This window comes from Candoia aspera, chromosome 1, assembly GCF_035149785.1.
Source record: "Candoia aspera isolate rCanAsp1 chromosome 1, rCanAsp1.hap2, whole genome shotgun sequence".
NCBI classification, from domain to species: Eukaryota; Metazoa; Chordata; class Lepidosauria; order Squamata; family Boidae; genus Candoia; species Candoia aspera.
Window position 1 is genome coordinate 253485222 of NC_086153.1, and position 144179 is coordinate 253629400.

General features: G+C 38.6%; 2 protein-coding genes across 2 annotated transcripts; one reads left to right on the top strand and one right to left on the bottom strand.

The window, feature by feature from the left end:
* Window positions 1–13002: 13002 nt before the first annotated feature.
* CCDC73 (coiled-coil domain containing 73) lies at window positions 13003–74132 on the top strand. The gene is made up of 16 exons (XM_063289521.1): window positions 13003–13134; window positions 33760–33831; window positions 34509–34580; window positions 37539–37574; window positions 38745–38819; window positions 43931–43969; window positions 49144–49279; window positions 49507–49586; window positions 53792–53917; window positions 54358–54417; window positions 58795–58899; window positions 61512–61622; window positions 64107–64275; window positions 69062–69985; window positions 71502–71635; window positions 73291–74132. The coding sequence occupies exons 1-16, from the start codon at window positions 13003–13005 to the stop codon at window positions 73540–73542; spliced, it is 2523 nt and encodes an 840-aa protein (XP_063145591.1). The 3' UTR covers window positions 73543–74132.
* On the bottom strand, window positions 74100–92976 carry EIF3M (eukaryotic translation initiation factor 3 subunit M). Its single transcript, XM_063289522.1, has 11 exons — window positions 92861–92976; window positions 91344–91476; window positions 89948–90086; window positions 89545–89668; window positions 88422–88516; window positions 86186–86269; window positions 80950–81049; window positions 78755–78836; window positions 75149–75292; window positions 74691–74751; window positions 74100–74279 (listed from the first exon to the last, which is right to left on the bottom strand). Exons 1-11 carry the CDS (start codon window positions 92900–92902, stop codon window positions 74159–74161), a joined length of 1125 nt encoding a protein of 374 aa, XP_063145592.1. The 5' UTR covers window positions 92903–92976; the 3' UTR covers window positions 74100–74158.
* Window positions 92977–144179: the final 51203 nt, after the last annotated feature.

Consider the following 144179-nt stretch of genomic DNA (forward strand, 5'->3'; position numbering starts at 1 on the left):
GATTTGGTTATAACATAGGAAGCGTCTGGTTATTTCTCTAGATGGAGTATTTTACTATTTTTTCACCTTTTTAATAATTACCAGACAAGCCATGACCTGTTGGATCACTGTTTCAGAGATACTTATTTACCTAAAGAGATCAACAGAATGACTATGGATGGGCAAAAAAACAGTGGAAGCAGGAGCGACTTCGGACTTCCTGCTGGCTTCCCCATTGACTTTGCTTGTGGGGAGCTGGCAGGGAGCGGCCACAACTTTGCCAATGCAACTGGTGTGAAGATCCTTGAAATTTCAATTACACAGGAGTAATGAGTCCCAGATTTTGTATGTATTCTTTAAGTTAGCTTCCTTTAAGTTTGAGGTACCTTCATTCAAAAACTGTTGTGCTGTGATGCACCGTTTCGGCTAATTGAAGGTTTCAAACACGAGAGTTTCAGTAGTATATAGATATGCCATTTCTTGTGAAAACGTTCTTATAAATTGTTTTAACTTGTTATTAATATAAATTTTATGTGATTGATTATGTACAATTGTGCTGTGGTAGTGCAGATGAGGTACCTTTGTTCAGAGTGTTGAAGTTGCTCTGAAACCTGCCTCTGCTGGTACATGCTTCTGTATGCACAGACATACTTCTGCTGGGACTCAAGTGGCTGGAGAGAGACAGGAGGAGTTTTCAAAGAAACCACGTGAGCACTTTGAAGAGAAGTGTTTTGTTGCAGTAACATATTGTATAAAATATTTCTTTCAAATGCTTTGCCCAGCCCTAATGCCTAATTGTGGGGTCAAAATGTAGCTAGTCCAGGAAGAGAAAGACAAAGTAATATGAGGAAAAACTATGCCAGTGAAGCAGCAACAAGGTGGAATTCATAGGATTTTAAAGAAACATTTGCAAAATGTGATGTATTTTTCAGGATAAATTATTGCAGCACCAAATCTACTAACCTTTATCCCAAAATTAGAAGTACAGTGATTTCTACATTGGCCTAGTAGCTTTTACATATTTTTCAGAAACTGTATTTTTTACTCTGATGGTTAAAAATACTGCAGCAGTACCTTAAAAGCCTTTTATTTACATGTAATGTATAAGAATGAATTGCACTAGTATTTCAGAAATAGCCTGTCCATGTGATACATAACTCTTGTCCTGTTATCTTAGCACATTTCATATAATTTATTTTCTCTCCCATTTCCTTTAATGGCATTTGACATATAATTGTAATTAACTCTTAACTAACCTTTGGGTTGGTTCCATGAAGAGGCTAGGCCAGAGCTACATATAACCCAGGACGAATCAGAGGAAGGTAATTTTGGACAACCCACAAAATTATCCCTAAAATGGCAGAATAATTTGAATTACCAATTGTATTATTTCTAATACTAATGTTACCATTATTATTATAACCATGTTATTATTATCATACTATTAATCTAAAGGTTTATTATCCTACAGATATATTTATATTATGTTTTCAGAATTTTTGGTTCACCCTCCAATACAGAGCAACACAAAATCTTAAATGATTATCTTGATAGCTCTCTAACTTAGTCATTATATAAATAGCATCTGATAATATTTTTTAAAAAAATCAATATAGCCTATAGCATTTAAATTACTTGGAAGATAAATTAGTTCTAGTGTGAATTTCCAGTTTAAATAAACATCTTGAAGTATAATTTTGATACGCCTTAGCTGCTCAGTGAGCAATATTAAAAAAATCAAACTGCCATGAAATGTGTTGGAAATTCTATTTGATATCTGCCAACATGTGAATTTTAAAAACTAACAGCAGTAGGTAACAAGTGGTATCTCTTGTGTCTAAACTCAATCTGAAATTATATTCAATTTGATGGATTGAGTATTTGAAATAAAAAAAATGTTTAAGAATAAATTTGGCTTGATTTCCTTTTCAAAAATATTACCTAGAATATATTACAAGGGTACATAGCATGAACTTTACAAGTACTCTCTAGTGTTTAAATGAAGAAGAAGTTAGATACAGTGTTTATTCTATATGCATATTCTACAACTAATATAATCTTGTGATAATATATAGTATGGTGTTTTTGTGCCAGAGTACTTCCAAAACAGGTAAGCTTTTCAAATAATTTTCTGGGCAACAGCAAAGTAGAAAACAGATAGGAAGCTATGGTGTTACTGATGCTGCTGGACTCCAATTCCCATCATCCCTGATCATGAAGTATGTTGGGACTAATGGAATTTGGAATTCAGCAACATCTGGAGAACCAAAGATTCTTGACCCCTGTGATAAAGAAAAAGACACTTAATTTTTTAAAAAAAGAATGTAGTGCTTGACTGATTCTCTTGAGATAAGTTCATTGAAAAATAGTGTTTGATTCAACTGAATGTTTTTTAACAAGATCATCAAGCATGTTGTAGACTATAGCAAAAAATGTAGAATGGCATCGTTTTGCAGAATACTATCATTGCAAGGCATTGTAGTATACTATGTAAGTATTACATAGATCAGAAATGATAAATGTAAGGAGAGGCATGGTAAGAAAAGAAAATCTATATTTTAATTTTGCTATCATTTAAGGTTTCTTCAAGCAGTGTAAGGCCAGCCTCATTTATATGTGACTAAGACTAGAGAAAACTAGTTTTTAGAGAGGTGAAAGTGATATGCCAGTATAATCAATGTTTTCTGCAAAGTTTGTTCAGTTATGATGTTGGAATAAGTGTACACATTATGGTGAATAACTACTTTCTTTGGGATAGAACATATCCCTTTCCGCGTGCTAACGCTGTGTCCCCTGATACTGTAGAACTTTGCAACTTTTGGTCAGCTGCTGCTCTGGATAAATGCTGTGAAAATAATTTTGTAGCGTCTCTTCAAGAGTATGAGGCAGGCAATTTCTTATATTATTACTATTACTATCATTTAATTCTCAGGGCAGCCTAACTGCCAGTGATTCAAAGCAGCATACAACAACAGTTTAAATTGCCTTTAAAAACTATATAGAGTCAATGCCATAATAACAATGCTTCAGGAAATAAACAAAAATTAAACACAGTTATTTAAATGGTTCACAAATCACACCTGCTGAAAAGGCCAAGTTTTCAATACAGGTAAGAATTTCTGCTTTGTTCAATCTCCTTGTTACTCCTTTGCTTTTGAAGGGAAAGCACATTAGTAGCTTGGTTCCATCCTTCCATGTAGCTTTGGAACTTCCTTATGGAATGTCCGCTTTGGTATCTTTTTCTTGGCCACAAGAAGCAAACATAGTGAAGGAAGAGGTGGGTCATTTTATAGTGAAGAAGGTGGTGGGTAGTTGGCCAGATGGAGGGAGCTGTACAGCAGTTCTGAAATGCTGCAGAGGGTATCACAAGTGAACTGGTGCTTGTTTGCATTTCCCCATAGTCTGTCCTGGGTCTAAACAACATATTTGAAAGAGAGTTTAGTAATATATACCATATTGCCTACTATAATTAGTATTATACAACAATATTACATAGCTACATAAATGTATTCATGTAGTTTCTCCCATCTTGATTTTAAAAAATAAGATGGCAATCTGCAATGGAATGTGAAAATGATCTTGGAAGATGGGAGGAAGACATGCTGCCTAGGGAATGATCAGATAAAAGGGGGAGGAGCCCACAACTGGGTAATAGGCAGAGAAAGAAATTTAGAAAGGATCTGCCCTAAGTGATCAGGTGGTAAAAAGGGACAGTAGGAGATTTGTACTTTCAGACTTGCAAGATTGATGTCAGCCTCCCAGGTAGATCAGACAGGAAACATGACCAGATGAGCTAACTCTACTTTATTGTTAGGCTACATTAACAGAATCTTGCAAGTCTGAAAGTAGAAATCTCCCACTGTCCATTACACAATCCTCTCCATAGGCTGCATCGGTCACACTGAAAATACTGGGATTTAAAAAGCCAAAATTGTGCATAGGATTGTAACCTGAACACTTAATGGAATAGATACATATTTTCTTTGGGAACTTAAACCCATAGGCATGAGCAGTTACCCATGAAAAGCAAATACATATTCATTAAAAATATTACAAATGTAATATTTGATTCAAGTTGTACCGAAGTGCCACAAGATACTAAGCTTTAGAAAATATAACTTAAGTTACTGGTGAATGCCTTAAATAAATGTCATAGCATGTGTTTTTTTGAAATACAAGTATATGAAAACTTGCACTTTAGACTAACTTAAAAGTGCTGACACCTATTGTGGTGTACAGTTTGGTTTTTTAAAATAATATCAAACCATTCTAGTTGTTATAGTAGTAAAAAAGATAGTGTGAAATTGATGCTGTTATAGTATAACAATAAGGACGTGACTCATGTATTTTATGTACACATGCATTCAACTGTAGTGACAAATGGCTTCATGCTGTGTGATTAAATGCATATTAGCATTTGCCCTAGGCATTTGATTATTACCATCTTTACTTCATTACATTTCCACACTATATGGCTATATAATTTATAAGATAATACAGACATCACTTTGTTGCTGATAGGAATTATTCTGTTTTATGGATGGTGTCCTTTAATTTTGCCTTTCATGGATTATAAAATTGGTTAATATCTGCTGAAGTGAATCACTGGAGAAGCAAATAAAGATGTTGGCCTCAGGTCACCGTGTCATTTGTGATACTGGCAAAATCTTACTGGCTCATTTATCCCTGTACATGATTGATAATACCATGGGTTAAATGGAGAAAGCTTTGCTTCCATTAAAGGATCATCATGAATGAAGACCTCCCACTTAAAAGTCAGGCATGATGAGATGACAAGAGTCTATCTACAGGTCAAATTAAATAACTTAAATAATTTAAGTGAAATGACAGTATAATTTGTCCATCCTGTGTTATTACCTTGACCCCTATCAGGCTTACCGCTTTACTTTCTAGTGCAGATTATTTAATATGTAATTTTTAATAAGTGTTGTTCAAATATATGAAAACCTACATGGTACTTATGGGTGTGGTAAAAACATATTTTTATAATGCATTTTCATTGTAAAATGAAAACTTCTACCTTGAAATATTGGCTAAACTGAAAATCAATAATAGAAGAGTAAATACAATGGATATTTCAATGCAGTGTTTTTGATCGGTTTTCTTTTTGTTTTTCTTTTGCCATATTCATGTAAAATGGAATATTTTAACAAGAGAAGAAAATTATTGTTTAAAACTACAACAGGCATTTTCCTATTAAAATTATATATTTTCTCAGCTATATTAAAGTGTTTTCTTTCATAAACTCCCTTTTTGCTATATTTTTATACAGAATAATGTTATATCAGCAATTCAAATAATTTATAGAAAAACATTCTTTAGTACAAAGAAGATCTAATAAATCATTTATTTAATATGATCAAAGAACACTGAATGTAGCATATTTCTCACGAATCATTTTTAGCTTTTAACTGTTTTGCTGTCAGAAGGCATTATTTCATTTCTTTGGAGAGTTTATAATGCATTTGAGGAGCGGAATTTCTATTGTTGGTAATCTTACCAAATGCTATGAAAAAATTTTTCCTGCATCAGTACACAACACACTGGTCATAATATTTTATTAAAAATATTGTGGATTGTAGAATATTGACATTACATTTTTGAAATATCTTTTTAAGTGAGGTATAGAACAGAATATCAGCTCAATGAAAGGTAAATGACTGTTTGATCTTCAGAGTGAATATCTGATTTCTAGATAAAGTTAGATTATTTAACCTAAATTATATTTTGTTACTTTTGTGCAAATTTTTGTTTCCTGAGCAGTTAATTTACTTTAAAAATATTTACCCTGTTTTCCCTGAAATATCTAAGGCAGCTAATAGTGACTATGTTTGTACATCACACTGAGCTATAATGTGGGTTTGGTTTAATGTGTTGTGTGAATGCAGTTCCTGCAGATTATAAAGTATGATTTGGCGTATTGTATGAACCCATCAACTGTACTTTGGTCAGTAAATCATAACTGAGGAAACTATGGCTGAGCATGATGTGTGAATTCAGTATCTAAAACAAGTGCAATAATAATACTGAGTGCACTGTAGAAAAATGCAGAGCTAAAGGAAAAACTAGATTAATACTGTTAGCAGTTGTTTAAACCAATCTACTTATATAGTACTGCTCTAATATTCAATACCAAGACCGCCACAGCCCTTTCCCATAACCTCAAAGTGTTCTATGAACAAACAAAAAACAATTCAATGTGATCGAATGCCACCACAGAGAAACAACAGCGTGACTTCCCTAGGCAGGAGACCAACTGACTAGGCAAAACTACACTAAGGCTTCTGTTTGTCCCTATCCAAGCTCTATACGCATCAGACTTCAGTAGGACACAAAATAAAAGCTTCATTAACTATGTTAATGAGTGGACAAATTCACTTCTTCCACCTGAATTTGTCCACTCATTAACATAGTTAATGAAGCTTTTATTTTGTGTCCTACTGAAGTCTGATGCGTATAGAGCTGAAGTGAATACCTCACACAAGAGAGTCAGGACTTATTCAGTAAGTTCTTAAAATGCTATTACGTTTTGGTTTTAAGGCTTTGTAAAGCCTTAAAAATGGCAATAATTTAAATTTATCTTCTTTGACTAAATACTGTATTTACAGTGGAGCCTTGGTGTTCTCTGAGCTTGGTTGTTTTCTTGCAGAAGTTTTGTTACCTGGCTAGGTAACATCTTCAGTGCTGGAAGGGAGTGGGGTTGCTCCCTGTTTATATGCAGTAGCTTGCCCTGTCAGTATTGGTGGGGGCATTGTTTTCTCCTTGGTAGCTCCTTGTTTAGGCTGTTGTTTACTGCTTGTTTGTCTGATGTTAATTCTGGTGTTAATCCCTGTTTATCTGGTTGTTGATTGCTGGCGAAAAGGTGTTCTGGTCTTTTTGTTTCCTTTTTAGCTTTTTTATTGTCTGTTTTGAATGGTGTATAAATGTTCCTGTTGATGGCTGACTTGTCTGAATACCAAGCTTCCAGGAATTCCCTGGAAGAGTTCCCAGTGGAAACAATGGTTGAGTCTGTCCATGTGTTGTGAGATTAAGGAGTTTTCATCATGTCTTCTGACTGCTAATTGGTGTTTGGGGATGCACTCTGCTAGTCTTCTGCCTGCCTGTCCTACACAGTGGCTATTACAGTCCTTACACTGTATGTTGTAGATGACTCTAGTTTTTTCTTCTTGGGCTACTGGGTCTTTTGGTTTACTTAAGATGTTTTGGAGGGCTTTTGATGGTTTGTGTGCTTCAGTGATGCCATGTGGTTGTAATAGTCTGTTATTTCTGGATGTTTCTGAAGTATAGCAGTGTTATCTTTTTCATAGCTTGTGCTGGTTGTGCTGTACTGGGTTGAGTGGTGTCATGTTCGCCGTTTCAATGTCTTTGATACATCGTAACGTTTCGCATGTCATTAGCTGGATGCGTGTTTCATCTTTCACGGGAGGATGGGAGTAGTTATCTCTTGGCTGTGCTTTGGAATGTATTTGCTTTATCTGCTATGTTCAAGGTTACTTTCCCAGGCTAGCAGGTCTGACGATTGCTAGTACCTGGACCGGGCGGGGCTGTTGCCAGGGAGGCAGGATACGTTCGTACCGAGGGTTTTAAGTTTGTATTTGGCACGCTTTTTGCTCATTCTCAGCTTTCTCTGTATTTGTCCTAAGATCCTTAATAAATCAGATTTCATTTAGCAGCCTCTTGTGAGTCTGAGTATTTGGGGCTGGGCAATCATTACAAGTGGTCAGGCATTTTTTGATAAAGTCTCTTCTGTTGGTACAGTATTTACAGTCTTGTGCTTCGTATTAATACCTACTATGTACTATGGCTACTCTACAATTTTTAATAGACGGTAAGGTACCTGCTAAAATTGTTCATCGCTTCAGACAGATAAGCATATAAAACCATGATTGATTTGATTATGGATCCTTCCACATGCAAGGGTGGTGCTAATTTCTACATAGAGGTTCAACAAAAAAGTCAATTATTTTTTTCTGTTTCCTCTGTAGTTGTGAGATAAAGAGTTCCTCCTGTTTCCTGGGATTCCCTCTCCACTTTTGTAGCAAAAGTCTCATGCGCCTTGTCACCATTCCCCTGTAGCTTTCTGACTATTCTGAGGAGTGCTGTCCTGACTAAGCAAGAACCATGCCAAGACGAGGAAGAAGTCTCTAGTGTTTTATTAATACTATTGTAGACAGAAAATCCTACCAAACTGAAGAAGTGTGGGAAAACCCAGACAGATAAACCCCAAAAGTCAAGGCAAGTCTGTTCTGGGTTTCTTTGAATGACAGCTCAAAGTCTCTAAACTACACATGCGTTTTCCCCCCTGGATAGGGGCCCTCTCCTGCTCACCATCAGTACTCATGACAAGTGCCTTTGCCTTGGCTATATTACAGTGCTGCTTTTGGGGTGTGTGTGTGTCTTTTTTCTTTATCCAAAACCCCCACAAACATCACAGATGAAAAACAATTAAGGTAGCAAAAAGGTATTAACGCTCAGTTTTAGTGTTTGCCAATTGGTCAGCTGGAAGGAGTGCTAGCTCAATGTTGCTTGTATATGAATCCTTAAGGAGACAGACATGAAAACAACTTCTAAATATTATATGTTGCCTGAGTTCTCATTAATTTGACACATTGTTTGTTGATAAAGGTTGAACTGCTTTGTGTGTGTGCATAAATGTTCCTGAGAGTTGGAATCTAATCTGAGCAATGACTAGTGAAGCAGGTATATTATAGTATGTTATATAACTAGTACCTCAAAAGAGTACATATTCTGTGTGTGTATTTCTGAGTGTGCCTTAGAAAGAAGGGAAAAGAAAGTGACCTCAGATTAGCAAAGTGCACGCAGAGTGATAGACAAAGAGGGGATACAAAGTAAATCCTTAACTATCTACATTCTGCTGCTCTGTTATGGTCAATAGACCATGACATGTTGAAAATAGTTAATAACTGGGTATGTGCCTGCAAGAATGGGTGAGACAAGATTCCTAATACTCTGTAGGCAGTAAAAGGAGTTGAATGTATTATTATTATTATTATTATTATTATTATTATTATTATTATTATTAATTCTTTCATCCTACCTTTTTTATACAGTATATAACTCAAGGTAGTGAACATACCTAATACCCCTGCTTCTTATTTTCCCTACAATGTAGTGCTTCATTGTCAGTGTACAGACCTGCCACAATAAGTTTACCTACCATACAAGGTAGAAAGTATTCCTTTATCATGAATCCAATACATTAATGTAAATATTGAACAGCAATGGAAGTAGAATACGCCCTTGCTTTCTCCCCTTTAAGGTAGAACAAGAGCAGTCAACCATCCCTTTCTATATAGCTAACATGCAGATAGGAATCTTTATGCAGCATTTTAATTAATACCAGTTTAATTAATTTAACTGCTGATCTGTGAGACTTTTAACTATTTCCATAAACTGCTCCTCAGAGTCAACTCAAAAGCAACATGGAAGGCTTCTTAAGGAACTTGTATGTATTCCTCTTCTAAATGTTGTAAAGTTATAGATAATCTGCCCTAAAAACTAGCCTGGTCTTCTGCCAGTATATTTTTCTGCTTCAACCAATCTGACCATTTGCATCAAAGATATCTTACTGCTAGTGTTCAAGAAACCAGTCAGCCAATAATTTCTAGGATTGAATATAGCTCTTTTTTGTATGAGAAAGTGATGGTGATGGCTCTCCTGTCATGGAACAATAGTTGTGTTGATAAACCATCTTGAACTGGAGCCCACAATCTTGAATTGGAGCCCACTGGTTAAGATTCAGCTTCAGCCATTTTATCTACTAATGACAGATAGTTTCATTATATGATGTATTTATTCCTTAGATTAGTAGTAAGAGGAAACTGTCATAATGTTACTTTATGGTTTTAAAAAACAATTTAAAAACTTCATTTGAATGAGTTACATGTTTGAATTACAAAAGGTACCTGAATTATGCTTTACAGAAATAAATGATGGTCTCTTTGCCTTGGAGTCCTCTGAATCACTGGGAGAAACAGAAACATAGAATGTAACACTTTCATAACTGTCCTGAAAAGTTGGAGGATGTTTCACTGGAGGTGATGCAGGAGGAAAAATTGAAAATTACCTCCTTTTCTTTTGTGTTGTTGAAGCTTTTGCATGATCAACATTCCATAAGTAGACAAACAAAAACTAGATAGAAGTTATATATCCTGTTAACATTAAAGGACAAACAGAGTCCCCCATGAGGTGGAGATGGGTGGCGAATAAATTTATAAATAAATAAATAAATTATGAAGGTGAATCATAGCCATGTAAAAATTTAAGGGAAATCCCTTAATTTTTTAACTAAAGCAGTATTAACTTAGTTAACTTTATAAGGTGGACAAAATTATTTTTTCCAACTCTAAAAACAAGCCTCTCCCATAGAATTGCCAGGAAAGTGCAACACATTGTTTCCATACTCATTTCAAGGAATATTACATAAAGAGATTACATAAAGCCTTGTGGTTGCAGTAAGTAGCTGTGATGAATGCCAAATTAAAATTTTATTGAGAATTTTCTATCTGAAATTATCTTAACAGTGTCTGTGCTTTTTACACAACCATCTGTTCAGCACTAATATAAGTATTTATTAATCTGCCAATTCCATATTCCAAAAAGATGTTTCAATCCTGTTTGAATGGAAATATTTTGCTTTTTGGTGAGAACCAGAAATGTACAAAAAACTGTAATATAATATTTTCAGTGTCTTATTTTCCTATCAGTTTAATAATTTTTAATAATTTTTGTACACTTACTAAGATTGTTTGTGAATCTTGAACCCAATGCAGAATTGGGCAATTTCTGGTCATTTTTAAGACAGCTGCATTCTCCGATTCAACGTTCTTCACAGAATTCTCCTTTGGGAATGTAGTTTAGGATCTCAGTGCTCTGAAAAATTTAGGGCATTGTATCACCTGCCAAAAAAGAAAGGAAATCTTAATATTTGGCACTTGTTGATGGAACACTTTGGTATAGTCATGGTGTTGGATTTAGAGACTGGTAGGTTTGTCTTCAAATCAGAGGGACACTTGTCCCAAACTCAGTCTTTAGGATGGGTTGATGTATATTTGTTGTCGTAACCCACAAATTTCATTGTCACACAGGATCTGTTTTTGTGCAGTTGTGTGTGTGGCAGTGTTTTCTTTTATATGAAGAAGACAGACAAAACTAATTTATTTTTAATCATCTTTGAGTTTCTCTGTTTGTTTACCCATCTTTCAATTGTATTTTCTTCTTATCCCATCCCATCCCATCCCATCCCATCCCATCCCATCCCATCCCATCCCATCCAATCCATTTCTCCTTTCCTTTCACATGTATTCCCATTTTTGTTTTGTTCAAACATGTAATTTTTCAGTTTGATTTTAGTGAATATATTTTGAAAATAAGCTTCTATAAAGTTATGCCTTCCACCAGGATGTCTTTGTTGTTTGTTGTTTATTCATTCAGTCGCTTCCGACTCTTCGTGACTTCATGGACTAGCCCACACCAGAGCTTCCTGTCGGTTGTCAACACCCCCAGCTCCCCCAAGGACGGGTCCGTCACCTCTAGAATATCATCCATCCATCTTGCCCTTGGTTGGCCCCTCTTCCTTTTGCCTTCCACTTTCCCTAGCATCATCATCTTCTCCAGGGTGTCCTCATTATGTGGCCAAAGTATTTCAGTTTTGCCTTTAATATCATTCCCTCAAGTGAGCAATCTGGCTTTATTTCCTGGAGGATGGACTGGTTTGATCGTCTTGCAGTCCAAGGCACTCTCAGAATTTTCCTCCAACACCACAGTTCAAAAGCATCGATCTTCCTTCTCTCAGCCTTCCTTATGGTCCAGCTCTCGCAGCCATATGTTACTACTGGGAATACCATTGCTTTAACTATGCGGACCTTTGTTGTCAGTGTGATGTCTCTGCTTTATTGAGATTTGTCATTGCTCTTCTCCCAAGGATTAAATGTCTTCTGATTTCCTGACTGCAGTCAGCATCTGCAGTAATCTTTGTGCCTAGAAATACAAAGTCTTTCACTGCCTCTACATTTTCTCCCTCTATTTGCCAGTTATCAATCAAGCCGGTTGCCATAATCTTGGTTTTTTTGAGGTTTAGCTGCAAGCCAGCTTTTACACTTTCTTCTTTCACCTTCATCATAAGGCTCCTCAGTTCCTCTTCGCTTTCAGCCATCAAAGTGGTATCATCTGCATATCTGAGATTGTTAATGTTTCTTCCAGTGATTTTAACCCCAGCCTTGGATTCCTCAAGGCCAGCTTGTCGCATGATGTGTTCTGCATACAAGTTGAATAGGTAGGGTGAGAGTATACAGCCCTGCCGTACTCCTTTCCCAATCTTAAACCAGTCCGTTGTTCCGTGGTCTGTTCTTACTGTTGCTACTTGGTCATTATACATATTCCTCAGGAGGCAGACAAGATGACTTTACTTCCCACAGATTCATGGGTGTAGTCCAATCAGAGCCCATCCAAAAATGTTCATCAAATTGTAATATTGTAATATTTACTGAGACTGAAATAAAATATTGCTAAATACATGGGAAGTAATCATATTAATTGTATTAAATTATTTGTAATTAAATTGTAATCATATTAACTGTATTAAATTATTTGTAATTAAAATTAAATAAAATTTAACTGAAATGTATGTTTTGTTCTGGCTCTGGCCATTTTATGTGAGAAGCCCTAGCATGCCATTCAAAGATAAATGTAGTCTTTAATCTGAATAACAAGCATAGACCTTGGGCATATTACTTAATGTCATTCAAAGTTTAAAATCAAGGGGAAAGCAAGATCTTCCATTCTTCTCTGCCTTTATGCTTTCTGCACTGCTGTGTTACCCTCCAACTAATCCAGGAGTGGGGGAACTGGTCAAACATTGTCCTTAATATTATTGCTTGTACTTTTGCTAATTCTTTGCTGATATTCTTATAGGCAGTAAACAATAATATACTGGATTAAATTTTTAAGAAAAAAACTTTTTTTTTAGATTCCATAGGTTAAATGGATGAAGATTTAGATAAAGAAATAGCAGCATATTCCTTACAAAACTCCTCAGAAGCATTGCTTTCTATTCAGCTACTAGATTTCAAAACAACTTTTCTGGAGGCAGTAGAAGAACTGCGTATGAGAAGGGTAGGTGCATTTATTATTTATGTTTAGTTCTTGAATTAATGTCAAATGTTAATGAAATAAAATCAGCAAGATGAATATACAATAAGATTTATTAAAACAAGTTACAATATCTCCATTCCTAAGTATCTCAAACTATTGGAAACCCAATAAGTAAACAGAGTGGTTACTAGCAGAAAGGTATTTTAATGGTTCTTCATATTCAGACATGGTACACAGCTACTCTTCAGCAAAGGATTGTTACCTTGTCGTGGTGCTGGAGCTTGAGCACCTCAATGATGCCATGAGCTAAACCGTGAAGGGCCACCCAAGATGGGAAGGTCATGACAGAGAGGTCAGACTAAATGCGATCCCTGGGGAAGGTAATGGCAACCCACCCCAGTATTCTTGCCGTGAAAACTAAATGGATCAGTACAACCAGAGATATGTCGGTATACCATTGGAAGATAAGACCCCCAGGTCGGAAGATGGTCAAAATGCTACTGGGGAGGAACAGAGGATGAGTTCAACTAGCCCCAGACATGATGACGCAGCTAGCTCAAAGCCGAAAGGATGGCTAGCAGCCGATGGTGCTGGTGGTGAACGACGAATCCGATGTTCTAAGGATCAACACACCATTGGAACCTGGAATGTAAGATCTATGAGCCAGGGCAATTGGATGTGGTCATTGGTGAGATGTCAAGATTAAAGATAGACATTTTGGGTGTCAGTGAACTGAAATGGACTGGAATGGGCCACTTCACATCAAATGACCACCAGATCTACTACTGTGGACAAGAGGACCACAGAAGAAATGGAGTAGCCTTCATAATTAATAGTAAAGTGGCTAAAGCAGTGCTTGGATACAATCCAAAAAATGATAGAATGATCTCAATTTGAATTCAGGGCAAGCCATCTAACATCACCGTGATCCAAATAGACGCCCCAACCACAGATGCTGAAGAAGCTGAAGTAGAGCAGTTCTATGAGGATCTGCAGTACCTAGTGGACAACACGCCTAAAAGAGATGTTATTTTCATCACAGGAGACTGGAATGCTAAGGTGAGCAGTCAGATGACACCTCGAATTACAGGTAAGCATGGCCTGGGAGAACAAAACGAAGCAGGACATAGGCTGATAGAATTTTGCCAAGACAACTCAGTCTGCATAACAAACACTCTCTTCAAACAACCTATGAGACGGCTTTATACATGGACTTCCCCAGATGGACAACACCGAAATCAGATTGACTATATCCTTTGCAGCCAAAGGTGGCGGACATCTCTACAGTCGGTAAAAACAAGACCTGGAGCTGACTGTAGTTCAGATCACAAATTACTTCTTGCACAATTTAGGATCAGACTAAAGAGATTAGGGAAGACCCACAGATCAGCTAGATATGAGCTCACTAAAATTCCTAAGGAATATGCAGTGGAGGTGAAGAATAGATTTAAGGGACTGGACTTAGTAGATAGGGTCCCGGAAGAACTATGGACAGAAGTCCGCAACATTGTTCAGGAGGCGGCAACAAAATACATCCCAAAGAAAGAGAAAACCAAGAAGGGAAAATGGAAGTAGCCCAAGAAAGAAGGAAAGCAAAAGGCAACAGTGATAGGGGGAGATATGCCCAATTAAATGCAAAATTCCAGAGGTTAGCCAGAAGAGATCAGGAATTATTTTTAAACAAGCAATGCGCGGAAGTGGAAGAAGACAATAGAATAGGAAGGACAAGAGACCTCTTCCAGAAAATTAGAAACATCGGAGGTAAATTCCAGGCAAAAATGGGCATGATCAAAAACAAAGATGGCAAGGACCTAACAGAAGAAGAGATCCAGAAAAGGTGGCAAGAATATACAGAAGACCTGTATAGGAAGGATAACAATATCGGGGATAGCTTTGACGGTGTGGTCAGTGAGCTAGAGCCAGACATCCTGAAGAGTGAGGTTGAATGGGCCTTAAGAAGCATTGCTAATAACAAGGCAGCAGGAGACGACGGCATCCCAGCTGAACTGTTCAAAATCTTGCAAGATGATGCTGTCAAGGTAATGCATGCTATATGCCAGCAAATTTGGAAAACACAAGAATGGCCATCAGACTGGAAAAAATTCAACTTATATCCCCATACCAAAAAAGGGAAACACTAAAGAATGTTCAAACTATTGAACAGTGGCACTCATTTCACATGCCAGTAAGGTAATGCTCAAGATCCTGCAAGGTAGACTTCAGCAATTCATGGAGCGAGAATTGCCAGAGGTACAAGCTGGGTTTAGAAAAGGCAGAGGAACTAGGGACCAAACTGCCAATATCCGATGGATAATGGAAAAAGTCAGGGAGTTTCAGAAAAAGATCTATTTCTGTGTTATTGACTATTCTAAAGCCTTTGACTGTGTGGACCATAACAAATTGTGGCAAGTTCTTAGTGGTATGGGGATATCAAGTCATCTTGTATGCCTCCTGAAGAATCTGTATAACGACCAAGTAGCAACAGTAAGAACAGACCACATAACAATGGACTGGTTTTTGATTGGGAAAGGAGTACAGCAGGGCTGTATACTCTCAACCTACCTATTCAACTTGTACGCAGAACACATCATGCGGCATGCTGGGCTTGAGGAATCCAAGGCTGGAGTTAAAATCGCTGGAAGAAACATTAACAATCTCAGATATGCAGATGATACCACTTTGATGGCTGAAAGCGAAGAGGAACTGAGGAGCCTTATGATGAAGGTGAAAAAAGAAAGTGCAAAAGCTGGCTTGCAGCTAAACCTCAAAATAACCAAGATTATGGCAACCAGCGTGATTGATAACTGGCAAATAGAGGGAGAAAACGTAGAAGCAGTGAAAGACTTTGTATTTCTAGGTGCGAAGATTACTGCAGATGCTGACTGCAGTCAGGAAATCAGAAGACGCTTAATCCTTGGGAGAAGAGCAATGACAAATCTCGATAAAATAGTTAAGAGCAGAGACATCACACTGACAACAAAGGTCTGCATAGTTAAAGCAATGGTGTTCCCCGTAGTAACATAAGGCTGCGAGAGCTGGACCATAAGGAAGGCTGAGAGAAGGAAGATCGATGCTTTTGAACTGTGGTGTTGGAGGAAAATTCTGAGAGTGCCTTGGACTGCAAGAAGATCAAACCAGTCCATACTCCAGGAAATAAAGCCAGACTGCTCACTTGAGGGAATGGTATTAAAGGCAAAACTGAAATACTTTGGCAACATAATGAGAAGACAGGACACCCTGGAGAAGATGCTGATGCTAGGGAGAGTGGAGGGCAAAAAGAAGAGGGGCCGACCAAGGACAAGGTGGATGGATGATATTCTAGAGGTGATGGATTTGTCCCTGGGAGAGCTGGGGGTGTTGACGACCGACAGGAAGCTCTGGCGTGGGCTGGTCCATGAAGTCATGAAGAGTCGGAAGCGACTAAACAAATAAACAACAACACACAGCTACTACAGTGGGGTTTTGAACTTAAGTTGTTACAAGTGCCACATGAGAACTAGATCATTAGCCAGGAGGCTGCTACACTGCAGCCTTTTTATACTTAGAAACAAAAATCTCTACTGAGTCAATAATAAAGAAAATGAGCAGTATCAGGGTATGCTATTAAATGTAAATGTATTTAGTTAAAAAACTTTATTGGATAACAGAACTAGCTTTCAAGTGGCAATTGTAACAACTTAAGTTCAAAACCCCTATTGTAGTAGATGTGTACCATGTCTGAATATGAAGAATACAGAAAAGTCATTGAAATACCTTTCTGCCAGTGACCACTCTGTTTACTTTATTGGATAACAAAACTATTTTTAGGGACTTTCGGGGAAGAAATTGTGAACTTAAGATGGCTCCGCGAAAAGCAGAGCTGACAACTGCAGCAGAATGAAGAACTGGTGACTAGACAGGCTCTTCGTAACTCCTTTCTGGACAAGGAGAGGATCTGAGATCACCCACAAGTGCTCCAGACAGTTGCTCCCTGTGAGGAGACTGCAAAACAGTGGTTGCCAGAGGGTTTAGAGTTCTGGGAGATGAAGGAATAGCCATCTTGCTCAAACCGCGGTCAGTGCCTTCAAAAGGACACTGGGTTCGCATACTTCCTTTTCTAATCACTTTCAGAAATTGCTTGCTAACTGCTTTTCAGCTATTAGGAACCTTTGGATTGACAGGTTTTATAGCACCAGGTAAGTTTCCTTCAATCCTTAGTGAGATAAATTTTAAATACAAGTTAAGGACTTTTTTTTTTCTGGAATAAACAGCAAAACGGTAATTAGAACTTTGATTTTAGAAAGTTACAAATTGAGTAAGGTTCCAGATAAATTTGAAATAAGATTTTGGAATTAATTATAAAGAATCCTTCCTGTGGGAAAATGCTTTTGTTTTGAATTCTTAAAAAAAAACATAAAAAGATAAGACTTTAAAAATTAGACACTAGAGGGAACTAGAAGGAACTAAAGATTATGATTAAAGGTGATTAAAGGAGAACACTTAAATTCAACTTATAAATACAAAATGAAGCAAAATATACCAATTGAAGTGAGTATTTGTAGCTCAGGGTTGAACTGTGGAGTCCTTGGTGCTCTCTGAGCCCTGTTGTTTTCTTGCAGATGTTTCAGTGCCAAACTAGGCAACATCTTCAGTGCAAAGAGGGAGTGGGCCTTGCTCTCAGTTTATATACTGTGGCTTGCCCTGCTTGTGTTGGTAGGGGTGTTGTTCTCTTCTTCAGAGTTCTTTGATTGGGCTGTTGTTTGCTGCTTGGTTGATTGCCTGAGTTAATACTTCCTTGATTAGGGTGTATTGTGCTGTTTGATGGTTCATCTGGTGTTAATCCTAGTGTTGATTTTTGCATATCTGGCAAGGAGGTATTCTGTTCTTTTGGCTGTTGATTGCTGGTGAGGAGGTGTTCTGGTCTTTTGGCTTTTCTATTGTCTCTTTTGAATGGTATGTAAATGTTGTTTACCTCTATGTGTCTGTTGATGGCTGCTTTGTCTGAGTGCCAGGCTTCCAGGAATTTTCTGGCATTTTTGGATTTGGCTTGGTTAAGGATGCTCACAGTTTCCCAGTTGAAACTGTGGTTGAGTCTGTCCATGTGTTGTGAGATTAAGGAGTTCTCATCATGTCTTCTGACTGCTAGTTGGTGTTCGTGGATGCGCTCTGCTAGTCTTCCGAAGTATTTTTTCACTATTTCACTCTGGCCTCTTATCTGGCAGCCTTTCATTAAACCAGTATTTGATTTAATGTCTTGAGCTGAAGCCAATCTCAATTTACTTGCTATTGTTCATCAGTCAGCCTTGACCTCAACATGGATTTGTTAATTTTCATAGATGAGAAAAACTGTTGACATATATATGTACCTTCAAAGACTGATAATATTACTGTGGAACTAGTGAGTAACTTGCAGAATCTGTCTCAGGAAACAAAGTGGCAGATAACTGGAATTCTGGCATCTATGCACTTCTGTCTCAAAATGATGTCACAGTGTAGCTCCACTAAAATAGTCTTCATTTCCTCTACCACATTGCCAATTTTCACAGCAAATGGTATATAAAACAATTGAAATGAACTGCTTATGATTCATTTCCTGCACACATATGTAAAATTTACCATTTTAACATACAAAATATCCTGTATTTATAGGCTGTTATTACACAGGGCTTCTTAGTGAAAATGTAGTGTAATGCTAGGAATGTTGATTCTTGGTTTCTTGAAGGTGTCATGTTTTTTCTTCAACAATTCAGCAACACCCATTTTTTCAGAACAATTGATTATGCAACATCAGCAACCAAAAATAAGAGTGTCTTTCATGACAGCGCAGTTTTTTCAATACATTTTTCTAGTCTTTGAAATATGTCCTCACCCATTGTGGTATCCTTCAATTGTATCAAGTCTAGTAATTCTTCAGTTTTTTCAAATTACAGTCCACATCTCTAATGACCGCTACATATTGTATAGTACCTGAAGCATATGCACTTTCATCCGTAGCTTTGAATTTTTTTCCTGTTTAAATCAAATTGTCATTCACATTATTTGTTAAATGCTTAATCCTGGATACAACTGAATAGCAGACATGCATATGCTTTCAGAAATGTTTTTCTTATCAGGATGTAAATTTTGCTTGCCTTTACAATTTATTAGTTTATGAAAAGGCTTTCCATAGGCCTAATTTGTCTTGAAAACCCCTTTTTTTCTACAACTGTTCTTTTTGACAAGGCATTAAAATTACTATCACCTGACTCTAGATGCCAAATCGTTACCAAAGTGGCATCCAACAGTCGTTACTTAAATTTTTCTGCTGCACTTCAAATAGAATGCTGCATAAAATTGTACTTATCCTTTTTTCTGCAGTTTTTCTGTGCTATTGTTGACTGAATAACAGTAAATTCTGCAGTTAGGTTCTGAATCTTTCTTTAAAAAGAATTAATGGGGGAATACAAAAAAATAGCACCAACAGAAAAAAAGGATAAATAGTGGTTATCGAGTAAAGGAACAAAAACCCTATATATAATATGGTGAATAAAATAAACATGACCAAAAACCCAATAAAACTAATTAACAGGAAAAAATTCCATATAATAACTACTAATAGTGATATAAAATTAATTTGCTCCTTAAGCTTATCATTAAATGCAGATCATATAGAAACAAATTGCTTTACATTCTCATTGTTAGAGCACAGAGATTTTTCAAAGATAGGTAACAGATTGATAGCCTAGATCCATTCCTTAAAATCAGAATGGTAAGTTTCTTTCCATTTATGTATTCTCTTTGTGAGATGACAACTTCCTGATTTTAAGAGTGTGGTTCAACATGACATTAAGATCTTTAAATATAATACTTCTTCCCAAAACTCTATTGACATATGTAATGATTTGAAACCAGAACAAGACTATAGCTGGATACAACCAGAACAATGAGCTAAAGCAGGGTTCCTCAACCTTGGCAACTCTAAGCTGTGCGGACTTGAACTCCCAGAATTCCCCAGCCAGCTTTTTGGGAGTTGAAGTCCGCACAGCTTAGAGTTGCCAAGGTTGAGGAACCCTGAGCTAAAGAACCTTGATATTTCTTACATTGCCAACATACAAAAAAATCTAATGTCCATCTCTTTTTAAACATTCTTTGAGGGATCCAATAAACACAAAATATTTTATGAATAACGTATTTCATTTTAAAATAATATTTATTATTCCACAATTCAAATATGTAACTAATACTAATTTTCCTGTTACTTATACTTCCGTATAAAATTGAATTGTTGATTTCTGTTCAAGTGCTACATTTATTAAGGATCCTAAAATTGCAAGTACCTCAACAGCTATTAGTGTTTTGGGGCCACACTAGATATAAGGGATCAATCCTTTATTTAGTCAAAGCCTTCCAGTAATTTCAAATTTGGGTTATTCTACAACATCCATTTCTTATGTGATTCAGGATAAAAATTTAACAACTTGCCTATTAATGATCAAATGTGCCTGGCACTCTCAAGTCTGAAACAAAGAACTTGTTTAATATTCCTGGATCCTAAAACTTGCCAAGATTTCAGAGGTGTTAACACACTTACTCTCCAGAAATGCCTAAATAGGAGAATATTCATAAAAGATCTCATTCCAAAGGAATTTGTTATAATTAAAGCCCAGTGATATAGTTGACAATATGATAGGTTTCAGCCACCATTATCATAAAGTTAGTTTGGTCAAGGATACTTGAGGGGCTTTAGCCCACCATAAAAACATTCTCATTAACTTATCTTCTATGTAAAGTATCTAATAGGATTAACACTGGAATCCCTTTTAAAATATACATTAATCTCAATGTAATATTAATTTTGATGAGATTAATCTTTCCCCAAGGTTTTATCCATTAAGTTATATCTACTGAAATTATATCTATACATTTATACATATTTAATTCAACATGCTGTAATATATTCTGAGAAAGACAGAAACCCAAGTATTTTATTAAATCAGTACAGATTGTACATTCTAATCTCTTACTGTAATCTCTATCTATAGATTACAAATGCAGCAGTTTGACTTGTTCTAGTTAATGGTTTTACCAGAATATAACCATGTTGTTGTACAACTTCAATAAACTTTAGTAATTACATGGCATAATTATCAAGGATAGCCATAATATCATAAGCATATAAAAATAATTTATATTCATTACTGAGTTCTACCACACCCTCAATATCATGAGACTAATAAAAGAAGCCAATGGGTGGCTCAAGAACCAAACTAAAGACTAAAGTTGATAAGGGACATTCTTGATGGGTGCCAAAGTATAGTGTGATAGATTGAGAGACAAATCCATCGGTAATAACTTACCCACTGGATGAACATACCAGTTTGTAATCCAATGAACAAAAGATGGTGGTGTCAGAGTGCTAGAAAGCATTTGGCCCAAGAGATCAGAAAAATCACACACACCAGGCATTTCTATTAAAATAAATGTATTTACAGGAAGCACAAAAACATACTTTACAAACTGTGCATTCACACACACTCAGGACGGGGACGAGAGGCTGCAAAAGTGAAACTAAAACAAGTCCAAGCAAGTTCCTCCCCCAGGCAATGCAGCTTATTAACACCCAAACTGAGGACAATTAAGTTCGACCTCTTCACGCTGCCAATACTTAAGAAAGTACTCAATTACCATGGTAACGTAGTGGCTTGGTCTGAGCAAAAACAAAGAAATGCCAACAGGTGGGAGCCCATATCTTCTTAGAACGCCCTTCATAAATTCAGTCTGAACCAGATCAAAGGCCCTTTCCATGTCTAACAAAACTAGGACAGCTGATTCTAACTTATCTGTTGCAATACCCAAAATATCAATAATCAGGTGGCTATTGTTAGAAGCTTGTCTATTTTTTATAAATCCAGATTATGATGGGTGGATTATAGATGGTATCACTTTCTGTAGCCTTCTGGCTAATGTTGCAGTTAGTATTTTAGAGTCCACAATAAGCAAAGATATTGGTCTATAACCAGCACATCTGGTACGTTCTTTCTCAGGCTTCATAAAATTGTAAAGGAAATATAGAGAGTGCCTCATGTGGTGCAGAGTGGTAGGTGGCAGTATTGCAACCAAAACTCTTCCAGCGGAAGCTGGATTCTCGGGTAGCCGGCTCAGGTCGACTCAGCCTTCCATTCTTCTGAGGTCAGTAAAATGAGTTCCCAGCTTGCTGGGGAAGGTGACGACTGGGGAAGGCAATGGCAAACCACCCTGCTATAGTCTGCCAAGAAAACATCACGAAAGCAGTGTCCCCCCAAAGGGTGAGACATGACTCGGTGCTTGCACAGGGGACCTTTCACCTTTCACCTTTCAAAATGATTCATTATAGACCTTAACAGTATAGATGTCAATAAGCCTATGACAGTTCTATATTTTTTAATCTAGAAGTCCATTGATTCTGGGGGCTCTTTCCAATTTGAAGAGATTGAAGTGTCTCTATTTTTTTTATACTATCAATGGTTGTGCCACTTTATTTTCCTGAGAGATTAATTCTGTTTCACTATTTCCCAGGAAATTAGTAATTTGATGTTTGGTTACAGACGTCCCTAATTTGTATAACTGATAACTTACAACCTAAAAGTCACAAAACTAATAATTGATAGATTCGGTCTTAGCAAATAACTGTCCACCGTTGGCCTGAATTCTGAATATAAAATTTTGTGGGTTTTTTTTTGTTTTAATAATTTAATAATAAATCAATAACTTTCCAACTTTCTCTCCTGATCCCAATATTTCTGACAGATCTTCCATGAGTATTCATTTTGTTCTGAGTGTAGTAGCCCCAATTTTAGCTTTGCTGCTCTAAATGCTTGATATTATTTTATTATTTATTTAATTTTTATCCTACCTTTATTATTTTTATAAATAACTCAAGGCGGCGAACATACCTAATACTCCTTCCTCCTCCTATTTTCCCCACAACAACCCTGTGAGATGGGTTGGGCTGAGAGAGTGTGACTGGCCCAAGGTCACCTAGCAGACTTTCATGCTTAAGGCAGGACTAGAACTCACAGACTCCTGGTTTCTAGCCCAGCACCTTAACCTCTAGACCAAACTGGCTATGATTCATCTGTAGGATTTCTTGCATATAACAACTGTGCATCTTTAGCCATCTTTTCCAAATGTATAAGATTAGAGTCTCTGAATTTCTTTTTTGTTGAGGCAAAACAGATAATGGATCCCTAGATGGGATCTTAAAGACGTAGGATTAATGTCTTGGTAGAGCCCTGATTCATTTTTTAAAAAAGAACAAATTTATTTCTTAATATATTCTACAAAAGGAGTCTCCTGTATAAGAGAAATATTTGGAGACCTCTAAAATTGGCTGAATTACAGGTAATCCTTCTTTAGTGACTTCCTTGTTTAGTGACTGTTCACAGTTACAATGGTGATTAAAAATAACCTTACAAGCAATCCTCACATTTATGACCTTTGCAGGTCTGTAAATCAAAGGAAAGCTTAAGTAAGATCATAAGCACAGTTGTGATTTTACTTAGTGACCCGTTTGCTTATTGATTAAATTGCTGGTCCGAATTCTGAATGAGGACTGTCTGTATAGTTAAAACTCATAATTAGAGTCAGTGAAGCATGATCTGAGATTGCAGCTGGGCCTACTGAAGAGTCCATAAGTTGATCTACCAAAGTGGAATGAATGAATGAATACATAAATAAATAATATAAAACAATTTTGATACCCATATGAGAAAAAAATGTATTCTCTATGTTTTGGTTTTAAATATTTCAAATATCTATTAACTTAAATTCCAAAATATATGCTTGTAATACTTTCCAATTTTAAGAAAAATAACTTTTTTAAAGTGCTTTATGCAACTGATAATCTTGAATTATGATGAAATTTCCAGCACAAATTTATATTGATAGTTCACAGAATATAATTTAGAGAAACACTACTTCAAGAGTGTTCTTAATAGAACTATAAATGTTAATCAGAGCAATAGTGACAGTAACTATCTTTACTATCAGAAACGTGTCCTTTACTATCACAATGTGCATATAATTGATCAATTTTTAAATTGCTGTTAAACATAATATATTTTAGTTTGTGTATCCACTAATGTAGATTTCTCCAATCCAGCTCCTAGGTGTCAAAAATTGCTGTTCATGAGGCAGAATATGTGTTTCTTGCAACATAAAGATTTCTGGGGTTGTAATTTTTTGAACTTGTTGCAGATTTGTCCCTTTTTTCTTTTTGATTGAAGTCCATTTACATTTGAACTGTCTATTTTAATTACCATGCCTCCTTGTAGACAAAATATTTCTCAAGGTCAATTTCCCAATGATAGAATCATTGTGTACTGTATTAATCTTATGGAATATCAAATCCATAAAAAGGAAATATTTAAATGGTGGATATGGATCTAAGTTGAAAGAAATGAAACTGAATACAAAAAGTAAAACAAAAAAAGAAAGCACCCACCCCAACTGTGCTAATGTTAAAAAGGAAAAAGGAAATGGGGAAAAAATTCTTTCCATGTTTAACCTCCAGTTTTGTTTAGGTTACTGCTAAGCCCCACTTACTCCCTTTGACCCTGGGAATAGAGATATAGGAAACTAGCTGTTACTAGTAGCAAAAAAGAAAAAGAAAAGAAAAAGGTGAAAGAGAGGGGGAGCTGTTACTTATCAGATAACCATAGAGCTTGTAAAAATTCCACAGTGCCAGGTGGGCTGGTAAATTTTTTAATCTCATTTCCAAGAGAGAGACAGAAAATTGCTGAATACAAAATAAACTACTGTAAAGAAATATCTTGATAAATCGCAATAGCCATGCTTGTTCAATTCAATAGCTTGTCTTAAAAGTTGTAAAAGGTTACCTCTAGTTGTAAACTTCAGAAATTTAACAATTAAAGGGTTAGATCTCTGTGAGGGATTGCCTCTTGCTCTCTTTAGGTGTCCATTATCTCAAGTTTAAAATCAGCCAGCAAGGAGATGATTTCCTGAATCCATTCTTCCATATAATTTAACAAAGTCTTCTGCTGGTCAACATCCAAAGATGGCTTAATTATTTTAAATTATTTCTAGTGAGTTGCCCATGAACTTTAAGTATTCAGTTTGTAGATTTGTAATGAGCTTATCATGAAATTGAGCCATTTCTTCTAAAATCTTAATTATGGGTTCATGAAAAATAATAATTCTCTTTGATACTTCCAAATTATCAAATTAAATTAAATTTATCAAATTAAAGAGTTTAAGCTTTCATGATTTTCAGATATCCATGAATCTCATATATGCCAGGTTCCCAACTTGTAAATTTACAGTCCATCTGTTTAGAAATGAAGTTTCACTAGTAGTTCAAAACTTATTTGATTTTGCTGGGATAGCAATATATCAGAGTTCTATCTAATCTAATCCATAAGAGCTTGGAGAGGAAACCATCACCCATTCTTCTCTATCCACAATTTCAGTAGAGTAAATAAGTTTATACATATTTTCTCCCTCTCCATTATCTGGAATGGAGCTTTGGCTTGAGATGATTGAGGAGTAGCTATCTTCTTCATTTTACAAGGCACATCACTAATGTTATATTCAGATTTTTTTAAGGCAAGCTGAAAGAGTTTGGGCATAAATCACTCATCATTCAGCTATCTGTATGTGCAATTTCAGTCACAGGGTCAGAGTGGGGTAAAGAAAAGCAGCCACCTAGGCAGCCATTAGAACTAGTTCTATATCTTTCTAAGTAGTGGTGCTAACATTAACTCCAGTATATAGAGGGTACAAGTAAATGTCCACTTAGCAGGACAGCCTGTTCCCAGTTGTTTCTACCCATCCCACAGGCTCCAACAGAATGGGGATGCTCCAGGTCCCTTCCTTGACGGAAAGTAATCTGACAGGACCCACGAGACACACCTTTTCCATTGTGGCACTTGCCCTGTGGAAATTTGGTTGGCCCCAATCCTGTTAGCCTTTATGAAGGCTTTCAAGACCTAGCTGTTACCTCAGGCACTGGGGTGGGATTGGATGAGTTCATCTTGGCAGGTAGGTTTGTTTGTTTGTTTATTTTGCATCCTGCCTTTATTATTTTTTATAAATAACTCAAGGCAGGGAACATACTGTACCTATTACTCCTTCTTCCTCCTATTTTCCCACAGCCACAACCCTGTGAGGTGAGTTGGGCTGAGACTAGCTCAAGGTCACCCAGCCAGCTTTCATGCATAAGGTGGGACTAGAACTCACAGTCTCCTAGTTTCTAGCCCAGTGCCTTAATCACTAGACCAAAGTGTGCTCTGACTGTTTGCTTGTTGTCTTCATTGATGTTTGGTTGTTTTGTTGTTGTAGATATTGCAATTTTGCTTTTATTGTTGTACAGTGCCCATGTACAACAATAGTCTGTCACATTTTTTTAGTTGAGTGAATATATAAGTCCTGAAATAAAATAAGTAAAAATAGCCCTGGGAAGGAAGAGGGGTGACAAGAAACTCAAGGTAACCCTGCCTTGATTTTGTTAGATATAAGAGGGAGCAGATGGAAACTCTTACAGGCTTTCAAGATTCTATTATTATAGCTTATAACAAAAGAAGAATCCTAATAGTCTTTCTATCACCTGTTCCTTGACCTGGTCTACCTCTTAAAAGCCTCACTACTCTTTAATCAGAGAAGCATTGAACCTTGCTTTAAATCATGGAGATTGCATCAGGTCCTCAGGTTACTCCACTGTCCACAGAATAACTTGCTGAAACATTGTTACAACATCAATACCAAATGGATATACAAATAACTTGTACAATCCATGGTACAACTAACATAGAAAACGGGGCAAGGGTTGTCTCAGCTGGGAGCGATTCAACTGTCTGAAGCCCATCCAATATTACTTTGCTCTCATGAAAATTTGCTGGAGAGGTTTGAGAGTCCAGGATCATTTTCTGTTTTTTATGTCTCGATGTGAATTGTTTATGGTAGGGTCAGGCAGTAGAATTTCCTACAGATCACTCTAGGGTTGTTTTTGTTCTGAGTCTGCTGAAAGAAGGGACAGCCAAATGGTCTGAGCCCCTCATTGAGGACAATGATCCATTGCTGGATGATTACCAGAACTTCATGAAAAGATTTAGAACTGCTTTTGATGATTGGGCAAGGAGAACAATAGCAAACCAGGAGATTTGCAAGCTAAAGCAGGGTGATCACAGAGTTCATGAGTACATATTGAATTTCCCATTGTATGCCAGAGATATGGGATGGAATGATCTCTCTGTGATCATTCTGTTTTGGGAAGGACTTGCTGATGAACTGAGAGATGGGTTAGTGACATAAGACTCACTGGAGAATTTGGAAGAACTGTTCCAACATTGTGTGGTAACTGATGGGTGATTGGAGGAGTTGAAGCACAGAAGAAAGAATAAGGGGAGAAAGTTTTACAGCCTCTGTGCACCCCATTCTCCTTCCTGTGGCATCCTTGGATGCTAACACTGAAGAACCCATGCAAATAGGAGCAGTAAAGAGATCCCTGTCCATAGCACTAAAAGCAGAGAAGGACAGACCTTAGTTTGTGTTTCTACTGTGGAGCAACCAGACACGTAGTCAAGACTTGCATCACTAAAGTACAAACTTCTGAATCTGTTGTTAATTGCTGCATCTGCAGGTCATGTGGCAAGCTAGTGCCTGAATTGCTGCAGAACATTGGGTTCAGAAACCTCACAGGCTCTCCTCTCAAGAGTTCAGCAGCAGCAGGTTTTGAACCAACTTTGAGCTGATATAGCTGCTTTGAGAAGTGAATCCAGAAGCACCTCACTACAATGAGAATACAAAGTACCTTATCTATGTATTAGTAATGGATGCTTGGAACCTGTCAGAAGTCAGTTTATAGACCACCATTTCATATTCAAAATGGAAGTAATTCTTGTCTACTTTGACAGCCTTGTGTATCCTTGAGGCCAAGACAATAATAGCAAGATTAAAAAGTTACCAGGACCTTACCAAACCAAACCATACCAGGACCTTAGCACCACAGTTTGGTTGCAGACCTAGAATGTGGAACAGATATTTTTAAAATATCCATTTTTAGATTTTGACTAAGAATTACATACAATCTCTTTAGGTACCATGAGTATCCACAAAGAGGTGCAAATGATGGCATGTATGTGATGATATAATCATATAAATGGCATGCCTTGCATACTTGATCACATTATTGTTTGCATGTCATTATTCTGCATCATTGTGGTTTACCGCAGAAACTGCTTTTTGGCATATCTCCTGGAATTCTGAGATGCTTACAAAGTTAGTGACACCAAGACAATGCTCAAAAATGAAGAGTTAGCAGGCCCAGTTTAGGACATTAGAGAGAAAATGTACTTCAAATGGCAAATGGCTGGGTAGGTGGGCCCCCTTTAAAAAAAATAACTGATTTGTATCCTATCATTTTCTAAGCTTCTGATGTCTGTGTGGGACCAGAAGTATTGTTGGAAATGCAGATTGCGCATGAGGTTCATGCTTTGCATTGTAGCATGTTATCTTGCCATTCCTGCTTTAATTAGAAAAATTAAAAAATCAGGTAGGGCAGGAAGACTGGTGGACCTCTAATAAAGTATTACCCAGAATGTTAGCATTTGAGAATTCACTGACTAGGGTACTGCAAAAGTACATGAAAGTCAGGTGCTGACCTGAAGATTCTGTTTCTCCTTGTTGCAATGACACTGCTCCCCTTTAGCATTTCTCAGAGCAAAAGCATTTATTAAATAGTATGCTAGGATGATGCCAATAAAAATACCAAATATAAGTAACATATGTAGAAAATCAGATTCACTAACTGTGTTAGTCACTTTAATATTTTGTTTCTTTTTCCTCTTTACCGGTATATATGGAACAAAGAGAGAACCTACTTTTCTTCTCTTAAGACATGCTATAGTGGGTGTTAAACTTTGAAATTTTCACTAAATTTGAACAAGTGTTACTTGAGGAGCTAGTTTATATATGGCATCCTAAACAGACTATGAATCTGTAAGTCTGAGAACTGTTTGGTTGAGTAGCATAAAAAAATAGATGTGGCAATTTTGTAGGAGGTGGATTATGATTTTGAAAATGATAGTAAAAGTACCTGGTTTGGGCTGTTTGGACGAGAGCCAGCTGTACTGTATTCCTAAATCTGTTCAGGGTCAAAAATCAGGGGGGTTTGAACAATACACTGCCTTTCTTGTAAAACTACAGCCTGAAGCAAGCATTTTACAAAAGGCTTGACACTTTCTAAAGGTTATAGAGAGTAAATAAACCATCAAATGACTCCTCTTTTATTGTTATGGTGGTGTTTTTGTAAAAAACACTTAAATCCTTGTAGTCCTAAGGCAGCTAATAAAACAGCAACACTTTGTAAAGGTTTTATGTTGCTTGTTATCTTCTTAAAATGATATACATTTTTCTCCTAAATAGAAGAAAGTTTTCCTTTTAAAGAGCAACAGGACTGTTTGTTTCAAGGCAAAAAAAATATCAAAGTATTCTATTTACAATGAAAACAAGCAAGCAGGCAAACAAATAACACTGCTGATTTTAAGGATGCCTTTAACTTTTAGTTCAAGATTAGTTTTTTAAACTTCAACTTTTTGAGATATCTTTTCTGTAACTACTGCATTTTTTCCTCAAATAAGACAATATCTAATTTCCTTTCATTCACTATTTTAAAGCTCTATTTCCAATTCTTTTACTGAAACAAGCTTAATCCAAATATTTATATAATTTTGGAAAAAGGATGTTTGTCATCAATAATTCCTATTCAAATATTTGATTATTAGCACAACAGTTTAATGATTATAAATTTAATTCTACTGTACTGATTTATGGTACTGTGGAACAAATCAACTTGAAATAATTTGTAGCTTCTTATGCCTGATGCGTATTTAAACTCCAGGAAAGATCTTTATCTTAAGCTATAGAGAAAGGTCAAAACACCTGCAAATAAGGACAACTCCATGCAAGAAATTCTATGGAGTTTCTGGAATCCATAGGCCAGCTTGGAAGGAGCTTTGGACATCTGTATCTCTGTGACATCAGCAGTGTTAGGGTGCTGAACTTATTCGTTACTGGCTGAGATGCAGTATAATTGAAACCACTGTGAAACTTTTAGTTTTGCTTTATTTGGAGTTTTTTAGACGGTCTGGCTACATACCACCTCTCATCCTGGCTTGAGTTTCAGGTTCTTTAAGCGAAATGTTGGCTTGATGGCTCCCCAGTTCCTCCAAAGGGATTGTGGAAGAAATTGACAAGAGTTTGGTTACCTTCCACCTTCTGTTCAGCAGGAGACCAGCAGACATGCAAAGCACCAGGCTATGCCTGCAGTTCCCAAATTGTGTACCACGGGGCTCTGCAGTGCCACAGCAAACTCACAGGGGTGCTGTGGGACATTTTAAATATTTGAGGGAAACACAGCAATACTTGATATCTGTCAGACATTGTGTGAATTACTAGACGAGTAGCCACAGCTCACAGTCTGAGAACTGCTGGGTACCATTGCAAAATTACTGAAACACCAATGGCGCTGTGAACCGAGAAAGTTTGGGAACCTCTGGGCTATTTGGTCTTCCCTTCCCTTCCCTTTTATATGGAATGGGGAAGAGGGGATTTTTGTCACTGCAGGATCTGCCGGAGCTTGTGATTGTTGCTCCTTGTTCTTAGTATTTCAAACTGGCAAGAGTGATGGGCATTTCCACATAGCCACTAGTTTTCACCAAATCTTCACAAGCACTTTTGAACTGCTGTGCAGGTGCCAACATTGTTGCTGTCCTTATAAGTCTGAGAAGTCCCATGAACCAATCAGTATTCTCTTTACCTCACAATTGGGGAGTACAAAAACTGTTCATCATTCTCAAAGCATTAAAAAAAAACAGTTATTGTGCTCAACTTAAGGCTCCTCTGGCAACAATACCATGAAATTTGTTTCCAAGTGCAGGGAGGAGGAAAAAGTCAAATAGTTGGGAAGATGGGTGAGTTGGAAGTTCCCAGCCTTTGGAAAATGCTCTGTTCACAGAGCTCCTAGCTGAAACTGATATTTGTACAGTTTATGTTGCACTGCAGTTAATCTGGAAGTAAGTTGACAAAGGCCACATGGAAGTACCAAAGAATTTCCTTCAAACTACTGCCTGCTCAAACCAGGAACTAACAATATATGCTGTTTTGGCTCCATACGACTGCCTAAATCCTACCACCATTTCACCCTGTTGGAACATAACTGTAAAAAAGAAGGCTAGTGCCCTCCTGTCCTATCTGTGAGTTTTCTGGATGCTTCTGCTCAAACACTGTCTGCTATACCGCTAAGCCTTTGGCCTGACTCAGTAGGGCTTCTTCTAAAGGGCTACCCCACATGGGGAATATCCCATCCCTGGAACGAGATACTCTTCTGGTGATTGTTGTTCTCCAACAGCAAAAAATCTGTAATGCACCACAAATTCTCTTTTTCAGGTTCCTCAGCACCTCTTGAAAACAAGATTTATCTTGTCTACCTTTTGCTCTCAATATGGATGAATACACATTTTTCCAGTGTCTGAAACTCTTTCTAATTAGACTGCTTGCCACATCCCCCATCTTGTAGTTTGTGTTTCCTCGAACCTAAACTGAAGACTAGCACTGAAATGCTAACATGCAAACTAGCAAATATAGCACACTTGCAAGCTTGATAGGGAATCTGTACAGTATTTGACTAGCAATGATTATATACAAGCAGCAAACCCCACACTGACTTGCACTGATGCTGTTACCTAGCTGGGTAATGAAATGTCTGCATGCAAACAACCAAGCTCAGAGAGCACCAAGGACTCCCCTATAATGATATGCCACCATTAAGTGAAGAAGTTCCAGATCCCAAAAGCAATTTACCTCTTGCACTTGCCAATCAAATAGACATCATGTGTGTGTATGCTTGAAACATTTTTGTCCAAGTGTCTATTTCTATTTATACTGTTTATGAATTCATTAAAGTTCTGGAAGCAGGAAGGCAGGGGGACATACATGATATGAAATTATGTTTGAGGCAGGGAGACTGAGCACTGATAGGCTAACAATGTTAGGTAGACAGGACCTCCGTTATTTGTTTAAAAAAGCGATTTAGCATTCTGTCAAAAAAGTCCTAAACCCATGTATATAAGGAGCCCACATAAGACCTGGTAAGTGCTTTGGAAAATGCTAATCAGATATTAGTCATAAAATTAAATAACAGTACAACAATAAGAAAAAACAGGCAACTGGATATTAAAGCCATTGCTACCTCCTGTACTTCTCCATCGAACATCAGCATTTTAAAACAAAAGCTAGATAGTATCTCAGAGAAAATCACAATTGAACACCATTTGGGAAAAATATCTGATTGCTTTCTTTTTTTTTTTCCAAAAGAAATTTAGCCTTCACAATCAGAGATTAAGAGTGAGAAAGCAACTGGCCTTTTCCATCTTTCCATTTTTCTACTTAAAATTATTTTTCCCAATTGCTTTTTTCATGTGGGAAAAAAGAAATATACTTTGCCACTATTTTCTTCATTATTTTTTACACATAATATGTCATATTTCTGTTTTTCATTAAAGAATGATCTGTTGGGACCATGATTAAACAGCATTTGTAAATTATTTGAAAGCACTGTCCTGCTTTTATGAACAAGCATAAAAATTACTGGATTTTGTTCTTGATAGGGGAATAATAGAAGATGCATTCAGATTCAGCATTTACAGATTTATAGAAAATAACTTTGTTGTAATTCAGAGTATTATTCAAAGTGTGTAGAAGAATATTTTAGAAACTTACATTTTTATATTTATTTCACTTTTATGTCACTTGGTAATTGTAATGTTTTGCAAACAATACTGTAAACACAGATTTCTGCATTTTTGTGACAGCACATAAAACCTAGGTCTGGGAAAGACGTTTTTAAAGGGACAATACCAGGCCAGTTTCCTGTGTTCTTATTTAAGTATTGGTGGTAATGCTTGTCAACTGATAAAAATGTGAACATTTCAGGATTCATGGCTAGATTTATTAGATCCATGAGACGTAGTCTTGCTTAGGAGCTCATCTGTGGGCCTAGAAAATAGGTAGGTTGGAGATGGGGAGATATTGAAAACCTGTGGACTTTTCCTTAAAAAAGATTATATTTGTAATATTATGTGTTAGCTTTTAAAATGGATGTTATTTCAAATGAGCTTCAAAAATGTTTGAAAGCTTCAGTGAATTAAAAATAAAGCTTAACTTCCCCTGATGAAGATTTGACAGCAGCAAAACAACATTTTGCTTTCAGACTATGAAAGAGGTTGAATATATAAATCTCATATGAACTATCCCTTTTGTCTTGCTGTACTGTGAAGATGCATGCAGTGTCTAAAAAGAACCTCATGAACTGGTAATGCTCCCTCCACTTCATGTCCTAGAAAGATTAGGTGAACAAGTTTCCATAAGTTAATTTGCAGACGTTATGTGAGGGGGAAGATGTCATACCCAGCCATGGACTGTTTTAACCAAAAAAGTTTTCCATGGCCTGAAATGTATTCTCATTTGTATAAATATAATTTTTGAGTTTTTTAGGATGATAGAGTAAGAAAATGCAATGATATAAATAATTTTCAGTGTAAATTGCTAAATCAGTGTTATTAATTCTTTGAAAAATAATAAAGTTTATCAGGAATATATTACAACAGTGAGTTTTTTTTTTAATTTTGAAATTAGGATTCAGAAAATCATTATGAGAAAGAAATTAGCAGGCATGTTGCTGAAAAACAGGACCTTGTATGGCAAAAGGTTGGTGTCTTTGTCATAATGTTTGATATTATTTTCAAAGTTTAAGAATTGGGAAAATCTGATTTTTGATCCATTTAATATACTTCCACTAAACACTTAGGGTTAGATTTAGTGGAAATAATAATCAATTGAATCTTAAAGATGTTACCTATGTTTGAAGCCTTTGCTTTATAATTTGGCAAAACTAAACCTAAATAAATTTTTTATTTCAATGCAGTACACTTTTATACTTTTATCTAATCCAGAAAATTCTGAATACAGTCCAACACTGAATGATTGCTACTGCTTTTTATAATCTAATTCCTTTGCAAAACAGTTTATATTTAGGAATTGAAAGAAGAAATATAAATTTTTCATACTCTTTGGAGGATTATCCTGTTGGGCTGTTGCTTCTCTTTCATACTGATTTATAGAAAATATATACCTTTTTGTCACACAAATAAATCTATTCCTTTGCACCTTGATTAGAATGTAATTGTTATTTTTTATCTTGTGTGGCTTACTTAATCCATTATTTATTGCCTGCTTTTGGAATCATCTTTATCAACTAAGATTAAGGCATATGAAAATTAAATATTAATGTATTAGAGATATATCATAATTGATGAAACTTTTTAAAAGTTGCATTTAAAGATCAGCTTCGCTATATCGTATTTTAAATTATTGTCAACAAATAGGAAGCTATTGATCATGAGAAAGAAGCATTAAAGCAGCAGCATGTGGAAGCCATTACAACTTTAAAAAAACAGGTAAGTCTTTTTCTTGAGCAATAATTATTATACTTCTGAACAGATTAATTATAACTTTATGTAGAAAGTAATATTGCCATATAAATTCACAAGGTTTACTATCTTTGAAGTTCTGGTTTTGAAACTGATTTAGGCTGCAATCCACACTTTCCTGGGAATGAGTTACATTGAACTCAGTTGGAAGGGAAGCAAGAAGCTAATGTTTGCAAGATCAAATGTCAGCTTCTGCCTAGCTTGCTTTATATAAATTAAGTGTCAGCTTGTTTACCCTTATCTGTACCAAAATAACTTTCATGTAATGATTTAAGAGTTATATAGTATACTAATAATATTTCAACCCAAACCTCTTTCTTCAACAATTTTATGTTGAAAAGATTGGGAGGCGGAATCTCATAGGTTAATGGTAATGTGGCACAACAGATGCTCCTAGTATCAACACTTAGGACCATTCCATTAGGAAGGATATATTGCCTCCTAGGCTCAACTCAGATTAGAGGGTTGAAGGATCTCATTGTTGATTTCATGCCAATAATATCAAAAGTTACTAAGAGATCCAGAAGAACTTATAGGGTTACACTCTTCCCATTTGATCCCCAACATAAGTCGTACATCAGGTTGATCAAGGCTGTATCCATCTCATAACCAAGTCTAAATTTTGATCAGAATGGATCTAAATAGACAATAGCATCTAACACTCCTTGGAATTAAAAGGCTATCTCATACTCCAACACCTTGCCCAAGGAGGATAGGTTTGAGACTAGATAGTAATTGTCCAGAACTGTGTGACCAAATTTGTCTTCTTCAGCTGATGTTTCACCATTGCCTCCTTTAGAGCTGTGAGGACTTCACAGATCTCCAAGACCCAGACACCCAGTACAACTCTAACCTGTTGCAAAAGCTAGGATGAGCAATGGTCTAAAGAGCAAGCAACAAGTCTCATTCCTCCAAGCAGTTTGTTCATATTCTCAGATTGCAACAATTGTCTATAACAACATAACAAGATAATGCACTATATTGTAATCCTAGTCAATCCAAGAGATTACATCAGCAAAACACCCAGTAAATGGGTCCTAGTAGGCCTTTGAGGATTTCAGATGTTGTATTTTAGTATGCTGCAGGAAGGAAGCCTTTAATCATCCAGCAGTGCACTGCTGGACAAACTGAGCAGACGCAATATACTATGACTTAAAAAGTCCTCTCAATTTTTTTTGAAAACATTACTGTAATTTTCATTTTATTATTTATCATTACTGTATTAAAATAAAAGTTGCATATAGACAGACAGTGGAGATCTTGCACATTTTTAATAGGGTCAGAACAATATTTCCAATATATCAAAAACAGATGTAATTATGGACAGTCCCTGCATATTAACCTCTGCCTCAGAGAACATCCCAGTAGTGCTGGGTGTCCCAACAGCACACACTGTATGTTGCCTTTAAGATTTTTTTACTGTACTGGTTGAGGATAATCAGCATGGTTTGCTTTCTTCATCTGCCACAAGGATACAGATCAGTGATTACTCTGAAAATGACATAAATTATCCCTCTCAGAACTGAGCCCACCATGACACTCTGCTAAAGGGAGGCTAATCCCTGCACAGTAAGAAGGAGCACAAAACTACTAGGTTTGAATAGAGTGTGCATTGATTGCAAAATATGGTTCAGACCTTGACTCAGGTTATCAGAAAGTCGTCTAATTTGCTTTAGAGAAATTTCAGAAATTTAGTCTAAGGGGTCCCCAAATCCAAATCTCCAACTAGCAAACCAAATCTTTGCATGTCTCACTGATTCTCACTAGATGTCAACAAACAGTTATAACTTGATTTGGCTGATCTGACTGTAGAAATGGTGGCCTCCGATCAGTTAATGAGGTTCAGTAGGGGTTTTTTTTTTTAAAGGAAAAGCAGCATTTAGAATTTTAGGAGATTCTAAAGAAAGACTACTTATAATACACAATTTAATTGTCATGAAATTTAAATACAGAATCTGAATATTAGTAGTTTAAAAATCTGCAAAATTTCAAATAACAGTCTTTAAATTTGGAATAGGAAATTGCTTTCTTCTTCCCATGGGAGGATAGAATTTGTATGAAAATGGCATGTGTAATAGATACATTTCTAGGTAACAAACCAAGGAAAAGGAAGTGTTAAGAAGTTGTAGTTAATTAAAAGCAGATTTTTCTGTTTTATTATCAAATGGCACCAAAGTCACAGAAAATACAACTGGAGAGATGTATAGATATGGTAGCAAAGCAGAACAACTTGAACATCTACTATTTTCTAAGTAAGATCTTATAGATCCACAAACACTGTTTTAACATTCCTGCTAATGGGTGGGGGGGAACCTAACAAAGAGATCTGAATTTTGGAAAGTCCTATGATATATTGCTTTAACATCTGTCCTCCCAAAACACAGTGATCTGATAAAATCATGAATTGTGATTGGAAGCTTGGCTTATTACAAAACTACTTTCTGTTACTTCTTCTTTCCTTGAGAACCAGTGTGGAGTAGTGGTTAAGCTGATGGACTAGTGGGAGGCCAAGGTTCTAATCTACCCTCAGCTACAGAAGCCCACGTAGGAGGAGGAAGCATTATGTACACTGCCTTGAGCTCCTGTTACAAAAAGCAGAATATAAATGTAATTAATAAATATATATAAATTTTGTACATATTTAAAGTCCTGTATTCTTCCACAGATAACTAACTTTGGGATAACAAAACTTTGGGATTTATTCCTGTCTGATACATGATATTTTTTCCTGTAGAGTTCTCAGTGAGGGGTCTGCTCCCATTTGGGAATTAAATTTCCTTTGCAGTGAAAGCTAATAAATTTTGCTGGAAGCTTACAGTGTAATAATATTTTCTATTAACTAAATAAGAATGTCCTGGTTTGGCTAAAATGTTGAACATTGTTTGAACATACTATTTATTATTTTTTTTCTTTTTGGCATTCAAGTTTCAAGCAAAAATGATTGTTATGGAAGAAGAAAAGGTAATATGAACATTTATATAATTTACCTGTTCAATTAATGGAAGTTCAGTTAGTGGTTGAGATTTTAAGTGCTTTGTATGGAAGGTATTTGCAGGGGCTCATTTCTTACATTCTAATAGCAATGTGTACAACAACTAGTAAGTCCCACTCAAAATGTTGACAGTCTTTCAACATAGCTTCCCAGATGTTCATGTGTATGCTTCCAGAAGGAAACACCAGCTATATTCCTAAGTATACATCATACTCTTTCATGGATCCATTATATGCTTTTTGGTACCATTATAATCTGTTTTTAAAAAAACGTTTTTGTGTTTTTTATGGTTTAGGATCTTTTAAAAAAACCAATGTTGTAAACCCACTGGATCCTTCAAAATAGGATGATACATAAATATTGATACAAATAAATAAGCCATTCTAGATTTTGGTCAAAATATGGCCTAAAGAAATAATTACAGAATGTCTGGATTAATGAAGTTTATATGTAATTACTGTACTTTAGAGAAGTGAAGAAGCTGAATTTTGCAATTGGCAGGTTACTGTGAAATAGCAGAATGTGTGAATATAATTTAGAGGCTCACTGCATATTGTGCTTTTTAAAATTAAAATACCATATATGAAAATTAAAAAGGTCACATTTTGCAAATAAATAAATAGGATAATACATTCCTTGCATAGTGAACAGAATCTGTGAAGTATTTTATAACAATTTCAAAACAGACAATAAGTATACTGTAGAAGAATATCAAGTGGGATACAATATATTTTTCAGTAAGTATCATTCTCAATATCCTTGGAATAAGTACATGTCTAGCTTTCAAATCGGCATAACAGGAAATCCCATTCAGTAACAGTATTCAACACAGAGAAACATAGGCCTCTGCAGCTGGCTACGATGATGGAAAAGTGACATGTGTGACATCACAATACAAATTCTGTCTTTACATACTTGCATAGTATGTAAGTTACAGAATTTGCATCATGACATCCTTATACACATATTATTAGTTATCCTCCATTGGATCCCTTGGGAGATAGCCTTTCTCAAATATGTGTACTCACAAAATAAATATGCACATTTATATCCAATTTATTATTATTTATCCATAATAATAAATATATTTCAGAAAACTTATTCAAGAAATGCATGACATAAGAAATGTTTCTTTGAAGGGAAAACACCTGCTTGTTGTGGAATCAAAAGAAAGAGAAATGGAAGGACTGAAAGAAACATTTAAAAAATTACAGGTACATTAACACTGAATTCAAAGATTTATTTATTTACATCCTGATGTTATACAGCACAACAGTGAAGACCATGCATGATGGGTGAAGTAAATAATCTGATTCTGCCAATTATCAGTGAAGAATAACATAATGTGAATCCCAGTCTTTTCCCAGCCAGCCCATTGGTAGATTTAGCTTTTATTTACATGTTTGCTATATTAGACTGAAAAATTTATCTATTCTGCAAAGAGCTGAGGAGAACAACATATTTAATCAAAGAGAAAATAAGAAGTCCTCTTCCCACTGTCAGTCACAACAAAATGTTCAAATGTGTTATGTCATAAGCTTTCATGGAGTATTTGATCTTGGCTGCTTTTGCTATACAGTAGTCACCTTCTACAAACTACAGCAAATATTTGTGACTGCTTAGAATGAGAGACAGTAACAAGACAAAGTCCCTCCCCCAAACAGATGTGCACAGATACATATAATAAATGCAAAAATATGTAACAGTAAATGTATTAGCATATATTTTATAGGTTTTGAAAATGTAAACATGGTTTACTGTGGCTGTAATTTTTCTGTCAGCATGAAAAAGTAAGAAATTCTTCTGATTTCTAATATCAGAGATTATATTTTCTTCACAGAGGGAGATATGGTATCGCCACTTCTTTCCAGAACAATTATGTTATCACTCAGCAAACAGAACTCTTCAGGATGGTGTTCTAATGGGCAAAGTCCAGAAAGTGCTAATCTCTTGAAATTTGGTTTTCTCTCACTTTCTCTTTGGAGAGTCATAGGTTCCCATCTATTCTCCACCATCAAGTTAGGAAAATATGGTATTTTTGATATCTCTGTCACACTAGAGCTCGTTCTGACAGACTTTTGAACGTAACATAATTCTTCCTATTCTCAGAGAAAGAAAAGCTCATACACATGGCTCAAACTAAGGCACACAACTTCTTCTGTCATGAGTGATACATAGCACATGGTATCCTGTGTATAGTTGGCTCAATGTGTCACAGTGAGAGGGGGTTCTCTTTGAACTGGAGCTGTATTTTGTTCTAAGTGACACAGAAAACAAGACAGTGGAGGTTTTTTTTGCTTTTTTACCTTTTACAGTGAAGCTATTTACAACAAGTATATACAACACAGTCCTGGTTTCCTCTTGAGGTCTCCCTCCCAGAGACTGTATCTCCCTCTAACTCTCCTGCTAGCTGTTTTGCTTTCCTCCCCCTTTAACTCCCTCCCTCATTTTTGGGCTAACAAGAGAGAAAAGAAAAGAAAAGAAAAGAAAAGAAAAGAAAGGGCTGGATTTACTGTAGTGTGCTCCGCACAGCTTGACTGTGTCCTGGATCTGCTCAGCTGAACGCCTATTGCTTCTCCACTGGGGGAAGAACCTTTCTCAGGATCTTCTGTCCAGTCCTTCCCCAAAGACCAGGACTTTGCTACTGGCAGCTGATCCCCTCCTTCCCTTCTTGGGTCTTGGGTGAAGCTGCCCCCTGCAGCCAACCGGGTTCTTGCTTCCCATCTTGGGTCTTGGGTAGAACTCTCATCCCTCTAGGCCTTCACTTCCTTTCTTCTAGGGAAGCCAGCCCTGGACCTTTCTTCTCCCTTCCTGACCAGGAGCTGACAACTGCTCTGCACACTTAAGTTCTCTCTCCAACTTTTCTTTCCAGCCACTCAGTTCACTCCATGCATAGACTTTCTGTCTTCTCCTTCTCTCTCCAATTTTTAGTTAGACTGGAAGCAACTGAGGAGGTGGGTGTCACCCCAGGGCTCTAGTCTCTAACACCTATATACCTGGCTGGACCAATGGGACTTCTGTCTCAAAATCTCCCCACACCAGCCCTGGCAAGCAGCCAGATTAGTTCATCAACACAACTGCCCTGAGCTGCTTTTCCCCTTTATTCACCAAATATGCTGGCTTTCGCATAGTTTCAGCAGAACAACAGCCATACCAGGCCACTAAAACCCATATGCCACACAGTGATACAGGATATGTATAAATAAAATCTGTTCAACAGTAACTTGGAGCCAGACAAAATACGCATAAGCTAAAATACGTATTTGGGAAAGTCACAAACTTAAGCTGAGATTTCTAATGGCCTACATAGAAGCAATGTGCTTCCTGTAGTAGAAAAATGTCCAATCTCAAGGTCTGAGAGCAGAGCATCTCCAAGGGACTCTAAATACCAAAGCATATTAACTGATCTTGAATTCATGTAATATTTTAGAGAGGCTGCAGTTTGCAAATTTTGAGAACTCCTAGCTTAGAGATAGCTTTAGAAAAGTGAAGGGCTGATTCTCAACAAGGCAGTAAGATAGAACAGCCATAATTTTAGCAACCTTTAGTATCAACACTCTATGGTGGACAAGATCTACAAAGTCTCCACTTAAAGTACTATTACCTCATTCTCTCAAAACATAAATATTCTGGACCAATGAAACTCTTACATCTGAAATGATTCTGTTACTGAAAACATAAAGGAAACTGCTGATTCCTAACAACAACCAAAAAAAGGACTTACTTTTTTGTGATGTTTCAATCTTCTTGGTGAAATGAGAACTGTTAGCCTGCTGCACGTCTGTAAATAGAATTTTAGAATCCATCTTCTTATGGAGTTAGGTGGATATCTTATCTTGATATCCTCTTTTTACTCTTGAAGCAGATGTAGAATGATTATTTCAGGTTGTTAATTGCAGTATTTTTTAAATTCCAGCTCTATCTACAGCAAAAGAAGGTACTTAATCCTGAAATAAATAATTTTCTTCTTGCCAACAAGAATAGAACTTCACAGGGAGACTTCATTTTTACTTCCAAAATGTTCACACTAGAATAATTATATTTAAATTAACATAGCTACTTTAATAGAAACTATTTCCTGGATGTGCTTCTTTCTATTTTAAATTTAAGGAAAACAAAATATTTCAATCAGAAACGTAAAACAGGATTCTGAAAACATCTTTTGGAACTATATGAAACCAGAGTAACTTGTCACTATTAAATACTTATACATAATTTTTTAAGCCACACCTTAACCTGAGTATAGGGCATTTTACCAAAAACTTATTCTTTAAGATCCTTGCATTATTTATTTGTGCTGTTTCTTTTTACTCTGCAACAATGGGAAAAATGTTATCTGCCATTAATTCTGTACTGATTACTCTGTTCTCATTAACTTTATAAATAGCTTGGTTATTTTGATGTCATTCTTTGTTTATTTAATAATCCAGTTAATGCTGAGATTATTGTAAAAGCAAATTCCTTCACATTGTTGACCTTCTGTGCAAAAGGCTGAAAGGATTTGTTATGCCCTGCTCAATTCATGACACAGCAGAAGTGATATATAGTGTACTTCATGGTTGGGTGAGCATGTTACATGGTTTTAAAGTAATAAATGCTCCCTTGCTTTTCTTAACTAAGATAAACTTGAAAAAAATATATCATCCAGTGATGGAATCTTATTTAAACTGATCATAACAAAGGCCTTTTGAGTGAGACACTTCTGATTTTATTTCAGCCAGCTCAGTTGCACCAAAATAGTTCATTTATTCTATCATGTATACAGCATCAGAACATCATAAATCATACAGAAATGCTTCTTTACTTAGCTGATCAGGAAAGTTATCAGGCTTTTTTTTATTCAGAGGAGAAACACACTGTTATGCAGTTCTGATAGTAGCAGCACCTATAAGCAGATTATTTTACTAGGGCCATTGAGAAACTGCACCTTATCTTCCCATGTCACGGCAAGGATACTAACTTAATCCTACCCAATAGCTAGGAAAGGAGCTGCTGCTCCAGGGCTTGCTTTCCCTTCTTACACTATTTGTTCTTCATTTCTAAGCTTGCCAACCAGAGAAATCTTATTTTTCAACACACACACACACACATTTGGAATATAGGTTAATTATTATTTAATTAACATAATTCACATTTATTCAGGTGAATAGGTTTAGGTTTACTTTCTTTGAACATACTGTTTATGGCCCAGCTACTCTACTCTACTCTACTCTACTCTTATTTTCCTATGATTCCAAATTTGGAATTGGGTTTTTTGATATATACCAGCTGCACACTATGTTGACATTTTAATTCAGTTCACTAAAATCCATTTCCTGTTCACTGTCTCTCAGCACAGAGCTCATTAATGTATATGTGAAGCTTGATTTTTTTTTTTTGTATCAATATAATTCACTTTACACTTGACTAATATTTAACTGCATTCGCCATTTTGAGCCCCATTCACCCTGGATAGAAAGATCCTTTTGAAGCTCTTCACAATCCCATTTAAGTTTGGTTACCTCACTGTTTGCCCCTTTTCTCCAGACTGTTTATAGATAAGTTAACAATTACTAGTTGCAATTCTGGTCCTGGAGGGACCCTGTTTTGAAAATTCTGCAAGTCAAAAATTGTCTATTCATTCTTAGTCATTATTTGCTGTTTAGCCAGATATTAATCCATGAAAGCATTTGTTCTCTTACCCTATGGCTGCTGAGTTTGCTCAGGGGTCTTGGTAAGATTGGCGGAAGCTTTTCTGAAAGTCCAGGTGTAGTTAGATTACAAATATTATAATCTGTGTTGTTGCCATGCTGGCTGGGACTCACAGAAATTTGAATGAAGCAGTATCTGCACTGCCACAAATTGACCTAGTACTTCAATGTTATACAACTGAAAACATTCAAGCAGACTTTTTTTCCAATCAAGAAAGTTAATGCAGAGATAAATCATAAGATTCTTGAATGCAATTTTCATGACTGACATTTTAAAAAATGTTTTATAAATTATTATTCTTATTTCATCAATATGCATAAAGTGTGGAAGGAGGAAAAAAAGACTTTTTAAACCTCTGAAAATCCTCTCTGCCTTGAGTGCTGTATTTATGATAGACTTGTTTTGTCACTGATTCTTTATTTCTTTTTTTAATCACAAAAGAGAAGACTTGGTTTTGCATAATAGCTTGAAAACGGATCAGCTGTAGTACTCAAAAAAAGTTTTAAAAGATTTAATTTCTAATAATTTCCTTAAAGTAGTATAATGGCAGATAATTGTTAACTGATATTAAATGCATTAAGATAACTATGTAGACTACAATATTGATAAAAATTATTTGTTTTTATTATAACAGATTTCAAAATACACTTTACAAAAGAAGCTTAATGAAATGGTAAGATAGTACTCTAAGGAAAAAAAATGGAATCCTAATCTCTTGTTCAATGAATGGAAGTTCTGTTCACATAAGATCATTATGCTCATGGATTGGCATTTTTTTTACAAGCACAACTCTTCCTCTGGTCATGAAAGAAAAAGCTGAACTTTATGCCACTTTGCATTTTATGTGAAGTAATTCTAATTAATAACTCAGGCAACTTTTAGATTATGGATACGTCACAGACATTGGTTGGTAGGCAACTCAAGTAGCTTTTTACTGAATGCTAATATTTCTAAAATTATTCATCCAAAAATCTTAGCATTTGCTTTTTGTTCTTGTGAAACCTGGGCATTCTCATTTGTACATTTTCATTTGCCAACTTTCTTTGTAAAATAACATATTTTTATTAGCAAAAGTAGAATTAAAGCTACATGTCCTGATGAATCTTGTTTTCTATTTGCAAGCTAGTATTTATAATGAAAATATGCAAAGGAGACTTTCATTTTATTTGAATTTTGATTAAAAAAGGAATATAAAGTACTGTAGTGCTTTCTTTCACTATTATACAGAAAAATAAGAGTCCTGGAGTGCCAGTTCACTCTGAACCATGTTTCAATTTAAAGAGAGCTGTTGGAAACACTGCTAAGCTTGATTGACTAAAAGCTGTGAAAATTCTGCTGCTGCTCAACTGGAAAGAACAAAGATAATATTGTCAGACCATTATAAACTGTTATTTTAATTAAGAAGCTCAAAACTAGAGTCCAGTTTAGCCTTAAGTACCATGACATTTGTACAGAAAGTCATCTTCAACGCTACAGTGATTTTACACAAAATATGGTGAAATTGAATAATGTGTCCTTTGACCTGAGAGATAAGGCTACAAGTTAAAGATCAAAGGCAATGTAAAATGTGTTCGTCCTATTTCACTTTTAAGTTAGATTATTTAAGTTGTGTTCTATTACACACATACCTACACACAAAGATATGGTAACACATTTAAATTCTTAATTTTACAGAAGACACTTTATTTTACCTCTAATTTTAATGTATCAGATATAGTAGATTTGGAAGTTATTTGGTAATTTCTTAATATGTTAGAGTAAAGATGATAAATTCTGGTATTTACAGATAAATTCAGAATCATACAAGTGCTTTGGTTAGCAATGATCTGAAATCATACTTTAGAGGTGAAGAGAATTTTCACCATGCTGTTTGAATAGCCATGGAAAGCAAACCTGTTGGCAGGACAGCATTCTGATACAGTCAGGTGTTCGGTAAAGCATAAAGCAGCCCTTTGGCATGTACAACTGTTACTGAGCAAGTCTAGTTTTTGCTTTTCTCACAAAAATAGAGCTAAGACCTTCACCAAGAGACATAAGGGAAAAGGATCATAGATTGTGATCCAGGTCTTCATCCTGTAATTCTCATTTTTCCAATGAGTATACTCCCTATTTTTGTCTGGATGCCATTTACTACTACTGTTGCACTTAAAAGAAAAATGGTATTGAAGGATTCCTCTGTCTATTTCAATGGCAAGTTTGTATTCAGTTGCACAATTGTCTAGTTCAATGCTTGAAGCTCCCTTGGAAAGCACTGGCAGAGAAAAGAAACCTTTAGAAGAGAAATAACACAGCTACTCAAGGAGCAAGCTGTGGTCCATGAGCAGCATGTGGCTTCTCAGCCTTGTGTCTTCTTATACCACAAAGGGTGTCTCAATATTGTACCACTGAAATTCTATGGCAAATTATTGCATAATGACAATGCAATCTTCCAATGAAAACCTATAGGAAGTCAAGGAAAATGCAGCATTTTTTAAAAATCCAAATGCCAGAAAAAGTGGGGAAAAGGGTAAAATATCCAATCTCCTCCACAGAAATCAGTGCTACTGCCCTGTTCCATTTGATCTTAAGGCAATTAAAAATAGAGAAAATAACATGTGCATCCTTTAAATTCAAAAAGGTTGACAATCCCTGGGCTGAAGAATGGGTCACTCATCAGTTTTCAGAGGAGAACAGAAGACCAAGTTCAGGCACTTTTGCCCAAAGAACCCTAACCTATTTTCAGAATCCTTTGAGGTGGAATGGAAGACTGAATTGTTAATTCAAAACCTTTGAGGAGATATGGAAAACTGACTGAGAGACGCAATTTAAGGCTAAAACCATGTGCAAGAGATAGTTAACAAGCCTCACTTCCTTTTCAAGTTGTGGAGATATTAAACATTTCAATACTGTAACACATTACAGAGTACAGCAAAACATTACATTACAAATCATTTACTGAAAACATTCAGTAAAGTAACAGAACTTTAGAGGAAGGATGTCACATTAATATATCACAACACTTCCTTAGAGTTCAATATTCTTTTCTAATTTTCTCTCCCAGAAGCAGTGGTAAACATGTTCTTAGCCTTTGTGTGACCTGGAAAGGTAGGGTACTTTTTTGGAAATAATAGCTGCCCACTCTTTATGCCACATTAATAATCTAGCTTGTTTTGGTGCAATTGACCAGAAAACTAAAACTTTAAATGTTTTTATACATCATGCTTAACTATTTTTTTTCAGGTTGTGTTGTTGTTTTTGTTGTTGTTTTTGCCTAGGGATATATGTATTATGTGTATTTGTAAAAAAAAAGAAAGAAAAGAAAAGAAAAAAGGAAAAGAAGAGCAAGGTGAATAACAAAAGAAAAAAAGCCCTAAATAGAACAGGGATAAGGAGAGCAAAATAACCCATTTCACAAATGAAGGCTTTCTTTACATAAGAACTATGTTATATTTCTGGATATTTTTTCCAGTTTTCTTAGCAATGCTATATATAATTTTTTATCACAATTACTTATTAAAGTATAGAGAGATTAGTCCACTTTTTATTGGAATTCCAAAAAATTATTAATGATAGTGAAAAAAAATCTGAATTTATTCTTCTCAACTATGGCCAGCCTAATCCCAAAAATGGCTACCATGAACATTTCATCCAATTTCAGATACTGTATATAATATCAGTTAAAATATAATGTGGAAAGCAATCAAATAACTTCTTCACTGCAAAACAGATGGCAATTGAATTTGCTGGAGAACTACTCTGGTATTAATCCTTATTTTTTTAATCCTTAATGTAATTTTATATAGTTTTATATAAAATTAATCCTTAAATGTAAATTTAATTAAATTTACATTTAATGTAAAGGAGAAAAAATATATAATTTTAATACTACAACCTTCATATTTAGAAAGCATCAAGCCTGTTCCATAGGGTAATACATTTAAAAATCCGCACTGAGCTAATACAAATTATTACTCTGTCTCTTGCAGACAATATTCTAGAGCACATGGAACTGGATGCAGCATTCCAGCCATGCCTATTCCTTATTGTGTTGTGCCTAGGACAGGAACTGCTATATTAAGCACAAGAACAAACGATAAGCAGGAGTAGCTGAGAGCCAGGGAAATAAAAGAACAATATACAGTATGCAAGGAAATATTTTTGCGGTCGTTTTGACCATATCTTTATTGAATAATTAATTGAATATATTAATAAAACCTAATTCCAGAAATAACATTTGACCTGTGAAGTATTCTCAGGAAGTGGAATACATAATCTACCCTGTGTGTATTCAGCAACTCATTTTATGATGATAAATCAAGAGTATGGGATTCTCACAACAGACAATGAGGAATTCCATGGCAAATGACAAAATATGTTAAATATGCATTTAGAAAGGACAGAATACCACTAACTGGTGATTGGAATATAGTGTGTTGGATAGCAGTTAGCTTTATACAGAGGAGAGAATGTATTTTAAAAATGACATGAGAGGAAAGCCTAAGTTATTTAAGGCTGTCTACAGCTAAGAGCCTGTATAGCATGCTTTCCTCCATTATGGAAAGAGAAAGGAAGTCCCATAAGAACCTGGAATGCTCAGGCTGGATTCAGAAGAGAAAGAGAACTGAACTGAGAAAGGAAAGAAGTGATGAAAGTGTTTAGAATATTGGTCTAACCAATAGGAGGCATATCCTATAGAGATATATAAAGTGAAGCCTTAGAAAAAGAAAGGAGATAAAAGTGCAGAGTTCCTTTGCTACCTATGTCTACATCTATTGCTTGTAGTGGTTAACAGGTTTATAGGTGTAGAAAGTTGGAGAATGCAGTGTAGGGAACATGGAGGCGGAAATGTGGAACAACAGTAATTCTTGGACTGGGTAAACACAGTGATGCAGGAGATACTGTAGGTTTAACAGTGTTTATTTCTAGCACCTGCTTCAAGTAACAAAGTAATATATATTATACATGAATATCACAACATCAAAATCAAATTATGTACATAATGGGAAAGAAAAGATGGAGAAGTATAATCCAATAAACTAGGATACCTCTAAATGCAGTCTATTGACAAACCATGAATTATTGGTATGAAATATCTTAAACATAGAAAATTGAAGAGACTAGATGTACTAGTAAGATTTGACCTGGAAGACATAGTGCCAGAATATAAGATCAATTTAAGGTACAGATTCACTAGTCTTAACTAACATGAAAAAGAATCAGAGTTGTCATAAAAATGTAAGAGATATCAGGAAAATTGAATGACAGTATGTCTTAGATTTATGGGTGCACCAATAGAACTCTGAATGTAATGTTAAATGTTGAAGAATAGAAAATAGCAGAATGTTACTGCTTTTACATTCTTCTGGCTGGCTGCCCAAAACATCTAATACTGTTAGTACACTGGAATGATTTAGTAAATCTATTTCTGTGGTATCAAATTTATGTTTGAATCTGCTTATTGCCCTGGTTGATTATTATGTCTGGGAGAGAGGGTCATGGAGTGTGTTCTTGCCAATTATCTGCATCTCTCTGTGACTTTTAATATCATGAACAATTGTATCACTTTTGATTAAGGGAGTAGAATGAAAGTAGAGAAGATATTGTTCTACAGTGTTTTTTCAGAGTCACTGAGAAATTTCAAAAGATGATGCTGGAGGATATCAGCTTATTATTATTATTATTATTATTATTAATTTATATGCAGCCTGACTCCTAATGACTCTGGGTTATTACAGATAAATGCATGTTTATTTGAAAGAAAGCCTACTTTTTAAATAAGGCTAACTCTAGAGTAACTGGATTTAGAATTACTGCTTTATGGACATTACCTCATACACTATTTCAAAGAATTTTGCTTTGTTTTTGCAGGAACACAAGATGCAGTTGCACAATTCAGCAAAGGAGGATTATCAGAAAAGACTGAATGAATTTGAAAAATGCCATGCAGTTATAATGCATCAATTTGAAATAATAAAAGGTGCTCATGGGAAATTAGAGAAAAATGGTAAATTTGTAATAAATTCTGGACATAATTTAATAAAATACAAGTTAGTAACGATACTAAAGGAGAATGCTCCTGACTTCAAAAAGAGATTTTACCTTTCCTGTAAGAAAAAATCGCTACAAACACATTCTCCAGAATGACTCACTCTGTGGAATATGTGAAGTAACATGATGAAGATTATATTTTAATATTCATTTTTTTATTTCCTACCCCATTTCTTCTGTAAGTTGTGGAAGCAATTCAACTCAATAAGAACTTGTCAGCAGTTAATACAAGACAAGAGTCTGAGATAAATAACCTAAAAAAGGTAGGTATGAAGTGCATTTCATTTATTTCAGTACTTATTCCAGTTCAGTTTAAGGCATCCAAACACAGGTTGGCCTACAATCTGAACATATGGGAACCCTATTAAAGTAATCATCTTCAATAATTTGTTGCAGGTTATCAAGATTTGTCTGCCAAATCACTTGTTGTATAATCCCTAGAAAGGCAGTGCCTCCTTTTTTTCTGTCTCTGATGCTATCCAGTGTACTACTAAACAGAATTGATTTGTCATATATGGGGAATAGTATTACAACTGGAGAAATACTTGGCTGAGATTTTCCTGAACTAGAAACTTGTGGTATGCTATCATTAAAATAAATAGAAGTGAGTTCCATATTTCTATCTATGACATTATTCTTCATACATGTATAGAAATAGGAATTCTTGCAATATGTGAAGAACATTCCAAATTTCCTGTTGGGCTTCTAGTTCCTGGAAGGGGGACAAGAAATGCTGGTGGAGAAGAGAGGGATAGAGAAAGATAAAAGGAGCTGTCAAAAAGCACTTGGGATACAATTTTATGTCCCTAGGCCGGCAAACCTGGTGCTATTGGATTGTTCAATTTTCCCTTTCAAAAGCAAGCTTTTGAGCTTCTCAGAGGAATCCAACATCATATGCCCTTTCTCCCTTCTCTGCCAATCTTTTAAGGCTGTCTGTTTAAAAAATCAGGAAAAGCTAGCCTCAGAAAACTCAGGTATCTTGGGTATTGAGCTTGGGATAGATTGGGAAGGCTGAAAATCTGAAAGATCCTTAGTATCTCCAGATCCCTGCCAAGTCTCCAACCCAGTGAGAAATTCAAATCATCTCTTTTTCTGATCTAAATAATTAATCTCCTTTTCCTTGGCACCTAGAAACAAATAGCTACCCTCACTTATTTTTTTTTGTCTTAGATCTTAGAGTAGAATATACTATCATTTGAATGCTCCTACCAGAGCATAAGATTTGATGGCAGCATTGTGTTTCTGCCAATTAATTATAATTATTGTTATTGTTGACTATCACACTTTTAATATTTTGCTATATATTAGAATATATTCATTTTCTTATGTTGTATGCCATGGTGAGTCTTGAAGATATGGTAACCTATAAATTTGATACATAAATTAAAAAAACTTACCTTACTTTTTATCAGTGGTATACATAATTTGTGGCCTCAGAACTTCATGCAGCCCTGAAAGCCTTGGGTAATGTCCTCAGAAGCCTTTAAAAGTTGTTATCAATTAAAATGTTTAAAATACCTGAAGTGGAAAATGTTTAAATATATGTGTAGAGAACATATTAATTCTACTTAATTTTCATTACGATCAAATGTAACTGAAATTTAGTCAGGTTTAGTTTTTGTCTTGGCTCTACCCATTACTTTTTGTAGTGTAGCCAATGGCATCCAAAATGGAAGGGTCAAAAGATGGTTGATGTGCCTCCCACCACAAATGCTGCTGAAGGGGAACAAGGAACGTGATACAGGAACGTGATACAGAAAGACACAGAACAAATTATGTACCTCAGTTTCATATAAATAACATATTTAAGATTTTTTTGTATAGTGCACTATATATAATGTCTTTTAAAATGGGAAAGCCAAAATCCAGAAAGACTTGAGTTTTCCAGGAAGTACACTAAATACCCATGCTAGAATTAGAGAAGATGGATGTTTCTGTGTTCTTTAGTTCATCCTTTTGTAATGGAGAGAGGTGTTGATAGGAACAGAGTTATAATATAAATACTTTACAATTTATTTGTTAGTATTCTTCTTGTATTTATTATTATTTTGAATTTTTAACACAACATGCAGCTTCTCAAAGTTCATTTTAGAATAGTGCCTTTTAAAAACCCTTCAGAAATTAGCTGCATTTTATGGTTAAAAGAAAATAACTATAATGAAAGAAGATAATATTAATATGTTTATGTATTTTAAGTCATTTAATAATATTATTAGCTCCCAACTGTTTTAAATTATGGCATACTATGAATTCCATCTATTATCTTGAGTCCAAAGGCATAGACAAATAAATTTGGAATCCCCATGATATAAACTTCTGAGACAAGTAGGTTTGTTGATTAGAAGCTTAGTTTCCACTAGATTTTCCAAAGATATTTGATTTAGCATTCAGTTCTCTCTTCCTGCTTGTTAGTTAACGGGGAGAGGCTTATCACCTTCTGAGAGTAGAAGATGCCATACCAAGAGCTATCACTTTAGAGGCAAAGGGGTGATATGCCAACACAAAAACCTTACACATTTCTTCTAAACAGGAAAAGGAAATGTCACGTCAGCAAGTCAAGCTTTTTGGCAATGCTGTATTAAGTAAGAGCAAGCAGAAGGAATATCATGCTTGCTATTTTGACTCCACTGTTTTAAATTGGGTCCCTGGCATTTTTTATTTATTCTGGCTTTATTGTGTAAAATTCAGCAAGACAGTGGAGGAGAACCACAGGTTAGAAGTAGTTTCCCTTTGTAGCATCACCTTCTGTTGAACCATGACTGAAATAAATTTTCATCAAAAAAGTAGCTGTATTTATACGACCTGGTATTCATAAAGTTCAACAATTTGAATAATCTTTATTTCTATTTTCCACTGTTATATGATTTTGTCCAGAACATTTAAACTGTTGGACTGTGATAAGGGGAATTCCATTTTTATGAAGAAAAGTTAAACAGACCAAACTTAGTTCCTCCTAGATAAAGCTACTACCATTTGAATATTTGCTTCAGTGCTATGCCATTATGAAGAATTCTTGATACTATCTACAAACAGCATTCATAACCTTTGCTATTTGTCTAAGTAAACGTCAGAGCACTCAAGGAGAGAGAGATATTAAACAGGCTATCCCATACAAAAAAAGGAAGAGGTATGGGAAAGATGCAATATTTATGACTCTAGGATCTATACTTTATAATTTAATAAGTTCAGAGCATGTACTGTTTATTTGCTGCATTAGCTGCTGTGAATAAACTAGGTAGAAAAAGGAAGGAATAATGTAAAAGGAACTGCAAAGAATACTGTATTTTAATGCATTTTAACATTTTAAAAATAAAATCTTTATAAGTATTTCAGATAAATTAAACTAGGCATCTTTAATCCTTATGAGGTCAACAATTATTTATATGGATTATTAATACAATTTATATTCCATTTTTCATCATTAAAAATCTCAATGTGAGCTAAATCATTAGAGTGTTGATCTTTTTTCTTCTTCAATTGATTTGCTTCATTTGGATCAGGAGGTCCTGATAGAACTTTTAGTAATATGGCAATACAGTATAAAGACAAGTTTACCTTTTTCTAGTAGTATTCAAACAGAAAAAGAACAGTGGTGATGTAATACTTATTCTATTTATGCACATCTAAAACAATGTACAGAACATATGGGTGAATATAGAAAGTATATATTTAATCGTGAATATAACTCCTGAAATGATGTCATTGTTTCTTCTATTATCATCATCATCATCATCATCATCATCATCATCATCATCATCATCATCTCCTCCTTCAGGTCAGTCTTGTCTCCTGGCAACTGCCTGGACAAGTCCCTGAAGTTTTCTTGGCAAGGTTTTTCAGAAGTAGTTTGCCATTGCCTTCTTCCTAGAGCTGAGAGAGGGTGACTGGCCCAAGGTCACCCAGCTAGCTTCATGCCTAAGGAGGACTAGAATTCCTGGTCTCCCAGCTTCTAGTTTTGTGCTTTTAACCACTATACCATACTGGCTCTCAGCTACATGGACAAGTCTATTCAGTTTTCTTGGCAAGGTTTTTCAAAAGTGGTTTACCATTGCCTTCTTCCTAGAGCTGAGAGAGGGTAACTAGCCCAAAGTTACCCAATTGGCTTCTGTGCCTAAAGCATGATTAAAACCCAGCTGTCCCCATTCCTAGTTTGGTGCCTTAACCAATAGATCAAACTAGCTCTTCAAACTTCTGTTAATGCCAATAATGTGCTTGGTCTTTTTGTTTGATTGATTGTGAGCTATCAAGTCAGTGTTGAATTTTAACAACCCTATAGATCGTTTCTATAGACTTTCTCCATGACGATCTGCCCCTAACCTGGTTCTTCAGGTTTTCCAATGGTGCACCCATCATTGCTGTAATTGAGTTGATCCACCTTGCTGCTGGTCATTTTAGAAAGGCATTAACTGAAGTACTATGTTTTTTAAGCTATTTGCATTGCATGAATTTTTACTTAATATTTATTAAGGAACTGAAGAAAGTTACATCAGATGTGATAAAGTCCAAGGTCACTTGTCAGTATAAAGTGGGAGAAGATCTCAGTCTAAAAGCAAAGGAACAGGAGCTACAAATACTACGGCAAAAAAATTCAGTGGTATTTGCTAATATTTCTTATTAATTTAGAAAAAGAAGTTATTATTTTTAGAGGGTGTCTTTATTACAGTATATTACTAGGAAGCTATAATTAATGTATTTGTGACTGGCTGACTGAATGTTAAATAATTTTGCTTAATAGCTCCTATATAGTGTAAGATTTTAAGTTCATGTTACATTTTATTGTGTATTATAATTAACATACTATTGAGTAGTAAACATGGATGTATAATAATGGCATTAGATTCCCCTTACATTGTTTCCTATTGTTGGACCACCTTTTGGCTCCTCTTTTAGATATGAGGAGCCATGCTTATAGTATAACAGCATTAACTGAAGTCCCTCTTTTGGGGGAGATGGGCGGTAATTAAATTTGAATTAAAAAAAAAATAACTGAAAGGACCAGCGGAATTGATTCCAATGTGTTTATTTTATTTATAGCAGGTAGATTTAAATGGAAAAATCACTGAAGAAATTGCAAGACTTAAAGAAGAGAAACAGGTTATGTTTGACATCAATGATCAGTTCTGCTTTCTTTATAGTGGGACCCATATGGTGGAATTAATTGTCACAAGAATTGAATTATTTCCTCTCCTTCTGGTAGAACAGGAAGGAGACATGTGTCCCCTATGTGGGTGTGTTTGTCTATATATAGATAAGTGTGTGTGTGTATGTGTGTGTATGTGTGTATTTGATATTGTCATGAGCACTGATGGTGAGCGGGAGGGGGCTCCTATCCAGGGGGGAAACGCATGCGTAGTAGCGAGGAATTGAGCAGTCATTCAAAGAGACACAGAACAGACCTGCCTTGACTTTTGGGGTTTATCTGTATGGGTTTTCTCACGCTTCTTCAGTTTGTTAGGATTTTCTATCTAATGTAGCAGTAATAAAACACTAGAGACTTCTTCCTTGTCTCAGCGCGGTTCCTGCCTGTTAGGACAGATATTTTTCTCTAAGCATGAATTAATCATTGCTGTAAGCTGTTCCCTTGATCTTCTTGATTGGGTCACAAACTGTCTCCCTGCATCAACACAGGTTTGGTCACACACTTCCTCTATCCCAATACCACGGTGACTCAAATAATTATGGTTTTCAGTTCTGCACATACCCTTTCTGAGCACCTTTCTCACTCTCCTTTCTGGGAATCACTTGCTTTCTAGGGAAAGAAATGGATTTACTACTTCAGTCTGCTGACTTTTCATCTTATAGTATGGGTCCTTTGCTAGTCTTTCTTAGAGCTGATTTTGGTGATTCTAGAGGCTGTATGAAAGAATTCTTCTAGATGCTGTTGAATGTTTAATAGAAATGTTCCTCACTTTTCACTAAATCAAACAATTTTTATTCAGTTATATGTTCCTTGTAGTTCCTTCCTTTCCTTTTTTCACTTAAAACTCAGAGCCTTGCTGTTGCCTCCTCAAAGTTTAGCTGCTGAGATTTCAGCAGGGCATAACATATTTTAATGGTTTAGGGTTTTTTTCACTTCTAATTACAAACACTGTAAAAAGTATTCTCAATACGTATTGCCCTGTGGAGTCCTTGGTGCTCTATGAACCTTGTTGTTTACTTGCAGATGTTTCATTGCCAGACTAGGCAACATCTTCAGTGAGAAAAGGGAATGGGCCTTGCTCTCTGTTTATACAGTATAACCGTAGTTTGTCCAGCTTGTGTTGGTGGAGCTGTTGTTTTCTCCTTGGGAGTTCCTTGATTGGGCTGTTGTTTGCTGCTTGATTGATTGACTGAGTTAATAGTTCCTTGATTAAGGTATAATGTACTGTTTGATTGTTCATCTGGTGTTAATCCTAGTGTTAATCTTTGCATATATGGGTATTGATTGCTGGTGGGGAGGTGTTCTGGTCTTTTGGGTTTTCTATTGTCTCTTTTGCCCTGTTTGGAATCAAATCCTTACTTGGAGCATCTCCATAGTTCTTATGTCTTTCATCTCTGAACATTTGAATCTATGGCCACAATGGACTTCCTACACCTCACTTTGAAGGCAGCACTCCTTGTTGCAATTTATTCTGAAAAGCTTTGTGCCGTGTGAACAGATCCTTCATACCAACAGTTTCACAAGGATTATTGTCTATTTATATCTGATCTCTTGCCAGAATGATTTTGGTTTTTTGTATTAACCAGCCTGTCATTATTTTCCCTTTTGGCTACCAAGCTTGAACCTTGTCTGCAAATGTTGGACATTCAGTAGGCACTCTGGCTTTCTATGTTCACCACACTGCTTCCTTCTGTCAATCCCAAAGATATTTTCTTTGTTATTTAAGACTGAAGAAGATTTTGCTGCAGTGTTTTTCATACTGGACCCAAACTATCATTGCATTATCTTATGAATCTGCACTGTTGCCCATAAGAACACAATGCACCAGAAGTGCTATTTCTACCATTTCTCTCCATGGTATTGTTTTTTGCCATACTTGAGTAAAGCAGCAAAACAGTCTTAACTGTCTAACTTTCTCAGGTATCATATCATCAACATTTGAGCCCAGGCAGTGCATCCTTTCAATGAACTTTTCTCTATGTTGACATAACAAAAACACTTATTTCATCTTTTAGATAAACTTACTAATTACCTATATGTGTGATATACAGCGACCATGATGAAGAAGAACAATTCGCTTATCTGTAATTGTGGGTCTTTGGTCACCTATACATTCATATAGTCAGGCTTCTGGCGGGGAACATGGCCAACTGAACAGCTGTGTCCGCGAGCTCCGCAGACAGAACTGTCAATGCGGTGCTTTTTTGGGCTCAGGAAGGCTTTTACCTGAAGCCCAGAGAATTTTCATGAATAAAGAAGAAGCTCGGAATTATCCCATTTGTCCTCAGGAACAGCATCTTGTAGCCAGAGAATCACAAAACAGCATTCGCGACAATCTGGTTAGAGCCGCTGGGAGGTTGGGACATCACCATTTCCAACCCGCACTGTAGCCTTAAAGGGACACTAGGTTGAGCCACCCCATTTCTAAATCACCCAATTTATATATATATATTTAAGTTTATGTACCCCAAAAAAGGCTTTGTACAGCAAGAAGTGGACTCTCTTGGTGCCTATAGTTATTTCCAGATTAAAATTTTTAAAAATCTTTTAAAGTTTTGGTTTTTTTTCCTGTTTAAATACTAAAGAGAATGAAGAATAAATAATTGCCTATTATTATTTTTGTATTGAATTTGAAGGATTTACTATTTTCCTACACGTTGAACCTGCCGTTTTGAATCTTCAGCTTTCTGTTTTCATTTTTCTTTGGGAGTTGCTTGTTAGCTTGTTAGCACACTTTTTCTTGTGTCAATTTCATTTGGAAACCTTTTATTAACCAATTAACTCCTATCTGCACTAGTCAAGTATCCAGGGGGCACCATAATCTACTGCCTGAAACATGGAGGAGTTCAAGGAGACTTTTTCAGAGTTCTGTTGTGAGCTTAAGCAGACCTTTTAAGAGATCTTTTCGGATTTCTGTCAGGCTGTTTTGCAGAATATTTGGGACATTGGGGAAGATACATTTATATATTTCTAAAGTGTGTCATCTGGCTGAGGGCGTTATGGAAGAAGATGAAGATCTTCGCAAGGATGGAAATGTTTCTATTGAAAGTGAGATTGAAGCAACGCCAGGTGAAGATTCCATTCTGGTGCTGAAGGGGTTAAAGTGACAGTCTGAGCTGCAAATTACAAAGGGAGTTGTTTTTCTGAGGGAATGTTATGGGAAAGAAGAGGATCTGTTCTGTGGGATGTTTTTTGCTGAGAAGTCTTGAGTTTTTAAGGGGGGCAGTTGGACTGTTGAATTTTTCTAAGAAAAATGCCTAGGGTGATATGTAAATGTTCTGGTATATTCTGAAGTGGGGTAAAGAGTTAAGAATGTTTACTGGGATTGATACTGTATTGAGGCTTGTATGATTTCATTTTTCCTTAATGATTCAGATTCAGATTTATTGGATTATTTTTAAGGTTTGCTTGATTTTTAAGATTTATGAGGTATAATAATAATTGCTTAGTTTTAGGCTTAATAGGGTTAAGATTATTGTAGTATTATTAATTATAAAAGTAGACAACTTACATGTTTTTATAATTTGATTTTTACTATAGTGGACAGAAATATCTAGAATAGTGGTAGGAAAGAAATAATTAAATGCTGTTTTTGCAGGGAGGGAAGTTCATTTAGAGGTTTATATATTTCTTCTTTTTTAAAATATAAGGGGTAGGAGCAATTTATTTAGTGATTTTTACAAGGTTCTAATGGTATGATTTATAGAAATAATGTGATCTTGGCTTGATATAGAGTAAGGGATTAATTATGGAAATTGTTGTATATTCTTGTTGTTGAAAATTGGGAGTTACTTCTTTATGTAATCTCCAAAAATTCTTTTTCTTGTGTTTCACACTTTTTTAGTTGTTTTCTTTTTGTGGTTTTTTGTGTTTTTGTGTTTTTTTGTAGTTTTTATCTTTTTTCTAAATAAAATTCTTATTAAAAAAACCTATACATTCATATAGTCCACTCTTTCTGTATATTGCACATTAAATTTAGAATTTTAGACAATTGAGGAGAGTGGGAGCCGTGCCCAAGGGCAGGGCTCTAGGCATTGGCTTTATGCAGGCACATTATCAGTACAGGTGAATGTACAGCTGGCTACTTGAAGAACCAGTTACAGGTAAGCAACCTGTTGTTATTAAAGACTAGATTATAAACCCATATTTAACAACTGCCACACACAAAATATAATAAATGTTTTAAAAATGTTATATTACAGTTTAAAATGTCAGCATTATACACACACACACACACACAACATACATTTAATGATTCCATCATGTGGAACTTTACAGAGTAATCCTATTATCTGAAGTACTGTACATTTCCTTTTTTTTTATTAAACAAGGAGATTATGGCTTCTCTACAACATATGCAGCAACTGCTCTGCAGACAGACTGAAAGAAATACCAGAATTGAGGTGGAGTTGAATAAACTAAAAGAAGCATATCAGGTAAAATGTTGACTCTGCCTCCATGCTAAACAATTAAAATGAAGAGTTCTAAAATGAAAATTATAGTATGCTTTGCAAAAGTTACAACAGGTAGAATACAATGAATTCCTCCCATTGATGGAATGGCTTCTGTCAGTGGAAAGAGGAGGGAGCCAATTTTCTCTCCCTCTGAAGCCTACCATATATCCTCCAAAACTGTTCTAAGATTTCCCCTTGTACATTTCCCCTAGTATATAGTAATGCAGATTATATTTTTACTTTATGCCACATTGAAGAAGTACTAAGGAGTTCATTGAAACAACTCTTCCTGAAATTCAAGCTTAAAAATATGTTTTGCATGGAACATTTACCTAGTTTGTGTTCATGTTTATGCAGTTTATGTGGTACCATTTTCTCATTCCCCCAATAAAACCCTCATGTACAATAGACACTTACAGTTCACATGTATAAATATTCTGATGTTTCTTCAATAAGTTTGATAGATAAAATTATTAATAATATAAAGATTTCTAATTTTAAAAGTTGGAAGATGGGATATAAGCAGTGAATTGCAAAACCCTGTACAGGTAGTCCTCGCTTACTAACCACTTGTTCAGTGACTTAGAAGTGATAACAGCTCTGAAAAAGGAGATTTATGACCAGTCCTTGAAGTTGTGGCCATTGCAGTGTGCCTGCGGTCATGTGATTGTGATTCTGGTGCTTGGCAACCAGCATGCATTTATGACGGACACAGCATCCCAGTCATGTGATTGCTGTTTGTGACCTTCACGGCCGGCTTCCAACAAGCAAAGTCAATGGGGAAGCCAGCAGTGACATCGTGTTTAACGGCCATGGGTGATTCACTTAACGACCACAGCAGAAACTGTCAAACTGACATCATAAGTTGGGCGCCTTCATGTGACATTTCACTTTACGATCATGTTGCTTAGTGACGGAATTGCTGGTCCCAATTGCGGTCAGTAAGTGAGGGCTGCTTGTACTTATTTCTTAGAAATTGATCAGGCTTTAATGCTTGCAGAATGTGGTACCATTACAGTTAACAAGAGAATAGGAGCAAAGTATCTTGGCTATAATAATTTAAAATATAAATTTCTAAATGTAATGTGCAAAGTCCTGGAAAATGTAATTAATATTCTAGATAAAATATAACAAATCAGACATGCTGAACCTAAGTTATTTCTTTACTTATATATCTACTATAACTATGATTAGAGAGCTTATGACCTTTCAAAAGTCCAAAGAATTTCAGGACACTGAAAACTGGATCTCAATTTGCATTCATCGTTACAATAAGTTAACATTTGCTTTATTAATAAATCTCCCCAAATTAGGAAGGAGCCTTCAGCCAGTTAAAATTTTGAAATGTATGGATGGTAGTAAAGAAAGCATGGATCACAAATGCTATAGGTATTATATACATTCTAAAAAGGGAATCCACACCCAGCCCAAAGAACCTCCATAGACTGTGGATGCAATGGCTTTCTTTAAACAAAATGTCCCATCAACCCAAGTATTTTCAACCACAACTTGTGAAAATACTGAAACTTTATACTGTATTTTCTACACAACTTTTCCTCCAGGAGCATCTAGTTAAAATATTGGCTATAATGAGCATATATGAAGCTAATAATATTTCAGAAATCTTATGTACTGTAAAATTCCATACATTATATGATGATTAAAAGGTAAAGAAGCAAATAATTAATTTTGAAAGGATACTTTTATACACGTTTTTCAGGAGTAATTTTAAAGAATTATAGAATATTATTTACAATATCAGATTTTATCACGTAATAGGTAATGGATACACCTGCATTTTATAGCTCTTTATTCACTTTTTAAATATGTTAGTGGAAGAATATTCTGTAATACCTGAAAGTTCTATGATAATTTTATTGCTGATTTATACTGGTTTGCTTTAAAGTATGACTACGTCGGTAAAGCTAATAATGACTCAGAGATGTCAGGAAAAGTACAACAATTTAAAATTCTTCTAGTGAACTGCTTAGCACATTGTTGGTGCTATATTATGTTAAGTAGCAAGGGCAAGAGCAGAGTATTACTTTTAGGCATTTTTCCCATGACATTGGACTAACTTAAATGGGAAATTAAATGAGAATAAACAAACAAAAAACAAAAACCACACAGTGGAATAGCTGTTGTGTTTCACAGTCCTTAAAATAACTTTTAATCTAAGTTATATACAACATTAATAAAGCTAATTCAGATTTGTTTTGTTTAATAAAGTATGTTGTTTTTAGTGTTTATATTCATAAACACTGGTTTTTGGAATGTGCTACATTTCATATTTCTTAGCTTTGTACTTTATATTACTTTTTCAGCACATTAAAACTTATGCAGTGAAACTGAATAATGGCAAGTATTTTTATACCCCTTTATAGCTATTTTTTCATAACCTCCTCCTATTTTGGGTTAGCTAAACTATAAGCACCTTCCTGTTAATTTATGAAAATTATTGTTGTGATAGCACATTATCACTGATCTTTATGGCACTTTCTGCATGTTAGAAGAAAAGGTCTAAGCAACATAAAACACATCAAAATTCATTAATGTGGTATTGATTATTTTTTGGATAATTAATTTTATTGCAGACCCTTGAAAGAGATAATGAGCTGCAAAGGGAGAATGCAAAAGAAAATGAAGAAAAGTTCTTTAATCTTCTGAATGAATATGAGAAAGCACAAGCAACTTGGAAAAATGAGGTTGGTTTATTATTTAAATATTGCTGTATTAACAGGGTTACCAAGTACTCAGCAAAATGTTCCAATAAACACAGAAGTCTAGGAGAAGGTGACAAAAATAAGGATACAATAGTATTTGCCTTGATAAGCTTCATCAAGACATCTGAATAATACGTTGAGAGCTTGTATTTTTGGATATCTCATTATTTTGAGATATTTCAAAGTTATAATAGAAACTCGGTTTTAAATAATTGAAAAATCTCTCCTTAGTGGTTCACATATACATCTAAACTATTAATCTAGAGGACTGAATTCGCGTACCAAAATTATTTTTATTCATTTTCATACTGTTCCATTTAAATAAATTTTTTTTTTAAGTGGAGGAGTAGGATAACAGGAGCAGTGTTCTCTGACAATGAGGAGACCAAATATTTTTTCTTTCTTCCTCCTTCTGGCCCTTATATAATTGTCCCTTAATTGGAAATACTTCCTCAAAGGCAATACTTACAGTTCCATAATAGTTCTGAACTGGCTTATTGTGGTGCTTAAATATTTTTATTTTATTATGACACTGGATGTAATTACACTTTGTTTTGTATAGATACTCTTACAGAGCAATATTTCTAGCTATCAGTACATTTGAAACAGTAACTATTTTTTTTCAATATACCACAGAGAAGGATAAACACAGTAACTGCCAATAAGGGTATCTGGACTATTTCTTGTAGAAAAGAAGGCATATCAGTATGGGTAGCAAAATACATAAAAGGATATTCTATATTCTACAACACTACTTAATCCATTCCCCACATTTACTTAATGGATTTCATATACAACAAGCATCCAGTAATATTTTCTGTGTGATTATTTGGGCTGTGCAAAGTTTAGAAATTGTTTGGAAGAAGTGCTTTGGTCTTGTTCCTTAAGCAGATGGCTTTTTTCCAGACTTCTGTGGAAGACTGAATAAGGTTCAGCTGTTTTAAGGAGTCAACTCATTAAAGGTAATACAAATGTTAAAGCAGAAACATTTTTTCCAGGCTGGTGCAGAGGGGCTGCTTTAACTAATAGCAAAGAGGTGTAATGCTCATGAATTATTTTGTAGCGTGCACAGCTGTAATGAAAATTTCACAAATTATTTTGTGAAAATTTTTCCTCAGATACAAAATATATATTAGAAATATTGTGCAGATTGCTATCAAATCCTGTAACATTAACCTTTTAAAAATAAAAACATGGTTAGTAGTACTATCAGTTGTCATGAATTCTAGAATGGTCTCAGTTTAAATATAATTGATGTCTGATTTTATTTGAAAACAATCAAAAGCTACAAATTATATTATAATTCAGTTTTATATGTTCCATAGAAATTTTCCAATGTGCAAGAAAATATTATTTTTGCTACACTAGGGCACCATAAGGGATACGGTGGCGCTGCGGGTTAAACCGCTGAGCTGTCGATCGGAAGGTCGGAGGTTCGAAACCGCGCAGCGGGGTGAGCTCCCGTTGCTAGTCCCAGCTCCTGCTCACCTAGCAGTTCGAAAACATGCAAATGTGAGTAGATCAATAGGTACCGCTTCGGCGGGAAGGTAACGGCGTTCCGAGTCGTCATGCTGGCCACATGACCCGGAAGTGTCTATGACAACGCCGGCTCCAAGGCTTAGAAACGGAGATGAGCACCGCCCCCTAGAGTCGGATTCGACTGGACTTTACGTCAAGGGAAACCTTTACCTTTACTTAGGGCACCATATTTCTTATGTACTTCTGTAGGATCCAAACATTTCCATCACTGCCTTCCCTATACAGTATTTTAGCTGTTACTAGTAAATTTATAACCACTGATCTTATATTTATGAAATTAAAAAAAATTAACAGTGTAAAACTTACACTTGAAATCATAGAGCATTATAACGATCTTTATATGATTTTTACATTCTTTAGTAGCAAAAAATGCAAATTTTATTTGGCCTCTTCCTTTAAAATGACCAAAAGGTATCTCTTCTTCCCATGGTCATTATTATTATTCTATTACTTTCCTCCTGCTTCATGTCAAAGTAAGGGAATTAGAATTTTCAGTTCACTATCTTCCATGTAATAAAAATCTGTCTAATTGTATGTCTAATTGTAATTTTTTAACTGAAACGTGAAAAGTGCACTTATAAGGTTTCAAAAAGACAGGGAAAACATTTTAGTGGGCTTTCTGCTATTCAGGACCAGGTAGTTGGGAATCAAATATACATTCCTATGGCAATATCATCCATGTATATCTAAATGCATTTCTAAATGCTTGCCATTCTTCTCCCTTGCACTATTTTCATTAGGATATACGTTGGAATATATGCCTCAGTGTAGTATCATTCCTATTTGGGAGTAAAAATATGTTTCTTGGTCTAGAACCATTTCAGTTCCATTTGTAAAGTCAATACTGAAAATCACTGCAAAGGAAATCATATCTCTCTCCATTTCATTTCTTCAAAAACAAAACTACTTTTTTTGGTTTTGCTCCAGGCAGAAAGCATATCTAACAAAAATCAAATCCATAAAGACCAAAAAGATGATAAGTATACACAAACTACAATGGAAATTTTTAATGAACAAAAAGAAAATGGAATAAACGATAATCTGCAGACAGACAGTGGTATAAACATAGGGAAAGAGCATCCAGAATATTTTGAAGGTATAATTATATATTAATTAAAACATAAAATATTGATAATCAGTCAATGTTGTAGAAAGTTATAAAGTAGGTTTCCCCCCCCCTTTGTTTGTTTCTACAATGCCAACAGAAACACCAACACTGAGCACCCCTCCACATGCAGCATTTGTGCCAGATCTCATATCTGAACAGTCACTGTGTTCTCACAAGTCTATGTGTTTCTGCAGCTGATTAACTTCCAGCTCAGTTGTGGTAGAGGTAGAAAAGCTGTGAGTAATGCAATAATGCTAGAGGTATAACATGGGCAGACTTTTGTTAACAAGAATTCTTGCTTTGGCCTTACCAAGCTCTTTGACTCTCCCTTCCTCCTATCTGAAGCCAAGGTACCGGAGTACTTTGCCATCTTTTCATGTGTTTCAACTGACAAAAAAGCAATAATGGGGAAGTAGAGTGATGGATGAAAGCTAATTTTCAGCTACCTCATTGGTAATCTGGAGAAAGCATTGGTCAGCTTATGGAGAATACTATCTTTTGCAAGGATGGCCATCCTTGGAGTGGTATTGAAGTAATAATGGCCCAAGCCTTATAGGGCTTTATAGGTGACTATACACATCTTGAATTGGCCCAGGTACCATGATACAGAAGTATACTTCCTTGGTCCTACAAAATTACACAGTTTAATAGAGGGGATCTGGAGCATGCTCACTCTATTGTATCTGGTAGAATCGACAGACACCCTCAGAGAGGGGTTGTCTCACAAATAACCTGGCCTCATACTGGGCAGGGATTTAAAGGTGATAATTAACACCTTGAATTGCACCCTGAAGCATACTGGAAGCCAATGTGGCTTGCATAGCAATGGTGTTGCATAGGCAAACTTTGAAGCACCCAAAATCGTGCATGCAGCTGCATTCTGAATCACTTGAAACATTATTCAAGGGCAGACCCATATAGAGCACATTGCGATAATCTATTTGGGAAGTGACTAAGGCATGAATGACAGTGAGCAAAGTCTCCTGGTCCAGGAATGAGCACAACTGGCACATGAGACAAATCAGTGCAAAGGTGATGGATGCCACCTGCCCTTTGAGCAGGAGCTGTGATTTCAGAAGGACATTCAAACCTCAAACCAACTCTGGGGGAATGCTACCCCATCAAGAGTTAAAGCACCTAGTCCTGTGGCACGCAACAAAAAAACAGGCATGGGCTCAACCTCTCCCCTTCTTTCAACATGGAAACATACTGGAACCGGCTTTGGAGAAAGGAGGAGAACCACTGTAAAACAATGCCTCCCATTCCCTCCTGGAATCTGGTCCAGTAGGATACTATGGTCAATGGTATCAAAAGCTGTCAAGAGATCTAAAAAGGCAAGGATGGATGCACCATGCCCATATCAATCCGTCCAAAGTCATCCACAAGTGTGACCAATGCTGTCTCAAGCACTAAAACCCAGCTTGAAACTCAACTGAAAAGGGTACACATTTTTTCTCTTTAGGAAATAATACATACTATTAAATATTTGAAAACAGAAACATATCCTTGTGCTAATGGCTATGCTATTGACAGATGTAAGCCATATTGACATTTTTGCCCCTTTATTGCTGGAATTTATTTTTTTTGAATGAGGCTTTTATACCTGTGATTTTAAAGGCTGTTGTAGATTCTACTGATTATGATAGTTATCACCCTCTGTTGTTGTTAAGTATTGGTGTCAAAATTTTGACAGCAAAGGTGACATGTTAACTACAGATTTGATTGTCCATCCTGCACAATCTGGTTTCATAAAAGGGTGGCAAGCAAGCCTGGGAAATAGGGTCAACTAATTGGTATTTTATATATACAGTCAGAAAATCTGAAACCAGGAGTAACAGCCTCATAAATTGTGAAAAATGCCTTTGATAAGGTATAATGAAAATTTTTGAAGCAATTTCTGGCTGAAGGATAAGTTAGTTAAGAAGACGTCTTGTGGAATTTGTCAAGGATGCCCTTTATCTCCTTTTATACTATATCTGATATTGCAATCATTAGACTGCCTTTTCAGGCAATTGAATGACATTCTAGGCAAACAATAACAACATGAAGGAAAGTGTGTTCATTTGTAGATGAAAACATATTTTTTGTAAAAATGAATATTACTTCAAGACTGATTGGTATATGTACTACAAGATTAATATATATTAATATATTTAAGGTACTTTAAGTACTTTGATATTAACAGTGATATTAATTTCTTAATATTAACCTAATTAAGAAAGGTTTATGGGAAAGATAATGTTCTAGATCTACTTTATGCAGATCATAGCTATCATATAATGCTGGCAGGTTTAATTTTCATGACTTTCAGCTTTATCACTGGACTTACATTTTGACCAATAATTCTCTGTAGCAGTATTTCTAAACTTTTTGCTCTCAGGACCCCTTCCCACTTTTAAAAATTATGGAGGACCCCGAAAGAGATTTTGTTTGTATGGGTTATATTTATCGATATTTACTGTATTAAAAATTAAAATTGATGCATTTGTAGAATATTTACTTATTGAATCATTTAGAAATAACAGTATTAAACCCATTAGATATTAACATAAATAAATATATTTCATGAAAAAACCCTATATTTTTAAAAAAATTAAAAATGAGGTGACATTGTTTTAAATGTTTGCAAGTATCTTCAATATCTGGCAAAGAATTTTGATTTTGTGGACCTCTGAGAGCGTCTTGGGGGCTCTACAGAATCCAAGTGATCAAGTTCAACCCACTGTTGGCACAGTTAGAAAGATATTATGTCCACTTTGATACCTTGTGTCAGGGCAGCCTTGCTTCGAATAAGACACGGACTCACTTAAAGGGTTTAAGGATTTCCGGGTTTATTGAAGCAGAATGCATGTGGAGAAAAAGACGGGAATGCGGGTGTGGTATCAGGGTCTCCCATTTATACCCCGGTGGCAGACCTTGTTCTCCTCCACCCCCTATTGTCCCCCAAGCCAGGTCCGGATGGGTGATTAGCATTGGTATGGGTCCGACGATGGGTGATTCGGGCGATCTCCGACGTTCCCCTTTGTCTCCTTGCCTTCGTCCGGTGCAGGTGCGTCCCCCGGGGTAATGGGTGGGAGTTCCCCCGATCTGTTAATGGTTTCCAGATCCTGTCCGAGGTGCGTTTCTATTGTCCTGTTGATTTATTTATGGGTTTGGGTGCTTAAGGGATGATGTGTGTGTTTAAAGGATAATGGTTATCCCTTCCTCTTTCCTGATGTGCATGTTCCCCGTTGTGATGCACTTATGCCTTGCAACGGGGAACATGACACCTTGTGGCGTGGATCTTCTTCCAGTTAAAATTTAGTTGTATTTCCAGCTACCTCTTGCATTAAAGGCTGCAAGAGGTAGCTGGAAGAGGTTAGAATGGAAGTATGATTTTGTGAATTTTCTTTTACAATTGAAAGACAGTGCTGTACCATCCCAGATTTACAATCTTGGATTGAGGATATGTGCTTCTCTGTAAGCATCTACCTTGGTAACTTGAATTCCATATCTTTTTAGATCAGGGTTTAATTCTCTGTAAGCACCTACCTTGGTAACTTGAATTCTGTATCTTAGGTCAGGGTTTCTCAACCAGGGTTCCGTGGAACCCTAGGGTTCTGTGAAAGGTCACTAGGGGTCCACTGGGAGATCATGATTTATTTTAAAAATTATTTCAAAGTTGGGCAACTTCACCTTAAAGCGGTAAGTTTTGTTCTTTCTTTTTAGTTTAAGAACACTGTTAATGCATATATACAGGCCCACACACGAAACCAATATAATAATTTTGTAACTTCTGGCCTATATTTGAGCCTGAAGGTGCAGGGGTTTCCCGAGGCCTGAAAAATATTTCAAGGGTTCCTCCAGGGTCAAAAGGTTGAGAAAGGCTGCCTTAGGTTAACATTAATCTGAGCTTTACACTGAGGTTCTTAGTTGAAACCCTTCACAGCGGAGGTGTCCATGGGAGCAGCACTAGGGGGTGCAGAATGATGAAAGCAGTGTTGCCACATTCTGAAGCAAGCCCTGTCCCTTTTGTAAGGGTGTCATGTCACATGCACATACAGATAGGGGGAAGCTTGCAGTACAGTGCTGCTTTTATCATTCTGTTGAAAAAAAGAATATCCATGCTTCAAAGCTGCTTGCCTCTGGAAAAATAGCAAAGGACACAGAGACAAAGTGACATTATGCCTGGTCTTATTTTCCATCTTCTGAACATTATGGATTTCCACTATGGGTTCCCCTCTGGATGGTAGAAAACCATAACACATTGAAAGCAAAGCATGACCAAAATATACTGAAGTAAGAATACATTAATGAATTATAAAATATAAAATATTTTGTATGCTTTTGCAGTTTCCACTACTAGGGATTTTTATAAAAGCATTTTGCATGTGTCCATATTATGTGAAACATATATTAAAAGCATTTTATTTTTCAAGCATTTACTTTTAATAATATATTTGATATCTTAACAGATTTAGAATTGCTTGCTCATTGTGTGAATGAGGGCGACAGAGTTTTAAAAAAAAAAAAAGCCAAAGGGAGATTGTTATAGGCAAAGCCCTGTATATGTTCAATTTAATTATACCAGAATTATACCACTGCTAATTGCAAAGAAAAGGCAGTTATAGGAAAGAAGACCCCCACCCCACCAAAACACCCTATTTGATAAAATACAGGAAAAGGTAGAAATAATTCCCTTAGACAATTTCTATTCTGTGGTGAAGCTGCCAGTGGAAGAACCTAAGACTTTCTTAAAAAGAGTTGAAATTAGATTGTTCTAATCCCACTACAGATTTTGCATATTCTATTGAGCATCTGGATGCTGATGTTGCAAATGAATGTATTTCTGAGAATACTGAAAATATCAACAATACAATTCATGAGGAAGATTACTTGACAAATAAAGAAATCAGTAAAGAGCCTAAACAACAAATTAAAATTACTTGTGAGAAAACTGCAAATAACCATTTGAAATCTGAAATGGATTCTGTGTTGTTACAAGCGATAAATGCAGTATTCCATGATGGTGGTTTGGATGAGTATGATACCAGTAAAGCAGAAAAAACACCACCAAAACATAGCATACCCTCCAGTAAGAATACAGGAGTAAATATGCATATTAATGAGAACATTAATAATTTACTTCTGATAAGAACTTTAAGTATTGAAAATTCAGCTAGAGATATAAATGAAATGCCAAGCAAACACTTTGATAAATACAGTTCCAGGTTGAAAGAAGCGAATACAAACAAGGTTTTGCTCCTGGACTCTGAAAATATATATGAATCTGAAATTGGAGGCATGAAAGTTAACAAAGTTGCCAAAGTTAAACAGAGACACTTCCATACTTCCAAAGACAATAGTGAGCAATTTACTGAATTTTTTAATGAAGAGAAGGTATTGCTTACAGAAAGAGAAAAATCATTGAATACAGTTATGAGGAAAATAACTGTGGAAGAAAGCACGAAAAAATCACATTCCTTGCTCATGAAGACAACAGAAGATTTAATAAACAGAAATGGAAGGCTGTCCTTTGACCTTCCAGTTATGGATGAAAAAACAGAATACTTAAATTTATCAAGATGTCAAGATGAAGTGCAAATAATGCCTCTCTTTTTGAAAGAAAGCCCACTCTCACAAGAAATAAATGCTGAGAGCTCAAGAAAAATTGATGAGGCTATAAACTTGAGTACTGATGTAAGAGAAGAAACACCAGGTAAGAAAGTATTTAACTAATTGTTATTTAAAATTATATAGCCACAATAATAGCTGACATAAATTGACATCCATTCATAACCAGTGTGTACTGGAATTTGGGGAGAAGAAGAGACCAGCAGACAGACTGGGTAGAAGTTGAACATTGCTGCCTACCTGACCAGTGGGGAAGGGGTTACATAATGAACTTTTGCCAGTATTCTGCTGTAAGGCTTTTGTGATATTAAGGATTTCCTGGAAAAATTGGATAAGGTATTGGTAGTCTCAAAGTGATAGTTTTTTACCCAGTAAGTGTGACCATATGCTAGCAGAACCACTATGAAGGACATTAGAGATTGACTAGCTTGAGCGTGTTGTGGGATCAGGAAAAAGGTATTGCTCTAGCTTCAGAGAAGACAATTAGCAAACATGGATATGTGGACTAATGTATAATGTGACTATCACAGCATCTGAAGCCTTAGTTCATATATACTTTACGGCAAAAATCATTAGGAATCAGTGGTTTTACATCTTCCAGTCACTGTTCAACATATATTTGGGTCTAATTGTTGTTATGGTCCATTGAGTTTATTTATTTTCTATCACTTTTTTTTTTAATAAATAATTCAAGGCAGCGAAGATACCTAACACTCCTTCCTCCTCCTATTTTCCCCACAACCACCACCCTGTGAGATGAGTTGGGCTGAGGGGGTGACTGGCCCAAGGCCACCCAGCTGGCTTTCATGCCCAAGGTGGGACTAGAACCACCTTTGGAAATCTCCTGGTTTCTAGCCTGGTGCCTTAACCACTAGACCAAACTGCCAACTCCCAATTACTATGAACTATCCTGTCTCTCGCCACAATATACAATTCTTGCAGGCACATTTCTGTGGCTTCCAGTACTCAGTCTATTCACCTCTTGTGCTGTTGACCTCTTTTCCTTCCATGTATTACTTTATTAAGAAACTCTTGGTCTGAATACTTGCTTAGAAGTGGACAGAACTGGAGAAATGGATGGAAGTTGTCTGGAGAAAATTATAGGGTAACAGATGCATAGTCCTATGATGTCTGCATGTGGCATCTACCTGCTAATGTTTGAACTCTGAATCCTATGTAAAACTGTACTATTTATTGATACTTGTAAAATCTCAGTATTAAACCCAATTGAGTTTTTCTCTGGACATTGACCAAATGGATTTCCCCCTACCTTCTCCAGAGACATTTTGAATATGGGAGAAGCAGAACAAGCATGGATAGTATTGCTTAATGAATTAAATGATAGGGTTGTTGTTTTTTGCTATAGATAATTAAGTAACATGTATACTGTTTATATTAAGCTCTTTAAGCAGAGAGCAAACAACGTATACAACTAAGTTTTGATACTAAATGTATTTATTTTTTTATAGTATAAAGCCAGAAGGTATTTTCCTTAGTTTAATAAAAAGATACAGTGGACTGGAGGTAAATTTAAAGTTTTGGCACTGTAGAATTATATAAAAATAAACTGCAGTTGTTACCATTTCCTCTTTGTTGATCAGTTTCCGCCTGCAGTAGTAGAATTGCTGACTCCTTGAATACCGGAACTATTAATCCAATCCCCAAGAGAAATTCCAGTGAAGAATGGAATGCAATAGCAAAGAGTTTTTATGATCCTTCTTTTCCCACAGAACATGTAAGTCAATTAAAAATACTGCAGAGCAGACCTTAGTGAGCTAACTCCAGAGCTATGTATAGAATTGTATGCATCTTGATGCTTTAAGACTGACTTGATCTCCAAAATAATATCAAGAGGGCAAATGTGGCAACATTTTTCACAATTAAAGTTGATAGAAAACAGCAGGAAAAAGTCACAGCATATAAATCAAACAGATCATAGCTCATGTGAAGACTAGGTCTACATAAAAACTTTTAAGTAAAACAATTCATGTATAACATAGTACTTCTGTTTATTTTCCACCTATTATTAGATATAAAGAATTTGTAAGTCTGAATGAAATATAATGCAATTCATAACACCTTGACTTTCTGTATTTTCTATTTTTTTCTACTTCTCATTGTATGATTGCTAAATCTAAAGGTAATGTTGAGTATGATATGCAGGTTCTCATTTAAGCAACACCATTCTTCCAAAGTTGCAACAGAATGGGGAAAATCATGCTTATCTACAAGAAAGGGGCTTGGTGAATATGCCCAGATAATAGCTATACCATTGCCCAGATAATAGCTATACCATTCTTGTGCAAAGTAATAAATGTAGTAAGAAGTATGGCCACATAAAAACTTGTTGGCCAAAAATGTGTAATATACTTGTTTGTATTAAGTACAAACATCTAGCAAAATCTGGTTCAAATCAAACTTCTAGGTAGTGTAGGACTAGTACACTTTCAAAAGAGCGCTAAACTCATATTTAACAAACAGGTCTAGCACTCTTTGAAGAGAATAAAACTTGAGATTACAAGAAATCTGCTTAAGACCCAAGAAGCACTGTGGAAAGCTAAGTTCAGGCACTGTATGGGCATAAGCTTCTGCAGAATTCAGATTCCCTGCAGCCCAATTCAGGATGGCCATGAAGAGCAGAGTGGAGCTACTGGAGGAGAGGAAACATGACTGCAGCAGCCTACAGTGGCTAAAGAATATGGGCACTTCCTAACCCCTGACTGCATCAGTAACCAAACCAACAGCAGATTGTATCCATGGCAAAAATTGTTGGGAGAAAAGGGAAAACACAGCCTCAAAACTGGAATACCTAACAACAACTTTAAGCTGCTTTATGGGCTGGAATTAGACTAAAGGAAGGTCATGAGAAGTTGGCAGAAAAAAACACAACCACTTATCAGGGTATATCTGTGTTGTGGTTAGGAGCAACTGAAGAGGGCCACCTTTATATTTAGAGGTATGTTCAAAATATTTCAAATTTCAAAACATTTTAAATTCAGAACAGGTTGTTCTAACCTCTGAGGTCTCCCAATGCTATTCTCTTGTCAAAATGGTGACAAGATTGTGTCAGACACCATCTTAAACTACTATAAATAGGGTTATGTGTGAAATTCTGCTCCAATGATAATTCAATGGTGTCAGTTTAATTACCTCTTATAAACTGCATTAGAGACATGATTGAGGTACAGTATAATACTCAAGTAAATATTCAGAGACTCTAGCTTATTTTTCTCTAGTACCTAAAAATACCTACAGAAAAATGTATGACTGTCCTTTAAATATTGTGTGCGCGCGTGTTGTGTGTATGTATACACACACACACACACACACACACTGTATAGCAATCAGGCATGGAACGATTATCTCTAATACCATATACTTATATTTTAGGCCACAACAGAGATTCTATTACAGCCACAAATGAAGTCAATACAGCTTCTGCTTTCTGAAGTCAATACAGCTACCGCAAAAGAGCACTTACAGGCCACTGAAGAAAAAGACTGGAATTCACAGAATGTCTTCATGAATACCCAAATCAGTAAAACTGGAAAGTGGCTGTATTTAGAAAAGCTCTGCCAGTCCAGAAAGAGAAAGTATGCATTTTTGGAAAAAGAAGTAGCATCAGGAAAAACAGAAATGTAATTGTTACTAAATGTATGTCCTCTGCTGTTCTTATGCTTCTGTTATATTTAGTGTTAAAAATAACATGAAATTAATACTTTGAAGTTGGACTGCTCTGATAAATCTCAAAAATCCTTAATTTCTCTCCATTCCCCAAGTGGGGATTGACTGTTGGGGGTATGTGTGTTTCTTTTTAAAATTTTCTCTCCCACTGCTGCTCATTAGAAGGATGTAACTGCAATCAACGTGAAGAAATAAATGTAAATCAGTTCTCAAGCTAATCTATATTTTCATAGTTCAGAATCCTAATACAGTCTCTTTGGAGCTTTCCAAACTTAGAAAGAACCAATATAATTAGATACCACAGAATATCATTATTTTAAAAAAATTGTAGAGTTGTTAATAAAATCAACCTGCTACTTTTTCCTTTTCCATTTTATATCAGAATACCTATTACTGAGATTATAAAAGCTGAATTCATTACTTCTTCTGCTGTTACATTTACACATGTCTGTAAGTCAGTTTAATGCCTTAAAATCCAGTTGTTGTTTTGGACATCAATAAAGAAATCCACAGAATTAAGCTGAATTGTTTATTGTCATCAAATTTCAGCTGAGATAAACTTATCAATAAAGAATCAAGTATCTGACAAACTAAGAAGACTGTTTTTCACTTGATTCAAATTTTGTTTCCAGAAGTTCAGCGTGTCGTATAACTGCTGCCACTGCTGTTTTCCAAAGGTCCGATGTGTGCTGTGACTAAAGAAATGTAAAAAAGAATAAAGTAACAAAAATGCGATACTTTCCATACACACCTATTTAGAAAATACAAAATAGAATCTACACAGAAGCAACCCTTTTTACATTGCTTTGTAAGGATCAGCTAGTTTAGGATTCTGCAGCCTTCAGTTAAAAAGCACCATACAGCACTCATTAGTATTCTTGCCACTGTTTAGCCATTAAATGAAATGTGCTGGAAAATAGGACTCTTTCATTAAATAAGCTAATCACATTCAGTCTGAGCTTTAATAAAATTATGATAAATAGCAACTATTTAACTACAGGAAACTGATAAGAATTATCTTACTTCTAGCTAAAATATTAAACAGATGTATAAGTGTTATAATCAGGACTGCATTAAGGTGGTTCAGAAAAAGACTGAGGGCTTACCTGACCATTACTTTTCTCTGTGTTTGATCAATTTTGCAATGCACCATCTTTGTTTTCACAGCTATAAAACAAAACAGAATGAGTCATAATGAATTTATTTTAAAACTGTAAGAATATCCTCTTAATTCTCTGGAAGTAAATGTACTCTTTCAATGTGTATTCTTTTTATTTCAACTCAGGAAGTGAGAATTATTACAAAGAAGTATTTAATGCATCGTTTTATTTAAAGTAAAGATAATGTGCAATTTTTATTTCTATGCATTCTGCCAGGAAAATACATATTTTAACCACAAAAGTTAACCCTATATTCAACATTGCAAAAACTGTGTATGGCTACTACAATAATTTTGTATTTCATTTAAAATTCAGCTTTAGGACTATTAGCTCAGATAACTGGTAAATTACATTTTCAATACAAGTGAATTATATTACAAATTTTGCTTAACAAATTATCTTACCATCAATAACAAATGCTTCCACATCATCAGCTCCTATCTGAAGTTCCTGCTGCATAGTGTCAAACGAGATTTCCTTATTTTCTACTGCCATTCCCATAAAGGTAAGCAATCTCATTTTTGCCATGTTCTGTTCATGCAACAAACCTATGTTAGGGAATATTGAGATGTAATTACTTGTTTGTAGACACTGACAAATAAATCATTTTCTTATAACTTGATCTAGGAAAAAATTAAGTTTTTTAACTGAGATTCTTTTCATGAATGCACACAAATTCATGAAGCTCCATAGTACTGACACACCAGTGCATACAAAATGGGAGTGCTAGCTTAACATTGTTGTAATGCTCTTAGAATTCTAACACAGTGAGTACCTCTACTGCCAATTTGAGTGCCAATATGAATGATTATTCAACCTTGCAAAACACTGCCAGACTCAGTTCCTCAAAATATAGGGCAGACAAAAAGATAAATGCTCATGGAATGAGGAAAGTTAGGACTGCCTACTTTTCTGAGAGCTGCTGGATAAATATCCCTTAGCAGGGTTATTTCCATGCCATGAAAACATTACTCATTGATGTTTATAGATCCAGTCAAATTACTGAAGGATGGCAATCTTACCAAAGCAATGAAAATGGAGTGAGAAAGGATCTGAACAATAGGGAAAATTAGGAAAAGCAAAACAAAAATAGGACTTTAGATATTTTTTATTTGGGGCAATGACAAACTAGTATCTTCAAAATATGGCAAATAGATTGCATTAGGGTAGAAAAGGAAAAGCAGATCAGAGTTGGAGATATTTTTAAAAACGGTAATAACATGTGCTAGTGCAATACATAAGGTGAAGAAGCTAGAAAAATGCTTGGGAATGCATACACCACAGAAGCAAGAAAAGTATGAAGTCTGGAGAATTAAAACATGGTGTAAGGTATAGAAAGAGAAAGGGAAGGGTTAATTTCAGTGTTTTCTTATGCTAGTTTTACATGGGAGAGAAAAGCTTCTTGCTGAATCTTATATATGTTATTGCTCAATAACAACTCAGATAAACACTTGATTTTACAGTATGACTTAATACATAAAATATCAAGTGTAAGTACATTTCTGTGGCCCCATCCAGCATCATAGAAGCAGACCTGCTTCTGCAATAGATCTTCCTTTCCTGGCCCCACAAATGTCCTCTTGCCCTGGAACCTATTTACCTTGTATGCAAGGAACTGCACAGAAAAGCCATTCCACTATTGGAAAGATATAGCTGGATGCAATCTTTTGCATGTCAATTTTGTATTCAATTTGCAACTGAATAAAACTATTGTAACAATACATACACATGCCAAAGCAAATCCAAGTGCACAACAAATATTTATGTTTGAATTAATAACACTGTTATACTAATATAAGAGCAGGGAAGCCCATTTCTACCAGACATAATGCTGTGTTAATTAGCAATAATTATGATGCAGGCTTTTTATCTGGCACAGATTCAACAAAAATGTGATCATCATAACTCAACCAAACAGGGTGCTCCAGAAACTACAGCTAACTGGGCTTAATAGAAATCTACAAGCACCCAAAATCAATTAGTGTGCATAAACTCTAATTAACAAATGCAAATGAAGCATTAATTACCCCTTTAAAAGTAAAAAGGTTGCCTCTTGTCTGTAGGATGAGATTAAAATGTGAACATGTTAGGGTGATTCACAGTTGACACAAGATAATACAATTGTTGGCCTAACCTGTCAGCATTAATAAGGCAACACACTGTAACAAACAGATGCCACCTGTGGGAGCCTTTCCTGAATAGATTTTATGGCTTCATGTGGCTTGTTAATAATTTTGAAACAAGGGGAGATAAGCAGGTAAAAAAGAGGAAACCTAATTTTTAAGCATAGAAGTATTAAAAATATCTTAATCCTTTATGGAATTCCTTACATACCAGATAAATTAATAATCCTAGTTTGGCTAAATGGATTGACAGTAAAAGAAGTATTGGATGCATTCTGTGCAATTCCCTGTTTATCTTAATAGTTCAAAAGCACACATGCAGCATATTTATTACTTATATATAAAGGCAACGGGTTCAGTTCAGTGTATAACTAACTATGCTAAGCTTGTCTGGGAAAAATGAATATACTTATCTGAGCCCAGTCTACTATACAGTAACACAGCGGGTTCTTTACAGACCATTTAAAAATAACTTGTTGCTTGTACAAATCACATTTTCCATTTTAAAAGTTTAAGATGCTAAGTTGATTTGTTCTGATTGTGAAAAAAAAGATCTAGCAGAGGCTTTCCTTAATGCAGGAAGGAAATGAAATTACATTTTGCCAGTTCTTTTTGTACCTGCAGCCCTCACTGCCATCTTTAACACTTCCTGAAGAGTCCTCAAACTTCTAGAGCATTCCTGGAGAAAACTGGACCACAACCAGAAGGACAAATCTGCAAAAGTCACTCCTCTACCCTGTATCCACCAAAGCCAACAAAATTCTGCTAGGGGCACATCTGGATCTAACACAATGTCTTCAAGTGGACACATTACAAAATTATTTTAAAAATTCTATCATATTAACTGATACAAGAGTAGCAACATTCCATTTTGTATTTGTTCTAGAAATCACTTTTCTTTCAATGGAAACAAATTGCATTCTAGAGACTGAAACCTACAAAAATGTTAAACCCTAATTTTATGCAAATACTTATTCAATACTAGTATGTCTAAATCGTAATGCAGTAATATAAAAGCCTGCATCGCTGAACAATTTTTGCTTTGTTGCTGACCCTTGTCCTAAAATGCTGCAATACAGAAAAAGTAATTTTCATGCATGCAATTACTTATGAACCAGTGCTCTTTTGAAACAGTCAATTACACACCAATGGGGGAGTGTCAAAGTGTTAATTACTACTCCTTTTCTTTCCATGGTGTATAAATAAAGAGGGTGCTGACATTAACATTCCATCACAAAGCTTCATCCTATGAAACATATTAACTGTGATAGAATGTGGTTTGATAGGTTTTAATACATTTGAAAAAGCTTAAGCTTGCACAAGAATATTTACAAATATTTAATTTTACTGTATTTCAGAACTGTAACAGTTTCTTAAACGTTTGCACACATAGTATAGGGCACAAGCCTGTAACCAGCACTAAACTCTAAAAAAAAAAGAATTCTTAGTAATTCAGACACTGAACATTTTGGTGGGAGAACCAATTCCACTCCCTGTGAATAATAATGTTTACCTGTCCTAAACTTGATCTCTTCAGAAGAACAATGTCAAGATTCTTAGGCACTAGCAGTTGTAGACCAAATATATTTGAAGGTAGTCTATTCAATGATGCACCTGAGTCTTATCTTGCTAGTTAGTTGAAGTATGAATACATGATTACAGGAAGACAGCTGGATCATAGGACTTACTGACGAAAACAGAGGTGAAACCATCTGAAACAAGTATCTGCCCAGATCCTCTGCAGACAGCAGTTATTACACCCCACTACAGAGTAAGGTGAAAGGTCCCATTCTTACTACTCTTTCCTGATTAGGCTGGGATAGGTTAACTTCATAATAATAATCACAGAGATAAGAAACAGATAAAAGATAATAACAAAATTCTTACCAAGAGAGTCAATGAAGTCCTTATTGTTCTGATAAAAACGGACATAGGATGCTAACTTGGCACTTACAAAAATGGTCAAAAGCTACAAAAAAAGAAATTCTCAATAAATCTAATAAATTTGAAATTTAAAACATGTTTAATTCAATAGGCATTTCACAAACATTTCACTCAAAATAAGTATGGATAATGTGCAGCCCCCCAGATCTTTCTGGACTGCAAAAAGGCACAAAAATTGCCTTAATGAATCCAAGCATAGTCTACTTAACTTGATATGCTACCTAGTTCCAAACAATATTCTTTGGACACAACCATGATGGCCATGCTTTGTTTCCTTCAATACCTAATTCAGGATTTTTTTTTTACATGAATGTTATAAGCAGAGATCAACTGTAAATCAGGGGTTGGCTCAATGGTTTAAGGCATGTGCTTTATGCAGAAAATGCCAGCTCAAGAGTTCAACATACCAAGGTCAATCTCTTACTATTTAGCATTGATGGTACCAGGCAAAATGGCCAACACTCTGATCTGGCATAAGGTAGCCTGATATGTTTGGTGGAGTAATTAAAGGTGCTGGGTTAGAAGTCAGGAGACTTGAGTTCTAGCCCTGCCTGATGAAAGCCAGCTGGGTAACTTAGGCCAGGCAATTTTTCTCAGCCCTAAGAAGAAGTAGTGGCAAACCATTTTCAAAAATGTTAACAAAAAAACTTCAGGGACTTATTAATGTAGTCAGGCTTGACTTATTGGACAACAACAAGAAGTTTTAAGTAAATGTAAACATAAATGTAAATGTAGTTTTAATTAAAATTGATTCAATTATATGAACTTTTAAGTCCAAAAATTGTATAATCCTAGATACAAAGTCTGAAAGGTCAACTTGAGAAGTAAAAGAAAGAGATTTGAAAATGGCCTCAGAGGCTGCTTCCTGAGGCAATCAGAATTGTCCATTCTCCCAACACAAACATACACAATTAAAACAAAGCAAACCCCTAATGGCTATGTTTTTCAAAAGATGCAAAAGAGAGGAGGAAATTTCTTTCCTATTATCATAGTAAAAATTTCCAAAACCAGTTTTCCAAATTTGATCTCACCAATTGATACAACTGCCTCCAAATTTTACCAGCTACAAATGATGGCATATTGGTGGTGGTGGGATTTCATCTTGGTCCTGATTAAAATATATGAAGCCAAGTATATAGTGCAGACAGCAGCAATACTTTTAAAATCTTTTTCTCAACTGCTGAGGGCTCCATGCATCATGGTGGCTATGTACTGAGGTCACCAAAGAGGCCTGGATTGGGGTGGGGGATGTTATTAATTAAAATAAGTACATTGAGTTTAATGAAGACTTTGAAGACTTAACACAGTAATTCTATTGTTTTTCTTTTTAAAAACCGTAAGTCTTCTTGGTTGGCCACTTTAGTCCTTTGGAACAGCCTCCCACCAGAGGTCAGAGGGATCCCTACCCTTTTATCCTTCTGGAGGGCTGTGAAGACCTGGCTCTTTCCCCAAGCACTGGGCTGGGATAGGGGGTTGAGCTGTGAGGATGTTTGGTCTGGAGTCTGGGGGGGAAGGGTACCTCTGTTTTTAATTATGTTTTATGGATTGTTGTGAGCCACTGTACAGTCACTGCATGAGACAGGTAGCCATATAAGTCCTGTAAATTAAACGATAAATAAATAATTCCCTGGAATTGCAAATATAGGGCTCAGGTTCTGCATGCAGCTCACAGGTTGTCCAGCTGTGATTTAGCATGACATGCATGAGCAGAAATAAGCCACAGTTAGATTACATCCCTCTGGACATCCCATGGGTCCAGAAAGTAGTTCAGTTTTCTCTCTTTCATTAAGTGCAGTTTCCCTTGTTCAGACAGACAATGCTCATTATACTTACCTACAATCAATTTAAGCAAATTACTTGCTTCAGTAACTTAAAGCTGGATTATTTGAAGCTAAGCATTGTTCACATTAACAATAATTTGTCAAACACACAGAAATTGAGGACAGGAAGGAAGATGCATGTATGCCCAAGGGTAATTCTAATACATTCTTGTTTACAGCGCACTGAAATATAGTTTAGTGCAACCACTAAAACTGACACCATCCAGAATGAGAAAGTGGACTTAAATCACTGAAATAAATCAGTAAGAATACCTCATATTGTATTTTACCAGTTTTATATTTTTTAATAATACTTACATCATGGATAAGTTCTCCTTCCAAAAATTTGACTGGCTTTAAGGCAAGAAGATGATCAAAAAGAAAGGTATTTGGATCCTTTAGTGCACGGACAATGCACCTAATCAGAAAGCAGAATGTACATACCCAATTTTATTCTACTTATTGGATTATTCCCTTAATTATTTTTATCTTACCATTTAGCAGAACATGTTTCCAGAATAATTTATAGATTAAAAACCTGTGCCCTTAGATCTAAACTTTCTAAAAATACAACGTAATAGGAAAAAGGGATAAGGGACATGGAAGTAAAATGATGCTCTGATATCTGTTCCAAAATTACACTTCTTAATAACATGAATTTGAAACATCTAAAAAGCAGGGCAGTATGACTACCATTAAATGAGAGCTGAATCATATGAATATTCATGTCTTCAGAATTTGTCTCTACTTTCTGTAAATGTCTCTCAAGTAGACTGATTCTAAGTTCCTGACACCAACTGTGTAAGACGCTCAACAGCATTAATCAAGAAATGAATCCAGCCCTGTGACAGACATGTACTTTGACTGAATTCTCTTCCATGGTTTGGAGGATTTTGTTTTATATCACATATCCTTGTCAAACTTTTTCTTTCCTATTGCCTACTTTCTAAAAGCTTGAAATTTGCATTATTAACGTGTTCATAAAGTAGTAGTAATTAGTGGAGGACCCCTGCCTTTTCCACACATGTGCACGTTTGTCCTTTCCCCATTCACAAATATGCTTTAGCTGCATCACTTTGCCATATGTGAAATACTTTACAATGACCCAGAGATGGTGAACAGTTATTTGCTATCTTCTTTGCCATATTATACTAGTTGGAGAATCCAAGATGGCGACTGGGAGCGGACGCTGATCGCGGCTCCTGGCGGGGGGAGGATTCGGGACGCTGAGAGCCCCGCGGGCCTTGTTACCAGCCCCTTCCCTCGTGGGGGGCTTGGGGAGAACAGACAGACCCTGTTGAAATTTTGGGCTCTCTGGCCTTGACGCCTGCAGTCGGCATTGGAGGCAGCGGGAGCCCCCCACCCGGGTGGAGCAGCAGAGCGCGGCAGAGCGGAGGAACACGGCGGACCTTTGGGGCGGCCGCTGACTCTGTGGAGCCTCCATGGATGAGGGAGCCTCCCGTGGATTTGGGGAGACCTCTGCGGACCCGAGTGGACCCTGGATGCCTGGTTGGACTCGGAGGCCCTGGCGGATGCCTGATAGAACGCAGCAGTGTGTGCAAGATTCTGGAGAGAATGCGGCAGGCCCTGGAACAGTTTCCATTCGTGGGAAACGGTGGACACGGCTTCCTTGGGACAGCGGTGGACCCAGGTTGACCGCAGGAGATCTTTGGTGGGCCTGGGTGGACCCTGCCAGACCCAAGAGACCCTGGCAGATCTGGACGGCAGATCACAAGGTGGCAGAAGACTGGAGGCCTTGGAGGTGGAGTCCCATGGTGTGGACCAGAGGACCGCGGGCCCCTGGGTGGACCTTGTGATCTCTGGCAGGACTCTGGAGGAACACTTACGGACATCGGTGGACTGGGGACTGTCGGGGTTCTCGGGCTCTGAGTCTGGGGGTCTGGGGAATGCCCGTTTGTTAGAATCGGCAGAGTGGTGGGCCCCTCAGAGTGAGTGTGGGCTTACCTCCGGGGGTGAGAGTACATGGAGGGAGCCCAAGATTGAATGGAGTAAGAGTACCCACCCCTGAGAGAGAGACAGGAGATGGGTAGGAATGGGTGGGGTGCCCCCCTATGACCAGTGAGAGTGGTGGCGGGGTGGACCCAGTGAGTGAGTGGATGGAGGGGTAGGCTCCAACAGCGCTGAGAGCAGGAGCTGGTGCACTGGAGGGCCTGCCTCCACCTGAGGTTGACTGAGGGTGGGAGGATGTGTGCATGGGGGAGCGGACCCTTGCGTTATCCCAGGGTGGCTGGTGGTTCGGGAGTGGAGGCAACTGGGCCTGGCGACTCTGGGGGTTGTAGGGCGGGTTTCACTATTGAGGTGGTGACGGGCCGAGGATGTTACGATGGGAATTGGAGGGCAGGCCATTTCCAGGGAAGACGCTCCCAGTGTCTGTTACCAGTAGTGTGTTCCGGCCCTCCAGGTTCATACCCAGGTCCTGGTCAGCAGATCCCTGAGGGCCCTGGTCTCCGGCTACTGCTTCTGAACGCCAGGTCAGTCAACAACAAAGCCCCCCTTATAAGTGACTTGATCGCAGAGGAGGGGGCAGACCTGGCATGTATCACTGAGACCTGGCTGGGTCAGGAAGGGGGGGGTAGCCCTTTCAGAAATGTGCCCGGCCGGGTTTCAGGTGTGGCACCAGCCGCAACACCAGGGCAGGGGAGGTGGGGTGGCAGTTGTCATCCGAGAATCTCTAGTAGACTTCAGGGGTGCTGCTCCACAGGTAGCCGGTTGTGAGACCCTGTTTCTCAAGTTGGGCACCTGAGAACAGTTGGGAGTGTTGCTGCTGTACCAGCCTCCCTGCTGCGTGGCAACCTTCCTGCCTGAGCTGCTTGAGGCCGTCTCAGGGTTGGTGGTGGAGTTCCCCAGGCTTATGGTCTTGGGGGACTTCAACCTACCTTCCCTGGGGCGTGCCTTGGATGCGGCTCAGGAGTTCATGGCTACCATGGCAGCCATGGGCCTGTTTCAGATCATTCGGGACCCAACTTGAGACAGTGGCCTCACTCCGGACTTGGTTTTCTTGTCAGAGCAGTGGCAGTGTGATCTGAGAGGAGAGGTAGATCTGTCCCCATTGTCATGGTCAGACCATGCCCTGGTGGCCCTGAAATTCTCTTGTGCTGCCCCCCTCCGCAGGGAGGCAGGATCCATTCAATTGGTCTGCCCCAGGCAAGTGATGGACCTAGTGAGGTTTCAGAAGGAGCTGGGGGTTATACCTGGGGATCTACTGCACGGTCCAGTGGAGGTCCTGGCCGCAACCTGGGATAGAGAAGCGGCCAGGAACTTGGACAGGATCGTGCCTGTGTGGCCTCTCTTGCCCACTCAAACCCGGCACTCCCCGTGGTTTACGGAGGAACTGCGGGTTTTGAAGGTGAAGAGACGCCTAGAGCGCCGCTAGAGGACAAAGACTGAATCTGACCGAACACAAGCTAGAGCCACTATTAAGGCCTACCTTGTGGCGGTAAGAGCGGCGAAACGTCAGTATTTCTCCGCTCTTATTGCATCCGCAGAATGCTGCCCAACGGCCCTGTTTAAAATTACGCGATCGTTATTAGGTGTGGGGGGGCTTTGTCTCCCACCTACAGGGCCGTGCGGAGGAATGTGCTGAGCATCTGCAGGGTAAAATCGCTCAGATTCGGTCTAAGTTGGACTCTAAGTGTGGGGCAGAGTCTGGGGAGATGCTGAGGGAACGTACTTACCCGGTTATCTGGGAACAGTTTGATCCTGTTGGGCCTGAGGAAGTGGACAGGATCCTCTGGATTGTAAACGCCACCACGTGTCATCTAGACCCATGCCCTTTCTGGCTTATGAAAGCAGCCCAGGAGGTGACATGTGGTTGGGTCCAGGCGATGGTTAATGCATCTTTGAGGGAGGGAGTGGTTCCGGTTGCCTTTAAAGAGGTACTGGTACACCCCCTCCTCAAAAAGCCATCACTGGACCCTACTGTCCTGGACAACTTTCGTCCAGTCTCCCACCTCCCCTTTTTGGGAAAGATGGTTGAGAAAGTGGTGGCGTTACAACTTCAGAGGATTCTGGATGAAATGGATTATCTAGACCCCTTTCAGTCAGGTTTCAGGCCGGGATATGGGACAGAGACTGCATTGGTCGCGCTTATGGATGATCTCTGGCGGGAGCGGGATGGAGGCAGTGCATGCACCCTCGCTCTCCTTGACCTCTCAGCGGCTTTCGATATCATCGACCATGGTATTCTTCTGGGACGACTCAGGGAGTTGGGGGTGGGCAGTGTGGTTCTGCACTGGTTCACCTCCTTCCTCCAGGGCCGGTCCCAGTCAGTGGTGATAGGAGATGAGAGATCCAACCCTTGACCCTTGCTTTGCGGGGTGCCGCAGGGTTCGGTTCTCTCCCCTCTCCTATTTAACATCTACATGAAACCGCTGGGTGAGGTCATCCGTCACCACGGGATGAGGTACCATCAGTATGCTGATACTCAGATATATATCTCCATCCCGGATGAAGTAAGTGATGTGGTCAATGCCCTTTCTCAGTGCCTGGGGGCTGTGGGGGCCTGGATGGGGAGCAACAGGCTTCAGCTGAACCCTGGTAAGACAGAGTGGCTGTGGACTGATGGCTCCTCGGTATCTGGGAAGTTGTCATCTTTAGTTCTGGATGGGGTTGCACTGCCCCATTCAGAACCTGTGCGTAACTTGGGGGTCCTCCTGGACTCATGACTCCTGCTTGAAGAGCAGGTGGCAGTTGTGGCTTGGAGGGCCTTTGCACAACTTCAGGTTGTGTGCCAGTTACGCCCTTTCCTGGATCGAGATGCCCTCCAGACAGTCACTCATGCCCTGGTCATCTCCCATATAGACTACTGCAATGCGCTCTACATGGGGCTACCCTTGAAGAGTATCCGGAAGCTTCAGTTGGTCCAAAATGCAGCTGCGCGAACAGTGATGAGTGCTCCAAGATCAGCACATGTAACACCTCTACTGTGTGAGCTGCATTGGGTTCCAGTTTGCTTCTGGGTCCAATTCAAGATGTTGGTTATCACCTTTAAAGCCCTACATGGCATGGGGCCAGGCTACCTGAGGGACCGTCTCATCCCTATAACATCAACCCATCCCACCTGATCATGCAGAGAGGGTATGTTGTGGACCCCGTCTGTAAGAGAATTTCATCTGGCGGGGTCCAGGAGGCGGGCCTTCTCTGCAGTGGTGCCCACCCTGTGGAACATTCTACCCCGCCGAGGTGAGGCAGGCCCCTTCGCTCCTGACCTTCCGGAGGGGCTCGAAGACCTGGTTTTGCCGCCTCACCTGGGATGGGAAGGGCAATAGCTCTCCCTGGGGGTGGCTGGTGATGTAGAGTTCTCCTGACGGAATGGAAATCTCCCACTTGGATTTTATATTTATATTTTTATTATTTTAATATTGGTGATTTTATGATGTTAGGTTTTAAGGTGAATTTTATTGTAAACCGCCCAGAGTCCCCCTTTTAGGGGGAGATGGGCAGTGATAGAAATGTGAATAAATAAATAATAAATATATGTTGACAACAGTCTTGAACAAAATCCCCAGTGAAAAGCTCTTGGATTTTACATTACCTGTGAGCATCAACTCTAGCCTGAGATGCATTATCTTCTGTGTAACTTCCCAGCAATTCTACCATGACTTTTGCTGCACTATCACTGCAGAAAGAAAATAACACTTCTTTTGAAAACCATTTCAAAATGGTAGCCAGATAAAGGCATTATAAAGTTATTATTCTAATGTAAAGTGCATGGATAGTTACAATTTTGACGTAGAACCATGAGGGTAAAGAAGCACTGTGAAGTTATTCAGTCTCAATTTTCTTCTTAAGATGGATTTTCATAGTTAATTTTATAATTTTAAACTGATACATTGGCTGGTTATAGGAAACTCCCTCTCAGATAGAATGCTAAAACACATCTGGATATAATCATTAGGAAGTAAAGTAATGATAAGGTTTGTGTAAAATCTTCCCAATTCCTTTTTGTAGGGGCAGAAAAGAAATAAACTCAATAAGGTAGGCAACCTGCAATTCTGTACAGTGTTTCTTAACTAAGGTGAAAACATACATTTAAAAAAGGGAGGGGGAGTAATAATATGTGACAATAGAATTACTAAATATTCACATCAGGGAAAATAATACAGTCACAAAAACAGTACCGAATATTTATAGAGTCATATTATAAGAAGCCCTCCCCCAGGGCCTGCTGAAAAGGCTCGGTCTTCCAGGCTTTATAGTAACACAACATTATCAAGGCCAGATAGACCTCAGGGGGACTGCTGTGCCAGGTGCCGTTCCTCAAAATGTCAAGAGACTGTTCGTAAGACTGGCAATTTGGTGATATTGTAACTTTGTAAGATTTCTACATGGTCAAATTTTCCATACCTTAATACATAAGTATTTTGATATGGTCTCTTGGGCCATATTTTTAATGATAAGCCTTCACAAATTTTCAAATATACTTTGATCTAACTTTCATTTATATTTGATTGACTGAGACTGCAAGGTCAAAAGTCATGTTCCTGCATTAGCTTCTGTTTTTTTCAGTACCCAAGATAGAACTGCCAAATAAACATTAAAAGACAAAACAATTTATTTTTCATCCATCCATCCATCCTCTAAGCTCAACAAGGGGCAACATCCAACAATCTGGCAGAATGGATTTCCACATGTGCCCCTAGAATCTGTTCTAGAGGGCAGGTTTGCTTCCACCATGTTGAATTTCTGTTTTATAGTTCAGTATTTTAATGTCCCTACTGAGCCTTTCACTATATTCTCAGAATCTATTTTCAGATCTTGTACTAACAACCCATCATTACTACCACCAAATTTGCTTTGAAGTAAAGGCTCATTAAATAGTTTTTTGCAAAAGAACATGAACGGATCTTAAGTTGTCTAAGTTTATTGGAATTTACTCCCACGACAAGAAGGGAAAAACTATTAGTGCTACTATCCTGTAAATACAAAAAGTTCATCAACAGAGAAGGATGATCATTGGGTACATCACAGATGATTATTGTAGGTCCCATTAATTCAGCACAAATAACTCCAATATCACTTCAGGAATGGAAATCAAATAATATTTAAGTTATCAATCAACTAAGAACAAGAGAAATCCAAAATCAAATCCACCAAGGGATTTCTCTGCCTTCTCTTGCAGAAGTAGTAGTTTTTTCCCCTCTTTGACTTTTTCCTTGGAAAATAAAGAGATTAAAATAGGCCAAAATGAGGAGTTTTCCCTCTTCCCTATCCCATATATGAAATGTGGAAATTACCATTCATTTTAATCCTGAAAGCTCAATAGTTCACAATCTAACATTTAAATTCATCATTAAAATTACTTTCAACTATCCTGCTATCTACCCCTCAATCCTACTCATCTGTTTTTAATAGCCACATTTCCTAAATATTCAACCTTGATCAATCTCTCTGTCTGAAGAGGCTAAAGCAGGCTGGAATTAATCCTATGACTAGGCCAAAATCCCCTTTACTAGAACAATGATCCAGAACATTCCACTCCCACTTTGTGTTCTGCTGAATATCCTCCTGGACCATGCCATTCTGGGAGTGGTTTGACATTTTCCAAAAGAGTCTCGTCCAAAATGGAAGAAGCTCAAAATGGCCCAAATAAATAAATTAAAAAACAAAACAAAGCAAAACTATTTACTATAGACTCAATGAATTCAACAGGAACTAAATTAGTCATGACAAAAGTAAATTTCAGTAGCAAAAGTTTAAAAGGCCTTTTCTACATATACCTGAGGATCCAACTCATCATATCAAATTGATATACATGTAGTCTTTCTTACCTCTTCTTGCAGTCCACTAATACATCATATAGCAGTCTAAGAAGAGTATGCTTTTTCTCCATGTTAAGATTCCAATCTGAAATCCATTTTCGAACCTATATAAATCATTTAAGACAAAGGTACATTTTGATTGCTGAGGAATATTATCCAACAGTTCAGCTTTTGAAATGAAAACATTTCTAAAGTAAGGTACAAGAATGTGAATTTGGAATACCATGTGTTAGCTGGCTTCTATGTCTACAGAGAATCATCGCTTACCAATGATAATTGGGACTGGAAACTCCGTCACTAAGCTACACAGTCGTAAGGTGCGATGTCATGTGACTGCATGGACTTACGTTGGCAGTTCCAGCAATCCCAGTTGCCGTCATCAGTTGGATCCCATGCAGTCGCAGCGTCCCACGGTCACATGACTGCCATTTGCTGGCTTCCCCATCGGCTTTGCTTGTCAGAAGCTGGCAGTGAAGGTCACAAGTCAAGATCAAGTGACCAAGGGATGCCACAATGTCATAATTGCAAGCCAGTTGCCCAAATTGTGATCACATGACCGTGGAGATGCTGTGACAGCCGCAGCTATGGGGACCCGTTGTAAATACCCCTTGTTCAGTGCCATCATAACTTTGAACAGCTGCTGAACAAGTGGTCATTAAGCGAGGGCTATCTGTACAGTTTTACACTTTCTCAATAGCAATATTTTCAGCACGTAATTTATTTGAAAGCAGGAAACAAAACTCCAATTCAAAAATATCTATATCGAACAAAGTACCAAAGCACTTCTACCCATGGAAGGCATTTGACCCAATGGTAAAAAATATAGTAACCCTAATTCTAATCCTGAACTGTCACAGTGTTCCAGAGTCTCCACTAATCTTCAGGAACATGTTTTAAAAGTTTCAGTAGAACACTGGAAGATGGTAAAGTTAATAAAAATCTTATTTACCCTCATCTTCAGGCAGATGTACTGTCTGAATAGTTCTCTCAGCATATGATGCTGTTCCTGAGAGGACTGATCTCTGGATCCAAGTTAATGCCTTTTTATTTAAGAATAATTTTAGGAACTTTATTTTAATTGATAATTTTGTATTTGTTAACGTGCCCCTACCTCCAAAGTGTAATTGCTTACCTGTTCCAATTCAGTTGGAATGTACTGTATAGCACCACAGGTGGAAGCAACTTTAAGAAGGCTGCAGTAGACTGTATACCTTGCAGGAGTATTTTTATCCATCCCATGGAAGAGGTTACTCAACCTAAACAATAACGAACAATCTGTTCTCACCAAATTTGTAAGTCCACCAAAAGCAAGCATTTTGTACCATTACTCTGAATATTGTGATATTCAGAATTTTTCCTGAACCTTATAGAATATATTATTCCCATTTTGATACTACTGTATGCAGAAATATGAAAAAAAAAGTTTGTAGAGTTTTACAAAAGTTCCAGATTTCTTTCACCAGAGATAATTTTTCTCCCAGATAAAAATGTATGTAATGAAAAACATACTATCTTCTATCAGGCAAGACACTTACAGCTGAAGCCTGAGTGATGGCCGTTCACCTTCCCGAAATTTGACTAGTTTCTCACACAGACTTTCAATCAAAGCCTCTTGTTTGTCAGGTTCCAGAATAAGAAGCAAAGATACTACACTGTTCATCACGCTTTCAACATCTATATAGAAAAGTACAAGCTTACATTAATTACAAAAGAAAATAATAATGAATTATCTTTTAGTAAGTGCCCCAATCATTATTTTTAAAATGGAGTATTTTTAAAACTGTTGCACTAACAGTGATAAACCACTTGAAAAGTTTAAAAAAAATTTAAAAATCAAAATATGCACAAAAATTTATAGTAGCTTAACTGAAATGGCTATGAACACAGAGTAATAAATAAAACCTATGATTTGCATAACCTTTCCATAAAGTGGGCATTTAAAGAAGCATCTCAGTAGCACAAATAGAAGAGACAAGCTTCTTGCTGTAGAAAAACTGAATTTAAGCTTTATTTCATAGAATCAAGGAACTCAGCCTGTGAAGATTTAAGGTTGTCTACTATAAAAATGGTATCATTCTAGATATCATGTATGGTTTCAGGCCTGAGTTGGAAGCCAAACCTGGTCATTCTTATGGATAACAGATAAAAAAATTATTTTTAACATATGTAATAATAGTTCTTTGTGTGAACAAAACTTTTAACTGAATTTGTTATGGATGTATAGATAGTGGACCATCAAACTGGATGTTCTAATATATTGAGTGAGGGCCAATAAACTGAATCTTTATAAAGCAGAGGTTCTGTGAATTAATGGTTCATAACTCCAGGAATTATGTAAATAAACTTCTTTGCATTAGGCTGTACTTGTCTTGCAGATATGTAGCTTGGGAGCATTCCCTGATTCATGTCTGACACTAGAGTAGGCAAATAAACTTAACAGCCTGATATACACTTTAGCTGGCTTGGCTAGTACAGGCTAGTCACATTAATTTATTACCTGATAATTTCTGATCTTCATTAGAGAATAGAACAAAAGTTTGTCAGCACCATCATTCAAGAATTGCTCTTCCAAAAAGAGTCAGAACTATAGCCACATTCCCCCAAACCTAAACTCCCAGATAGTCCAGGAAGTCTCTCCCAGACCTAATTTTGCCTGTAAATGTAATGCAGCTGTCAGCCTCCATGCCCCTCCTCCGCCATGTAAAGTGTGACCCTTAGTTACTCATGATATGGGGAAAAGGTGGTACTACTTCTGTCCAATTCCTACTGTAAGTTATCCACCAGACTGATTTAAGTTCATTTGTATCCCCAGTCTAGGCTAAAAACTGTATTGGAAAGAATAGAAGTAATGTGTAACTTTCCTGGTCTTTATATCACTTCTATTTCTTTCACTTTTCAAACATTTATCAAAGCACCCTGTATTGCACAAACCTTTGTCATCTTCTTTTAGGCACACATCACATGCTTCAATGATCTGAGCTAAATCAATATGAAGTCCACCTTCTGAATTCTCTTCAGAGATCTCTGCTCCCTTGGACTTTAGATAAGCTCTAAGTTCTGCAGCCTTTTAAAGAAGTACATTGCTTGTGAGAACTGCATATGCTCAGCAGCTCTAGAAATCTTAACAATTTTAATCATTACTTGGTTAATATAAAATAAAATATGTTATGGTACATAAAGTAGTGTAACTGGAATTCAAATTTTATACCACAAAGAATTAAAATAGCCTATCAAAAGTATCAATTAAAGTCAACATGGCTGGAGAACTGATCAGCTGATCATGGTTATATATAAGAAGAGTAATGCTGTTGGTACCATACAAAAATCTGTATACCTATATATGAATACACACACACATAGGTTTCATGAGAAATTTCCACCCAGTCTACTTCCACCTACATAGCTGAGTTGTTTAAAGATAATCCCACCAATTGATATTGATTTTTAGCTTTTTAAAACTGTAGCATATTATCTCAGGCATAAGAAATAGTATATAACAACTATTTTAGGATATGATAGCTTTAAGAAAAAAATTCATTTTATGATTCCCAGTTCTCAAAAAGAAAAGCACAGGTGCTCAGATGCCTGAGCAGGAATAGCAGAAGGCAGGAATGATGCAAACCAGGATCTAGTGACTGATAACTGGGAGTACCTCTGCAAGAGCTTTTGAATTTTCAGTTGTTTTAGCAGTACCAGCATTACTTAACTTTTCCTATGAACATGAAAAGATAGCAAATGTTAAGTAGAAGTGAATTTTGTGTTCAGCTCTGATACTGAAAGCAAATCCTAGGCTAAAAATCTATTCAGAACTATCCTGTTTGTTTCAGTTCTAAGTAATATCTTTTTATGTTTGGCACTGATATGTGCATCTTGAGATTCTACTAATAAAAAAAATCAACTTTGAAGCTTGCCTATCTTGTCACTAATAATGCTAGTTTAATCCTCTATAGTATATAACCACCGTTCTCCTTTTAGCAAAGAATTAAAATGCCTAAAAAGGGGACAGTGGTGAAATGGCAATATCGGTAAACAGACGCCGAAGTGAGTGCAAGCGAAGCCATTCGGGTAAGCCATACTCTTAAACCTAATTCCTAAACAGTCAAGCATCTCCAGAGCCGGCAGACCGACTTTGCCAAACTCCTAGCGCACCTTTAGGATGAACGAGGGGAAAAAGTCAGCCGGGTGGGAAGCCAGAAAAGGAGGAGCAAGCAGCCCAGGAGAAAGGAAACTTAAAGGGTTATCCTCCAGCGCGATAGGCCGGCAGCTAGGCCCGTCCTGCTGCAAAGTATCAGCAAGATATCGTGCCTTTGTCACGAGCCGGAGAGACGGAGCTGCCGCCTGTCTTAACTGGGGCACTCATTCCTAAGGACTGGAGAACAAGGGCGGGGATATGAAAATGTAAGGCACCAACGGCCTCAGGAGAGAAAGCAACCGCCTGGTATCCCAACCTGATCTTCCTCCGTGATATCGATAAAAGCCGGGACACTCATGGCCACGGTAGCTCCGCTCCTCGCCTCCACCACACTCTCCGAGCGGAAAAGGCCGCCACACTCTTGGGCGTCATTTCCGTTTCCGGGACATAGCTGTCCTCCTCCAATCGGCGTTGCTCAGCACACTTCTACCTTCGGCCGAGCTGCCCTGTACTACCAGTCTCTTCAGTAGTTTCGCTCGAGGGTGCGCGTAAGCGGCCCTGGTCACGAGGTGCGCCCGAGCCACTCAGATGGTTTCACCGGCGTTCGGTGAAGGGAGCGGGGCGCGTGCGTTGGCCGTCGTGTGGCAGAGACTGACTAAGCGATCCTTTTTTTGCTTCTAATAAAAACGTTTTTGCATGCGGGCGTCTTTTTATGGGAAGATGGGAAACAAGTCCTATTTTAAAACCGTAAAACTCGGAGCGTTGTGGTTAACGCGTTGTGTAGAGCGTGCGCGCGCACGAATTTTTATCTGTGTGCAGATAGCAGATGCTACACACGCAGGTTCAAAAACAAAAATCCTGTTCTCAAATTCGTGAATTAGTAAACAGTACTTTTCCGTCAAATTTATCTTTACCAAAGCAGGCCTTACTTTCGCATTACAAACGCTCTCCGCCGATGCAATTTTTGAGCTTTCTGCTTAAGTTTGGGGGTTGGACGGCATTGGTCGAAAAGCGCCCCCTCACCATCACCCCCGTCCTTCGTCTAATCAATCCGGCTGATTGTAATGCAGGTATTTTTGCCTTCGTTTTTAAGCCGCTGATTTGAAAATAAGTAATTTCTGAAACTAAGTCAGAATTTGGGTGGCAGGTGTATAGGGTCGTTGTTTTAAAAGATGGAAGGTATGATCACACTAAAGACTTGGGGTGGTGTGTCCATTTCCTTTGTCATAAAATAAGGCACTTAGTTTTGTGCCTCCGGTTTCAGGTATCGTTTCAGAAAAAAAATCACTAACTTTTTTGCTGATGCTTCGTCTGCATTCCCAAGGGTGCTTATCTGAAAGCAAGACCCATCTAAGTAAAGTAAAGATAGAAAAGGAAGTGCTTGTACTTTACAAATGTGTGGAGTAAATCTGAACCTTGTTTTGAAGTGTGAGCTGCAGGCCTGGAACCTTTTCCAGGGATCTGCTAAATCATTCTTTCTCATGTAATGTAGAAGAATGAAGATAAAGGAAAAGAAAAAACTTTCCTGCTTCTTCCTTCCAGTACTGGGGCCAGTGAATGTAAAGACTTGAATGAAGTTCATACCAAGGAAGGCATTGCTACTATGTTTAATTCTTGACAAATGAAGGCATAAAGAGTGATAACTATGTGTTTTCCCTATATGTACTCTCATCATTTACAACAGTTATAATCACTAAAACTTATTAAGTTTAATTAATAATATAAAGTAGTAGGCTTTAGCCATTATGACTTGTGTAACAGAAAACTAAATATAAATACAATATAGCTATTTCATTGTCTTTAAAAAAAAGGATGTTTTTATGTGTACTGTATGTAAACCACAAGACAACATTTCTGATTAAGATCTAGTGCCAGTTCTAATATCTGAACTTTTAAAAAAAGTTTCTCCCTCCCTTTGTTCTTAGGATTTTTTTTTAAACAAACAAACACTATAATACAACTTTAGGAAAACGGGAAATTGTGTCTTGGTTTTAAGTGTGGAGCTGGAGGACATAAAAAGTAATAACAGTTGGGATGAATGATTCTGGAGTACAGGGTTATAGGGAGGATGGACATTTAATGTAAGTAGCAGGCTGAGAAAGGGTGAAAGTGCCTTCTGCATAGTGGATATGAAGGAATACAGGAGCAAAGCCCAGGTCTGCTGTTTTCTCTTAATTTCCCCATATTTCCCCATAACTACCCCTTCTGTTTACTGTGTTTTTGGAGAAGATGGAGGAGATATTGCATATGTATTGAAAAATTCAGAAATTTTAAATTTTAAATAGCCTTAAATAATAGTCAATTATTATTCAATAAATGTAGTGCAATTACTGTAATTATAAAACATGAATGTATTATGTCTTAACAGTTTTCTGTATTGGTTTTTATGTTTTTATTGTTGTTTGTGAGCCACTTACGGTTATGCCGCATAAGAGAGGCGGCTCTAAAAATCTTTTAAATGAATAAATGGGAGAAGGAAATTCCTGTGCTATAGTAGTAACAGCAAAGATGAAGATGAATGGATGTGGGAGATTACCCTCTTACCTTGTATCTTTCTGTTATGACTTTAAAGAAGGAAAAAAGTCCTCAGGAAGATTCGGCACACCTGAGAAGAATGTTGAGAAACCGAAACCATATTTATGCTTCTGGCAAATCACCTTCTCATGGTGATGATGGGGGGGATTGAACAGAAATATAGTTTTTACAGATGGTAATACCACAATAATGTGATAGTAATACATCTACAAGCTGGCAAAATAGTTATAGGTGACTATATATCTGGCTATAGGTTCTTAGAACATTCCCTGCCTAATCTCTAAAAACACTGGCCTGCAAAGCTGCAGCCCGCTAAAAAACAAAACTTATGGTACCTTTCCTACAAGGTACCAAAAATGGACCTAGGAAATTTAAAGGCACGGGTCAAGCAACACTGATGCATTTCATCACCATTTCTATTCAGTCAAGCTCCCTGAACCGTGTAGGAAAAGAGCTGCACCAGCTTGCTACATTACATTAATGTAAATTGCCATACCTGGAATTTGGATTTTAGAAATAGAACGAGCCTATGCTAGGAAACAGAGATTACTTGTTTCACAGAATTATATCACTAAAAACATCCATTTCAATGACCTTGTTTGGTTCCAATTCTTGTCACAAAATAGCAGCTTCTATGGATTAATCTTTCTCCCTGAACACATAATTTATATTTAAGTTACTACAGGCCAGCGATTCTAACATCAAAACCTAAAAATAAACAAACACACAAAGCACTTGATATTCTTGCCACCTAATTCTTACATATTTGCAGCTGGCAGCACTCTCAGAACATAATTACTATTATCAAGCAAGAGCAATATATGCTCCAGTTAATTTCCTTTCAGGAGCTGTTCTTTCCTTTATTTATAGTATGTTTGTATCTTGCACTGATTTCAGTGGAGCCTGGTCATGTCTGTTATCATTCTAAGTTTTCATTATTTTTACGAACATGACGTTGTTCCCTCCTGTCCTTCATTCTGCTGTATGCTTTGCTTACCTTAAAGGTAAAGGTTTCCCTTGACATTAAGTCCAGTCGTGTCCGACTCTAGGGGGCGGTGCTCATCTCCGTTTCAAAGCCGAAGAGCCGGCGTTTGTCCGTAGACACTTCCGTGGTCATGTGGCCAGCATGACTAAATGGAACGCCGTTACCTGCCCGCCGAAGTGGTACCTATTAATCTACTCACATTTGCATGTTTTCGAACTGCTAGGTTGGCAGGAGCTGGGACTAGCAACGGGAGCTCACCCTGTCATGTGGATTCGAACTGCCGACCTTCCGATCAGCAAGCTCGGCAGCTCAGCGGTTTAACCCGCAGCGCCACCGCATACCTTAGGTAGGAAAAAAAACATAGTATGAAGAAATGGCCTTTAACAGTCAGCCCCTTTAATTATCTTTCATTCAAACTGGGGACCCTACAATGACAAACTAGGGTCTTTAGCAAATCCTGAAGGTGTGAAAACATTGTATATATGCTGGTAATGGCCAGCTTGGACTGTAAATGGGATGAGTACCACAGAAGGGAAGACAAGGAGGAAAATAAGATCAAACACAGTTCTTCCAATGTAGGCTCAGAAAAAGGTTGAGATGTTAAGAAGAGGATAAACAGCAGGTCAGAAATGTTCCCATCATCTCTTCCTCTATGGGAGCTGATCAGCTCCTAGGTAAATACATATGTATTCACCTTTTCTTTACATGTTAGCTATGTATTTTCACTTATCCTGAACAAGCAGCAGAGCAGAATTTTTGAGTCCTTTTCATAGATTTCTTAAAGGTGAGACATATCTTTCTTGATAACCAAGGTGGATTAAGAAGAAAATAGGCTCAGACTTTGGAAACAGGTATCACCAACAGGTAAAGCACAGATAAGAAGATGTTACAGTGGGAGCCAAACTAGCAATAGAAGAAATCTACTGCTTGGATTTACAGACCACTGCAAGGTTTACAGTGAACAATACAATGGATTTAGTTGCTTTGGGATTGTGCTCAGGATGAGGCAGGCCAAAGAGATCAATTTCCATTTGCAGGATAAAATGAAGCCTTAATGAAGTTTCTTCAAATCAGAAGAAAGGTTCCTTCCTTCAATAAGTTTGTGTTGTTTAGGATGTGACAAAAAAAACGATACGGAGAACAAATTGGTCCCAGTTATAAAGCACAAGATTTCAGGAAGAGGGTCTTAGTGATACCCCAATCAGCTGATCTGTGTTAAACATGGGAGCATTCCAGAACTGTTTTTGAACATTTCCACTAAGCTAGTTTACAAGCATTCTTGGCACCCAGACATGAATCACAGTTTTCTAGATGCAATTCTCAGGTATCCTTTAGGTACCAGGGACACAAAGTCTCTGATTTATCTATAATCCTCCAGGGATTTATTCTCATTTTTAGCAGTTCTCTAAGCCTCTCTGATTCTGCTGTTCTTTCCAGAACACATTTTTTTGTTCAAGGTGTCAGGATAATGACAATGGTAAAGTTGCAAGCCACAATTAATGTATATACAGAGCAGGCATTTTTGAATTCCTCTATGGCACAAATTTTTAATCATGTAAAAGGAATAACAGTTTTTTAAGATGCAGATGCTTATCTCAGAGTATGTATGCTTTAATTGAAAGGAATTGCTATCTTTAGCCAATTAAATTTAAAATCGTTTACAGAAGTGATTCTAATAATTTTTAATAGGCACATATATTTAGAAAAGAATTAAATATTTTAATATTCATCAAAACCATGGATGCCAGAGATTGATTGATTTATTTCTCATATTTCTACACTGCCCATCTCGCAAGTGACTCTGGGTGGTTTACAATTCAGTTAAAATAACAAGAGATTAAAAACATAAGAACAAGTACATCATAAAAATATAAATATAAAATATAGAAAAATATTTAAAATTTATATAAAATATAAACTCCTCCGAGCCACATCATGGCGCCAACCACCCCCATGATTGGCTATTCTCCCTCCCACCCAAAGCAAGGTGGCCAAGCCAGGTTTTCACTCCCTTTCAGAAGGCCGGGAGAGTGGGGGCCTGCCTCACCTCTGGGGGTAACGTGTTCCATAGTGAGGGGGCCACGACAGAGAAGGCCCTCTTCCTGGACCCTGCCAATCGACAATCTCTCATGGACAGGGTCTGTAGCATGCCCCCGCCTGACTGGGTGGGATGGGTCAATGCAATGGGGGTGAGGTGGTCCCTCAGGTAACCTGGACCGATGCCATGTAGGGCTTTAAAGGTGATAACCAACATCTTGAATTGGACCCAGAAGCCAACTGGCACCCAATGCAGCTTGCACAGCAAAGGTGTTATATGCGCCATCCTTGGGGCTCCTAAAATTGCTTATGCGGCCGCATTCTGAACCAGCTGTAGCTTCCGGATGCTCTTCAAGGGTAGCCCCATGGAAAGTGCGTTGCAATAGTCTATACAGGAGATGACCAGGGCATGAGTGACTGACCAGAGGGCCTCCCGATCCAGGAAGGGGCATAGCTGGTGCGCAACACGAAGTTGAGCAAAGGCTCCCCTGGCCACGGCTGCCACCTGCTCTTTGAGCAGGAGCCATGAGTCCAGGAGAACCCCAGGTTCCGCACCAGTTCTATCTGGAGCAGTGCAACCCCATCTAGAACCAAAGATGGTAAATTCCTGGATGCCGAGGAGCCCATAATCCACAGCTACTCCATCTTGGGACGCGGTGGCGCTGCGGGTTAAACCGCTGAGCTGTCGATCGGAAGGTCGGCGGTTCGAAACCGCGCGGCGGGGTGAGCTCCCGTTGCTCGTCCCAGCTTCTGCACACCAAGCAGTTCGAAAACATGCAAATGTGAGTAGATTAATTGGTACCGCTTCGGCGGGAAGGTAACGGCGTTCCGTGAGTCATACTGGCCACATGACCCGGAAGTGTCTATGACAACGCCGGCTCCAAGGCTTTGAAACGGAGATGAGCACCGCCCCCTAGAGTCGGACACGACTGGACTTTACGTCAAGGGAAACCTTTACCTTTACCTTACTCCATCTTACTAGGGTCAAGCTGAAGCCTGTTGTTCCCCATCCAGACCCTTACAGCCTCCAGGCACCGAGAGATGGTGGCCACAGCATTACTTAAGTCACCCAGGATGGAGATATATAATTGAGTATCATCAGCATATTGATGATACCTCATCCTGTAGCAATGGATGATCTCACCCAGCGGTTTCATGTAGATGTTAAAAAGGAGCAGAGAGAGAACTGAACCCTGTGGCACCCTGCAAAGAAGGGGCTGCGGGCCGGATCTCTCACTCCCTATCAACACCAATTGGTACTGGCCCTGGAGGAAGGAGGTGAACCAGTGCAAAACTGCACCACCAACCCCCAACTCCCTGAGCCGACCCAAAAGGATACCATGGTCGATAGTATTGAAAGCCGCTGAGGGGTCAAGAAGAGCAAGGATTGATGTACTGCCCACATCCCACTCCTGCCAGAGATCATCCAAAAGTGCGACCAATGCCGTTTCTGTCCCATATCGGGGCCTGAAACCCGACTGAAAAGGGTTATTTTAGGAGAGGCTTTCTTGAACTGAGATAGAAAGAGAGCCATGTGTAAGGTATTGTAATAAGTGCAATGAGGACATTATGGAAAAGAGTATGTGTATGCCAAAGAATGGCTGTCCCATGATTTTGTAGATTATTTTGTGAAAACCCACACAGTTACTTAATTTAAACTATTTTGTCAGCTGGGGTAATAAGCTTAAAAATAAATCTACCTAGCTCCTTAAAAACCCCAGGAAGAAATCATATTCTTTCAAAGAAGCATCAACAAAATCCTCCTCTGTAGGACCCACATCCCTAATAGTTAATGCACTTTTATCCCTAGTGCCTTCCATTTCTGCTTGGGTATAGACAGATTTTCAACACATAGAAGCACATTCTTGCCCTGAACACCTCTTACCGATTCTCTTCCCCAATCCTGCTGTTTTAACTCTGCTGGCCTTATCATTCTGAAGATGCTTTAAGAGAAAGTTTGGGAGATGAGTAGAACTAGTAGGAGAGAGGAGAGGCATCGGAAAGCTCTGTCGCATGAATAAACTTCTGTTCTTTTATGTAGGGATTCTATTGGCTCTGTTTTATCCAAAATGTTTCCTTGTCAAAGAAGCACTTGCCCATTTATTACTTCTAAATCGTGTTATTTATCATTTGTTTAGCATCAACAGGGCGAATGGGTTTGAAGTTTCAGAATGGAGAAAAACCCTTATGTAAAAGAGCAATATATGGAGTGCATGACCTTACAATAACTTTTCCCAAGCAGCCAGGCAGTCCTACAGCGGAATGCAATAACTTGATAAGTTGTCAGAGTCTACTGATGCTAACAAGGTTGAATGGATCAGGAAGACTTTTGTGATGGAATGCGGCTGCTGAAAACGGCCCTCCCCTAATAATTGGGGAATATAGGCTGGGGAAGAAGTAGTGCCCCTAAAGGGCTCTGAATCCAGTCTCTAACTATCATGCTGGAGATAATGGTAACATATTCACTGCCTAATTCACTGTCCAACCTCTGCCCGGCCAGGCTTCTTTCATTCTTCTTTTTGTTAAGTTTACAGACAGAATGCTGACATAGAATGTATATGATGGTTTCTGTATTCTGTGAGGGATTCTAAGAGCTTCACAGTAGCTAAGCAAACATGTTTTTTTTTTTTACAAGAAGATGGGTAACAAGTGTTAATATATTGTTTTCTACTACAGATTAAGGTTACTATGGTAACTAATCATTTTGGCCGGGTGAAGAAGTTGAATTTAATTGTCCCCTTTTCACGTGTTAATGGTTGCATTGCCTAAGGGAGGAATTTGCCTGAACTTGTTTTAGTTTCAGTTTCCCTTCTGTGTAGGCTTGCAGAGAATATGCAGCTGAGAGAAATCTCTCCTCTCAGCAAACAGCCTTTAAATATGTTTGCTTTCTGTAAATAAAATTATTTTTATAGAAATGCCTGGTGTGTGACTTTTCTGATCTCTCCTGGGCCAAAGGCTTTCCTAGCACTCTGCCAACAACAAGGAATTGTGTTGTGCAAGGAATATTCACTGAGCCTGGTTTCCTATACTATTTATTTTATTATATATTTTATAAGTTTGTAAGTCTCCTCATTCAGGATCATTGAATAAGATATGTTTTACTCAAATTTAAAATGGTAACTCACCATGTAAGGAAAGCAATGCAATTATAACAAAGTAACATAAAAGATCACAACTCTGTATTTCTTCCACCTTCTTCTTTATGTCATTAGGACAGCAGATTGTATTTTATTTTAATTTTATGAACATTCAGAATAATTGTCATTTTACCGTGTCGTGGTGCTGGAGCTTGAGCACCTCAATGATGCCATGAGCTAAACCGTGAAGGGCCACCCAAGACGGGAAGGTCATGACAGAGAGGTCAGACTAAATGCGATCCCTGGGGAAGGTAATGGCAACCCACCTCAGTATTCTTGCCGTGAAAACTAAATGGATCAGTACAACCAGAGATATGTCGGTATACCATCGGAAGATGAGACCCCCAGGTCGGAAGATGGTCAAAATGCTACTGGGGAGGAACAGAGGATGAGCTCAACTAGCCCCAGACGTGATGACGCAGCTAGCTCAAAGCCGAAAGGACGGCTAGCGGCCGACGGTGCTGGTGGTGAACGGCGAATCCGATGTTCTAAGGATCAACACACCATCGGAACCTGGAATGTAAGATCTATGAGCCAGGGCAAATTGGATGTGGTTATTGGTGAGATGTTGTCATGAGTGCCGTTGAGCTAAAGTCATCAGCGCAATGGCACACATGACAATGACAAGGAAATAGGTGAAGGGGTACAAGTTAAGTAGCCATCAACCTACAACGACTAACGGCCAACAAACAATAGCCAAATGAATCACGGAGCCACCCAAACCATCAGCGGCAATACAACGGGGATCGCCCAGCTGAAAGCAATCAGCAGAAGAATGGAAACCTGATGATGGGCGATCCCGGAAACCCTCACCCACCGGCAGGGCAACGCATGGGACAAAGGGGGGTGACGTGACCGTGAGCGAGGGGGCGCTGACCGGCGCGGGGTATTTAAACCCCGCACCGGCGCGCTCCTGTCACTCTCAGCTTTTTTCTACCAACGCTGTACCTGACCTGCAATAAACCAGAGCCTGATTCGCAAACCAGTGTCTGAACGTTATTCAGAGATAGGCAGCGCATGACATAAAGCTGAGAGTCATAAACTCAGCCTCGCCGAGCCCCACCGGACGACAACGAGCCGCGGGAGGAGTAGACGGCGAGAAGACCAGCAAGATGAGGCCGGAACGGCGCGGGCAAGGAGGGCGAGCCGCGCGGCAAGAGACAGAGGAGGACCGACCAAGGCCAGAGGCACCGCGGACTCCCGGAGCCATGGACGCCCACCCCACCCGACCCGAGCCTCAGCTCCAACCCCAAGGGGAGATGGCGACGGAGGCAACCCGACCGCGGGAGGGAGCAGCACGACTTCCGAAACCAGCGGAGGACCCCGCGCCCCACATCGCACCCCAGCAACGGGCGTGGAGCGACAGCCCCACGGCGCTCAACACGGAGGAGGACGACGGAGACACCCATCAGACGGCGGAGGAAGCGGACCCGCGGCAGAGGGACGATGAACCCCGCCGGCAACCCACCCCCGAGGACGCGCCAACGGAACCGGCCCCAGCGGCGGCGCGGGCTGTGGACGAGGAGGCACGAGCTGAACTCGCGGCCATGCGGGCTCAGCTGACGGAACTCCGGACCATGCTCCAGGCGCTTATGCCCCCCGCGCCACCCAATGACGTCCCCGCACAAGCCCACACCCCGAGCGAAGCATCGAACCCACACGGGCCAGCGGAGGGCCAGCAGACGGCACAGGCGGCCGACACCACACCCCGAGAAGCGAGAGGCGGGGCCGCACAAAACGCCCGGGCCCCAAAGGACTTCCCCATCTTCTTCGATGGGACCCCCACAAAACTCTCGTTTTTTGTGACCAACGCTAGGGAGTTCATGGGGAGGCACGGACACTCCTATGACTCCGAGGCCGACAAGATCGCCGCCGTGGCGATCAAACTCCAAGACAGGGCGGCGGACTGGTACGTCCAACTGTACGAGTCCAGCTCCCCCGCCCTCGCCACCTTCCCTGCTTTCATCAAAGAGATGAAAAACTACTTCGAAGACCCCCTAGCCAAAGTACGGGCGAAAAGCGCACTCCAAAGACTTAAACAGGGCACCTGCACGGTCCCTGACTACGCCCTGGAGTTCAAAGCCCTCGCGGGGAAGGTCAGCGACTGGTCCGAGACCACCCTGCTGGAAATCTTCAAAAGGGGGCTCAACCGCGACGTTCTCCAATGGGCCCTCTACCGCGACGACCCAGAAACGTTACACGGGTGGATCCACCTCGCGGGGAAAGCCGAACACGCGCACCGCACCTTCCTCATGACAACCACGGAAGACACAAACGATGCCGGGAAAAAGGTACCCGCACCACACGGGGGGATGGCCGGCCCCATATACCCTAAAAAGAAGTTCAACCGGGAGCCCTGCGGGAGGTGTGGCAAATTAGGGCACAAGACGGCGGATTGCTTCGCCAACCGACCGCCGACCAGCGCGCCCAAGCCCACCCCGAAAATTAGCCCCAAACCACCCAACCCGGGGCCGCCGCCTCACCGCCGAATGACCGTGGCCACAGCGACACCGAAAGAGGGCTGGGACGCTTACTGGGGGGAAGAGGACAATACCGACCCCGACCAGCCGGCGGGAAATGCTCCCCGCTTGCCCTGAGACGCGTGGCGAGGCAGGCGGTGGGACAGCAACGCGGACCACCTCAACGGAACGACAAAAGCTCCGTAATATTGGCAGCAATTCAACTCTCTGCCGGCAACGGAGCCACCACGGCCGCGGCACTAGTGGACTCGGGGTGCTCAAAAAACCTCATCCACCCCGACCTAGTCGCCAAACTCGACCTCCGCTGCTTCCCCCTCCCCACGCCGCTGGCATTCCACCAGCTGGACGGCTCTACAGCGGGAGGGAAACCAGCCACGCTACAAACCGAGCCGGTCACCCTGCAAATGGGCACTCACACCGAGCGCACATCGTTCGTAGTCACGCACATCGGACGGCCCATTGCAGTCCTGGGGATGCCATGGCTCGCGAAAAACAACCCGCGGATCAACTGGGCGACCCGCACCTTCACATTCGGCGACGGCGAGTATCGAGCACCAGTACCAGCTGGCAAAAGCAACCCCACGGTAGGACGAGCGGAGGCGACCACACAAGACAACGCCGCTACCACAGCAGACCTACCAGAACAATACGCCGACTTCTCCGAGGTCTTCGGAGAGGCAGAGGCGGACCAACTACCCCCCCACCGCAAGACGGATTGCCGGATCGACCTACTGCCCGACGTCCCCTTACCTCGACCAAAAATCTATTCGATGACCCCGAAGGAGATGGCAACCCTCCGGGAGTTCATCGATAAAAACCTAGACAGGGGATTCATAGAGCCAGCATGCTCACCGGTCGGAGCCCCCGTCTTATTCCGGGAGAAGAAAGACGGGACCCTACGGCTCTGCACCGACTACCGGGGCCTAAACGCGGCTTCCCTGTCCAACAAATACCCCTTACCCCTGGTGAAGGACATGCTCGCCCACCTGTCCACGGGCAAAGTCTTTTCCAAATTGGACCTTCGCGAGGCGTACTATCGCATCCGAATCAGGGAGGGGGACGAATGGAAGACGGCCTTCAACTGCCCCCTAGGCGCTTTCCAGTACAAGGTACTGCCCTTCGGACTCGCGGGGGCCCCTGGGGTGTTCATGCAGCTCATCAATGAGGTACTGCATGAACATCTGTTTAAAGGGGTCCTGGTCTACATCGACGACATCCTTATTTACACAAAAACACACGAGGAACACGTAACCTTAGTCAGGCAAGTCCTCGACAAGCTCAGAAGGGCGCAGCTCTATGCGAAGCCTACAAAGTGCGAGTTTCACAAAGAGCGCCTAGACTATTTGGGGTATCGAATCTCCGGGGACGGCATCGAAATGGACCCCGCAAAAGTCGAAGCGGTGCTAAACTGGGAGCGGCCCCGCAACAGACGGCAACTACAGAGCTTCCTGGGATTCGCGAATTTCTACAGGTCATTCGCCCGGGGGTTCGCTGAGATAGCCCTCCCCTTAACGGACCTCCTCAAAACCAAAGGGGTGGGGGACACCCGACGCGCCAAGAACCCAGGCACAGTGCTGAATTGGACTCCCGCGTGCCAGACCGCATTCGACAAGCTGAAAGCGCTGTTCACTACGGAGCCAATCCTCGCGCACCCGGACCCAGAACGGCCGTTCGTGGTCCAAGCCGACGCCTCAGACTTCTCCCTGGGAGCCATCCTGCTACAGAAAGACTCCACGGGGCTCCTGAAACCATGCGCCTACCTGTCAAGGAAGTTCTCCGAGACAGAGAGGCGATGGCACGTCTGGGAGAAAGAAGCCTTCGCGGTGAAATCGGCACTAGAGACATGGCGACACCTACTCGAGGGAGCCACCCAACCATTCGAGGTCTGGACGGACCACCGGAACCTCGAGGCCCTACGAACGCCTAGACGCCTTAGCCCAAAACAGGTCCGATGGGCCCAATTCTTCAGCCGCTTTGATTTCCAGCTGAAGTTCATGCCAGGCAAGAAGAACTTCCTGGCCGACGCCCTCTCCCGACTGCCCCAAGACGAAGAGCCCGCCCCAGACACCATTGGGACGGTCCTATCCGCCTCGCAACTGGGGATGGCCGTGACCACCCGAAGCGGCGCACGGAGGCAGCTCGACGCTACGGCGCAGCCGACGGCGGGACAACCGGCGACGGAAAGAAGCCAACCGCAACTACCAGGGGGACTGCGCACGGACCTCGCCGCCGCCCTCAAAACCGACCCCTGGTTCCTGGCGAACCCCGACAAGGTAACGATGGCGCAAGACCTGGCATGGGGGGAAGGCAGAATCTACGTCCCGGACTCGCAACGCCAGGCGATCTTGCATAGGTCACACGACGCCAAGCAAGCGGGACACTTTGGGTTCCTCAAGACCCTACACCTAACACGGCGCCAATTCTGGTGGCCCGCGCTCAGGCGAGACGTAAAAACCTACGTGGCGTCCTGCCCAACGTGCGCTAGGGCCAAACGGGCACCAGGCAAACCCGCGGGGCTATTGCAACGGGTGGCAGAACCCTCCCGCCCATGGGAGGAAATCTCTATGGATTTTATAGTGGACCTCCCACCCAGCCAGAAGAAAACGGCCATTTGGGTGGTGAAGGACTACTTCTCAAAGCAGGCCCACTTCATCCCCTGCACGTCGGTCCCATCCTCACAACAGCTAGCCAAACTCTTCCTCATCCATGTGTACAGGCTACACGGATGTCCCGCACGTGTGGTGACCGACAGGGGCACACAGTTCACCTCCAAATTCTGGCGGGCCTTCCTGAAGCTGACGGGGACCCAACAGGCCCTATCTACGGCTTGGCATCCTCAGACGGACGGAGCCACTGAGGTTCTTAATGCCACCTTAGAGCAATTTATACGATCATATACGAACTACCACCAAGACGACTGGGCTGAACTGCTCCCGTTCGCCGAAGTCGCATACAACAACGCCGTCCACACGAGCACGGGGAAAACTCCGTTCGAAGTAGTCTCGGGGCGCGACTTCATCCCCATACCGGAGCTACCTCAACCCCCGGAACCCCAGGTGGACGCCAGCGACTGGGGACGGAAGATCGCGGAAGCATGGCCAGTAATCACGGCGGCGCTGAAGGAGGCACAGGCTGCTTACAAAGAGCAGGCCGACAAGCACCGGCGCCAACAACCGACGTTCCAGGCGGGGGATATGGCCTATCTATCCACCAAGTTCCTAAAGTCAACCCAACCCTCGAAAAAACTGGGGCCTAAGTACATCGGGCCGTTCCGAGTCACACAAATAGTGAACCCGGTAGCAATACGCCTGGACCTGCCACACAACCTCCGGAGGCTCCACCCGGTGTTCCACACCAGCCTCCTAAAACCGGCAACCACCTCCCGATGGCACCCAAGCACGCCACAGCCCGCACCGCTAATGATCGACGGGCAACACCACTTCGAGATAAGGGACATCCTCGACTCCCGCAAGCAACGAGGAACTCTACACTATCTGGTCAGGTGGAAACACTTCCCCCACCCGGAATGGGTGGCGGCGCACAACGTTAACGCGCCTGACCTGACCAGAGCATTTCACCGGGCATACCCCGACAAACCGCAACCAAGGTCAGCAAAACAAACCCCCCCCCCCCGCAGGCCCCCCCCGCCTCCCGTGCCCCAAGGGAAAGGGCCCCCCCCAAGCCCGCGACTTGGGTGGACCTTCCCCCCCCCGGGACTCACTCCCCCCGCCCCGGGCCCACGGGGTGGTGACAAACGATCGCCAGCACCCTCCCCCCGCCCCCCGGCCGCGGGGGAGTGGCAAGCAAGCCAACAGGGCAACCTGGGGGCAACGCCCAGGAGGCACAACAAAGGCGACGCATTTTAAATAAGACAAAGAAGGGCCCTACCTGGAGCTGAGAAGCACCCGACCAGCCACGCCTCTCGCCTCGCCGAACTGAGCCAAACAAACAGGGTGTGGTTGGAGCATGCGCACGCCAGGTCAGAACCCGAGCATGCGCACCATGGACACACCCTGGGAAGGCACGTGGTAGAGGGAGGAGCAAAGGGAGGGGCGACAACTACTCCGGCGGGAACTTTGAAAAAAAAAATAAAAAAAAAATGTGGCGTTTTGACAGCTCCACGGGGAAAACCCAGAAACCCGGGGGAGAACACTATTCGAAAAGGGGGCAGTATGTCATGAGTGCCGTTGAGCTAAAGTCATCAGCGCAATGGCACACATGACAATGACAAGGAAATAGGTGAAGGGGTACAAGTTAAGTAGCCATCAACCTACAACGACTAACGGCCAACAAACAATAGCCAAATGAATCACGGAGCCACCCAAACCATCAGCGGCAATACAACGGGGATCGCCCAGCTGAAAGCAATCAGCAGAAGAATGGAAACCTGATGATGGGCGATCCCGGAAACCCTCACCCACCGGCAGGGCAACGCATGGGACAAAGGGGGGTGACGTGACCGTGAGCGAGGGGGCGCTGACCGGCGCGGGGTATTTAAACCCCGCACCGGCGCGCTCCTGTCACTCTCAGCTTTTTTCTACCAACGCTGTACCTGACCTGCAATAAACCAGAGCCTGATTCGCAAACCAGTGTCTGAACGTTATTCAGAGATAGGCAGCGCATGACAGATGTCAAGATTAAAGATAGACATTCTGGGCGTCAGTGAACTGAAATGGACTGGAATGGGCCACTTCACATCAAATGACCACCAGATCTACTACTGCGGACAAGAGGACCACAGAAGAAATGGAGTAGCCTTCATAATTAATAGTAAAGTGGCTAAAGCAGTGCTTGGATACAACCCAAAAAATGATAGAATGATCTCAATTCGAATTCAGGGCAAGCCATCTAACATCACAGTGATCCAAATATACGCCCCAACCACAAATGCTGAAGAAGCTGAAGTAGAGCAGTTCTATGAGGATCTGCAGCACCTACTGGACAACACGCCTAAAAGAGATGTTATTTTCATCACAGGAGACTGGAATGCTAAGGTGGGGAGTCAAATGACACCTCGAATTACAGGTAAGTATGGCCTAGGAGAACAAAACGAAGCAGGACACAGGCTGATAGAATTTTGCCAAGACAATTCACTCTGCATAACAAACACTCTCTTCCAACAACCTAAGAGACGGCTTTATACATGGACTTCACCAGATGGACAACACCGAAATCAGATTGATTACATCCTTTGCAGCCAAAGGTGGCGGACATCTGTACAGTCGGTAAAAACAAGGCCTGGAGCTGACTGTAGTTCAGATCACGAACTTCTTCTTGCACAATTTAGGATCAGACTAAAGAGATTAGGGAAGACCCACAGATCAGCTAGATATGAGCTCACTAATATTCCTAAGGAATATTCAGTGGAGGTGAAGAATAGATTTAAGGGACTGGACTTAGTAGATAGGGTCCTGGAAGAACTCTGGACAGAAGTTGGCAGCATTGTTCAGGAGGCGGCAACAAAATACATCCCAAAGAAAGAGAAAACCAAGAAGGCAAAATGGCTGTCTGCTGAGACACTAGAAGTAGCCCAAGAAAGAAGGAAAGCAAAAGGCAACAGTGATAGGGGGAGATATGCCCAATTAAATGCAAAATTCCAGAGGTTAGCCAGAAGAGATAAGGAATTATTTTTAAACAAGCAATGCGCGGAAGTGGAAGAAGACAATAGAATAGGAAGGACAAGAGACCTCTTCCAGAAAATTAGAAACATCGGAGGTAAATTCCAGACAAAAATGGGTATGATCAAAAACAAAGATGGCAAGGACCTAACAGAAGAAGAAGAGACCAAGAAAAGGTGGCAAGAATATACAGAAGACCTGTATAGGAAGGATAACAATATCGGGGATAGCTTTGACGGTGTGGTCAGTGAGCTAGAGCCAGACATCCTGAAGAGTGAGGTTGAATGGGCCTTAAGAAGCATTGCTAATAACAAGGCAACAGGAGACGACGGCATCCCAGCTGAACTGTTCAAAATCTTGCAAGATGATGCTGTCAAGGTAATGCATGCTATATGCCAGCAAATTTGGAAAACACAAGAATGGCCATCAGACTGGAAAAAATCAACTTATATCCCCATACCAAAAAAGGGAAACACTAAAGAATGTTCAAACTATCGAACAGTGGCACTCATTTCACATGCCAGTAAGGTAATGCTCAAGATCCTGCAAGGTAGACTTCAGCAGTTCATGGAGCGAGAATTGCCAGACGTACAAGCTGGGTTTAGAAAAGGCAGAGGAACTAGAGACCAAATTGCCAATATCCGCTGGATAATGGAAAAAGCCAGGGAGTTTCAGAAAAACATCTATTTCTGTTTTATTGACTATTCTAAAGCCTTTGACTGTGTGGACCATAACAAATTGTGGCAAGTTCTTAGTGGTATGGGGATACCAAGTCATCTTGTCTGCCTCCTGAAGAATCTGTATAACGACCAAGTAGCAACAGTAAGAACAGACCACGGAACAACAGACTGGTTTAAGATTGGGAAAGGAGTACGGCAGGGCTGTATACTCTCACCCTACCTATTCAACTTGTATGCAGAACACATCATGCGACAAGCTGGCCTTGAGGAATCCAAGGCTGGAGTTAAAATCTCTGGAAGAAACATTAACAATCTCAGATATGCAGATGATACCACTTTGATGGCTGAAAGTGAAGAGGAACTGAGGAGCCTTATGATGAAGGTGAAAGAAGAAAGTGCAAAAGCTGGTTTGCAGCTAAACCTCAAAAAAACCAAGATTATGGCAACCAGTTTGATTGATAACTGGCAAATAGAGGGAGAAAATGTAGAAGCAGTGAAAGACTTTGTATTCCTGGGTGCAAAGATTACTGCAAATGCTGACTGCAGTCAGGAAATCAGAAGACGCTTAATCCTTGGGAGAAGAGCAATGACAAATCTCGATAAAATAGTTAAGAGCAGAGACATCACACTGACAACAAAGGCCCGCATAGTTAAAGCAATGGTGTTCCCTGTAGTAACATATGGCTGCGAGAGCTGGACCATAAGGAAGGCTGAGAGAAGGAAGATCGATGCTTTTGAACTGTGGTGTTGGAGGAAAATTCTGAGAGTGCCTTGGACTGCAAGAAGATCCAACCAGTCCATCCTCCAGGAAATAAAGCCAGACTGCTCACTTGAGGGAATGATATTAAAGGCAAAACTGAAATACTTTGGCCACATCATGAGAAGACAGGACACCCTGGAGAAGATGCTGATGCTAGGGAGAGTGGAGGGCAAAAGGAAGAGGGGCCGACCAAGGGCAAGATGGATGGATGATATTCTAGAGGTGACGGACTCGTCCCTGGGGGAGCTGGGGGTGTTGACGACCGACAGGAAGCTCTGGCGTGGGCTGGTCCATGAAGTCACGAAGAGTCGGAAGCGACTAAACGAATAAACAACAACATGACTTAAAATAAAATGCTATTTTTTCTAAGCTCTCATTTTCCTCCTTTAAAATTATTCCATCTTTTGAGCATTGTGAGGACTGTTCTTGCAAAGCATCGGGTCATTCTGGAGCAACTGCATTTTAAATTTTAAAAGCTTGTGGTGGGCAAAACAACAACAACAACTAAACATCTAATTTTTTCCCCTTAAAACATTGCTACCACAATCAAACATATTAAAAACGAGTTGCCTTGGTCATTGTGCAAGGAACTCATTTAGGCATAATGTGTTTGTCTGGGTAGCAATGTCTGGGGCTCAAACCTATCACAAAAGAAAGTTTTTTGCCTTTTCCTTGGAACTCCCTATTCTGCAGGCTCTGAAACTTAACAGTGTCCAAGTTAGATCTCCCCCTGTAAACTAAGGATTCTTCATCTAGGCTTCAATCTGGAATTGAATCCTGGTGGAGACTTCTAGTCTCTTTGATGGTGGTGACAGAGTGGGGGCAGATGAGATTGATTCAGAAGGGAAAGACTGCCTTTTTTCTTCAAGGCATTCGAGCTCCCAAATGAAGCATTTTATAATTATACAAGCTGTAAATCGCAGGGGAGGATGATTTTTAAGCACTCAGCACACACGTCCCCCCCCCTCCAATGTTATCCCTCCCACCCACACTATGGGCAGACTCTTCCCTTCCCTCTTTTGGGGGGAGGGCAGCATGTGCTGTTATTCATACTAGAGCAAATCAAGCCTGAATGCACACTGGAAACAAGCATCACAAAACAAAAACTACTTCACTTTGGACACATCATACAGGCTGATTCATCTATGGAAAAGGTTATAATGCTGGGCAAGGTGGACACAAGTAGAAGAAAAGTCGACAGCGCATGAGGTAGCTCACCAAAGTACTAGAAGCACAGGGATGCACCTGCAAGATTTGTGTAATGCATAGCTTTTGTCCACAGTCACTGAGAGCTGATTATGACTTGAGGGATTGTAACAACGTATCAGTGTGCTTTTATCTAACATCCTAAAGTTCCATGCTGTCAAACATCAGCTAAATGAACAATGAGGGCAGGGAGAAGGAACCAGGATTTTAAGATTCCCTTCCAAACTGAATATATACTGTATACCTTTTGGAGTGATATCCATGAGCAAAGCACTTACTGAGACAGCAAAATCAACAGTAAAGCTACTTAGTGACTGTAGACTGGTAGTGGTATTGAACATTAGAGCTTTGACCTAGCAAAGTTTGGGCGTAACAGAAGGCTTTTGACGCATTGCTGTGCTGTTCCCATACTGTCACTTGTAACAGTCCTGATCCTTTGTTTGCACATGCATCCAGATGCTGGATAATGAGCTTTATCTTCCACAAAATTGGTACCTATTTGTGTGAAAGTTCCAGTGAACTTACAAATCAGACCCTGAAAGTTCCAGTGAACTTACAAATCAGACTCTGTCTAACTCAGTTTGGTCTGACTGAGGAACCCTTTTATCCAGAGACTTCTGCATGCAAGTTCTAGCACCTCTTCCCAAGGTATGACCTGTCTTTAATCGTAGGGCCTTGCCTGGGAAACTCAGTTTGCATTATAAACTGCCTTTCATTTCTTACTAAAGGTCAGGTTGTCTTCAAATCAAGCTCAACTCCTGGTGACTTCATGGGCCTGTCCATTTACCTTTCTTAACAATGTGGAAGTGCTTTTCCACTGTTGCCTCTGAGATTTTTCCATCCTAGCCTACAGCCATGGTATTTCCTCTTATCCAACTGCTATCCAGGTTAGCCCTGCTTCAGCAGAAGTCAACTAGGTGGGCAAATTTCTTCTTACGAGCTGCTGGAAGGTGTATATGTGTAGCTTATTTACATTCTGTGGTTATCAATATGGGGGATGGATGGTCATATTCCCTAAACATGGTAGCAGCAATTTAATGGCAAGTAAAATACAGATAGTCTTCACTTAACAACTATAATTGAGGTCAGATTGTCGGTTCTAAGTCATAACAGTTGTTAAGTGAGTCTAGACTTGTTTTACAACCTTTTTTACCATGGTTGTTAAGCAAGTCACAGTGGTCATTAAATGATTCAGGATTGGGGCTTGTGGTTTCCTTTGGTTGTTAAGTAAATGGTGTGGTTGTTAAGTGAACCAGGAGTTACTTTGCAGTACGGTGGTGGGCGGAGTATAATAGTCATATGTTTTCCACCAAAACGTGACTATGGAAATGTTTCTGTGGCTATAGTAGTATTTTCATTTAATACTGATTTTTTTCAACTAATATTACTGGTTGATTATTACCAACGTTTACTGTAAGGCTTCATTGGAATCTTTGTTCTACAGTACAGTACTAAACAGGTTTAAAGGTCCTGTACAGTACTGTAATTTTTTTTTTCCTGCTGTAGTAAACTCTGTAGCTTTTGTTACTGTACAGTACTATATATAAATCTGGTTTTTATAAAACAACTGTTTTAAAAACATTAAACCAGCATTCAGTATTGTTAAATATAATTAAAAATTAGACAGAGGATGGAACATGCATACCACCATAGAATCTCTACTTAGGTTAAAGAAAAACTGGGAAAAAATTAAGGGCAAGCATACAATACTGTATGGAAAAAGTACTTACCTTTCCTCTTACAGTAAGGCACACACAAGGCTCCCTCTGCTGGCTACTAAATCACAGGAAGTAGTGCGACCACGTGACTTCGCCTGCTGCCTCAGAAATCCAGTGTTGTAAGCCTGGAGGATTTCCTGGTACCAAAGGGCGGTCATGTGACCCAAAATGGCCACTGCTTCCAGGATGGCCAAATCTGGGTCACATGATCGTGATGCCTTGTGAGGGTCATAATTTCAGGCCCCAGTTGGAAATCTACTTTTGGGGTACCATCATAACTTCGAACAGCCTTTAAGCGACCGGTCGGTAAGTGAAGACTACCTGTAGTTAGGTCATTGTTAGGCATCTCTTGTTTCTAATATTTCATGAAATTCAGACAAAACATTTGCATGAAAAAATAAGCAAGCAGACACACAAGCCCATAATCTTCTTAGGGCTGCATAAAATTACAGGTTGTCCTTGTTTAGCGACCACAACTGGGACCAGCAACTTGGTCATTAAGTGAAGTGGTCACTAAGTGAAACTGTGACTATGCTAATGATCTTACTTCAGCTTTCCTTTGCTTTATAGACCTGCAAAGGTCATAAATGCCAGGATTGGTCGTAGAGGTACTTTTTCATCACCATTGTAACTGTGAACGGATGCTGAACGAGGCAGTCGGTAAACAAGGACTACCTGTAATAGGTAGATGCCTGCTGTTAAATATTAGTAATAATAATGACATCAACATGATTGGATGTTCCTGGAGCTTTGTGTCTTCCAGTTTTCTTTCCCAAATATATTTTGTTTAGACTATAAATAACCTATTTTGTGGCTTTATGTAGCAGGTGTTTTTCTTAACTTTTTTCTTGTGTGGCAGATATCTCAAGTTGGAGGAAATGAGCCCTCTTTTATTTAAATTTCCTGAGATTAGAGGAAGGACACTTGCCAAGCAATGCCTCTTTGCTTCAAAACCTCTCCTCATAAATTACGTGAGGAGAACTTATTAAAAGTCTGTAAAATTTTCCTATTAAAAATAGTTGATTGCAGCCCAGATCATGGCAGCTTTTTGCTTGCTCTGAAATTCCACGGCTGTCCTAAAGAAATATATTCCGAGACAAAAGGTTTTGTTTCCTTAGTAATAAATTATTTTTGTGATATACAAAGGAAGATAAAACTTTCACTTATGTTTGAGTGAAGGAAGATCTTAGCGATAGCTTCAAATAATCTATAAAAAGAATATGAGAATGTAGATGTAGACAGCAAATTAAAATCAGACTTCCTGTGTGTTTTACAAAGCAATTGCTTTTCAAGCCATTGAAGATTATAACCAAGGGTAATGGAATGGCTTACAAAAAACATACAACTGTATGTAGCTTAATATTTTCAACTGTGATCTCATGAAAGAATATGAAAGAAGATATTGCTATTTTCTTCTTACAAGCCATGTATCCTCTATTTCTCTCTGTATTATTATTGTCAGTCCAAGTCAATCCACTGTAGGAGGAAGGCTTCTACACCGAAGGTCATGGACTGTAATCCACCATGCTTGTCCGGTGTGGGTTGGTAGATAGATGTCTCTTGACTTCTCAGGCTAGGGCTAAGAGAGAGCAACAGGCCTAAAATCATCCAGCTGGCTTCCATGCCTAAGGGAGAAGTAGAATGTGGGTATCCTTGCCCCTAGTCTAACACAAAGACCACTACACCTCACTGGATCTTGTTATGTATGGGTGGTGGGTATGTATATCTATTACATAAATACACACATATATACATATACATTTACATATATGAAACTTTCACATAGGAAATGGCATACCTCTTTGATATGTACTATCATGGGTGATGACTAGACTTCATCACATTGGGAACACTATTGTATTAAATAAATAAATAAATAAATAAATACGTAAATGTTTATTTATCGTGAAGACGAACAACGGGAAATTTTCATAGCTTGCATACACAGTAAAACAGGTACACTGTATGTGTGCATGTAGTAGTTAATACAGAATGCAGAATTTTCTATCAATAGGTGATCAAGGTTTAGGAAATCTGTCTTTTATGAAACAATTGATTTGGAATTTCATAATTATTGGAACAAAATGTATAAAGAAGTGCTTGCTATAGATAACGTGATTAAATCAGTTTGTTCCTGAAAGGTGCACATAGTTAAAAATGGAAAAGTCCATAACAATCCATAAAACTTTATCTTGCAATATTAAAATATTATTTATAATAATCATTATTCATTACTACTTAGCTCTCATAGGTTTCACTGTAAGTAATAATAACATTTATTCCTGTTAATATTATAGGGCTAACATTGCAATTTTATTTTTAATTGGAGTAAATCCAATTTGAACTCAGTGGAACTTGTTTCTGAGTATCGAACTGTTTTGCACAAGCATGATCTGCCAGTGAAATAAACCTCGACTTGTATCTTTCTTCAACTGGGAAATATTTAGCTAGCTTTAGGGAAATTAATAGGATCAAAATTAGATAATTAATTATATTTAGAGATCATATGAACAGTATTCTACCTGTGTTCCTCACTATAGAAGTGAGAGAAAGCTATTTATTGTTTTCCCTTTCTCCCTAACATCTTCTGGAGGTTTAGAGGATCTCCAGAAAAGCTTTTCATTCTGTATCTAATCCAGTATATGTGAAACATGTGTTAAAATGTGTTATGTGAATGTTGATGATTATCAGGTCAAATCCATTTTACCTTAGTGACAAATTTAATGCTGTTAAGTCCAGTGATGGTGAATTCAACTCTTTATGAATTTTTCATGTATATTTCTGCAAGCAAGAATGATGATTATGTTATTTATTTATTGGATTATTTTATTTTATTTTATTTGTCCCTCTGAGTCAGTTTTTTTGACTCCTGGTGACTGCCTGGACAAGTCCTTGCAGTTTTCTTGGCAAGATTTTTCAGAAGTGGTTTGACATTACTTCCTTCCTAGGCTGAGAGAGGGTGATTGGCCCAAGGTCCAGCTGGCTTCATGCCCCAGGTAGGACTAGAACTCACGGTCATAGTAAAACAGAACAGTATAGAAAAATAAAACAAATAAAATTTTGAAAAAAAATATATTATGCCTAAAAGTTTGGTCTAGTAGTTAAGGCTCCAGACTAGAAACCAGGAGACTATGAGTTCTGCCTTAGACATGAAAACCAGCTGGATGACTTTGGGCCAGTCATTTTTTCTCAGCCCAACCCACCTCACAGGATTGTTGTTGTGGGGAAAAGAAGAAGAGGAAGGAGTATTATGTACATTCACTGCCTTGAGTTTCTTATAAAGTAATAAAGGCAGCATAAAAAATCTAAAAAAAAATAAAAAATAAAAAATTAAAATATTGGTGTATTGTTTTAATTTTGGGCATGATATGTTGTAATATTCTTCTTACTCTTTAATTTTGTTGTGAACCATTCTAGAAAAATTGTAAAAATTATTGAGTGATATATAAATAAGGAAGGCTGAGAGAAGGAAGATAGATGCTTTGGAACTGTGGTGTTGGAGGAAAATTCTGAGAGTGCCTTGGACTGCAAGAAGATCAAACCAGTCCATCCTCCAGGAAATAAAGCCAGACTGCTCACTTGAGGGAATGATAATAAAGGCAAAACTGAAATACTTTGGCCACATAATGAGAAGACAGGACACCCTGGAGAAGATGCTGATGCTAGGGAGAGTGGAAGGCAAAAGGAAGAGGTGATGGATTCGTCCCTGGGGGAGCTGGGGGTGTTGACGACCGACAGGAAGCTCTGGCATGGGCTGGTCCATGAAGTCACAAAGAGTCAGAAGCGACTAAACGAATAAACAACAACAATATCAAACTACTGAGCCTGCATGCCAGAAGACTAGACTTCCCAAGGTGCCTTTCCCAGAAGCTCTCTGGGTCTTCATGCCCTGGTCCTGTCTTCTAATTTGAGATAGCAGCTTAGTAGTTGCTGCTGCCACTTTCTATCTTCCAGAGGGCACCTCATGGCATCTAACCTCTAATTCTGCTGTATGAGAGAAACAGTGCTGCCTTTCTGGCAATTCAATCCCATCAAAATGCAGAACTTGAAATAATTTCTTGAGTGCCACCTCTTTGCCATGTAGCACAAAGATGCAGTGACTAGAGTATTTAGCCCTTTCTCCTCCCCATCCCTGGGGAAAACATTAATCTCACAGGATGAACAAAATCAAACTTTATTATTAAATAAAAATTTTAATTTTTTAAAAAAATGCTTTTTAATTCCAAATATTTAAAATGCAGACATTCGGTATGAAAGGAAATCATTACAAAGTTGCACACATGTTAATATAGGAGTTTGCAAATTAGTTTTAAAAAATCCAAAAGAAAATAAAATGTTCTGGACAGACCATCAGATGGTGCTAGTCTGCTACAAATGAAGAACTCTCTACCCAAAGGCTCCATAAATAGATTGGAGAGTTTTCAAAATATTATTACAGATTACAATGGATTCTAAAGGAAAAATAATGTTTTCATGAATACAGAGTAAAGTAGGAAGATTGAGATTAAACACCCAATTTTGTAACTTGTATAGAGAAATCAAGGATATGAGACTTAGTCCAACACAGCTAACAAAAATTAAAAAATAAAACACACACACATATACCTAGCTGGCTCTGCACTCAGTATTAAATTCATTATTGATTCAGGCCATTCTGTAGGCCTCTAAATGTAAGTAAACAGTATCTCTTTGCAGTCATCATAGTGAATAATTAGGGTTGGGCCAAGGTCATGATCTCAGGATCAGAAGTGCAGTGAAAATCTACCTTATGCATGAAAATGTATGTTTATAATGTATAAACATGGCTTGCACATGCATGGTAATTTGTCCGTATTCACCTGACATTCTAAATACTTCAGACCTGCATGCTACAAATATCCTAATGTTAGCTGAATTGATTATCCTGAATATTTTAGTATCTCTTAGTGGCTTTGCACACCATCAACCACAGTATCCCACTGAGCTGATCATGGCCAGAATATGAGGCACTGTTCTTCTGTGGATCCACTTTTATCTGCAGGGTCAGATCCAAAAGATGGCATTGAGGAATTTCTGATTGGCCTCATTGCTCATAGGTTGAGGAATCCCATAGGGGTCTATTCCGTCATTTTGTTTGTTTATGAATATGAGGCCTTAAGTGAAATCATCAGGGGTTTGGGATTGGGTGTCCTGATCCTCAGCTCTGTGTCTTCCTGTCATCAGAGTCAGGTGAGATGGTACAAATATTGTTGAACTGGTGTTTGGATTCTGTCATGAACTGGAGACTAATTCTAAGAAGATGGCGGTGTTGTGGATTGGTGGCTCATGACTCCAGGAATTGGATAAGGCTCTGAATCTGGATGGGACATGAGTCCCCCTGAAGGACAGATGTGCAGCCTTGCTGTTGGCCTCAGTAGTCCATCCTTTGGTAACCTCTTGAGAAGATTATAGCAGCATGCTTTAGATGGATATGCCCTCGAAGATGACTCAGAAGCTGCAGCTAGTGGGTATGTGGCAGGAAGGCTGCTGTCTGGCATATAACACAATTCATAAGGAACTGCACTGGCTGCCAATATGTTACTGAATGGCCTTCAAAGTTCTGATAATGCCAGTTAGGGCCCGATAGGTTTAGGAAATACGTTTTATACCTATTTTTGTCTTAAACTTTCAAAGTACTGTTTATGTCATTATGTTTTATTATTTTACTCAATATATTTATGGTTTGTCATTCATCCTAAGGATGAATTAAGTTAAGTTATATTATATTATGAATTAAGTTTAATAACTTAATATATTGATGTATTAATGTAATGTAACTAAAAGTAACTTAATATACTAATACATTTTATTCTCTGTATTTTATAACGTGTCTGTATATATGTCATTTTTTAGAAAAATCTAATTATTAAGTATACATAATGTAAAAAGTAGTCCTATATAAAGTCTAATATTTCCAAATATTTTGCTAATCAGAACAAAAAGAAATAGTACGGATTCTAAGAGAAACACCTATGAACTGGGAGGTAAAGATATTTTAATACCAAATGTCTTGCTCTAAAAACAGTTTTCTGTATCACAATTTTCATTCCTGTACTTAGTTATGCCAAAAATGAAGCTGCTTGGTTTCTGCCAAGAAAAAAAAGAAAAGAAAAAAAAAAGGATGGAGAAGAGATTTACTCAGCTTTATTTAACTAACTTCTATTCAGAAGAAATTTCTACTTTGTGCAGTGCAGCACTTGGATCTCGTTCAAGCTGTCTGCATAAACTAGTCTTATTTATTAGCAATAAAGTGCCAGAAATGTGCCTGGCCACTACACAACAAATAAAGAAGACATAAACTCTTTTTCAAACAAAGAATGATATGTCAAATAAGAGACAGGACTAAGTGCATATCCCCATAGTTGTAGGTGCTTTTACTAAAGTTACAATGCAGGTGGGGATTGTTTTTTAAAAAGTTTGAAAAAGTACTAAATTAAACAGTGAACAGAATACATCAAGGGAAAACTAGATGAGAAAGAGATGTTAAACAAGGCTGTAAAGACAAAAGGTTGTTATGGGAAGGGGAAAGGAAATTGATTATTAGATGGGGTATTACAAGGAAAAAACGTGGGGAGGAGGTGGGATGATGGCCAGTTAGGAAATGGGAAGGCCTGAGCCAAATCAGCATGGTGTAAGACAACAAATGAAGATTGCAGCCAAGAACAGAGAGAATTTTTTAAAAAGGGGGGGGGGAGGGGGAGTACAGAAGTAAATGGGGATCAAGCCATGAACAACTTGAAAGCTGTACAGCCCACAGTGCTTAAAAGCCAGCTGGTGGATGCAGTCAAAGGTTGCCATTTACTTCAGAAGAATGTGGAGGACACCCAGAGGCTACTTCCAGTGTAATTTATTCTGGTTGCAAGTTTCTGAACAGAAAGTAAAGGGTTAAGACTGAGATCACAGTATTCAAAGAAGAAATGAACCTGAAATAAAAATGGTATAAATGGTCAGGAAGGGTAGTTAGCAGTTTTGTGAAAGACAAATTTTAGTGCACTGTACAGTAATATCAGAACAATACTATTGAATGCTCAACACACTTCACATAGATTAAGTTGGTAATTCCTACAACAATACTGTAAAGTGGGTGATATTTTTATTTTTAGGTTGTGGCTATAGTTCTAGACAAAGTATTGCAATAATAAAGAGGCTATGTAATCAAGCTGAGAGTTTCCGGATCTGGCTCTGGAAGAATTGTACCTGGCACACTAGCCTTGATTGTATGAAAACACTTCTTGCCACCATCTGCAAATCCAATGATACCTGAGGATCAAAGACTGCAGGCCCGCTCTTTAAGGGGAAGTGTGACCTTGCCCAAACAGGCAGAACCTCAGTCCTTGGGCCCAGTTTCCTATTTACCAACAGCAACTCTGCTTGATCTGGCTTTAAATTCAGCTAGTTGTTCTTATTTAAGCCATTAGTGGACAGCTAGGACCACTGAATAGAGCAGAGCTTAACACAGCGAAAGATGTGCACAGAAAAGAATATTATCTTAAATAGCATTAATGAGCACGTTAGAGAAATATAGGTTATTGATCTTACACACTTAGCCCAGCCAAGCATAAAGAATCACACACTTAGACAAAGTAGGTTCAAAAGTAAGTAAAAAGAGTCTTACTGATTTATTTGGTCCAGTTACATCCATTTAGAAGAAAAATGATGATTTTTGTTCTTTCTTTTCCCTAAACTGAATTGACCCTCAGCCCTCATTGCTGCTGAAGGCTGCATGGAGAAAGGGGGAACCTCCTGATTCAAGGCCCATTGCATGGCCCAAGATGAAAGAGCTGGAGCCGCATGCTTCCTCCCAGATGGTGGAAAAAGAGGAACTAAGGAATGTGGGAGGGACAACAAACAGCTTCCTCCAGAAGCACATAGAGAATTGCATCCTAGAGTGAACTCATCCACATGCTAATGAGGCATGCTGATTTGCTGGGACCTCCAACACTTATTCCCTCCCAAGAGATCGTTACACTGATATGGAGGGTGGGCTCAATAGCTTAAATAATCCTGAGAGTGATGTTGGGTGAATTCTGGGTAATGTCACTCTGGTGGTAAGGTTGAAAGAGGAAATATGAAGGTAAGGGTCATCTGCAATGGGAATGAGATCAGGTGGAGTGCTGGAAGTATGACGGAGGTATATCCTCACATAGGATAAGGAACTCCTGAATCAACTGGAAGAAGGCAAATTACAAGCCACTTCTGTTTTGTTGCCAAATAAATTACATGGACATGTTTAGATTTGTTTATTTATTTATTAAACAAATGTATATGTCCACTCATCTAGCAGAGGAACTCTGGGTGGCAAACAAGGATAAAAACATCATACAATTAGCAAATCAATTTAAAAAGAGAGAAAAGAAAAAAGACGAGTTTGGCAAGACCCTTAGATTGGAAGTCACTCTTCTTTACTTCCTAGGGAAGACCTCTGAACTTTCATGAGTAGATCTTCAGGTGCCGATGTGGTTAGACCAAAGCTTCAAGGAAGGCTGCTGTGTGGAAGTGCTAGTACTGAAAGAAGAGTTTCTTGTTTTACAAGGACATGTACTACTGGAACATCAGATGTGAGAAGCATGAAACAAGGAAAACATAAGAATAACTGCTCAGACTGATAAAAATCCTAACCATAGTTACCAAAACAATCAATAAATGCATATTGCCCCATCTTCACAAAAGAGACAAGCCTCCTCCCATCAGAACAGGATGTTGGCACCTTAGACTGCCTATACTGTATATAGGTTTCTCATTTGAAAGGAGAATAGTTACCAGGAGCCCTGCATTGTAACATTAACTTCCTCTTTAAAAATATTACTAATTAGAGTTCTGAGATACTTATTCTTTGGATCAACTGTTTCTCCTCTGGGTTCATCAGTAGGGAGCGTGTCAGAAAACTTGACATTTATCAAAGAGAAAATGAAATACACCAAACTGGATGCTTTAGGAAGAAATGAAATTAGGTGGATTAGAATGAGCCATTTTAACTCAGATGATTACATGAGACTATATAAGGAAATGGAATGGCAGTGATACTCTAAAGCATGCTGGCTGGGGAATTCTGGGAGTTGAAGTCCATGCATCTTAATGTTGTTGAGGTTGAGAAACACTGCTCTAAAGGGCATCTGTAAGCGTATGTTTAGCTATAACCTAACAAACAATAGGATAATAGCAAAGGATTAGCCGGTATTATCAGTGTAATATAAGTGTATACAAATACTAGACATGCAGTGGTGAAAGACATTGATTAATTGTAAGGGGTGCTAAATGCAACAGCTAGAATGGATGTGGTTCTACTAATGGTGACTGGAATAGAAAACTTGGAAAAATGGAGGAACCTGGAATTGAAGGAAGATTTGGATTGGGTAAATTCAGTAAGGGGGTTGCGATGGCTCAGTGGTTAAGACGCCGGAAGGGTGCAAATTCGGCAGTTTGATACCCAAGCGCCACGTGATGGAGTGAGCTCCCGTACTTGCCCCAGCTCTTGCCGACCTAGCAATTCGAAAGCAGGCAAAATGCAAGTAGATAAATAGGTACCACTTCGGAGGGCAGGTAACAGCGTTCCATGCTTGTCATGCCGGCCACATGACCGCAGATGCGTCTTCGGACAGCGCTGGCTCTTCAGCTAAGAAACGGAGATGAACACCACCCCCTAGAGTTGGACACGACTGTGGAGGGGAAATCTTTACCTTTACCTTTAAATTCAGTAAGGCAAGTTATAGTTCAACAGAATTTTGTGAAGAAACAAATTGTTCATCGCCATTACCCTACTTCAAGCAACATAAATGCAAATTCTACACCTGGACATCAGGATCAAATTGACTGCATAATAAGAAGCATAATAAGGGCAGAAAAGTGCAAACCTGACAGTGAAGACACTTCCAGGTGCAGATTATAGAACAGTCTGTGAATTATTACTTTCAAATATAGGGTTAGATTTAAGAAATTCAAGAGAATAATAAGTGTACCAGCAAAAATTGTCAGAATATAGGAACAATATCAGAAATGGATTTAGTATGCTTAACTTACACAAAAGAGAACTTGAGGAGCAATGGGAAGAGACAAGAGATTATGTATTGCAAAATGAACCAGTCAGATCCATCCTGGGTGGTATGAAAACTGACTGCTTTGTTGAAGCAATGCTCAAGAATCAGAAACTTACAGGAGCATGAGTGGATGATAGAGTAAAAAGACTACTGTGCTTGGCATAGTGGAGAAAAGTAGAAGTGGAATACAATGGATAAGGTAAATAATTAGGATCAAGGACTTCAGTGGAATGTTGTTGAAAGACCAATGGATTATCATAAGGCACAATCAGAATTGTGGGCATTTGCCCATATTGTTACCAAGTGTCAAACCCAACTCATCCATCCCATTTCTGAATCTAGACAGTGATAAAGATTATTGATTGCTTCCTTGGAATGATATCTTACTCCAAAAGTCCAGGTTAATCTCTGTCAACAGTTTCACCTAGATGTTCAAGAGTTTGCAGAACAAAATGGAGCCCTGTGGGACATAATAGTCAATGACCAAGTATTGAACATAATAATCTCGTATCACCTTTCAGATACAGTTTCACAGAAAGGACTACAAAACCAGTGCCTTACGAATGCATCCCAATAGTCTAGAAAAATTCCATAATTGACAGTATTGAAAGCCACTGAGAGGTTAAGGAGAACTGCCAAAGCTGCACACAGATATACCCATCCACTTTTCTATAGCGTACTAAACAATTTAAGTTGATGGTGTTGATTTTAAAAACTCTATAAAACTTACAGCTGGTGATCAAAGCAGTCTCAGTTTCATATCTCAGCCAAAAACCCTATTAAAATGGATCTATATAATCAGTATCATCCAGATGTATCTCAAGCTGCAAACCTTTTTCAGTTACTTTTTCCAACAATGGAATATTTGAGGGGAAGGCACTCTTCAACGGAGATTGTATAACCCTTCTTATAATAGGGGGTACACTTTTCACCCACAAGAAGACCCTGATCACTTCATAAATAAGCCAGGAGGATCAAGGAAACAGAGGTGCTAGTTTCTCATCTCTCCACACATCTTTTCCATGTCCTTGATATCTACAAGCTGAGGAGAATCCTAAATAATAGGACAAGCAATCACCAAGATTACTTCCTTATGAACTGTCTCAACAAGTGTTTATCAACTTGATTGACTTTTCTGGCTTCCCCATCTTCCCTCTAACATAAAGGGATTTTGTAAAGGGATACAAAAAAACAATGTCCTACAGTGGAGGAGGAGGAAACAGTTGTTGCTGCCTCTATTGCTGCCGACTAGGATTTCAGATGGGTCTCATTACATGCTCAGATGCAAGAGATCCTCCTTTTGTGCTCCAGATGGCAACCCTTCTGCTTCAACAGTCTGAATGCCATAGTGACCAAGGGGTTGATTTAGTTCTGCAGGAAGAAAGAAAATGCTTAGGAACAATGGTGTCAACTACCTGGGCTGTTTCTGTGTTCTACAGAACGCTTCAAAAATATTGTTAACAGATGGAATGAGGAACTCTCCAAATACATTTAGAAAACTATCTGGATCCATGAGGGACCTGGGTTGAACCATTTTAATCAGAAGTTTTTATAGTTCACCAATGTAAAACTGAAAGAGATTTGTCCATGTTAATAAGGGAGTCACTCAAAATTCCTCCTTCAGATCATTGGCACTATGGGATCAGAACACTAAACTTCTGAACGACATACTGTATACTAATTGCAGTCATTCCTGTATCAAAGGCATTGTGCACAGTCATTCGTGTCCTTGTCTTTTCACAGCTAGACTGTGGCAACTTACTCTACATGGTACTACCCTTGAAGGAAGCTTAAGCTGGTGTAGCATGTGGCAACCTGGGTAGCTATGAGAGTACCTAAATTTGCCCAAATAGCACCAGTACAACAGAAATTGCATTGACTGACAGTCAGTTTGCAGATGCATTTCACTTTCAAAGCCCTACATAGTTCACAGCCTGGATACCTTTGAGACTGTTTGCTGTGGGCTGAGTCTCTCTGCCAGTGAAAGCTGGGAGAGAAAGCTTATCACAGGTCCCTCCACTAATAGAACTAAAGGAACCCTTCTCAGCAATGCTCCTCCTTCTGTGGAAGACTTATCCCCAGATATCCAACTATCCCCTCCCTGAAGATTACCCCTTTGCAGTTGCAGTTCAAGCATATTGTTGTTAAACAGTGATGATGTTTGTGTTTAAACTTGTTGCTTAATATAAGCTGCTCATAGGCTTTCATAATTGAGTGGCGAGGGAGGGAGGGAAGGAGGAAGGAAGGAAGGAAGGAAGGAAATCAGCATATGCTCTGCTTCATACCTAAGGCCAGATGCCAAATGAGAAAGAGCTTGTCATGATGACAGTTCCTGAGTAGGCATCCTCAATATAGCCCTTGAAATCCCCCAGAACATGGAGCCTAGGTAATCCAAAGCCACACTCAAGATCAACCTAGCTATCTCCAGAAGAAAGTACTTATAGTAATACTACTACAGTATATACTTATACAAATGTGACTGAGATGGAACATCTACTTAGTATGATGGAATGCTTATGGACATGGCTGTTGTTTTCCTATCCTTCACTCCTAGTTTACTGTATCATGGAGAAGTATGGTAGATGGAGCTAAAAGGCATGAATTCTCCCCTCTTCTCTCATCCAACAATTTATCCAGGCACTGAAGTCAGGACTCTCAGGTTGGAGGGATTATATTAAAGTATCAATCATTTTATACTATTTGCAAGCTGAATGGTAATGTTATGGAATGCTTATCTCTTGGGATGTTTCACTGTCCACCTCTCACCCTGTCTTTTTCCAGAAAGCAGTTGAAAATGTGCCTTTTAAGATCCAAGCATTTGTAGAATAACTGCTACTCCAAGATCTGGCTGTCATTTAGACTGTATACTATTTGTGCTTTTTAAAAAATGAACTTTGTTTTAATTTTTACATTTAATATTTTAGGCATCGTTGGTTTTATTGTGATAGTTTTTATTTAAAATTGTGTTTTATCGCTCTCTTATAAACTGAGCAACTTTGGGAGGAAGAGTGCTGTAGAAATTAAACAAACAAATCAATTAAACATCAAACAATGCAAATACCCATGACCATGTAGTCATTCTTAATGGTCATATAAATCAAAATATAGCATCCTAATTATTATTGTTGTTGTTGTTGTTGCCATTGATCAGTAATGATACATATTGGCCATTAATTGTCACCTTTTAATACACTGGCTTCTACAGAGGGAAATGCATTATTTATTTCAGCAATTCATGTATAAAACAATTATATATTGCCTTTCATCAAGGCCTCCAGTTAAAATGCATAAAACATTGCATGGTGTCCAATGGCACCTTCTGCAGTAGAATGCATCCCCAGGGAAAATAGTTTTCCTTTCTCTCCCCATCTTTGCTGTGACCCTCCCTCACTCCAAAAATGGTTAGGGAAAAGGTTCTGGAGAATCTGGGGTAGAGATGGAAAGGGAAGCATGAAGGGAATCCTCACTGCTGAAATAAACATATTGTGGAAGAAAATATTTTTTCATGCACCACTGAAATCTCTGTGGCTCAAGGAACATGCATATCTACAGAGGAGGAAAATTTGTTAAGTTACACTTTAAAGTGAACTTCACTGATTCACACTTCCTGAACCATTATGTAATCTGAAAGGCAATTAGCTGATGATTTTCATATTTCTTTGAACCTTGCAATATAGCCCTCTGATTAAAAAGTATGCACAAAAATGTGTTCATGTGCCAAAGTATGTATTTTAATGTGTACAAAAATGCATTACATTCTTATAAAAGTGTTACCCTTAGGCAAAACCTATCGTGACTATTAAGAGAAACGTGCATGAAAGCTAATACAAAGTTTTGAACTGATTTTTTTTTAAAAAAATAACTAACAATACCAATCAGATGGAGTGAACTTTTTCTTTTTCTGAGAAACTGAGGCTATCCAATGTATCATTTTTTAAACCTGTGTTTACAGAAACAAATTATTACAGTAAACATATCGATGTCCAATAACATGGTAAATTGCTAAACTACTATTTGGTCTTCCTATTATAGAAATGTTTTTGGTACAATACTGCTAAAGTCAAGTGTTGTAAGCCTGAAATATTTTAAGTCTGAAATACTTCCAACTGAAATTGGTTAGTGTACATTCTTAACACAAATTTTGTAAGAGGATTCTAATGTGCCTTATTTAGTTTTTTTTTTTAAATCACAAATCAAATATTGTCTGTAAAATGACAACAAAAACCAATAAACTTTTCCTAGCATTTCTAATAACAGCCACTCTGGTTTAATGTTATTTATTAGAATTAAAAATCTACACATTTTTTATCTTTTGCAAACTTCAGCCCTTAACCAGGAATAAATCATTTAAACAGGGTCAGGAGAAATAAAGACTAAGTTAGGTTCAGAGTTTGCAGGTCTCTGCATTTATCAGGTAGAAATATGCTGCATTTCACTATTTCATAAAATGTCCTTTTATGAAAAAAAAACCCATTAATCTTTGTCCTTCTAAATCTTGATTTTTCAAATGAAAGAAATGAATGATGGCACTGAATCAAGAAATAGTTTGAAGGTATTTTTTGCTTTGTCTTTTCAGGACCACCAGGACTTTCACATACGTTTTCAATTTCTGTAGGGATTATCTTGTGAGGATGTTTCACTCCTACAGCCCATACTGAAGATCAGTCAGCATAGGATACCCTTTTCATGGAGGGATCAAGATAAGTTCAGCACTTCACTATATTTGCTGTGTTAACTACCACTGTTTTATTCTATGATTGTCCACTTAGCTTTGAATTCTGAATTAGCAGATCTTCCATTTTTCCAAAGTAAGTCCCAGTTATCCCAAAGTTAGCTTTTCTTCTGCTCTAACAGAATAATACAGAAGCAAAAATAATACTTTTTAATCTTATCTAATATTTTTATTTTTTCCCCATTTATTCTACATATATATTATATGATCTGCTTATCAAAACAAATTTCACTCTTAGAATGTGTTACAGTAAAGTAATGCAATACGACTTTTCTTTGATTCTGAGGAATTCTTATGGGGCTTAATACAGTCCAGTCACTTTGGGCTGAAGAGAGATATTAGAAGCTCCACTATCTCTTCTTCCCCCTTTAGGTAAGGTAGGCAATCTTGTCTGTAGAGAACACAGAATTTTATACCTTCATCTGGGGGGGTATAGTGTGTGTGTGTGTGTGTGTGTGTGTATAAAAACAGTATAAATGTTTGCTATTAATACTGTAAAACTGTAGATGACTTAAATGATTTTTTATGTTTATACATGCAATTTTTTAAAAGTTGCCGTCCGTTATTCATGCAATATTCACATTTCCTCTATGTAAATAAAACAGAACAACAATACAGATTTTTCTGACATTTCCTCTCTCTGACAAGTACATTGAGGCAGCCAGCAAGATACGCAGCCAGCTCTGTTAAGAAGAAGCAGGACATTTTCCACTAATGAAATGCGAAAAATGTCAGGAGCTCTTTTATGTTCAGTCCGGAGGCAATGATACTCATTTATACTATGTGTAATCCACCCACCACCTTTTCTTAGCCTCTAGATGCCATGCTCCTGATATAAATTTGGTTTCTGACTGGAGATATACTATAGGAGCTCTGGATATAACTTTCTCCAACATATATCAAACAGAAAACTGTTCCAGATCCTCTTAATAAGACAGCATGAAAAAAGTTTAATGGAGCTATTTTATTCTCCTTTCTCTTAAGTTAAAAAGTTTTACTCTTGGCCAAGTACCAAGATACAAAACTTCTGGGGCAAAATCCAATATTGTGGGAGTGGACGTCTGCTCAGCAGTGGAATTTGCCTCTCTCTCTACTGCTCCTTCCCTTCAGATGTGCACTGGAAGGTCCCCCAGCCCTCTGGAACAGATTTGGAGTGGGTATGGAGACAGTAGGGGGATGTACCCCATTTCTATTTTCAAAAAACATCCTATTAACAGAAGGGCTTCTTCATTAGATGAAACCCGTAGTCGTATTATGATGGTCTTCCCTAGAAACTCTAGTACATTCCATTGACGAATAAAGGGGAAACTACCATATGTAGATATGTAATGAGATTCACAAGGAAATATTTGTTAGGATATAGATCAGATAAAGGAAATCTCTGATATATCTGCAACTATTACTTTATTTTTTTAAAAAAAGAAAAGCTTAAAAAAACCTAATCCAATTAGGCAATAGGTAACACAAAGGCTTGCTTATATTTTTCTTCCAACTTGATGACAATGTATGACCCAATTTAGTTAATGGGAACTATTGTTTTAATACCAATTAGAACAAAAATATTAGTAGTATACCCACCCCTCAGAATCAGAATTTAGCATAAAAATACAGTTAGGGAAAGAAAGTCAGGTTCTGAAACCAGGTTTTGAGCCAGAAATGTTTAGGATCAATGGCTTAAAAGATTGCTTGCTTAGAATTCTATGCTTAAAAGTTAAAATTCCATGTTTAAAAGTTAGATATTCCCGGTTCTCTGCAGCAAAACACCAGCTTAAAGAGAATTTCTAGGATGATGTTCTTATAAAACTGTGAAGCAGGACATGATATGATAGACTTTTGAGCAAAAGGGCATTTTCCTTTTAGTATAATGTACCCAGTAAAAATTCCCAGCAGTTCTGTTGCAGTTAATGACAACTGGAGCATTGATAGGTGTCTTCAAATTGCAGTAACTAATGTCTGCAAACACTTTTTATTATAACATCTGTCTGAAGAGACATCTGTTTAAATGTTTATTTGATATACTTTATTTACTCAATATCCATATTGCTTCAAACACTGTTTATCAAAAAAGGATATGAATGAACATTTGTAACTATTATTTAAAAATTTATTGAATTGTTCTAGGTTTGTTTAGTATTTGACTGTGTTCTTCAGTGAATTTTTAAATTTCTGAGTCTTGAATGTATATTTTCATACATTAAAGACTCAGAAATTAAAGAATTCACTGAAGTTATTCATTGAAGAACACTGAAGATGTTTTCATAATTTCCCTGTCAATTTTGTGTTTAGAATATAATTCCTTAAAAAATTCTGTGAGTTCTTCTATTATTTCCAATCTTGAATATAACAATTTTTCTATTGCTGTTATCATCCTTGCTATGCAAATAAACCAGGAAAATAATTTTTAAAAAATCATGATTTATTTGCATGCTCAAAATGGTTTTAACTTATTTTATCTTCTTTTGAGTTCTTCTATTTCTAGTAAATCTAATAATTGTTTGACTTTATTTAGCTCTTTCAGTGCTTACTGTCTTGGGTTGGTTTTGTGGATCTGTTCTAGTTCCTTAATTTTTTTCTTCCAATTGTGATTTCCATCTGTTATGGAAATCACAATTGATTTCTTTATTTTGGTTTGCTGCAAGTCTTACGAGAATTTCTTACATGAGAGGAATAATTATTTGAAAATTGACAAATAGTTATTAGTATAGTTTTCCTAAGAAAACCTGTACTTTTCTTTGATTTCCTTGAACTGTAATTAAACTGTACCTCCTTTAGTTCATCCTATGATCCTTCACATGTTCAAGACAATGCAATCAACTTCCTTGGAACTGTCAATTAAACATTCCTAAATTTTATTTTGATTCATATCATCTTAAAAAACAAAAGGTTTCTGAAGCAGCCAAAGATCAACAGTGATAGTCACCAAGAACCAAGAAAATTCAAAACATTGAAATATAATATGGGCCTAGCATTAGATGAATGCTGCACTAGTTCCAGCTTTAAACCAGTAATAATTCCTTGGGCTTTTATGTAGCTACGAAGATTAGGATAGTAATTTAAGCAGTTTGCTGTCCATGACTGTGCTATGAAATATATACAGTGACACCAGCAAAGCCTCTGGGAAGCTTTACATCCAGGAAAGAGACATAAACAATTTTCAAATGGGCACTATGGATTACAAACTGAACATCTTACCAAACATAAAAATTTGTCTTGGCAGAATGGACAGAAAGGTAAATAAAAGTTACAGTTTTATTGGCTATGGCTTTGAATTAAATGTTACTAGCATTACATATTTGAGAACTTTAGCATTTTAGTTTCAATCAGGTCTGCCAACTTTAAATAGTTTAAATCTTGGTAAAATGTGCTATTCCCATGTTCTGATTATTCTAGGCTGAACTAAATCTCCATAATGGCCTGGTCTATGCCTGTGAATTACAAAGACTTAGCAGAAAATCAAACTCTTAGTATATTACAGTCACACTTACTTAGATGGGTACATGGCAGGCAATGAAATACGCATAATAAACATTTTAAAAATCTGGAAACTTGTTTACATTACCAGTAGAAGACTAGTTTGTAACATTAGTAGATACCTAAGAGAACTCAGTATCAGAGATATTTTTATACACATAATCCTCAATCTGATGCTTAAAAGGACTTGTCAAACCAAATCCAACTAGTTTCAGTCTCATGTCTGCTGTCTCTAGTGGCTAATACCATCTGAGTCAGAGACAGATCCAAGGGTGATTACTCTTGGAATACATTGTCTATCCCAGTCTTGCTGTTTTATGATCAGTTTACTAGACCATGTCATCTGGGGATTTATGTTCCTTCTAAATAATGTACCTTTTGGAATAAAGGCATAAGTGTTCTTAATGTTCTCATAGCACTTCTAATCCATCCTGCACTCTGCTAAAGCTGTAGGTTCACAGATTAATTATGTGTTATATAAAGCCGGTGTTACTTTATATTATTTTAAGGCTATTAGGTATTTTTAAGATATGGTGGTATTATAATAAAGCATTTGTGTTTCCCTGTGCAATATGCTTTTATTAGATGTACTTCTGTCAATCTTTTCCCCAAAAGCTCTATTTTTTTCCCATTGTAGTACATATCATAGCCAAATTGTGATTTAGTATCATGTAGTTATTAACAGCATGCCATTACTATTGCTTAGAGAGGAACTGCATTTTAGTGCTTTTTTAAAAAAAATAGGCAACCTAACTTTTTTTATGTACCTTACAAAGTATGTATGTATGTGTGTATTTATTTATTTATTTAAAAGATTTTTATGGCTGCCCATCTTAGAGCACAACTCTGGGTGGCTCACAACAGTAATCAAACAATAAAGCTACAAAGCCATACAACTGTAAAAACTGTAAAACAAAAACTAAAAACCTGATACCTCAGTCATCTGCCTCGGATGCCCTAACAACCGTTCACATGCTCCCATCACTCTTCCCCATTGCCTGGGTGAAGAGCCAGGTCTTGAGGGCCTTCTGGAAAGCTAAAAGGCTGGGGGCCTATCTGATCTCCAGGGGGAGGGTGTTCTACAAGGTAGGGGCAGCCACAGAAAAGGCACACTTCCTAGGTCCTACTAGATGGCAATATTTCAGGAAGGGACTGGGAGTGTGTCTACCCTATCTGATCTGATGGGACAGGCAGATACCCTCAGGGAGAGGTGGTCCCACAAGTAACCTGGTCCTGTGCCATATAGGGCTTTAAAGGTAATAACCAGCAACTTGAATTGCACCCAGAAGGAAACTGGGAGCCAGTGCAGCTTGCACAACAGGGGTGTAATGTGGGCGAACCTAGGGGAGCCCAGCACTATGTGCACTGCTGCATTCTGGACCAGTTGCAGCCTCTGGGTGGTATTCAAGGGTAGCTCCATGTAGAGAACTGTGCAGAATTCAAGCAAAATAAAGCAGAAATGGCCATCTCTGAAGACCATCTGCTGGGAGACTAGCTGGCTTCTTGTGCAGTTGGCTGGCCACTGTGAGAACCAGGGGTCTGATCCAGCAGGGCACATCTTACATTCTTGTGTTCTATATGATTGCCACTATCCATTGGAAGAAATAGCAGAAAGAAATACCACAGTCTTTAGATGGACTTTGGAAGCCAGGAATAAATGTTGATCTCAGTGAAACAGCACTTTTGTAAAGATGGAGTCTGAGGACTCCAAAGATGGAGTGGAGGAGGAGAACAGGATGACAGTTGGTGAGGGGGCGAAAACCAAAGAGTCTTCAGAGCCACTGATTGGTGGAGTCTCTGATGAAGAGACTCAGCAGCCAATCAGTGCTCGACAGTGGAGAGTGGCAAAGAGAGCTCAAGAGCTCGAAAGGCGATTGGCTCCCCGCCGAAAATGGTGGGAAAGTCAAGCACTTAAAAGGCGCCCACACAGAGAATGGGTTGTCAGTGACAACCGTTCTCTTCTCCCAGATGCACTCCCAGATCACGCCACCTCAGCTGACTTCCCTACCTTCTGTGATGACTTTTCTCCTCAGAATCCTGTCTCTGCCGCACCTCCTACTTCCTGTCTTGTTGCCGAGCCACTGCTTGCCCTGGAATCTGTCTCTGCCACACCTGCTGCTTCCCCCAGAATCTGTCAGCCACATCTCCTGCTTTGCTGCTGCGCTGCTGCTGGTCCTGGATCTGTTCTCCTCAGCTGGGTAGAGCAACTTAGTCTCCTGCTGAGCTGCTGCACTGCTACTGCCTCTGCAGTTGCTGGCTGTCATTGTGCTGCTGTTGTCTCCGGAGCTGCTTGTTGCCAACAATCTGATTTGTCTCTGCTCCTTGCCTGGCTGCTGAGTGTGTTCAGTCCTCCAGTCTGGTTATACTCCTGCCTTGCTGTTGGTGGTTCAAGCCAACCAGTTCAGTCTTGCCATTGGCTTGCAGCTGTGCAAGCCAGTTCCAGTCCAGCTGTTTCAACCATCCTGCCACTGGTGACTCGGTCTGTCAGTCTGGCCTAGCCTCCTGTCTGGTATCAAACAACGCCAGTTCTTGACTCCAGTCACACTGACTGAATTCCTGCTCACACACTTCATCCATTGCAGTTGCACATTAATTTGTAATAAATAAAACCTGTTAATACCTCTTCTGTATTCAGTCTAATTGGTCAGAACAACTTTCATGAAAAAATCCAAATAATGAAGTGACACTTCAAGTGATTTTAAATTTTTGGGGAAACAGATTAAACGCTGTTTTGAGTCAAGTCGAAAGTTGAGGAAGACTTTGAAAGTAAAGAATTATCTGGGCAAAGTCCCTATGAAAAGTAAGGGTGTAAAGATCTCTTCATAAGTCATCAAGGTCTCCACCTTAATGAGCCAAAGTCACAGCTACTAGAAGAGATACATTCCAGGAGAGGATGTGGATCAAATGCATGAGAAAGGCCAAAATGTTATGAATTTGTTACTGCATAGGATTAAATGGCTGTTTCCAGTGAATTCTTCAACTGATTTCTATTTAGCTCCATAGGAGGCCCTGGCAAAAGACTTCCAAGAAGCCAACATAACCTGCTCTACCTCACCCTGGAGGGGTTGTGGAAGTGAACTGTCCAAGTTGTAAGGCAGAAGAATCAAGTTCTGAAACTTAGCCCTATTAAGATGAGTATAGGCTGGATGATGAAATTACTGCTGATGGCAAGAGTCACTGTAGCATGATGGGAATGCAGTTGGTTGAATCCCTTTGATCTTCACCAGGACTTTGGTCAACAAGGAGATGGGCAGAAGCATGTAAGACTGTCTATTCCAAGAAAAAAGGAAAACATTGCCAAGAAACTGGGAGTTCATCTTGCTCCTGCTGAAAATGGTTAGGTATTGCTTTTCCATCTGGACAAAGCACCTCCAATCTGGAGGGTTTCAGGTGAGCACCCCATCCACACATTGATGCAAAGCATTTCAACCTCACAAGTCACTCCATTTCAGATCTCAGAATGGCCATTTTGGAAAAATGACATTTTAGCAACACCACTGAGTGAAAGATTGCTGAACTCACATACATCAAAAGGTTTCAGGGTATTTCAAAAAGTCCCAACAAACACAACATGATCAAGAAATGTTTTCTTAAACTTAAGTACGGGTTAGAAGAGAAAATGATTTGATTTATAGCATTAATCAGGAAGCCCCCTAAATAAAATAAATAAAATAAAATAAAAAGGGTTTAAAGAGAGCTTTAATGGAAGTAACCATTTTTATTGTTTTCGGTCTATTGAGCTTCTAGTTGGAATTTTGTTGTAGAGTTCCAAGTGGTATAGTTGAAGTTTTATGTCTGCTGCTCGCACCTTCCATATTATAGAGAAAGGCCTCTGATTACAAAGTAATTAAATTGCTATGCATACTCAATGAACTGATAATTCTTGAGGCAATTCTTGCCCAGAACTGGCTTTAGTTTGGGAAATGTCAATGTTTCTGACAGAGCTTATGCACCTGGCTTTTGCTGAAGTAAGATGGTGACCACCTAAACTACTGAGCATTTGAGAACACTTATTACTAAACAAAGTTACAAGAGCTACTTTAATGACTACTAAAGCAGTATTATAAAAATGATTACACTATTTGTGTGATAATAGATCAGATGCTAATACAGCTGTTAAAGGGACTATTCCAAATTGGTTTTCAACAAGACAAAATAGCTGAAGACGTCTTCACACACTGAATTCCCTGACCTCTGGCTCTGATTTTCCAAGCAATATTCTTCCAGGTTTGCCCAATCCAGAGTCAGTGTTGTAGGCTGGCATGGTTGGGCACTTACCAGTGACCTTAGCCATTGCCTAAGACAAGACAACCCTATTCTGTGCAACCCTTTGCCCAGAGAAGGCATCATCTTAAAACTCTGGCCAGACATGACACATGCCTGCTCTTCAGTTCCAGCTGCAACACAGTTTCAAGCTGCATTGGTATGCAATTTATCAAGTATTTCTCAGCCTGTACTAAGATGAAGTTGTGACATCAGGTCAATTGCAGTGCAGGAGGTGTACTAGTTGCATACCAAGCCTCATGATTGGCCAAATAAAGTGGAGATAGGTAGGAGGTTCAATTCCAGCTGCCCATCTACCTGTTTCTTTGCCCAAGCAAGGTCACTAAATGCTATACCCGGTAGGCCGGGTATCAACTATCAAGCCATGTTGTCTGCACACAGAAGGGGATCAGGACTATTGGAAGCTTCTCTATTAGATGTGGCAACATTGATGGCACAGGGAGCTGCATTTCAGGGTGCCCACTTGCTGAGTTGTATGTCTGCTTAAGGAACCAAGGAGGAAGCCTCTGCAGGAGGAGCAAGCATTCAAGTCAGGTAATCCATAAGTAAAGTGATGAATTTAACCACAACACACATTTTGTTAAGTTTTCAATCCCTGGTACTAGCTATAGTGTAAATTTAGGATTGTAATAGTGGCTTTTTAGCAGAGAGGAAGAGTAACTTGAATGATACTGTGAGGAAGGTGATATTTACCAACAGTTGAACCAACCCATGTTATGGAAGGTGATGTCCGGTCCCTGCAATAGGTTTTCTTTTTCTTCCAGGTTAGAGTTGAGTCCAAGCTGATTACACAGTCAGCTCTCTTGTGTCATTGCCTCCTGATAAGGGAACAACAAGGATACCAAAGAGAGAGAGGAAGCTTCTATTTTAAAACGTGGAACCTTTGCAGACTGCAGTGTGGAATTTTCAGGCACTTAATTCTCCCCATATGCAGCATTACAGCATTTATGGGCAACTGAGCATACTCAGTCATTGAGTCATCTGTCATTTGGTGGCTTGGGGGCTTCAGGACCTTGTTGCCCCCCCATGTGAATGTTGAGGGCCGTTCCATTAGAGTTTTCGCCTTGATTTTTTTTTCTGCTCTGCAAATTTTGGTTCTGCCATATCAGATGGGAAAGTTACAAAGAAAGCCTATATAATTTGCAGTTCCCTCACACTGCTTATCATGGGCATCTCTAGTTCTCTTGTCTGTTGCTGTTCTTCCTTACAACAGAAGTATAATTAGCTTTGGCAAAAAGTGGAGAGAAGTGCAAATTAAATAGGTTTTATTTATATGCTATGTTCTATCTTAACCATCCATATAGAGTTTGCTATCTTAAAGAAAACAATTGTTACTTGCTACTTTCTTAATAAAGGTTTGTAGTAAGGGGATACTTTTGAATCCCTCCCTGAAAGGACATACAGGAAGATTAAAGATCATGCCAACCCACCTCCTATGCATCCAGCAACCATGATGATGGACATCTGAATGTAAATCTTTCTCTGGGAAATCCTGGGCAAACAATTCCCCTTGTGTGGAGGCTTCAATGCCTGTTCATTTTACATGAGTAGGACCGTGTAATGTGGCTACCAAATGTGCACTAAATCTTTAGCAACATCTTAATTCCTAGTTGTCACAAAGAGTTATTAACTGATATCTGGATTGTATCACTTCAAAAGGCAGGAAGAGTCTTGCAGTTGAATGTTCCTCTAGGAAAAAAAAATGCTCTGTGCACAGCAAACAAAATGTGAGGGAGAAGAATTATAGCTTATCCTTCTATATGGAGCAATATTCTTTATGCAGGAACATTATATCATATGTATTCCAATCGTGGTCCACTTTAGTCCAGATAGATACTGATTTTTCGTGTCATCTGTTTTTTGTGAGAACTAGGCATACAATTAACCTTAGCTGATACATAACTCAAATCTGACATACTTGTTCATCCTGAATGTATAATGGGATCTGACTTATATCGAAAGAGTTTTGGATTTTTGGGAGGTTCAGCCTTATTCATATCCAAACGCTGTCTCCCATTTGTAACATATCCATGACTTTCCTCCGTTTTGGGAGAGGGGAAGTGTTTTTCCTTTCTCTTAATAAGGGGAAAAATAATGTCTCTCTTGAATGGTAGGGCTAGAAGATCTCTGTGTGGAATTATACATTACATACTAATGAGCATAGGAAGGAATAAGAACTACCTCCCAACTACTAGTTCTTAACAAGGCTTTATTGTGCTTGCAGAAATATGCACACAAGCTTTGCTTTGAGAAAACTGTTTGCTTCATTATAGGCTTCTCTTAATAACTGTTGTGAGGCACCCAGACATTGTGAAGACTGATGGCTTGTGAAATAATTAAATATAAACGCTGATATTATGTTGGTCTAAAACTATCTCTTTTTTCTGGCATAGGAGACCTAAAAGCTGCCTAGAGTCTTTTGGAGTGGGAATTGGTCATGCTGCATACAAATTCATCCATTTCTTAACTTGGTCTAATATATCAGTTAATTCCCTTTTAATGTAACTTTAAAATTAATGTTGTATTTATTGTCATCGGTAGTGAGCAGAAATAATTATTTAGAATGAATGTAAGTGATTTTACAAATATTTCATACATAATATGCTGATATACTGTATAACCATTTTTTCCATAGAAAAAAGATGGGTAACTTATATTTTTCAGAAAATATAAAATGTGATAAATGATGTTGCCTTCTTGTAAGATAATACACTGAAAAAACAAATCTAGTGGGCTGTGTTATTCATGGCATAAATAAACAAAACATAAATATGATAGAACGAAATATTCCCTCTGAAATAGCAGCAAGGAAGTAACCCATTAACAGATTTACTGAAGGCAAAAGGCTGCCTATAGGCTTCCAAGTGCTATTCAATGGGTTGGTTTTAAACTTCAGAGCCTGGCGTGGCTTTATATGGAGGTACTTTCAGGACTGCTGTCTGTAGCCGAAACCTACCTGTCAAGGACACGTGTCCAGGTGGGGAGCTTAGGCATCAAACCTTGCAGGGATGAAATTGTATCATAGGACAGGAGAAGGCACCCCTTGCTCTGAGAGTTTGATTTGAATTCACAGCTAAAGAAGATTCATGGGCACTTTTTGTTTTAATGAGTGACATGCTCTTTGGGGATTTTTATTGAAGTCTGAAAGTGATAGTTTAATGCTAGAGCATTGTATTTATATATGCTCCTTGACAAAAGTCTGGTTGATGGTGTCAAACCCAAAGTTCTTACAGTCTAGATAAAGGAAAATGACTGAATAGGGAGGGGAAATAGAGGCATCATTGCTGCTTGATATTTTAAACATTTAAAAATTATTTTAAAAATCGTATTATGGGATTGCTTTTTTTCATCATGATCTCTCTCCTTTTTTCTTGTAAGCTAATTTGTTTATCATTCTAATAAGAAAGTTATTTACAAATTCAAAATTAAATCTATCACAAAGATTCATTATGTATTTATTAATAGTAGGAAATCTATGGCCTACATTTAATATGAACTTATACAATTAGTGATTTCCTTGCTTTCTTATCCATTGGATTCTCCTGTGTGATGCCGAGATTTGCTTTGGAAGTTCTCCAAATCATCCAGAGCAGATCTGGGTGGGGATTGAAGAAGAGAGACAGCAAGAGATTCCAATATGTCAGCATTTTATATTGTGCTGGTGGACAATCACAACTGGATATACAGTAATCCAAGTGTTAGAGTCCTAGATATTATTAATTCTGATAAAACAGGCTAACTAAAAGTAATTTTGTATTTCATTTACAGAAACAGTTTAGGAATCACTATATTCTTAATTAAGGAATTGTAATTAATTAAGATATACCTGATTAGTATTGGCCAAGGACCTATAGATAGTGATTTCAGCTGGGTGCCTTTTCCTTTTCCTTGTGTAATTCGCATATAGGCTTGTTTTCCTTGGCTGTCAGAGAATGCTTTTCAGGGGTGGGTTGTTACAAATAAGCGCTCAGTGATTCTTCCACTGCCTTTCTTCTAGATGTGAAGACTCTTGTTGTCCTTGTGGGTGCTAGGCAGGATCCAAAGGTTTATGGTCACTGTCAGAGCCATTCAGCAGTGATACATTGCTTCCCCGTGCTATTATTCTGTCCTGTTAAACTGATTTCCTTTATTGATGGCTTTATGCTGGGGCTGATTACACATTGATAGCAAGTAGTGCAGGGCATCAGTAAGTCTTTATACTCACGTTTGCATCTGACATATGAACAGGTTTCTCCTAACCTTAGGCCTTTATGTCTACCCACAAAATTATGCATCCTGCTGAAGAGAAAGAAGAGGAGTTGATGAAAGGAGCTTCAAGAAATGTTGGACTGTGCATGTGCTATCATAATGTTTGAAGCACTACAGATTTTGACTTGCAGATGTTTGCTACTCTTATCTGAATAGCTGCATTCTACCCTTCCACACTGCCAGTGGAAGGGCAGTTTCCAGGCCACCAAGACAGAGAGAGATTTTCTCCTACAATTCCAGTACATAGAGTTAAAGATGAATATTGCTGAACCACACCCTTTGGTAGCTTGAAATTCAATTTGCAAAAGTCAGCAGTTAGATATTCCAGGTTTAACAACCCAATTCCACAGAAAGACAACAGCACTGTGAGTATTTCAAGCAATTATTTCCTCTTATATGTACCCTTAGATGCACTTAAATTATTCCATCATATTGAACACATTCTCTGCTTCAGCCTCCTTGAAGCAGTTAAAGACAAATCATCTTTAACTGAATATGTGCAGCGATACTATTCTGTAAGAGAAAGTAGGAGGTATACTAGGATTCTCTGAGAAGAATGTGTAGGGAAATCTCTTCTGCATCTACAGTGCTAGAAAACGTCTCTCATTCCTAAGGCCTTATTATATAAAGAGGAGAAAAAGATGATTAAAATGCAATAGTGCTTGGCCTATCCGGTACTCAGGTTTCAGCAATCTGTAACTATTGTTCTCAGTTGCTTGTGAAATGATATACATTTACGAGTTTGCCCTTTCCTGATTATTTGGAATGGGTCGATCACTATAAAGTAGAGTCTGTCAAGAGCCAGGGAATTTGATGCAGTCTTATCTATATCTTATCCTTGAGTTTAGTGGGTTTATTTTAAAGTAAGTGAGTGTAGGTTGCCTTAATGTTCTTTCACCACTATAGATGTTTCCCGTATGGGCAATTCACTTTGAACAGATAAATATCCTATAGATTTATATGTGGTTGGCAAGTTATCTTACATTAGTGGTATTAATTGTAAAGTTATCTGTATCTCTTTTTAAAAAACAGGTGCTGGCCCTTCCCCTTTCCATCTCAGAATTATGATATTAAAAAGGGCAGGGAGATAAACCCTTCTTCCACCATTCTGTTTCCTTGCTATCATGTGGCCCAGAGCACCTTTGGAGAGGGAAGGAGAGGGCAATTTTAGCAAGGAAAATTGCAGAGTGTGAAGGGTTAAACTTCACCTCTTCTGATGCCACAGTGCTGCTCCTGATTTGGAGGCCTTGTGTTTGCTTTTTAAAATAAATATACAAGGCCAGTTAAAATGCTTTGAACAAAATGTGTAATTTGCTCTGAGAGGCAGGAAACTGGGTGCTAAATTAGGGGCGGGGGGAGAGATGTGATTTTTTTTTCTGCCTGGAGTTAACAGGAAGTGGGAGTGCACAGAATCTCTGGGAATCCAGTCTAATCCAGTCTGTGCTATCTGCCTATAGGAATGTATGCTTTGCTTCTGTACCTGAATGTGAAGGAGATATTACAAAAGTGCTTAAAGTCTCCATTGCTTTCACCCAGAGGAAGCTAAAATTTTTAGTGCTGTCCCTGACATTTCTCACTTCTTCAAAGGAAAGGGGAAGCATCTTTTGGGATCTATGGGAGACTATTCAAGTATCAAACACTTGGGAAGCACTAGTTTAAGGCACTGCATCTCTGATATATTTCATTTAACAAGAATAGTAAATATATCATATTCCTCTTTCATATTTGTGAAATTAATTTCAATGGATTAGATTCTTTTCATGGGAAAACAACAGGACTAAAGTGTGGGTTTTCATGATTGAAGTGTGATATATTCAACAGATCTTTCCAGTGAAAACAGCACATTCTGTATCTCATTGCTTTGACTGGCAGGCTTTTCTATAACTAATAATCTTAGCTACAGCTTATACTGTATACATAGTTCTAAAATAGAAAATAGCTGGAAGCAGAACAACTTAGTTACATATAGTGCTTTTGACTGTATGGTCTAAAAAATCTTAGCTTCTCTGCAATAAGGCTGGAAATCTGTTACCTGAGATTGGCGATTCATAGAAGTAACTGGAATCTAAATAACCAGAAGGCTCTGTCTTGTAGCTCCCCACCCCACCCCAATAAAGCCCTACAATACCCCTTCCACCTTCCATTAACTACACTCGGAGTTCTGCCTCTAGGAACACTCTAGCCCTGGAGCTTTTAGTTGATCATGGATCTGGTTAAGCAAAGCAGTAGGAGGGTCTGCTGTTCATCAGTTTTGACATCCAGTAGATGTCATTGCAGTGAAAGGGATTATCCGTCAAAGAATTTTGGGAAGATTTGTCAAAGTGGGGGAAGGGTGGGGAACAGGAAACCCAAGTTGAAATGTATGATTTTGAAGGAGTATAAAGGATGCCTTTTCTAACACTGGGATTTCTCCAAATATCAAAGTGGTAATTTCTCATAGTCAAGCTCATATTATTGAAAATGTTTGTATTCACTTGGGGGAAGACAAGAGAAAAATAGTGAAAAGGTATAGATTTTAAAAGTGCTCTGTACAGAACAAAAAGAGCAAAGGGGAACTCTTCATTTATTACAAACTTGGACCCTCTATCTGAGTGTTGTAATGGGCTGGATCAAGGCCAATAAACTGAAGCTGACCCCCAACAAAATTATCCCAATTTGTAGATTGCCAGCTCAGAGGTCTGAGAATTAGGTAGATGATCCAAGTGACATCAGTGGCCTCCAGAGAAGGTATTATCCAGAACACTCTTCAGAGATCACATGACATCAATCCTAAACTGTTTACACTGACTGCCCATACTCTACTGGTCAAACGTCAAGGTTTTTGTAATCATATTCATAGCTTTTAAGGATTGAGGATCTCATCCAGATTTGCAGAATGCAGGGCTTTTTCAGTGTCCCACAAATGGAAGAGATGCATTATGTAGAGATGTTGTAAGGGGTCTTCTCTGTGGTGGCACCCCAGCCTTGGAATGCTCTTCCCTTGGAGAACAGGTGCCACAGCCTGACTGCTACTTTTGCTTTTGAGTCTTAGCATCCAGAGCTTCTCCCATGCCTTTTGTACTTTAAGCACCTGTTATGATTATTATTGTACACTTCAGGTTAAATTAATTAATTCATTATTTTACAGTACTTGGTTTACCTTGCTTATTTTATGGATTGTAACCTGCCCTGAGATCAACTGGGGAATGGGGAAACCATACATATTTATATAAATATATTAACTAGATAAAATATTGATGAAGTCACGGACAACAAAAACAGGTTAAGATTATGAACTAAAGTATGTATACCTCTAGGGAGGGAGGCAGGGAGGGAGGGAGGGAGGGAGGGAGGGAGAGAGAGAGAGAGAACGAGATCTCACATGATATTGATGAAGTACTTTCTTGACCATTTTAATTACTCTCGCTTTATCTAATGCATCCTTGGTAAGAAGATATATGACCTGTTTAATCATATTTTAAGCCCAGCATGCCTTTTGACCACTGTAGCATCTGTTGCTATGACTCCCAGTGATCAACAGCATGGGTGCAGTAAAACATGTTAACAAGAAAGAGAGAGAAGAAAAGAATCTAACTCTGCTTTGTTAAATAAACCATAAACAAGAGTGTATCCTAAGTTCAGGGTGGGTGGGGGGCAGGGAGAGTTACCTCATTTTCTATCTACTTTGGAATTTCTTATATATTGTATCTCTT

Excerpts from the sequence above, each read along its gene's own strand:
- CCDC73 (XM_063289521.1), top strand. The coding sequence starts at position 13,003 with ATGGATGAAGATTTAGATAAAGAAATAGCAGCATATTCCTTACAAAAC. Across the intron at positions 33,832-34,508 it reads AGGACCTTGTATGGCAAAAG|GAAGCTATTGATCATGAGAA; the intron begins GTTGGTGTCTTT and ends GTCAACAAATAG. Across the intron at positions 53,918-54,357 it reads TACGGCAAAAAAATTCAGTG|CAGGTAGATTTAAATGGAAA; the intron begins GTATTTGCTAAT and ends TTTTATTTATAG.
- EIF3M (XM_063289522.1), bottom strand. The coding sequence starts at position 92,902 with ATGAGTGTCCCGGCTTTTATCGATATCACGGAGGAAGATCAG. Across the intron at positions 89,669-89,947 it reads CCATCACTCAGGCTTCAGCT|GTTGAGTAACCTCTTCCATG; the intron begins GTAAGTGTCTTG and ends GTTATTGTTTAG. Across the intron at positions 74,280-74,690 it reads CAGAGAAAAGTAATGGTCAG|TCACAGCACACATCGGACCT; the intron begins GTAAGCCCTCAG and ends ACATTTCTTTAG.